Source organism: Pogonomyrmex barbatus, unplaced genomic scaffold (genome assembly GCF_055798465.1).
Source record: "Pogonomyrmex barbatus isolate J1 unplaced genomic scaffold, ASM5579846v1 scaffold5, whole genome shotgun sequence".
NCBI lineage: Eukaryota > Metazoa > Arthropoda > Insecta > Hymenoptera > Formicidae > Pogonomyrmex > Pogonomyrmex barbatus.
This window is the reverse complement of record NW_028297149.1, coordinates 1,243,683-1,387,861: the sequence shown is the minus strand read 5'-3', so window position 1 is coordinate 1,387,861 and position 144,179 is coordinate 1,243,683. Positions and strand designations below refer to the sequence as shown.

General features: G+C 38.4%; 2 long non-coding RNA genes, 1 other non-coding gene and 1 pseudogene across 3 annotated transcripts; 1 reads left to right on the top strand and 3 right to left on the bottom strand.

Annotated features, from left to right (window-relative positions):
- Nucleotides 1–11,344: 11,344 nt before the first annotated feature.
- LOC148935247 (uncharacterized) lies at nucleotides 11,345–14,830 on the bottom strand (annotated as a pseudogene).
- A 934-nt stretch (nucleotides 14,831–15,764) lies between these two features.
- TRNAT-AGU (transfer RNA threonine (anticodon AGU)) lies at nucleotides 15,765–15,836 on the top strand. Its single transcript has one exon. It is a non-coding gene; the product is annotated as a tRNA-Thr (tRNA).
- Nucleotides 15,837–40,090: 24,254 nt separating this feature from the next.
- LOC148935245 (uncharacterized) lies at nucleotides 40,091–112,273 on the bottom strand. Its single transcript, XR_016140402.1, has 3 exons — nucleotides 111,978–112,273; nucleotides 111,144–111,441; nucleotides 40,091–45,947 (listed from the first exon to the last, which is right to left on the bottom strand). It is a non-coding gene; the product is annotated as an uncharacterized LOC148935245 (long non-coding RNA).
- Nucleotides 112,274–113,274: 1,001 nt separating this feature from the next.
- Nucleotides 113,275–118,748, bottom strand: LOC148935244 (uncharacterized). The gene is made up of 3 exons (XR_016140466.1): nucleotides 117,518–118,748; nucleotides 115,966–116,045; nucleotides 113,275–115,493 (listed from the first exon to the last, which is right to left on the bottom strand). It is a non-coding gene; the product is annotated as an uncharacterized LOC148935244 (long non-coding RNA).
- Nucleotides 118,749–144,179: the final 25,431 nt, after the last annotated feature.

Genomic DNA, 144,179 nt, shown 5'->3' with positions numbered 1-144,179 from the left:
ATTTCCAAGGCCCTGTTGGAGCGGTTCAAGCGAAATGAGTCAGATTTTTTGCGTCGATTCATAACTATAGATGAAACTTGGATCCATCACTACACTCCAAAGACAAAAGAACAGTCAAAACAGTGGACTGCAAAGGGTGAACCTGCCCGAAAAAGGTGAAGACGGTCCATCAGCTGGGAAAGTAATGGCGACTGTTTTTTGGGACAGTCACGGAATTGTGTGTATCGACTATCTTGAAAAAGATAAAACAATAACGGGAGCGTATTACGCATCCTTTACTTGATAAGCTGAAGGCAGAAATTGCAAAAAAACGGCCGCATTTGAAGAAGAAGAAAGTGCTGTTCCATCAAGATAACGCACCTGCTCACATTTCGGCGGTCGCCATGGCCAAAATTCACGAACTGCACTTCTGCGAATTGGTTGACTATCCACCGTATTTACCAGATCTGGTCCCCAGCGACTTTTTGCTGTTTCCTAAGCTTAAAGTTTCGCTTGGAGGACAGAGATTTTCATCGAACGAGGAGGTCATTGCATATGTAAACGCCTATTTTGCAGAGCAAGACGCCAACTACTATTTGGAGGGGTTAAAGAGGTTAGAATATTGATGGGAAAAGTGTATCGACTTAAAAGGAGATTATGTTGAAAAATAAAACTATATTTGACCAAAAAAATACTTGTTTCTATATTAGGCTCAAAACTTTTCAGACTACCCTCGTATATTCATATATATTCATATTTTATATATATATATATATATATATATATATATATTCACTCATTCTTTTTAGAGATATGAGCAGCGCCAAGTGTTTTTACATAAAAATTTTTTTTATTTAAATAAAATTTTATCATTTTTTTTGTACTGTTACTTTTTAATTCTTTGTGATAAAAACATAGGTTGAGTAAAGCAATTTTGTGATATAATAATATTTTAAAGCTATTAGGTGTACAAAAAAGTTCTGAGCTTTTTTTTGTAAAATTCAATCTTTATTCAAAAACAAATAAAAAAATATTAATCAGCGAAATATTCTTCGTTTGCATCAACGACTTTTTGCTATCTTTCGAGTAGCTTGCGAATTTCTTGACGATAGAAACTCACCGGCTTCGAAGCGATAAAGTCATCAATGCATTTTCGTATCTCTTCAAATCTCACGAAATGTGTCAGCCAAATGATGCTGCAGCGACCGGAATAGGTAATAATCGGAAGGCACCATGTCTGGGCTATACGCCGCGTGCGGGAGAAGTTCCCAGCCTAACGCAAAGATATGGTTCTGAGTCGCTTTCGCAATATGTGGTCGAGCATTGTCATGAAGCAAGATCACTTTACGACGTCCTTGGCCAGTAAATGACCTCTTTTCTTCTAATGCATCGCTCAAATTGGTCAATTGTTGTTGGTAGCGGTCTGCCGTGATTGTTTCACCCGGTTGTAACAACTCGTAATACACACCTTTCCAATCCCACCAAATACAGAGCAAAACCTTCTTGGCGTGGATATTGGGCTTTGGCGTCGATGTCGAAGGTTGACCAAGGTCAACCCATGATTTTCTACGTTTAGGGTTATCATAAAGAATCCACTTTTCATCGCCTGTAATGATTTTGTGTAGAAAATCTTTTTTCCGGAACTTTGAAAGCAAAGTGAATGCAATGTCACGCCGACGATTTTTGTTGTCTTCGGACAATTTATGCGGAACGCATCTGCTTTCCTTCTGAACCTTTCCCATCGTATGTAAACGTACAGAAATAGTTTGCTGCGTAACGCTAAGCTGTTCTGCAAGCTCCTTTTCAGTTTGCACAGAGTTTATATCCAGCAGTGCTTGCAATTCGTCCGTTTCAATCTTTTGAGGGCGTCCAGCACGCGGTTCATCTTCAAGACTGAAATCTCCTTGGCTAAATATTTGATACTATCTTTTACATGTAGTATGAAAAATTGGTATTTTTTCGCAAAAATAATTGCGAGTTTTCATGCCGTGATGCACACCCTCCCTTCTTATTTGGGCTTCTATGACTTACAGCGTTCTCTCCATATGCAGCACAAATCATTCCAGTGGCTTCAACAGCATTTTTCTTCAGATGAAATGCGAAGTGGATGGAAAATCGAATATGCTCTTTTGTTATTGCCATCGTGAACACTACTGATTTTTGAAGTTATATGCATCAAACGCCAAACCGTATGGTATTTTAGAAGGCCAAATGTCAACGCTTTAAAACCGCAAAAAGGCGGGAAAATATATAAAATTTAAATTGTTATTTCGGTTGTATGAAATCTAAAGCTCAGAACTTTTTTGTATACCTAATAAATAATTACTATCACTTGGGTTAAAAAGAGAAGTCTTAAATGGATAGAAAGACATACATATAATTTGGTTTTTATTATTTTTAAATTAAAGATACTACTATTTGAGTTTTATTTTTTTAATACAGTAGTTTATCAAATCTTTTATAAGATTGAAATATATAATTTGAGTAAAGTGGAACTTGTAACTCAATGTTTATAGGACTATAACTTGATATATAGGACTATAACTTGACTATAACGCCAATTATTGATATCAAATCTTTTATACAAATTTTACACATTACATTTGAGTTGGCACTGTGGAAACGAAATTTTCTTTTTTTTTTTTTGAAGAATTAAGGCTAGTATCATTTGGGTGAGAAAAGAAAGATTGGATTACAATTTGACTGATATCAAATTTTTTATATTGTTGTACCCCGGATGGGCTACAACGTTAATTTTTAGAGATAGTCGGGTCCGTTAAGCCTAAGGAGTTGGGACTCCGAGCAGGATCAAACGAATGGAAGGAAATCTTCTTAAAATCACTAACACACTTTCTTTATGATATTTGATTTATTTAACAATTGCACAATTTCTTGGATTTAATATTTATATTATTTCTTTCACACACGGTTAAACGTCGGCGGGCGCGTATCGCGTTACTCTGGCGGCCGTCGACCGAGTATGTCACCTGAGACGTTGATAGTACGGCTCGCGTGAACTTCGCTGTGCTTGTGTAATATCTTGCGCGATAATTATAGTAATCGATTCCGAACGACACGTAATGTTTGATTGATTCCCGACTCTAACTATTCCGCCTTGTGTAGCCGGTTATATAGTCTGATCGATGCCTGGTCAGCATTCTGATCGTTTGCGTCGATCGGTTGCGTGATATTGATCAATCAATATCACGCTCGATTTGATCATCAAATTTAGGAATTTGCTGATCAGCTTTTTCGCAATGTTCTCGCGATGCATTTCTGTGGTCTTTCGAAAGACTGGTCGCAATTTCGGCGATCACACATTTGTGTAATCTTTCGAAAGACTTTTCGAGGTTCGTGCAACCTAATTTTGTTGCCATGCGGACTACTTTTATTATTGGTTGTAGGCCTGGCTACAACAATATAAATGATATCATTTGAGTTAAGTTGGCAACAAACAAATGGTGGAAACAAATTTTTTTGTTTTTTAATTAAAACTAATACCATTTGAGTTAGAATAAGGCTCTTCAATGAATACAAAGATCACAAAGATACTAGCACTTAGATTTTATTTTTTAGTTTGATCGCAACTAGAATTGCATTAGATACGGCAATTTCATAACATAACTTTTTTTTAAAGAATTAAAACTACTATCATATGGGTTGGAGTAAAAAGAAAATAAAAGATATTGTCAATTAGATTCTATTTTTTAACTTGGTTAACAACAGTTTCTTTTCTTTCAGACTACTTGATACCCTTTTTTTACCTTTTTTTAAAAAGGTAATTTTATAATAATATCAGATATTTTTAGTATTAACCATCTTTCTATATTCGATAAGCGCGTCTCGACATTTTTATACTTGAGATTTTTTCTCTATGATACGCACAACGAGAGTAAATACGATAGAGAACGAAAGAATGAGCGAGATAACACATTTGATCTCTTTCCACGTATCTGATTGGCGGTCGACAATATCGTTGAGTTTCGGCGAGTTTGATAATTAGTCAGTTTCGTTTTGGAGAGTGATGTTTATGCATCATATATATAAATACTGATTATAAAGTCCATACGATTAAAAATAAAAATTTTCAAAATGGCGGAAGAATAATTTAAAAATTAAGTTATAAGAGTTATTTACGATCCTCTAGGTCTATAGAACATGAAAATAAGAAAATGAAAAGAAAGTAAGAAAATGACTTTGAAAATATTTTTGGAATTGCACAGTCACACCTATGTCAAAATCTTAGTTTTAAATGAACATAAATGCTGAATTTGAAGTCCGTACGATTAAAAATAAAAATTTTCAAAATGGCGGCAGAAAATTTTTAAAATTAAAATACAAAGTTGCATTATTTACCTCTAGATCTATAGATTATAAAAATAAGAAAATGAAAAATGACTTTGAAAATATTTTTGGAATTTCAAGGTCATACCTATGCCAAATTCTTAATTTGATAAATCAATCTTTGTTGCGGAATAGATGCAGAATAGTTGCGGAATGGTTGCGGAAAGGTTGCGGAAGTGTTGTGAAAGAGATGCAAAGATATGTGGAAAGATTGTGGAAAAGTTATAGAATGATTGCGGAATGGTTGCGAAAAAATTGTGGAAGAGTTGCAGAATAGTTGCGGAAAAGTTGCGGAATGGTTGCGGAATAGCTGCAAAGATATGCAGAAAGATTGCGGAAGATTTGCGAAATGATTGCAGAGATATACGAAAATTGTAAGAAAGTTGCGAAATGATTGCAAAGATATGTGAAAAAATTGCGGAGATATGCGGAAAAATTGCGGAAGGGTTGCGGAATAATTGCGGAAGTATGCAGAAAAGTTACGGAAGGGATGCGGAGATATCCGAAGAGATTACGGGAAGAAAGAAAATATGCAGAGAGATTGCGGAATGATCGTAAAATTATATATTGATCCTGCGGATAAATTAGGCTGATAAGTTAGGGTCACTGCAGGACTCAACGAATATTGATCCACTATTCGCTAGTAAAAGTATGATCTGCTGGATCGATAAGATTAATAGTGACATCTCGCGACAAACATTGCAACCGTACAAAGATGACGACGATAATAATGACGACGTTTCTTAAAAATTTCCAAATCGGACTTTGCGTAGCAATATCTCCTCTCGTAAGGCACGTAGCAAGAAGATAAAAATACTTTTATTTTTGCAAGTCGAACTCAAGCTATCGATCAAGCCTACTTAGAACTTAATCAATTTAGCCATTATTGAAATTCAATAATTTCGATTGCTCGCATCTCATCGCGTAAAGTCACATGGTAGTGTTCTTGGTTGACTTGACACTCGAGATATTACCGTGTCTCCTGATATAGAATATAGAAGAATATAAAATAGTATATAAAATAGTAGAAGAATATTCATAGAATTTCAATAAATTTAAACAATAATGAAACGTTCGCTCATGAGTGTGCATCTCTGCCCTCGGATGAACACGACGGAATCATATTTCTCATAAGTAAAATATATAGGATAAAATATCTATAGACTAAAGTAAAAAGCATAGTATTAGATTTTTTGCCACGTTTTAATGAAAAATTCAAAAGTTATTATAATATACATGTAATATTTTGCAATAGCTAAGTCATTAATCTTATTATTATCAGCTCTTATGAATTACAAAACCTGCAAAAATAATTTGGATTTATTTTGCTACATGTGTATGGAGAGAGAGCTCATTTGACCACGTTAATATTGACCACGTTGCGACTAGCCACGTTGCAATTGACCACGTTGATATTGACCACATTACAATTAACCACCGATTGACCACCATTCCGATTGACTAACGTCCAGATTGGCTATTTTGAAATTGATCATATTCAATGTACTGTTGTTATCACTGCGATTAATAATAAATTTTTTATTTTATATGAAGTAATATGTCAATCGTAACGTGACCAATCGCAACGTCAATTGGAACTGTGATCAATATTAACGTGGTCAAACAGGTGCCATACGAAGAGTATATTTTGAATTCTCAAAAACATAAATTAACAAAGTACATAACATATATAATGTGGAAATTAAGACAAATGAGAATCAGCTCTATTCACAGTGCGCAATTAACACTCTTTATTACAAACTTAATATATAATACAGACATTTCGACTCAAGTTTGAGTCATCTTCAGTAAATATAAATATAAAGATAAAATCCTGTGTTCATCCGATGCGCTCACCGATGTTAAAATCGTTAATTAAAATTATTATGACCTTACATATATATCATCCTTAAAGAAACGAGATAATGGTCATTAAAGGGTTGTCAATTATCAGATTCACACTAAACAGGAGAAAGCACGCAGGAGCGTGGCACAGTTCGCACCAAGCAACACACAGCGCATCCGTACGCCTTGAGTTTAAGGCAGTACTGAGCGCAATAACTCTTCAATTCAACAACTTGCAATCAAAACAAAACTGAGGTTACAGTTTGAAGATAATGATACGGAAACGTATGCGTGATGCAAAAATTCAGTATCAGACTGTGAATTCAGGCTATTATTCTGTCTTTTAATGAAAAGCATCTCTGAAATCGTCGTTTCTGTAAATTACTTTCTAGTCTAATACCTTCATATCGTTCCAGTCAATTTCATGATCGTAATCTAATCTGTGCTCGGTAATGACTAAATATATATTCGTGTTTCTACGTATATGATTTTGGTGTTCATGCAGTCTCGTTTTTAATTGTCTTATAGTTTGTCCGACATAGCATGCATCGCAATTGTTGCAGCAGATCTTGTACACTACATTCTTTTTGGAATGTGTTGGAGTGTTAGAGAGTCCTTATGAACCCTGATCATGTCTCTCAACTTATTCATACTAAAGACTGCGGGTTTTGCGTTGAAATCATTAGCAACTTTTTTGAATTTGATCGCAATTCCCGGAACAAAAAGTAAAGTGAATAATTTTGTTCCTTGTGATTGCACTGTTGTATTTGGCATGCTTAATTTATCATTTCGTTCAAATCGAATTTTTAATCTCGAATAAATATTATCAAAGGTAAAGTTGAGAGGATAATCGTTCATTAACAAAATCGTGATCACCAAATTCAAGTTCTTTTGATAGTATTTCGGGTGAGATAATAAGAACGCCCTGTCGATGAGTCCAGCAATGGTGTCTCTTTTTTGAGCGAGAGGGTGCTGAGAGTGAAAATTGAGATACCTCCTCGAAAATGTGAGTTTATGAAACCAATTAATTTCAACGTTCTTACTAATAACTTTTAAGCTCAAATCGAGAAAATTTAACTCGCTTCTTCCATCTCAGTAGTAAATTGTAATCTAAGGTGGTACAAATTGAACCTTCTAAGAATCTCCTCAATCAATTGAGAAGGAATGTCCATTGCGATATCATCGACGTATCTTTATCTACAAATAAATGGTAAACGAGCCTCAACATTCTCGAGTACGCTTTTCTCCAAATCTCTTAATACTAAATCAGCTATGATCGGGAACTCATGGGTGTGAGGAAAAAGGTTTGTTTGTAAATTACATTGTCAAAGGTAAAGAAGGTAGAATTTAGGAAAAATGAAACTGCACTCAAAAATTCGTCTTTAGACATGTTGCAGTTCTTCGAGATGTCTCTCCAGAGCTTATCAATACTGTCAATTAATAGATCAATAGGAACATTGGTGAACAAGAAAACCATATCAAAGTAAACAAGTATGTGATCATCAGTCAACTGCATGTTAGACAACTTATTGGTGAATTTAAAATTATTTTTTATATGAGTTAAAGGTTTTGAGTACTTCTTGATAAAAGTTTGTTCAAGAAAGATGCCAGATTGTAGTAAAAGTTGACTATCAATTGACGAGACAATTATTCGAAGGGGGCATCCATGCTTGTGTATTTTAGGAAGCCCGTAAGTTCTGGGGAGAATCCCATCGGTACAGTAAAAGTGTTTGTACAGAGGTGTTTGTACTCTGATATGTAATTAGAGTTCTTCCAGGTTTTTAGAATATCTCGCAACTTGCCAGTGATAGTCCTCGTAGGATTTTTCGTGATCACGCTATAAGTCTCAGTATTGTGTAACATATCTTTCATCTTCGTAAGGTAACTGTCTTTATCTAACGCGACGGTGACATTACCTTTACCTGCTCGAGTGAAATCTTAGGATAGATTGGGATATAAATTGTTGCATGGATTTTAGTAAATAGGATAGTCTGAATATGTTAATGCTATCTTTATGAAGAGAGAATGTTGAAAGATTATTGATGATGGATATTAGCCTGTCCCTCAAGTTCAAGTATACCTCAGTAGGAAATTTCTGGATATTATTTTCAATGTTCTTAATGAATTCAATGATAATTTTTTCTGAATTGTATAAAGGTAAGACGAAATTTTTGCCAAGCAAACACTGGACTTCTTGAGGAATGTAGGCGGTGAACAAGTTAAGAAACCATCTGTTTCTCAACTTTTGTTTGTAATTTTCATAACATTCTTAAAATATATTGTGACTGCCGCTCATGAGGTCGGTCTCGCAAACGTATTCTACGATAGGTTGGGCGCCAGACACGAGCACATGTCACTCACTCAAACGAAAAAAATCGCAAATTGTTCTTAAATAATAACTCAGATTTGCAGACGGGAGCGATAATCCGGCGGCTCGTACAGGTGGAGGGAGAGGTTCGCGGAACGGGGCGCGAGAGAGAAGGAATCAAAATCGTATAAGGATTAATTATTGTAATGCGAGAACAGCTTTTATTTCGATCTGGATGATTACATTCGTTAGTCACAAATTATTCTTTCACGACGCAACAACTTTGCGTAATCTCTCAAATCTCATAACAGCAAAATTTGGTACAAAGAAAATCACACACTGAGCAAAGTATAATGACGATACGGTATCTTACTTAGAAGGACACACGGCAACGATATACATGATATATCGGATACAATGCTTTCGCCTATTGGTTCGAACTCACATAAAACACAAATTAAATTGTTACGACAAGTAATTTAATACAACTCCGCAAACGACACAGTTTATCTTACTCTTACAAAGAAATTACGCGCGGCAATCATACGTGAATCATATGAGTACTATAATTATTTGGATTTTTCGCGGATGACAAGGGCGAAAGAAAAACGCAGCGAACGGCTCGATAATTATATTGCGACGAAGACACGCGGCCGGCTCGCCGAGTGAAACAATGGCGATGATGCAACGTTCGCGATCGCAAGAAAACGCTTCCTCGCGAAAATCTTCTTGAGTCAGCCCCGCGCGATTCCTCGGGTCCACGGGTGAAATTGACAACTTTACAAAATGATATGGTGAGCTTCATCAGACGGCAGTCCTTTCTCGATCCTCTACTTCGATTTTTCTTCTCACGGGGCTCACGGCAGCTGGTTCTTGCGTCCACTCATAATCATCACAAAGCGAAAAGTGCTTGTCCTGTCGAATCCTCGCAACACCGTGGTGGTCGTCATCCCCTCTCTTCATATCAATTAGCGCCGCGGCGCGATCCACCGATAAATCTTCTATATGTCGGCGCCCTAAATGGCCCGCGGTTCGCTGATCCCGCGGGAGATTCGAAGGCGGCGATCCCTTAATTTGGTCGAGTTTGTGACTTCTGAGGATTCTCTCCTGATTAATCGGTTCTTCCGGTGAGAGGTGATTGTCTCTCCCGGCTCGATTACTCGTCCTCGTATTCTTCGGCTCGCCTTCTTCGATGCGGGGTTCTCGCCTCCTCTCTCGATCGCCCTTCGATTCCCGCGTTATATGGGTCAGCCCCTCGATTCCTATAAATGTCACATTACAATACGGGGACTTGCATATAGAAAAAGAAAATCGGCAACTAATTAGGATGATACGACCTGATTATTCCTTGTATCCGATGGTGGCATCTCTTCGATCTCGATCGTCGTTGATCGTCCTGGCAGGCGGTCGCACGTGAATCTCGCGGCAGTCATCAACCTCGTCAATTCCATCTAGTATCGCGAAAATCAAACTCAAAAGTAACAAAATAAAAAAAGGCAAAGAAATTCGCACAATTACATATATAGCTCGCGCTATTTGGAATTCGCCTGCGCTTTCGCCTCTCAAACGGGTGGACGCAAAATCCAGTAATGCTCCGCATCGAAGCAGCCGCATTTTGTGACGGGCGATTTCAAGGCGCAATACATAAATATAATAACAAATCTATTGTCAGTCGACTGTCTTTCCTTTGATTCCTTTGAAAGAACTGCTTTGCAATGTATGAAACTAAAAAAAAGTCTGTATTGTTATAATTCAAGAAAGCTTTTTCGTAAAACCATATTAAATTTTAAAACAAACTACAACAAACTAAAATAATCTAATGATTAAAAGAAACTTCAGGATTATATTATTAATATCACTTTATTATTGCACTTATTAAATATATATTTTTAATTTATTTAACAGTATTATTTTTAGAAATTAAAGTTTATATTTTTAACAATATTATCATTATTTTTGTATAAAATGCTTTTGAGTATGGAAAGCAATCGAAAAGAGAAAAATAACAAAGTTGCTCTTGTTAGAGATTATTATTAAAAACATAAATAATTATTTTAAGAAAGTATTTATTTACATTAAATTAAACATATACAATTTAAAAGATATAATTCTTTTGTTATTATTTTCTATAAATAAATTTTATACAATATTAACATTAACCGTATCTTTTAAGTAATAATAAAATAACCAATCATATATTTTCATTTTTATATGTATCATAAATAGGACATAAATATAATAGAATATAACATAAACAGGAGATCATACGAGCAGCGTTTACTTCATTTAGAAATAAATGAAGGATGTTTTTGTTTTTAATTGCATTTTTTGCAAATGATAGGTTTCTCCTTCATTTACCGCAGACATATTTTTTACAAATCATACAAGATTTAGTAGTTTTATTATCATTGCAAAATTGTATCTAGTATGTTTTCCGCGAATGCGAAATATTACATTGGCCACTTAATGTTCTTTGTTTTTCTTTTCTTGGAGAAATTCGTGATAGTCTTCGGCAAGTTCTTCTGCTAATTGTAGTAGGAATTGTCTTGATATATTTTGTTCCTTGTTTCCCTATAAAGGATCCATGCATTAATACCGGCCAAATCAAGGATATTGAAAAAAACTTGCACAGGCCATCTATAGGATTTGGATTTGACGCTGTACTTTCTCGCCATTTGATCGATGATATCGACTTTGGTTTTATTATAATACGCAACTGTCTCAGGTATTCGTTTTCTATCGTTATTGATTTTTACACATTTATACTTCGAACTTAGTATTATAACTTTTTTGCTTGGTTTGGATTTATAAATTGTTAGAGTACAATTATTTGATTTATAAGTAATTGTTGAGAAACATTCCATTTTGTCTTTTGTTGATTTCGCAATTTGGGCAATTCTCTTCTGTTACTCCGCATAGTTCCAACTAATGTTGTTCGATTTGCCAACAATTTTGTCGCCAGTGATGCACTCGTGAAAAAGTTGTCTGTCGTAACATATCTCCAATCAACATTGAGTAAATGGTTCGATTAGTTTGAGGACAACAAATTCACCGAGTGGTATTGACGACGGTTGCGTTTCTTCTTTTCCCAAATATGGAAATCCATATGGATTTATAATGTATTTACTGTTGGTATCCAATGCTAGCCAAAACTTGCCAAATTTATCAGGCTTACTTGGAATATACTATGTAAATTTACATCTCACTTTTGTAGGGAATAGTTGCTCATCAACAGTCAGATTCATATGGGGCTTGTAACTATTTTGACTATTCACAATGAATCTGTTCCATATATCTGAAATTAGAGCAAATTTGTCGGTTTTTAGACGTTGGCTTTGCTGCGTTTTTTCAAATCGGAGAAATTTTAAAATTTCTGTGAAAGTGTTTCTGCTCATAGTTTTAGAAAAAAAAGCAGGATCCCATTTCGAATTACATAAATATGAAATAGGTAAATTTCTTGCTTGATAAGCAAGAAATGCGTATAAAATTGAAGGCATATATTTTTTATATCGGCAGATTCCATTTAGTTCCTAGAACTCGCAACGCTTCTGCTTCCGTACACTTTTTTATGTACTTAATAATACCATTGTCAATTATCAAAGAAAATGCCGTTTTGGTTTTATCAAATATATAATATTTCGTTTGTCGTATACTGTTGGACCTGATATTTCTTTGAAACTATGTGATGATCTTCCGATTGTTGGCGCTTTTATTATTTGTTGCAAACAGTTCTATCAAGAACATTTCAGTAGTATACTGGACATTTTGGTCACACTTACTTTCGGAATCTGATAAAAATTTTCGGCGCTTTTGTCCTCTACGGACATTCAAAATGTTTTCTTCTTCATCAGTGTCACACGAATAATTACTTTCAATTTCCTCAGTGTCGAACAAATCATCCTCATTTTCAATTTGCTTATTTTCAGATTCAGAATTTCCTCCGTCAGAACACTCTTCATTAATATTTTGAATATCTTCCATAACTTTCTGACTGAACGTTTGGACATATTCAGGGATAAAACAAAATACAAAACCAATGTACTGAATATTATAAGATTTGTTCACTCTTTGTCGTCTTTGACTGCTCTTAGGCTTCGATCTGTACTCTGTGACTCTCAAAAGAATACTGAATTTAGACAAAAGAAGCCGATAAGATTTCATTGTGTTTAGGTGGTACCGGATATCGGCTCTGTCAGATTATTCGGCTGCTTACGATAAAGCCAAACACATATCGCATTCAGATACGAGAGTAGTCTGAAAAGTTTTGAGCCTTAACATGAAGATGACGTTACTACGTCAAAACCATTCTAGTACTACAATAGTATATGCTTTGAAAGACTTTTGTGAAAATTTCAGCCATTTTGGACGCTCAGTTTGTTTGACAGTCGTTTGTGTCAGTTGATGTCAGTGTTTTTGTAAAAATGGAAAAAATTGAATATCCGTGCCGTAATTAAATTTTTACATTTGAAAGGCAATACGCCTGCGCAAATTAAAATCGAGTTGGACGCTGTTTACGGGGACTCTGCCCCATCATTTGCCACCGTAAAAAGATGGGCGGAATTTAAAACTGAATTTAAATGTGGTCGTACCAGCTTGGCTGATGATGAGCGTTCGGGACGACCAAAAACTGCGACCATCGCTGATAACATCAAAAATGTTCACCAAATGATACTGGACGACCGTCAAATCAAGGTTAGATAGCAGAGGCTATGGGCATATCGAAAGAACGCGTTTGTCATATATTGACTAAAGAATTGGATATGGGCAAGCAATCCGCGCGTTGGGTGCCGCGCTTGCTCACTTTGGACCAAAAACGAATTCGAATGAACATTTCCAAGACCCTGTTGGAGCGGTTCAAGCGAAATGAGTCAGATTTTTTGCGTCGTTCATAACTGTAGATGAAACTTGGATCCACCACTACACTCCAAAGACAAAAGAACAGTCAAAACAATGGACTGCAAAGGGTGAACCTGCTCCGAAAAAGGTGAAGACGGTCCATCAGCTGGGAAGGTAATGGCGACTGTTTTTTGGGATAGTCACGGAATTGTGTGTATCGACTATCTTGAAAAAGATAAAACAATAACGGGAGCGTATTACGCATCCTTTATTTGATAAGCTGAAGGCAGAAATTGCAAAAAAACGGCCGCATTTAAAGAAGAAGAAAGTGCTGTTCCATCAAGATAACGCACTTGCTCACACTTCGGCGGTCGTCATGGCCAAAATTCATGCGAACTGCACTTCGAATTGGTTGACTACCCACCGTATTCACCAGATCTGGCCCCCACCGACTTTTTCCTGTTTCCTAAGCTTAAAATTTCGCTTGGAGGACAGAGATTTTCATCGAATGAGGAGGTCATCGCATATGTAAACGCCTATTTTGCGGAGCAAGATGCCAATTACTATTTGAAGGGATTAAAGAGGTTAGAGTATCGATGGGAAAAGTGTATCGACTTAAAAGGAGATTATGTTTAAAAATAAAACTATATTTAATCGAGAAAATACTTGTTTCTATGTTAGGCTCAAAACTTTTCAGATTATCCTCGTATATGCAGCTATGTATAGTTGAGATACTTGAGTTACTTGAGTCCAGAGCTAAGGTTCCAGACAGAGACATTTAGAAAAAGATATAAATTTGTCAAATGACCGGTCATGATAAACAAAGCAGGCGATGAATTTTTCCAGCAAAAAAAGAAGCAAAAAAAAACAAAAATTGAGAAATTGATTAATCAGATAATCTAAGAATTTACATAAAGTTAGCTGAACAAAAGAAATAACAATAAATGTACAATTTTTAATTAAATTTTGAAACCGGTTATTTGACCGTACCGGGTTTGGTACGGTTAGTGTTAAAGATGATTTTGTTATAATACAATACTAGCATGAAGTTATCAAAATATATAATATATTTCTTATATTAATATTATTTAAAACATAAATAGGTTTGTTTTAATAAACACGTTAAAATTAATATAAGCAACATAATATAATGGCCGTTTGATCACAAAGAAATGACAGTAGTATAGTTTTACGGAAACACATATTATATAGTCGCATTAGCAATGCTTCTGTACATTTATATAGGGTGCCCCCCCGTTTCAATACATACATTATCCTTCAACATTTATGTTATTTTCAATTTGAGAGAAAAACATTTTATATAAAAGTTATATAAGGTTTCAAGGTCATATAATTTTGATATTGATTTATAGACGGCGTTACTATCGAGATTTTTTGTGATTATTTTTTTAAATAGAATTATATATTAATAACAATGACAATCAACATTCAGTTTTGCTAAGCAATAAGGATAAACAATGTCAAAAAAACGAGCAATATCGATGACTAACTTAATTTTACTTAGATGGAACTAAATGAATTCATTTCTTTGTGTGACATATAAAAAACGATTAAATGAGCCAAATGAATTTACTTTCTTGTATAATTAAAATGTTTCAACTTCTACTAAATCTTCTTCAGTTAGTAATAAACTAATATCTATGACATAGTGTAAGTATCAATAAAATTAGTATAGAATTAACTTAAAAGTCTAATTAAAATCGCAATAAAAACGTCGGTATAATTGTGGAAACCATATTTATGGATTGGACACTCCCTCGCTAAAAAATATACAAATAATCTTGACAATCGTGGAAATATAATATAACGTATGGAAAACTATGTTAAGCAAAGATATAACGTATGAAGTAAAAATATAAACTGATCTTGTCAAAAATGTATAATAATTTTACATATAAAATTGAGACAAACCAGGTAACTAAGTCGTCAGGAAAGATTATTTTATGAAGTGAACCAAATCTCCGTTGAAAGGCAAAGAAAACAGAATCAGATGAATAGTTAATTAGAAGATGTAGTGTCCAAACGTAAAAATTGAAGTTGTAATTAGTTACACAGTTATATCCAATCTTAAAGGCTGCGAGCGTCCAATATAGATACAATGATTCTTGTGTTAACGATGGCAAGCAGATAAGTAGGGCCCCGCCGTGACGCACACCCTCCCTTCTTATTCGGGGGCTCGAGCCATGCTTGATGCAATCTCTCCTGTCGTGCTCCAGGAGGATTATTTGTATATTTGCTAATGGCGTTGGAGGGTGTCGCCGCTGCAGTCCGACCTGCATCCATCGAGAGAATAGGACCATCATCTCTCTGGAGTACCGGTCGTGGGGATTCGAAAGAATACATGTATATATGTATATTGTAATATATATATATGTATCATTGTATTGTTGACGTGTTCTAAATACGTTATTTGCGATAAATATCATCACATGCCTCGGTAGTCGAAAGGATAAGATGCCTGCCTAGTAAGCAGGAGATCCAGGTTCGATTCCTGGCTGAGGTGGTATTTTTTCGCAAAATAATTACGAGTTTTCACGACTGGTTCGTGGTCGGGCCCCGCCGTGACGCACACCCTCCCTTCTTATTTGGGTCGACAATTTAGAATAATGGTAATTGGACATATAAAATGAAATAAACAATCACTTTCGAAAGCTATTATTTGAAAACAAGTCAAGTAAATCAAGATACGAGTTGTCCAAAAACTCAGTGTCTTTTTGTAAATTTATTCCATTGTGATGTTCTTTAATATATAACATTTCTGAGATCTCTTGTTATAATTGGATTCCTGGTCTAGAATCTTAATGTTCTCTCAATCAAATAAATGGCCAGATTTCAATATGTGTTGTGTAATTACTGAGTTCTTCAACCTTATGTTACCCACATGTTCCTTCACTCTGATCTTCAACTGTCTCATCGTCTGTCCCACATAAGATGCATCACAATCTTTCTCACATTGCACCCTATGTACGAAGTCACTCCTACTTGTAATATCTGTTTTGTCTTTATATATTTTGACAAAACTGAGCCTAAGTCCCCTAAAGCCCACCTCAATTTCAAATCTATTAATCGCTGACAGGATTTTATCGAACACGCCAGGCAAATAAAGTATTACAAAATATTTCTTTCGACCTTCTTCACTATCATCACTCGAAATATTTTCAGAATTGTTATAATTCAATTTCCCATTAAAAAGTTGTTTTATTCTATGATTCACGTTTTTGAATATTAAATCCAATGGATAATCATTGTTTTCTTCGTCTTCCAACGGAGATCTGGTTCACTTCATAATCTTTCCTGACGACTTTGTTACCTGGTTTGTCTCAATTTTATATGTAAAATTATTAACGTTATACATTTTTGACAAGATCAGTTTACATTTTTACTTCATACGTTGTATCTTTGCTTAACATAGTTTTTCATACGTTATACTTCCACGATTGTCAAAATTATTTGTATATTTTTTAGCAAGGGAGTGTCCAATCCATAGATATGGCTTCCACAAATATACCGATGTTTCTATTGCGATTTTATAATAATTAGACCTTTAAGTTAATTCTGTACTAATTTTACTCATAATTACACTATGTCATAGGTATTAGCTTATTATTAACTGAAGAAGACTTAGTAGAAGTCGACACGTTTTAATTATACAAGAAAGTAAATTCATTTGGCTCATTTAATCGTTTTTTATATGTCACACAAAGAAATGAATTCATTTAGTTCCATTTAAGTAAAATTAAGTTAGTCATCGATGCTCGTTTTTTTTTATCTTGCTTATCCTTATCAAATTATATATTCTCTATTACATAATATGACATAATACTCTATTACATAATATCTTTTGAGTTTTTTATTCGGAATAAAAGTAGAAATAGTTATCAAAAAATCAATAATTTACGGGAATTATTTTATACTTTATTCTGGCATTTTTGATATAAGATATAAAATATTTCGTAAATTATTGATTTTTTTTATAACTATACTTTAATACTTTCATGCATAGAATAATGAAATAAATCAATTCACGACGAGAAGAAAATAGTTGCTTTAAAAAAACTATACAATTAGCATAATATACAAATACATACTTTAAAAAAAATAAATATATTTTCTCTACACCAATCAATTTGTCTTATTACTTTATGTATAAGAATATTAAAATACGTATTAACACAGGCTAGTTTTCCTCGTCCGAAAGTTATAAATAATTATGCAGAAGCTCGCCGGAGTCGACGGGTTCGAAATAATTATTGAGATTTGTCTTTAATAATAAATTAAGTTTATTATGATAACAGAAATTGTTAACAAAGATCGTTATAGTTGTTGATCGTGTTCAATTTATTTTGAGATTTCGCCAACGCACAGATATAGTTGCGATTGAATTCGGGCGTCCGCGGTTCGCGGAGATCGCCACAGCGCTGTAGTTATTGAGAGCGAATCGACAATTATGGCCGTGGTATTCGCGCGCGGCTATTAGCGAGGCAACTGCAAGTCGTCGCGCGCGTTTTTGCAACGGATGGTCGTAAATCATGACGGTGTCACGCTGACGTGTCTAATTCGCAGGTAGGCAGATTTTCGGTTGTGTCGCTCAAGTGATCGATCCTTAAATCGCGGGACGTACAAATGGCCGGTGTCAGGGCAAAGGATTTCAGATGTGCTCAGATTTCTCTGATGTAAGAAAACCTGTGTAAAGGAAGCGATCGGCCGATATCTTCCGGCGAAGGCGGATTGCCCTCATCGCAACAATGCGCTTCTTTTGGGACAGCTTTAAGATGGAATGATTGAGAAACAACCGGATGCCGATTATCCGGCGGAGCAGGGAACATGCCAATTTGGTGATGTCTTCTTCGATTGCGGGAAGCGGAGGTATCGGTAAGAAGACTCAGCTTGCCGAAAACTTCCAGGCGGCGGTGGGTTTCCCTCTCGGTTTTCTCGTTGCATCTTATTTGGAATGGAGTGTCAGATTAGGCTCGTAGGAGCGAGCGTCGTGATTCGCAGGAGATCTAATCTCTTGGAGAAGAGGATGGCTTTTATCGTCACAAATCCAATTTTTGGGCAGATTGGGAACGGTTCGGATCGGATCGTAAACGATAATCGAGCCGTCGCCACCAAAAGATAAGGAGATCTTTATATCTCCGGCAAGATTCGGTACGATTCGGAAAAATTCGCTGCTCTGCGGCAAGATTTCTTTTTGTCTCCGGACATCCTCGGCAGTCTTCGGCCGAATTTATGCATCGCGCTGAAATGGGCTCCGCTCTCCCATTCGGCGGTCATCGGCTGAACTCGGGTGCTGTTCGAAGACGAGATCTCTTTTCATCTCCGCGCTCGGTCTTCGGCCAAGTTCGGCGGCGTGGCATAGGGTGTGGCCCACGGCATGCCAAATGTCTCGCAATTACTTGCGAGCCTAATGATAAGATTAAAAAGGGCACAAAGTGCCTTACGCCTGTTACGGATCACCGGTCGGGCATCACTTAGACGGCAATGGCTACGAAGAAATTTGCATCGTTATAGTATTAAACTACAAGTTATTAGAAAATGAATAGCGTATATTTAGATATATTTTATACTTTACATCAAAATATGTCAGAATAAAATATAAAATATTTCGTAAACTATTGACTTTTTAACATTTATAATGTTAATGTTTTTATATTCAGAATAATTAGAGGAGCTCATATTGTGTAATAAAAAATATATACCTTTATATAGAAAAATAGCGATTAGAAAAATCTCTGCACCGTCAATGAATGAATCAATATTATAATCATCTATCCCTCTCGAAACCTGTAATTTTTGTATATTTTTTTCCATAATTCCGTGATTTCTAGATATTTGATTATTTTAAATAAAATGGAAGATCGTGTATATTGAAAAACAGGAAAAAAATGACGTCAAATTCAAGCTCCCTTTGTTATTTTTGTATAAAATAAAAAAGTATTTATAAAAAAATTTCCATATACAAAAAATTTATTTTATAAAAAATTTTCAAATTTCAGAAAATAAACCAACATTGGTACAAATCAATTGGTACAAAAATGTAAAGTTAAAAATTCAATAGACAATAGTAAAGCTAATGAGTATGATGTTTGTGGTACACCAATGTGGTGGTTCGTATATCCACCAATGAAGACGTTGTGAATCTGCTGAGTCTCCGGCGTAGCCAGTCCGCTGTCTGCTTCTCGAGTACAAGGCGGAATGGACGACGGGGAAAGGAAGGTTGTTCGTGCTGGTTCCCAGAAATAGACGATTCTCATGAGTACATTTTATACATTTTTAATAGAGAAAAGCGTCGTGTACATTAATGGCGCGGCGTGGGAGTTTGAGTCCCCCGCGTATACGAGGTGCCTCCGGTGGTGACCGGGGCGCGTGGTTCCTCCCTGTACCGTTGTGCGCGTCTCTCGCGGGCACCGGCTCCGCCGTGGTGAAGCGTCCTGGCTCGGGTCGTTAGAGCGACTTCGATGGATGGCGAGGCCTCGGTCTGAGAGGCGGCGTGGAACGAGGACTGCCGGTGGTCTCGGCAGGGCGTTCCCCGCGTGATGCTCCCCAGGTCAAGGGGTATGAGGCGCCACGGAGTGCTGGTGGGCTCCGGTCGTAGTCCAGTGAAGCCTGGGACGGATGGGCAGCGATGTGCCGCAATCTGCGGCGAGAACCTCGCCCGTTGCGGGGTGATTGGTTCGCCGCGTGCGTCCCTGCGGGCCGGAAAATGGATGTTGCGGCCCGGCGTAGGCGGACAAGTCCGCGGAGCTGCTGCGCTCTGGTGCGGTGGCGTCCGCGATGTTGGGCCGGACGTGGCTGTCGGCCGATGAGGAGGAAGTCGAGAGGGCGCCAAACAGCTCGACTAATCGGTCTCGCTCCGATCGTGGGGCGACGTTCGCTCCTCCGCGCTGGCGGCGCGGGCTCTGGTCGGCGCGGTGTCGCCGGTGTCGGTGCCTGGTCGTCTCGTCGTTCTCCCAGCCGTGAAGTCCGCTCCGCGCTGGTCCTGGTGGCGGGGGTAGGCCTCCTCGCGGTGATGGCGGCCAGCAGGCCGCTAGGGCACGGGCGGATGCGGCTGCGAGGTCGGCGGCTGTGGAGAGGTGGCTGCGACGTGGTGGCGGAGTCTGATCCTTGGCGGCGTACTCCGGCGTCGTCTCTGCGGCGTGGCCTTCCTCCGATGTCTGCGGTGGTGGCTCATTCGGGTGCCTCTCGGCAGGAATGCCTAGAGTCCGCTCAACGGCGTGAACGGCCGCTGAGAAGAGTTCGGCGAGAGGAGGCACGGCGTGAACGGCCGCGTCGGAAGGTGAGGAGCCCCTCTATGGCGTGAAATGGCCACCGAGGGGAGAGTACGACCTGTGAAGGGTCGGTAACGCCAGCCGCAAAAGGCCGTGTAATTTGACCGCAAGCGGTCGGACCTCAGTGTCTCTTTAGCCGTGTACGGGCCCCAGAGCGCACTGAGGGGTAGTGTCGGTTGCTGATGCTGGCCGCTCTTATATAGCGGCCGTGTGGTCTTTCGCGCACGAGTTGATGATTGTCCGGGTGGCCATCTCGTGGCGAGCGCGTGTATCACTCTCGTGCGCGGGCGGGCCCTACGGCTTTCCGCGCACGAGCAGACGGTCGGACGGCTGGCCATCTCGTGGCGAGCGTGTGTCACTCCCGTGCGCGGGCCCACGGTGTCGGCGCGCGGCGGCGCGCGCCGGCGCGCTCGTTGCTGGGCCAGAGTGGCGGTGACCGCCACATGAGAATCAATACTGTACGAGATATTTCAAAATTACTCATTCTTCCCGTGAACCATAACTTTATTGATAATTATCACATGGAAACGAAGTTTATAGGAAAATATTTCTATTGATATGATATATCTTTCAAATTGACTGCGCACTTTATTCGATATATCTATTTATTGCCTCGATGCACTTGCGAAAATTATCAATGATGGCCTTCAATTTCTCAATGATAATATTGTTTCAATCTGTATTAAGTTAGCCTCCAGCGCAGAATCAATTTTTATATATTTTAAAATTAAGGCTTCCGACTACTCAGTTAAGAACTCCGCGTTAACGATAGCGACATAATATTGCGGTAAAAATTAGAAGCTCATTCATTCTTTATTTCATTCTTGTCCTTATTTATCTTTATATAAGTGACGTGCTACTAATTTTATTACTCCTAATTTCGTTATTATGTGCTTCATCGTGCAGATGTGACTTATCTCGTACGTATCAAATTTATAAAAATAGACAGTAGCTAAAGTTACTTTTGAATTTAATTTAAATATATAAAAACATATTTTTCACCTCTTTCAAACCGTGGGGTATCAACACAGGTATCAAACCGTGTATTTTCTGCCTGAACAGGCTTCATTTCACGTTCCTTTTGCAGGTATTTATTGATTACATAATGACATTACGATCGTAGTACGAGACCGACCATCCGTCCCCTCGGCGCTCGTAGAGCGTCACTACCCGTGTAATCTCCTGAGGAGATTCTCCCACTGGGAAGAGTCAACATAGGAAAGGGAAACTAGCATGGGTATATAAGTCGGCGGGCAAACGAATCGGCACCAATCCTGTTCTCATCTCGACGAGAACCTCTCGGAAGCAACCGGGAAGAGCTAGCGAAATTTCCTATTCTGCTTTTCTATCAACCGAGGAGAAGAGGAGCAACTTCTTCTAGGCCAGGGTACTCCCGGCATTTGATCCTCCGTTTCCTACTTCACCAAAGAGAAGAGTGCGACCTCTCCTAAGTTAGGATATTCCCGGCGTTTGATGACACTCCAGACGCGCCAAGGAGACGCCTCTCCTACTACGATGCCGATATTTGCGCGCCAGGGTTCGCACGTGCGCTCTTCGATTTTAGGGGCCTCGCCTGCGTCTTTGTACATAATCGCGATCTAGTTAATAAAATGTAAATAGTTGTGTTATATATGACAATCGAAACATTACCGTGTATCTTTACGCAAATCGTTGAGTTGCGTGTACTTAAGATTATTTGATCTCAATAACGGCTGAATCGATCAAGTTTTAAGTAGCCTTAATCGAAAGCTTGAATTCGATTTATAAAAGTTATTTTATTTTTGTTTTATGTGCTCTACAAGCAGAGATATAGTGACGCAAAGTCCAGTTTTGGTAATTTTTACTTTAAGAAACGTTCGTCTTTCTTTTATTATTGCAATTTTCGCCATAAGAGGCACTGGTTTAGCCAGCTTATTGACCTAGTTTCTTAGGGTGCAATTTCACTATCAATCTGACGTTAGCGTTTAAATCAATGTGACCTCATTCTTGACGCTAGCGTCAAAAAAAAGCTGGATTTGTTCTGCTGTGCTTTAAAAAAAATGTCAAGCGGCAAAAAAAACGTAATATTATTATTAAATATATGTGTTTAATAATAATATTACTTACATTTTTTTTGCCGCTTGACATTTTCCATATATATTGCGATATATATTGCTATTTTCTCGTCTCCACGTGATCTGCGACATGCAAACGGGAGCAAGTGCCATCAAAGAGGGCAGGGAATCGAAAGGATTACATGCACAGGGAACGCGGTGATACTGTCTAACGCGTGTCGCAACAAAATTGGCGAAAAGACACCAAAGTCGTTGGACGCCATACGCGGTCTTTCACACATCAATTCACGACCACAAAGAAATTTTTCCAAGAAAGGTCCTCCGGGCCGACTAGCTCACCTAACGGGGCAGAGCGAGGGAGGAAATAGTAAAATTTAGTAATAGGAGAGTCGCAGGATCTGAAACGACACGAATAAACGGACACGACACGACGATACGAAATAAGATACTCCAAATTACAAAGAGGAGAGTAACCACTTTATTATATTGTCGCGCTCGCGGCGGTCACGATCTCAAATCGCGTTACGCAAGAAAGCCGCGCGCGAAATAACAACATTTCTTTACAAAATATGAAAACTTTATTAAGGCAAATGAAAAATTAAAACGCCGCGGACACATGTCCATTCACTTCGAATCCGCATAAAACAACAATGTAGAAACAGCGCGTTGTTAAGAACGACACATCGTCAGAGAACGATCCTGTACTTGAAATATCGATCCTCCAAGTATTGATTTTTCGGAGCAAGTGGATCACTCAGTCTACTAAGACTACCCCCTCCTCTTCTTGTTGTCGTCCCGACAACTGTACGGAACTTCTCTCTGTTCAAAAAGCCTCCTCATCCTCAGCGGAGACTCCAGGGTACTGTACGGCTTCCTGCTCTCCCTGTTGTGCCGCTCCGGACGCAACACGGGAGTGCGTGTCGGACGGGGAGTCACAACCACTCACTAGTTTTCAATAAAGCACTTTATTTTAACCGACTTGGATGTTCGCTGATTTCAAGTCACCCACTATCGTTTCACATTTCTTCACGATCCTACACGTCGATACTCGTGCGTCCGCGCCTCTGATTCTAAGCCCGCGCCTGATATTCTCGTCGTTCTTTTATCGGTCTGCTGTTACGCGGCCTCGGCGCGTTCTCGTGTCGAAATGTTGTTTGATGCGTCAGCGTTTGTCGAGATGTTGTCAGAGTCAGTTCTTACCGAATTGCACATGGATTGCAATCGGCGCGTTCGCACATTATTCTTTATTATTTCTAATTCGTATTTTAATTACATATTTTAATTCTCGGATTAGTCAGAATCCTTGAGATTCTGACTATTCGGCGATGTCGCGAGGTCGGATAATGTTATTCAGGTTGCTTCGCAACATTCCTCCCCCCTTGGAAAAAGAAAAGGGGGAGTTTTCTTTTAATTTAGCGCTTATACTAGTCGTACAACAATATTTCGCAATGCTTACGTTAATCTTATATTAATTAAATTTTATTAATATAATATTAATTATTTTACATGGATTGCTACTTTGTTTTTTACATCTATTTTACATTTGTTTTATATTTGCTATATACATCATTGTTTCGTCGCAAATCTTTGGTGTTACAACAGGGGATTCTTTATTACAGTTTCTTTTTCTTCTTACAATTACAATTATTATAACGGTCGCGATTACAATTATTATTAATCCGCTAAAGCTAATCGGATATACAAAATGGCTATTTTTGAATATATACATATTTTCGTCTGTTTATTTACTTCGTCTTCTAATATGCTTAGTCTAGCGAGTTCGAGTGGATTCTTTATTATCGGTTATAACTTAATATTTTTTATCGGTTGATTAATTCCGCTGTCGCGCGGCGTGAGCATTAAATTAAAATCTGGTAATTGTGTCTGTATCGTTGATAGTTGTCATTTCGTCACTAATGTTACTTCGGGCGTTGTTAGTTTACATTTCCCGTTAATTTTTATTTTTCCCGTGCCGCTTTGCTTTAATTGTTGTTCCGGTGACTTATTGCGCTGAATACTTATTTTTTGGTTTGCTATAGCCACGCCTATGGTTCCGTTAATGTTATCCACAAAGGTGTATTGGACCGCACGCATCGTTGTTCGCAGTTGTTGAGTTGACTCGGCGCGTTTACATAGACTTGCACCTCGCATGCGTTCGTGTTAATATGGTAGACAGGGAAATCTCGTTCGCATGTGTACAGTTGTCCGTCTTGTACATTTCTCCGTCTTGTATACATTGTTTGTAGTTCATCTTCATCTGGCAATATGTAGTGATTTTCTTTATCGCTACTACCGAGTGGTGAATTTTTATGAATGTAAAAATATCGTGGTTGCGTACCGGTAATGATACAGTTCTTATTAGTATAAATGTTGTTCTTATTAGTATAAACGCGATTATCAGGAAACGAATAATCGTGTAAATGTTTGGTTTAGGTGTACAAAAAAGTTCTGAGCTTTAGATTTCATACAACCGAAATAACAATTTAAATTTTATATATCTTCCCGCTCTTTTGCGGTTTTAAAGCGTTGACATTTGGCTTTCTAAATGCCATATAGTTTGGCGTTTAATGCACATAACCTCAAAAATCAGTAGTGTTCACGATGGCAATAACAAAAGAGCATATTCGATTTTCCATCTACTTCGCGTTTCATCTGAAGAAAAATGCTGCTGAAGCCACTGTAATGATTTGTGCTGCATATGAAGAGAACGCTGTAAGTCATACTACATGTAAAAGATGGTATCAAAAATTTCGCCAAGGAAATTTCAGTCTTGAAGATGAACTGCGTGCTGGACGCCCTCAAAAGATTGAAACGGACGAATTGCATTGCTGGATATAAACTCTGCGCAAACTGAAAAAGAGCTTGCAGAACAGCTTGGCGTTACGCAGCAAACCATTTCCATACGTTTACATACGATGGGAAAGGTTCAAAAGGAAGGCAGATGAGTTTCGCATGAATTGTCCGAAGACAACAAAAATCGTCGGCGTGACACTGCACTCACTTTGCTTTCAAAGTTCCGGAAAAAAGATTTTCTGCACAAAATCATTACAGGCGATGAAAAGTGGATTCTTTATGATAACCCTAAACGTAGAAAATCATGGGTTGACCCTGGTCAACCTTCGACATCGACGCCAAAGCCCAATATCCACGCCAAGAAGATTTTGCTCTGTATCTGGTGGGATTGGAAAAGTGTGTTGTATTACGAATTGTTATAACCGAGTGAAACAATCACAGCAGACCGCTACCAACAACAATTGACCAATTTGAGCGATGCATTAGAAGAAAAGAGGCCATTTACTGGCCAAGGACGTCGTAAAGTAATCTTGCTTCATGACAATGCTCGACCACATGTTGCGAAAGCGACTCAGAACCATATCTTTACGTTAGGCTGGGAACTTCTTTCGCACGCGGAGTATAGCCTAGACATGGTGCCTTTCGATTACTACTTATTCCGATCGCTGCAGCATCATTTGACTGATACACATTTCGTGAGATGTGAAGAGATACGAAAATGCATTGATGACTTTATCGCTTCGAAGCCGGTGAGCTTCTATCGTCAAGGAATTCGTAAACTACTCGAAAGATGGCAAAAAGTCGTTGATGCAAACGGGGAATATTTCGCTGATTAATATTTTTTTGTTTGTTTTTGAATAAAGATTGAATTTTACAAAAAAGCTCAGAACTTTTTTATACACCTAATATAATATGCGCTTATTGTTATATATTTTTGGATCATATGCCAGTTTTCCACCCGTATTGTAAATGAAAAATGTAGACCTTCGGTCAAGTTGCTGCTTCTCGCAGCTCTGTTATGATCGTTTCCAACGGTAATAGCCGCGCGTGTACTATACCGTTTTTAATCAGTGATAAATAATCGATTATGTTTTCTATGTCCTTTAAGGTCTGTCATTATTGTCCGCAGTATTAATAAGTTTTCGTCCATGTCCTCGCGTTGCGTATATTTCGCTAGCTACAATTCCATCCGTGCCGTGACATTTCGCAATATATTTTTGTTGTGACTAACCGTTTTTTCCAATGCATCTATGTGCCCTATTGTGGCATTGATAATTTTGATCTAAGTTTTCGTCGCGTGTTGTAAGGTCTCTTAGCCTTCTTGCAGCATTTGTATTTGCTGATTGAGGTGCTCCTCGTCCTCGGCATTCATGGTGTTGAATAATGTTTTGCTTATCGCGCCAATCGCGTTTATCAATCCTCATTTGCTATCTCTAGTGTAGTAGATAGTTCTCAGTCGCGTAAACAACTGTGTTAATTTTTCATTGTCTTTCTGTATTATTTGCATTATGTTTTTACATGTAAACTGGACGGGTCCGATGATGTTCTTGCATCGCTCGCTAGTTTGATCCAGGTATTTTTCCATCTGTCGCGCTCTTTTTTCTAGCGCATTGATGTCCAGTTTGATTATTAATTTCCAGATCGCACCTAGTTCATCGATCCTGTTTCCTTGAAATGATGCCTGGCGTGTTTTGAAATTTTTTCAGCACGTGTGACGGTGCGGCGTCTACCTCGGCGCTGCATAAGTGTCATTGTATGGGCGTTATCCTGAAAAGTTCAGGAATCATATTACACTTCCTTATTCTATTTAATTTTTCTTATCTTATGTTGTTTGGTACACGCCATCATCATGCACGTTCATCAATAGCTTTCTCACCGGACGGTTATTCCGGTTGTTATCGTCATGTTCCGTACGCGTTGTACGGTTGCATTCGTTGCTATATGCCTATCCTGTGCGTCGTGTGACCGCATCTATTGGCTTCGTGTCGCGTTACGACTCCGCGCGTGCGACATGAATGATGTGTGACGAAATGTGTATTTCGCGGAGCACGGTGCACGTACCCCCAGACGGGAGCCATGGGTTAGCCGGCGGTTCCCGCTGGATCGGATTTTGATCATCATTTGTGACACTTCCGAGGTACGACATGTGGAAGTGTTGCCACCGTAACATTAAGGTAAGCGTATTTTATTATCTCTCTCTTTTTTGTGTGTGTCGCTTGTGCATTTTTCTTTCTTTTCTCTCTCTTCCCTTTTCTTTTGCATGTAGTACGGCATTATTTATTATAATCTCGGCATTATTTATTATAATCTCTACGTTCCTCGAAACGAAACGGTTCTTTGTCATCCGTACACCGGGAATCGTGTTATCTGTACTCCTCTGCGCGCGGGGCATCCTGCGAGGGACACCGGGATTCGGATTGCTTTTCGGTGAATCTTACCCGTGCATTTTTTTTTCTGCGGAGTGCATATAGTAAATTATTTAATTCAGTCTGACGTTGTCCGTAGCTGCGCACAGTCCAGTTCTCGAAAGTCTCGAAAATTTCCTAAGGTACACCAGTAGTTAATTAAAGTGAAACGATCGTTATGCGGTGTGCAATATGGGGGAGTTCACCCCTATATGTGTCATGAGTGCGTTCGCGTCTCATGGGTAGTGGCACGTGAAGAGACGCGCACGTAGGTTGAGGCGAGGGATTCTCTGCAGATCCAGATTTGCGCCGCTACTGGGCGGCGGATTGTCCGCGTGCTGCGTCGCTACGGTAATTGATACGTCGCGGTAATTGGTATCGCGCAATTGGTATGTTTTTTAATTTTTATTTACTAACCTTATTACTATTAATATATATATATAATTTTGCTTTTATTAATGCTTTACTAATGCTTTTCCTCGTGTTTCATCGTGCGCGTCCGTTTTCTAATTTTCGATAAATAGTTTGAGTCGGTTCGCGTGTACAGTCACGACTCTTCGTTTTAAGTTTAATTTTATAATTTATTCATTCATTTTATAATTTTATAATTCTGAAATTTTTTCGATTACTTGGTACGGATTTATCCATGATGCTTCTAATTTCTTTGACCGTCCTCGACTGCTTCGTCATGCAGGAGGACTTTATCATCCATTTTGAAAGTTTTGCTGTTAGCATTTTTGTCATAGTTTTTCGGTTTTTATTTCGCCTCACGGATGTGTTGTTTCGCCAGTTTCGCCAGTTGTGTGGCTCGGAATCGTTCCTTCAATTCTTGCGCGTAGTTATCGTACGTGTAGTACGATTTCGGCGATGCCGTCAGTGCCATAGGCCCTAGGCTTGCTTGGTGCCCGTACAGTAGTTCGAACGGCGTATAACCCATCGCAGTATCGTGCAGTGTCGTGTCGTAAACATCGCGTATGGAATCCATTCATCCCAATTAATTTGGTCTTCATCTATGTAATGTCTCAAATATTCGGCTAGTTCTATGTGATCTCTCTCTAGAGCTCCGTTACTTTCTGGATAACGGTAGTATGCGGTAGTTTGAATTTTCGTTACTTTCAAGAGGGTGCATACATCCTTAAACATCTCACTGATGAAATTCGTACCTTGATCCGTTAATATTTTCTCTGGTATTCGAATTCATAGATTATCTTTGTGGTAAATTCTCTGGCGATTGTTTTTGTTTCCTGGTCCGGTATCGGTATTGCTTTGCTGAATTTTGTTAGATCCTGAAATGTTAACTTATTTCCTTGCGTGGTGACCGTGAGTGGTCCCACGATGTCCAGGATGCATTTTTCGAACGGTTTCTCTGCCGTTTCTGTTAGTACTAGAGGCATCTTAGTTTTTCTGCTTAATTTATTCTTCTGGCAATACTCGCATTTTGCGATGTAATCTTCACGTCTCTTGTTAGTCCGTGCCAGTTGTGTATTAATTTTATTCTGTTTATTGTGCGTGTAGCACTTTGATGTCCCCCGAGGACATCAAAGTGCTACACGCACAATAAACAGGAGGAGAGTATTATGATATTCGTATATTATTTGCTCCTTCTCCTCCTTGCTGTATTCGCGTTCTTCCTTACTGTTGTTTCCACGCTCGACGCTGTTTATCTGTGTGTCGCGATCGTATTTCTGCTAAACGCGTCAGCGTTTGTATTGCCTTTGCCGGCCTTATGCATTACTTCGTAGTCATATTCCTCTAATTTGAGTCTCCATCTAATTAATCGCGAGTCCGGATCTGTTATGCCAAATAACCAGATCAATGGCTTGTGATCCGTAACTATTTGGAATTTTGTTCCGTATAGATACGGTCGAAAATGTTTGGCTGCCCATACTATGGCTAGCAATTCTTTTTCCGTCGTATTGTAATTCTGTTCCGCTTTGTTTAGAATTCTGCTCGCATAAGTAATTGATCAGTCTTGACTCTTGCGATAATATCGCTCCGATGACATAATCGGATGCGTCTGTTGTTAATATAAATTGTTTTGTAAAGTCGGGATAACTTAGAACTGGCGCGGTCGTCAGCCTCTCCTTTAATGTTTCAAATGCGTTTTGTTGTTCTGCCGCCCAATTAAATTTTTCATCTTTTCTAGTTAATTTCGTTAGTGATTTTGCGATCTTCGAAAAATTTTCGATAAATCTCCTATAATATCCAACTAATCCTATGAAGGACTGTACATCCTTCACTTTCTTGAGTATTGAAAAGTTTGTTACAGCCATTATTTTTGATGGATCCGGGATTATACTGTTTTCCGAAATAATGTGACTTAAATATGTCACCTCCTTTCTTAGAAATTCACATTTGCTCGGTTTGAGGTTATAATTTCTCAATTTTTGGAACACTTCATTTAGCCGCTTATTATGCTTCTTTAAGTTTGGTCCGTAAACGACGATGTTATCTAAATATACAAGGCATCTTATGCCTTGTATTCTCGCTAACACTGAATTCATTAACCGTTGAAATGTGGCGGGCGCATTTTTTAATCTGAAAGGCATTCGATTAAATTCGTAATGTCCGTACGGCGTGGAGAAAGCCGTTTTGTTTTTATCTTTGTCGTGCATTGCTATTTGATGGTAACCCGATGCGAAATCTAGCGTCGAAAAGTATTTCGCATTCCCGAGCTGGTCGAGTATGTTTGTGATATTCAATAATGGAAACGAGTCTCCTATTGTTAAATTATTTAGTTTTCGAAAGTCTACGACAATGCTAGTTTAGATATTCCAAACGCATCGGCCTTCTTTGGAACGACCAATATTGGTGCGTTCTACTGACTTGTGCTTGGTCAGATTTTTTCCTCAAGCATTTTTGTTATCTGCTTATTCACCTCTACCTTATGCTTCTCGGGCAGGCGGTACGGTCGGACATTGACCGATGCGCTATCCATGCGCGTGGTGATCTCATGTTGCACCGCGGTCGTGTGCGAGAGTGAGTCACCTTCCAAATGAAATATATCACCGTAATCATTATATATTTATTCCAATGTTTCTTTCTCTTCAATGTTAAGGTGATCTGTCCGTAATTGTTCTCGCACTCGTTTTCTTCTTTCGCCTATAGTTTCGGTGTCCTTTTTTACCGTATTGAGCATTTCAGCGCTCTGTGTCTCTATCTCTTCTAAATTTACCATCGGTGTGCTTATTTCAACGGGTTCTTCTGTCATATTTATTATACTTATCGGACAGGTGAATTCTTTGGGATCCACCAGATAGCATCCAATAAATATTCCTGGTCTCGATTGCTCTTGTCTTATTATCCCTACTTGATTTCTATTAGTAAACGCTTTGATTATTGTTTCGCTATGTGGTTTCAGCAATACCTTTTGGTATGATTGTAATTTTAGATTTGTTTTGCCGATACTCAGTATCTTTTTTCCGTGATCGCATCTTGCCTTTTGTTTGGCTAGGAAATCAACCCCAAGTATTCCTTCATAATTCATAGGGGAATCATCTCTCATCACGTATACTGAATGACGAATTTCTTCTTTTCCTAATTTTATTGTTAATTTCACCTTTCCTAGCATGTGGATCTTATGTTCCGTCACGCTGGTTAACGCAATGCGTTTCTCACGCACCGGAGTTTCGCTTTTGAAATTTCTAATTTTCATTAAAGTGAGCACCAGTGTCTAGCAGAAAAGTTACCTCTTACCCTTTGCCTTGCCCTTTTTTACTTCTTTTATTGGTAGTGTTACCAATTCTAGCCCATTGCATGCTTCTCCTCGCGTTACTTGTATAACTTGATACTTCCTGGCCTTCGGTCTGTTGCTTTTTTCACCGCTACTGCTGCTTGACGCTAAATCAGCGCTCTCTCTTCACGGTTTATCTCGCTTCGTCTTTATCATAGTATTTATTCGCGTTTTATTCGCATTATTATTTGCATTATTATTTTTGAATTGGCAGGTACCTTTTTCGGTTTTACCATGAAATATCCCGCATTCTGCACGATTATGTCCTGCTTTCTTGCAGTGCAATATTTACTCATTGTGTTTATACGCGGCTGTCTGTCTGGTTGTGATAGAGGGAATCGACTCGTGTATTTATTCGTTCGGCAATCTCAGCCATAGCCCGTTTTTCCGCATTTATGACATTGCGGCAATCTATTCTCGCGGATGGGGGGATAAGATATATTCGCTTTCGAATGTGCGAAATTCCCCGTTGGTCTCTTGAATTTTTCCTTCGCGCTTGCGCCGACTATGGCGTCTTGCAATGTCATGTAGTGTTGCGCACGCACTAACAACTTTATATCGTTTTGCAATCCTAGCTGAAAGTTATATAAGTCTTGTTATTTGTTGTATAGTTTCTAAGATTGCTCTCTTCGATTCTGTTTTGTCTTGTCGCCCTTTATGGATTCACATTCCATGGCTAATTTATTTGTATGTAATCCGAACGCTTTTGCCGATTCTTCCGGCTTTTGTTTCAATGTATTAAATTCTAGTTGCAAATGTGTGGTGCTCTTTTTGTTGAGATAGTACACTTTCAGCTCTCCAGCTTTAATTGTGCAAAGTCACGTATATCTCGCATTTGGAAATCAGTCATGGCTCTTCCTTTCAATTTTGTGCATAATATTACTTTTAATAGCGTGCTTTCCTCTCTCGGATTTGTTTTTTCATGGCATACATTGCCGCGCTTAAAAATTCTGGCAGTTTGTGCGAAGCTCCATCGAATTCCGGAATCATGTCGCTTCTTTTAATCGCATGTATGCGTTCACGGGATCTCGCGAGTTCCGAACGTCATTCATCGTACGCCCGTATATAGTTTCTCTCGGTTCATTAATTCCCGCGTCTGTATCCCGATTGTAATTGTCATCTCTAGCTGGCTCATACGGTTCTGTAACGCTCGCATTCCTTCCAGTATTTCCGTTAGCATCATGTCTCGCGAGTCGCGCGAGGTTTTTGGATTAGTTTTCCAGTAGCTGATTTAAAATGGCTCTCATTTGCTTTGCTTCATCCACTAATTCTATATCGGTTACACGTCGCTCTTCTGCGATCAGTCGTAACGGCGTGCCTGACGGTTGATTTGCCATTTCTATCTGGCTTGCGTCTCGCGAAGCGGTATGAAATTCGATCGGATCGAATACGCTGCTGTTGTAGGATGTCAGCGAAAATTCTCCGCGGTTGTTTGCGTTCGTATCGTCACTTACATCGGATCTTGCGTCTGTCGGGCGTAGTAAATTGTCATCGCGTCTCTCGTTATTCGGCAGTAAACTGTTATCAATGTCGCTGAGCGAAAACACGCGTTCAATTACAATATTCGGATATAACTCCGTTTGGCTCTCTAAGCTATCGTCGGAATAATAGTCGTTTAAATTACGACACACGTTTTCGCGTGGATCTCTCGTATTTTTCGCCTGTGCGGGGCTCGGACTAATAATAAACGCGCTTGTATCGCTATGTAATCACGACGCGTTTCTCTCGATGGTTGTTCGATTGATGTCTTCGTTCGACATCTATTTTACCGCTTTGCTTAATAACTATTGCGCTCGCTTTTAATGTTCTATGACTTACATTACGGTCGCAATTTGCATGTTGTAGCGTCCGCTCGTTTGTTGCAGTAGGTCGGTGTCTTCTCCGATGTCACTGATATGCTCGCTGGCTGCTTTACCGGGTGTCCCTGCTGGGTGGCGCGACTGGCTCTCAATTCGTGTCCTCTTTTCCTTCCAGATTCCAGGATGTCTCGAGAGAGTTGTGATGATTGCGTCTTCTTCCAGTTCCGGCACTCAAGATCCCATCGCTGCCACCAATCTGTTGTGCCGCTCCGGGCGCAACACGGGAGTGCCGGAGTGTCGGAAGGAGGAGTCACAACTACTCACTAGTTTTCAATAAAGCACTTTATTTTAACCGACTTGTTCGCTGATTTTGAGTCACCCACTATTGTTTCACACTTTCTCACGATCCAACGCGTCAGTACTCGTGCGTCCTTCTGATTCTAAGCCTGCGCCTGATACTCTCGTCGTTCTTTTCCTCATGTCGAATGTCATGTTGTTTGATGCGTTTCGACACGTGTTGTCGGAGTCAGCATCCTTGCCGAATTGCATCGGTTACAATCGGCACGTTCGCGCATTATTCTTTATTATTTCTAATTCATATTTTAATTACATATTTTAATTCTCGGGTTAGTCAGAATTGGGATTCTGACTAGTCGGCGATGTCGCGAGGTCGGATTACGTTATTCATGTCTCGCAACATCCAAAGTTACTGCTACGAGTTACTACTCGAGCGCCGTATTCTCGGTCCCAATCTTTCGCACTGTAGGAACTCCGTCCCTTCTTCTTTCTTGAATTTTAATCTTGAAACATGTGCACTTCTTTCTTGTATCTTCAATTCTTCGGACAAGGGAATATTCACCGGACCCAACGTCTTATAAAAGACTCACCAAATCCCTGCCTTGGCATTCGCCCTTAGTCCTCATGGAAAAATCACGGCTCGTGAAAAAAAACCAGGGGCGAAGCAGTCTTCTTTCAAAATAAAATCAACCTGATGATCGGGCAAAATAAGAGGAGCCTCTTCCCTACGACGTCCTTGAACTCATTTTGACGTAAACTTTAAAGAGAAAGAAAACAGAAACAGTAACTTTCCAACGAAATAAAACACATTCTTTTTAAAACTTAATAATAATAAAACTCATTGCTCTCTGAATAATCGGGCTCCGAAATTCTCTATTTCGCCTTTGTCGGACAGAAAGAACAATCAATTCTCCCACAGGCTCCGATGAAAACCACGACGTAGTCTAAATCGCTTTCCCGAAACGGAATTCACCCATCTAAATGAAACCTTTCTAAAAAGACATATTTCTCCGGATACTTAGAAGAAACTTCGAAGATTATAAAACTTCCTAAATTACTCGATTTCCCTCCTATCTAAATTCGAGACATCAAAGCCCGTGCCAAACTCGAGAAACATATGCACGTCCGTCCGACAAAACATTCTGAGTAAAAAAAATCAATGTAAAAGGATTTTTCTTAAACTTGAATTCGCGCATATACAAATTAAAAGAAAAACTAAATTATTTTAAGAAAGCAAACGAGGCCTAATCTTCCTTTTGCGTCTCCGTAAGGGATGGATACTCCGGACGGAAATGTCCTCGTTTTTCGCATTGTCAACACTCTTTCGACCGGGATTTATTATATCCTTTCTTTCGCAACATCAACAGAATATTTTTTGCAAAATGCGTTTCATAATCGAGTTCCTCGATGTATTTTGGCGCATTAGTTGTAATTTCCTCAATTGTTCAAAACTTGGTAATCTGCTAATCTAAATTACTTAATGAATATACGACGTTCTTCGGATAGCATCGTGACACGATTCCGTCCGCTATAATCTAGCCGAGTCGCGTTTTTTGTAGATATAAATCGCAATCTTCATGGGACATATCAATCTGACCAACTGAGAGTAATGACATTGCCCCAGCATCGAATAGCAGGACGCGACAAATGGAATTTCGGATCGGCTAGTTTTATATTACGCGGTATTTTGATGGACTCTCGAGGGAAGTTTTTGTACAGAATAAAATCTGATATACTTAGAATCAACAAACATATCAAGCTTTTAAAGACTTGTATACAGATTGAATAGTGACTCGAATTATTCCTTTCGATGTCGTATTCAATACAAGGAATTGATTGACCAATCGGTGTATGCAGTTATGGGGAATTTTAAACGCTTGGCAAGACGTTCGGACATAAAATTGGCGATAGCACACGTATCCAGTAATGCACAATATTTTACCGGATTAAGTTTATAATCTTGCACTAATATTGTCGCAGTTGTCATTAATTGTGGTACGATAGTGAAATCGCCGCAAGACACATTGTGCCGTCGTTTCTTTCCATTCGATTTTTTTGGATTCTCAAGTCGGTCTTTGTTGCTATGATCAGACGTTTATCAAAGTGTAAGAGGATGTTGTAGTGCCTTGACAGATGGTACAATGAGAGTAATTGCAAGCCCTGCCTCTATGTGAACGCAAACAATTGTAGCAGAGTCTGGCATTTTTCACAATCTCAATACGTTTGGATACATCTAATTGTCTAAACTTATTACATTTGAATAACGGGTGTTGTTTATTTTACACGCCACGTAACTGATTGCCGCGTTAGTAACAAAGATCTTATTAGACATTCGTCCTCTTTTAACAGGAAGTAAAAGTGTGTCGTGCCATTTAAATGTTTCTGTTCTAATACGTTTAGATATACGAATCACAGTTTTGTATAAAAATTCGTATAAATCATCGATATTCGGATTATTTCGATTAAATGTTTCTTCCCATTTTTCCACCATATTTTTTGATAATTTATTTTCTATTAAGTTTACGAGTACCTCAGAGCCTACGTTAATGCCTAATGCAGCTAAAGAAGTCACATGGTGCTGTGCATCGTCAGCCAGTTTAGATAATCCGTCCGGTTAAATTGTTTCTTTTTCCAAAGCGGGAAGATTCATAAGTAATGATAAATGGCGCGATATCAAAATTCGTTTCACTTCATATGTGCGTTTTAATAATTCCCGCGCCTTAGAATAATGCCCTCGATAGGCAAAATCCTTTTTATTAATTGCGTCAAAGGTTAATGCCGATTGTAAATATTGGAATTTTTCCACATCAGATAAATCTACTCATGAGTCTATCATTGCCAAAAAGGCGTTTTTAAACGATAGCCAGTTTTCGTATCAGCCACTGAAAGTAGGAAGATATGCTTCCGGTAATTTCATTCGTCGTTTTCCTGTGGTAGCATCTCCTATGTCGTTGAGACGCGTTACATTGTGTGAGTACTCGTGATACTCGCGATATACGCAGTCGAGTTCAACAATCTTTTGATCTTGCCGGCGATCAAATAAAATCTTTCTTGAACACTTAAAAATTCCTCTCGGTGATTGTCATCCGGATCTAGTAACAGTTCATTGAGTTCTTCGAATGCGTGATAGAATTCAATAACGCGCATTAAAAGTAATTTTAACGCGACTATGTCATATCGATTTTTTTTTTAGAAGATCGTCAAGTTAGTGATTTATGATTTTTAACGATGTTCGTTTTTGAATAAGAAATTTGATTCTATCGGCCATGATGTAAATTAGGAATAATAAAGAATAGGAAAATGCTTGATCAACAATTCAAAAAATTATATGTAATGAATTTGCCGCAAACCTGCGTCCGCTGTAGATCCTTGCATCAATCGTTCTTTATCATCTCGTCTAAAATCCGTATTTGATTAAAGTCCGATGACCATTAGAATCCAGCTTGCTTGATGATCGTCTACGCTGGCATCGCAAGACTTCACAGGCACTAAATGTTGCGTGTATACTTTATTCGATAAAAGTTTATACATATATAGTCTGTTTGACAAGAGCGTACGGCGAAAACTATTTGGATAATGAATTTTAAAAAATACTAAAAAATACACATATACTACATGATATAAAATACACATATACTACATGATATAAACCGTGATGCTTTATTATTAATAAGTTGTCCAGTCGCCTCCATTATTAATAATTGTCTGGCAACTCCGAGGCATACTTTTGACTAATTTTATAGCATAATCTTGTGACAAAGACCTCCATATAAATTGAATCTGTCGAAATAACTACTTGACAATCCAAATCTTCTTTCCTCGGAGCTTGAACTTCATGAGTGCCCAAACATTTTCTATGGGATTTGCATCTGGTGACTGCGACCGCCAATCCACGTCAACATCATTTTCTTGTTTCCACGCAGTACAAAGATGACTCCAATGTTTTGGATCGTTGTCTTTTTGCAATAGCCAATTTTTGTTTTTCCTCGCCACTTTTGTGTAGATGGTAATAACGCCCTTATATTATTATATTATATATTTTTACCATTTTGGCAGCGTTCAAATTCTCTGTAAAGATATTCAAAGTACGAAATCCCTGTTTTGAGAAACAACCCCCCAAACGTTTAACGGTTCGCTGGATGAGTCTATTAGCGTGGGTACACCAGGTATAACAGATGGAAGAACCTGCCCAAAAAGAAACTTCATCCGTAAAAACATTCCAAGGTTCCCGCTATCTGCTCGAGTTCGAATCTCCCTTCTAACAGTTTCCAGGAAAAAGTATCGTCGTATACGCTTTTATCAAACATACTGTATGTCATGTACGTATATGTGAGAAGTCATTTCACATATTATTTCGTTTATAGTAACGCTTTGTAATTCTCGTCGTTTCACGATTTTGCTTCAGTCGTACAATATAGAGGTTTCGGCCTCTCGTAACGCTGAGGATTTGACCTCTTATTCACACGGATTCGTGTCGTAAAAAGATGTTGCACGCAAGGACTCGAAAATTGATTTGATCTTTCAATATTGCCAACTGACTTTTATATCCGAACCGAGAAGCCGCGCTGCGCCAATCACGGATCGACTCGGACTACACATTGTCTTTGTCGCGTCATCTCCTAGACGCCGAGCGCGATGCGCTTTGTTCATGTTTACGAGATCAGAGGTGCCACGCTTTTTGATTTTTTGGACGAAGTCGCGAGCGGCGATTGTATTGAAGTCGCCGCTATTTTAATATTTTCATCACAACAATTATGATATTATAAAATTTAACCTAATTTAACACATGACATGTATCTAACACAAGTGGTAGTAGCTTTTATTCTATCTCAATATATGTATATATTGTTACGACGAGCAGTGTTCCGCTCGGCGATGCCGTCACATCGATTACTCGATTAATCGATTAATCAATATATCGATTAATTTGAAGATCGTTCCTTGCCGATGCGGTGGTGAAGCGGTTGTCAAAGGTGGTTGTTGTTATGGAGACTTGAGGCGAACGGACGTCCACGGTGTTGTAATTGTTTTGTTATTAATAAAGTTCTCAAGTTTTTATTAAGAGAGTTGTTATTGTTACACATGCGGCTTATCCGCATAACACGACTCGCGATTCGTGATCGCCGCATGAGCGACAATATAATATTCCGGCATATCTTTCTGTAAAGAATTTTTAAATACATGTATATTTGAATTGAATGAAAGATTTAATTACAAAAAATTAAAAGAGCAATAGTAAAAGAGGTAATAGTATAAAATGAAAAAAATTTAATTTAAATAAAAAATTTTTATGTAAAAAAACTTGGTAAGCTGGCCGTGATCGGACAGACGGCGTTTCGCAATGTGTTTACGCGTATTAAAGAAAGAGTGATCGCTCGGGCGGTCGGAGCGTGACTGTGCGCTGCGCGGTATTTCGGTGACGCGGGGTGCGTGAGGCGAGCGGCAATAATACACGTGTTCGCGAATTGTCAAACGCTGGGCTTTTAATCGCGAACACCTAATTGTTCTCGCGTGCGGCGAATTTATCGCGAGGGAGGAAATTCGCGGGTGGTAAATTTTATCACGTCAAGTTTAGTTTAGACCAACTTGGCTTGGCCAACTTGGCGCGTTGGAGAAGTCCCCAATAGATCGCAGGCTTTCGCCGTATTCGGATTCAGATGTTTAATTTCCTTGAGACTTGCTTTCGACAGTCGAACGCGGACAGGATGATTTATGGAGAGCAATGTCTTTTTTATATCCGAGATCGATCGGTATTTTTCGGATCGGTCGGATTGATCAATCTCGAGATTGGCATTTCCCACCACAGGAGCGGAAAAAAAGAAAATCGTGTAATTGGTTTTTTGGGATAGATAAAGAATAGGAGCGGAGATAGATTGGAGTAGAAGAGAAATTCAGTGGTGTCGGGGACGGGTATTTGCCATTCGTAGGCGCGATATCGGCGGAGTGCGGGAATACCACGAAAACATACACGGATCCGCGGCACTCCCTCTCCTAATCTTCGGCATTTACCTAATAAGATTAAAAATAGGTGCAAAATGCTCTTCTGCGGCCATTGCTGCACTCGGCCCGATGCTCGGTGATCGCCGACGGATGGTCGATCGGGGGAAAATCGGAACAGAGCGGAGGGATACGTCTCGTTACAGTAATATATACATATAGGGCGTTCAAAAATTCAGCCGACACACTTTCAGAGATTGTCGAGGGCACTAAAGGATCATTTTTTGCAAATGGACCTAGGATCGGAAGTGTGTGACACACTTTCGATCCTAGGTCCATTTGCAAAAAATAATCCTTTAGTGCCCTGTGTGTGTGTGTGTGTGTGTGTGTGTGTGTATGTGTGTGTGTGTGGATGTGAGTGTGGATAAGTGTGGGTGTGGATATGGGTGAGTGTGAGTGAGTATGGGCATGTGTGTGTGTGTGTGTGTGTGTGTGTGTGTGTGTGTGTGTGTGTGTGTGTGTGTGTGTGTGTGTGTGTGGATGGATAGATGTGAGTGTGGATGAGTGTGGGTGTGGATATGGGTGGGTGTGAGTGAGTGTGGGCGGGTGTGTATATGCGAGTGTGTATTTAGGCGCAATGTTCCGCACGGTGATAATATTTACAACGTGAATAGGCGGAAATATAAAGCTTACTAGCTTTAGCGGAATAGTGATAGCAAGAAAGACCGCAGGAGCGAGGAGCGATAACTACATGGAGCAGCGGTAGCGATAGACACAGCGCAAGAGAAAGAACGCGAGAGACTTACAAGCTAACTATGTACACTATATATACAAGCCCCAAACGAGGGCAATCGCGCGCGCGCTCAAGCACGCTACCAACGCCGGGAACCCCTCGCTTCGGAGAAGTATCTTTCTCCGTAGTCTCGTCAAGACAGGAAGGAAATCTCGGTCGAAGCTCTCGGAAGCACCTTGAGTTGTCTCGCTCGAGACGGGAACTGGTGTCGACTCGTCTGGCGAGCCGGCTTATATATCGATCCGGCTGTCCCCAATTTTCCCCGGTGGGAGAAGTCCTCCACGGGGGGGAATTACACGGATAATGGCGCTCAAAGAGTGTCGAGCTGATGATCGGCCCTAGAACTAATAACGGCATGCGTGCCATTACACCACTCTCTTACGGCGCAGGGGATGGAGTGGTCGCGCTGAGTGGCCTGTCTACCCCGAAAATTGAACCTAATGATCCAGATGGACATCTCGTCGGTCGCTCGGTTCGACCGGGGACACTGGCGATGTTGACGGTAGCCGGGTTGGTACTGGTCGTGATCCTTCCTCCGAGCAGTCAGACAGTTCTCCAAAGAGCGCCTCGATCTCCTGTTGTTGCTTGCTATCGCTTGACATTATGCTCGCTGTTGCTCGCTTTGTCTTTTGGCGGATCGCTGACCGGCACAGCTCCTTATATAGGTTAGCTCGTGGGCCGGCGGTGTAGGTGAGTAAAGCGGATGGTGCGGTTCCGTCTCGCGTGGTTTTCTATTCGGCAGGTCGGCAGCGCCCCGAGCGGCGCTGTCTGGAACGAGGTCAGAGCTGTAGCGCGTGGAGTGCCCGAGGGCCCCGGCGGGCTCAGGGTCATCTTATTGGATTCTGGGTCCCTCTCCTTCGGATTTTCAGAAATGTTGTCCGGATCTGATGATGCAGGTTTAAGGTCTTGAATGTGCTCATGCTTGTGCCTTTTTCTCCGAATATCACGCAAGTCTACGATAACCGGAAACAGGATGCGGCGTATCGTGGAGCTAATTTGGCGTTGAAGGCTTCATTCTTTCGAGACAGGAAGTGTTCCCACTTCCATACCCTGTCTCCAATCCATGGTCTCCACTCCCTCCGCAAATTGCAATATCGCTTTTGGCGATGAAATGCCCGCGCCAGATGTAGGGTTAGTTCGAACACCTCTTCTAGCTTCTGGTTAATTTCAGGGCGGTGACGGATATCTTCCGATCGCGGCCGATGGGCACGAGCTCGCGCCCGTGATTGAGGTAGGCGGGCGTGTATTCCGTAGCCTCGTGCTGAGCAGTGTTTACGGCGAACTGGAGCGCCGTAATATGTTCGTCCCATCTCTGGTGCCGTCTTTCCATATTGGCTAATCATGGTTTTTATGGCCCGTTCCACTGAGTTGCACTATAGCGTGTATACTGGTGTGGTCTGGTGGTGGATGCCGAATGTTTCTAGAGCAACGTGGAATTGGTAGGAGGTGAATTGCATGCCGTTGTCCGATATTAATTCCTGTGGGCATCCATGTCGATATATGACACGATTGATGATTTTCCGTGCGAGATTTGATTTGATTTGCTGGTCTTTCGGAGAGGCACCATCTCCACCTATTTGCTGAAATGGTCTTGGCTAATCAGTAGCCAGGTATGTCCTCGCATTGTTCGGATCAGCGGTCCCAGGTCTACGGTGACTTGCTGCCATGGCGCCTTGATCAGAGCGGTATGGAGGCAGCCTGCAGGCGGCTGCTGCACTGGTTGTATGCCAGGCAATTGGCGCATTGTCATATATATTACGTGACCCCTTGAAACATGCCCGACCAGTAATAAAGCCGAGCGACGCAGGAAATGATTTTTGCTATCTCCAAATGTCCCGAAGCCAGGTCATCATGCATCCGTCGCATTACGTCGGGTCGGTCTTCCCGGGACACACTATTTCCATTGCTTCTCCGCTGGTGTTTCATGAAAGTTTAAGTCATGGAGGATGTGTCGGTAGAGGCGGCCTGCATGGACTTGATAGTCAGATCACTCGGTGGACTGCACCTTTATTCCGGCGACGATTCTCCGGTATGGACATGGACAGCGAGGGTTTCGGCTTATGGTACAGACCTGTGACTCGCGGGAGAGAACATCTGCTACCTGGTCCCCTTGCGATATCGGATCTCAAAGTCGTATTGTTGGAGTTCAAAGAGCCGATCTTCCCAGCCGTCCGGACGGGGCTTCGAGTTGATGAAGACACTTAAGCGATTGATGGACGGTAATCACAGTAAACCGATATCCTTCGAGATAGTCGCGCATCCGTCACGTATCCCCCATACTACGGCGAGACATTCTAGTTCGGCGCTGTTGCGCTCCGCTTGGTTGAGGGTGCGACTAGTATATGCGATAACTCGCTCTTCGTTGTTCAATTGTTGCGTCAGCATCGCTCCGAGGCCATACGAACTAGCATCTGTCTGCAGGACAGCCGGGAGAAATCTGGATAGGCTAGAACGGGCGTTGTGATGAGGGCCTCTTTTAATTGCCCGAATGCTTGGTCTTCGGGTTCTCCACTTCATGTTTTTCTTCGTGAGGGGGCGAGTGAGGGGTGTGACAAGAGTGGAGAAGTTGGCAATGAACCTTCGATATCAGGAGGCTAGTCCCAGGAATTGCCGAATCTTGCCGTGATAGATGTTGGTCAGTCGGTTATGGCCTTTATCTTTTCTGGATCGGTGCCTTGCCGATCAATGATGTGTTTCAGGTATCGCAGGCTGTCCCAACAGAATCGACATTTGTCAGGATTCAGCCGAAGCCTAACCTTACGGCGGAAGACCTCGGTCAAATGCTTCAAATGTTCCTCAAATGATCCACTAGCGATGATTATGTCGTCCAGGTATACTAAGACGTTTGATTCTAGATCCGGACCCAAGACACTATCCAATAGCCTTTGAAAAATAGCTGGAGCGGAGTGTCGAACGGCATCACTCGAAACTGGAAGAGCCCTCCTGATACGGTAAAAGTTATGGCGGGCCGACTTTCGGGTGCTAGTGATACCTGTCAGTATCCACTTTTTAGATCTAGTGTGGAGAGGTATCGGGCTCCGCGAAGTTTGTCAAGTGTCACCGTGATGTGCGGCAAGAGGTACGCATCTCGGAGGCTGCATTTAGTTTGCGAAAGTCTATGGACGCAAAAGCGTCGTCCTCCATTCTTCTTTCGTACTACTATCACTATTGGCGAACTCCATGCACTATTAGAAGGCTCGATTATTCTCTCCTGGATCATCTTATCGACTTCTTCGTTAATTATCGTCTGCATGGCTGGGTTTCATGGCCGTCACGCTGCTTGATAGGGGGGGTCTGACTTGAATCTGATTGTGTGCGTCGTGCGGTCGGTCGGCCCAGTCACCGAGCCAAATTTTGACAGTTCTACGGCGAAGAAATCTTGGAGGCAGTCGTACTCTCCCGATGTGCATGAGGTGATCCCGGCGGAGTTCGGGTCGTTGGTAGTTCGAAGATTTCTGAACACAGGCGGTGGTCGCAACGAGATATTGAGGCGACTCGACAGATCGGTGCCGAACAATGCTTGGCTGCCCATTTGCAGTATGAGAAAGCGATATTGATACGTCTTGCCACCTAGAGTGAAAGGCATTTCGAGAGTTTCGTTAATTACGACCCTGGTACCATTGGCTAGATTGACATGGCTTGTAGCTGGCTCCTGTCGGAGTTGGTCAGGATCCAGTAGTCGAGCCGTTTTGGCATTCAGAAAAGAGATCTCCGAGCCCGAGTCGATGAGAGCCCATAATTTTTTTTTCTGGACCCAAATCTGGACGTGCGATCGCGGATTATATATTAGGCGGAATCGGGTCGGTCGATGACTGCGGTTTCTCCGACCTTTGGTTCGTTTCCCTAACAGTCTCGTGTAAGGACGCCGTTCTTCCCGCACCGGGAGCAAAACTTCTTGGGGGATCGCTTATAGTCTCTCCTCGTATGCCTCCATTGTTTACATCTCCAGCAATAGTCTTTTCGATTGTAGGCGGCGGATACCACGGCGGTTTTGGCGGATCGTGACGCCGTCAGTTGACGGTCCTGTTTCCGACTCTGGATGATCTCTATGCGAGCTGCTCGAATACTCGGCTCTTCTACTATGGAGGCATCATTAGGATCAATGCAAAGTTGCAAGTCCGGGTCCATGTTTTCGTATAACTGGTCCACTCGCTCTTGCTCTATGTATCCTCCGATCCGCCACATCATAATTAGGAGATCGGTTGCGTAGCTAGCAAACGTTTCTCCCGGTCTTTGGTAACGACTCTGCATATCGCGTCTTATTCGACAGTAGTAATACCGGGGGTAAGAAGCAGATTCTGAAGCTGCAGTTAAAGTTCGCCCAGGTTTAGGAATCTATACTATAGTTCCGGTACCATAGGAGGGCCTCGCCTTTTAACATTTCTGATAGGCCTTGTAGTAGCATCTCCCCGTCGAAGCCATAGCCATGGCGTAGCTCATCCACGCGTTCCAGGAATGCGAGGGAGTCCTTCCCCTCGAAATGAAGGTCCCATTTTCGGATCTGGTTCAGGATCTTCGTACGCTCTAGTATGGTTGGCTAGAGTACCTCGATCGAGTCTTGTTTCGCTATTTCGCTTGGAGGGACGGTCGCAGGGTTAGCGGACACGAACTGACGCAATCGCTTTCGCAGTGAATCGAGATTTATGGTTGTATCGACATCAAGCTGATTCATATAATTAACAATCTTTGGGTAGGTTCTTTGAGTAGGTTATTTATGAGCTCAGAGAGTTGTGCAAGCTAGGATCTCCACGGAGCAGGTTCCTGTTCGGGCGCCATGTAACAGTGCACCTTTCCCGACGTCGTGGATTAACTCATCGGTGCCAGGATTCGGGAAAAGGGGGAGATCCGAACAACATAGCAATTAACTAAAATATAAGATTTATTGAGTGACTAATCACATATACAGAGAATAGGTGGATGCGTGCGTGCGTGTGCGTGTGCGTGTGTGTGTGTGTGTGTGTGTGTGTGTGTGTGTGTGTGTGTGTGTGTGTGTGTGTGTGTGTGTGAGAGTATGTATGTATTCAGTGTAATATTCCGCACAGTGATAATATTTACAATGATAGGCGGAAATACAAAGCTTGCGAAGCGGAGTAGTGGTATCTACAGAGATTACAAAAGCGGAGTAGCGATAGTGAGAGTTACAGAGCTCGTAGGAGCGGAATAGCGGCGCTTACAGAGGTCGCAGAAGCAGGAAGCGATAACTACACAGATCGCAGAAACGGAGTAATGGTAGTGATAGATACAGAGCTAGTAGAAGCGGAGTAGCAGTAGCGAGAAACATGGCGCAAGAGAAAGAACGTGAGAGACTTACAAGCTAATTATGTACACTATATACAAGCCCCAAGCGAAAGTAGTCGCGCACGCAGTAGTCACACGCGCGCTGAAGCACGCTACTGATTCCGGGAGTTACCGATGCCCTGGCTTCGGAGAGGTAGTACTCTTCTCCGTGGTCTCGTCAAAAAAGTTGGGAGAGATCAACGCCAATAGCGCCCTGGCTTCGGAGAGGTAGTATCCTTCTCTGAGACCTCGTCAGGACTGTCGGAAGGAGTACAATTATAGTGAATGAAATTTCTATAAGAACATCATTTACTGCTAAAAATTCCTTTACTTTATAAATATATGTTACTGGTGTGAGAAAACCTTTCGACAACTACCGTACTATTGCTGCGACACAATTCAACAGTGAAAGTAAACAAACTCGCGTGTTCTATATTTCATAAACAGGAATATTAGTATGCTGATCGAAACAAGAAATTTGTATAAGAATAGTAAGCTTTCCGTAGTTTTGTTTCATCATATATACGAGAAACATCGATCACATTTCAATTAGAATGAGTATTGAAAGGGAAATACAATATTCATACAGTAACATTGAATAACTCCTGTTGTATTAAAATGCCGAGGGGAAAAATTTTGACTTCTGAATAGAAAATAATAATAGATGTATGTCACGCTGCAGGATTCTCTGTTCGAGAAATAGCAAAGAAAGTTAGTATTATAAATCTAGTACTTGTGTATATTATTATTTAAAATTACGCCAAAAATATAGCAAAAACCACTATACAGGTGGCAATAGTTAACGAGGCGTGATCATATTTTTAAAAAAATAATAAATAATAATACAACTGCTGCTCAAGTAGAGAGAGATTTACAGTTACCGATAACTACACAACGTGTGCAATAATTACATAAGGATATTACATAAGCATATACGAGTAAAATGGCCCAAAAGAGTAATAAAATCATCTCTTACACAAGAATAAAAAAATGCAAGATTAAAATTACATGACTTAATTAGATGACAAATGGGAAAGTGTAATATGCTCCGACGAAAAAAATTTAATCTTGACAGTCCAGATGGACTGAAATATTATTGATATGACTTACGAAAGGATAAAGCCGTAAGCATGAGAAATTTTAGCGGTGGAACTTTAATAATTTGGGTCGCATTTAGCTATAAGTCTAAAATACCAGTTTGTAAAATTTTAACAAGAATGAGTGTAGACAAGTACATTGATCTTTTAGAAGATATTCTAATTTAGTTTATTGCAAAAAATCATGGAGATAACGTTATTTTCCAACAAGACAACACTACATAATACTAACAAAACTCAAGAGTGGTTTAGACAAACAAATTTGCCACTTATGAAGTGGCCCTCACGTTTCCTTAATTTATATCCATTAGCGAACTTGTGGAGAATTCTATCACGTGCAGTCTATAAAAAGCAATATAATAATATTAAAGAACTAGAAAATGCAATAAGTTATGAATGGAACAAAATCTAAAAAAAAACATTGCAGAAACTAGTAAATAGTATGAGAAACAGAATATTTCTAATTAAAGTAATTAAGAACAAAGGCGGTAGTACCAATTACTAATTTGTAAATTTGGTTCTTTGAGACAAATTTAAAAAAGACTGTTTTTATACAAACTTTGCTACACTTTGCTTTTGTTAAATTATAATACTTTGTTTACGACAAAAATAAACGAGTTTTTGTATATTAATTTTCTGCTTTCTATTATGTCTTAATTATTTCATAGCATTCCTCCCCTTATTATCAAAATTCTTTATAGTTTTATTAAAAACAATTGTACTCGTATTCTTATAGAAATTTCGTTCATTTTAGGTATAAAAGTAGCCGTATGGCAATAATAAATTCGAGAACTCTTTCAAAAGATTGTATTAGGTGTACAAAAAAGTTTTGAGCTTTAGATTTCATATAACCGAAATAACAATTTAAATTTTATATATCTTCCTGCCCTTTTGCGATTTTAAAGCGTTGACATTTGACCTTCTAAAATGCCATACGGTTTGGCGTTTGATGCACATAACTTCAAAAATCAGTAGTGTTCACGATGGCAACAAAAGAGCATATTCGATTTTCCATTCACTTCGCGTTTCATCTGAAAAAAAATGCTGCTGAAGCCCTTGCAATGATTTGTGCTGTATATGGAGAGAACGCTGTAAGTCATACTACATGTAAAAGATGGTATCAAAAATTTCGCCAAGGAGATTTCAGTCTTGAAGATGAACCGCGTGCTGGACGCCCTCAAAATATTGAAACGGACGAATTGCAAGCACTGCTGGAGATAAACTCTGCGCAAACTGAAAAGGAGCTTGCAGAACAGCTTGGCGTTACGCAGCAAACCATTTCTGTACGTTTACACGATGAGAAAGGTTCAGAAAGAAGGCAGATGGGTTCCGCATGAATTGTCCGAAGACAACAAAAATCGTCGGCGTGACACTGCACTCACTTTGCTTTCAAAGTTCCGGAAAAAAGATTTTCTGCACAAAATCATTACAGGCGATGAAAAGTGGATTCTTTATGATAAACCCTAAACGTAGAAAATCATGGGTTGACCCTGGTCAACCTTCGACATCGACGCCAAAGCCCAATATCCATCCAGCCAAGAAGGTTTTGCTCTGTATCTGGTGGGATTGGAAAGGTATGTTGTATTACGAATGTTGTGTTACAACCGGGTGAAACAATCACGGCAGACCACTACCAACAACAATTGACCAATTTGAGCGATGCATTAGAAGAAAAGAGGCCATTTACTGGCCAAGGACGTCGTAAAGTGATCTTGCTTCATGACAATGCTCGACCATATGTTGCGAAAGCTACTCAGGACCATATCTTTGCGTTAGGCTGGGAACTTCTCTCGCACGCGTATAACCTAGACATGGCGCCTTCCGATTACTACCTATTCCGGTCGCTGCAGCGTCATTTGGCTGATACACATTTCGTGAGATTTGAAGAGATACGAAAATGCATTGATGACTTTATCGCTTCGAAGCCGATGAGCTTCTATCGTCAAGGAATTCGCAAGCTACCCGAAAGATGGCAAAAGGTCGCAAACGGGGAATATTTCGCTGATTAATATGTTTTTGTTTGTTTCTAAATAAAAATTGAATTTTACAAAAAAAAGCTCAGAACTTTTTTGTACACCTAATAGAATTGCAAGGCAGCAAAAGTTGCGATCAATCCTTCGAAAGACCAGGGAAACTCATCGCACGAAATGATTGCGAAAAATTCGATCAGTGAATTCCTTAATCGTGCCCAGCTGAACTGTGCGCGATATCGATTGACCAACACTGCGCAATTGAACAACGAACCCGATCAGAACACTGATTGGGCATCGATTATCACTATATAATTGGTTACCTGAGGATGAGAATTCGGAGTTATACGAAGTAATTATCGGAGTGAGAATCTTTCGCGATCGGTCACAGTATCAAAAATCTGTTGCTACTTACACGCGAGTTGTGATAATCGAATATCAAGTAACGGCAGTTGGCCTCCCAAATATCACGAGCCGTGCCGAGTCGCCTGACGACATTTGAATTCGAGTGCATGAGAAAATATTGCAAATAGTTGTCAAACAAGCTATTAAGTATAATATTAAATCATTGTGCAATTAACATAATAAATTTATCAATTTATCAAAAAAGCGAGTGAAATTGATTGAACGAAGAACCTTCCACCGAACCTTTCCACACGATACTGCTCGGAGTTCCAAATCCTTAGGCGAATCCGACTTTCCCAAATAATAAGTTCGTATCCATCAGGGATATAACATTTTGGTGACAGCGATGAGATTGTCAAAACCATCCCCAAGATCATTAATTTAAGCGGATAACCGAGCCAACAAAAATCAACGAGTAAGCCCTTACGTACAAACTACGGAGACAAATTTTTTTAGTAATAATACCAGCAGTAGCAGAAGAGCTACAGGCGGAAGAAAATTTTCACTCTCAAACCAAATTACAAGACCTATGGAAAACAGACGGATGGAGGAGGCCCCGTCCGAAAAAAGTAAGCAACTAAAAAAAAAGTAAGTGAGTGTAAGAACAGCTGAATGCCGACCTAGAACAATCCAGCAGCAATGTACGATGACCGAGTAGCGAGCCACCGTCATCTGTATACACCGATACCAGGCAGGCGAGGACATCTTACCGATACGCACTACTACCAGCGCAGCCAGCCGACATGCCAGGACGAATAACAACGACAATGCATCCGATTATATGTTTACTAATGTAAGTCGTAAAGCAATATTTTATAAAAGCGAATGTCCACAGCGAAGGACATGGTAGCGCATACAACCTGGCCAAATTCGCGGTCAACACATCGTGACGTCAAGCCCCCAAACACTATTTCTGTAATAGATACCGCCCGCGTTAATAGATATACGCGACAGCATGCGCCATGTATTAAAATACGAAAGCGATGAAAACGTTCACGTCATAACCGAACGCGAATTTCCGTTCGACGAAAAAGATTATAGCTTGCTTGCGTTAGATCACTCCGACTTTCACATTGACACACACATACAGTAACAAACGCTTTCACGAACTCTACGCGACGGCAGCATATTCGATTCAAACGACATATATCAAGTAATAAGTGGCAAATGGCAAATCTTTCAACAAACAACCCTCTAAACCCCTCCGAAGAAACAAAATACATGTATATATGTATATTGTAATATACGTATATATGTGTATCATTGTATTGTTGGCGTGTTATTCTAAACACGTTATTTGCGATAAATATCATCACATGCCTCGATAGTCGAAGGGATAAGCTGCCTGCCCGGTAAGTAGGAGATTCAAGTTCGATTCCTGGCTGAGGTGGTATTTTTTCGCAAAATAATTATGAGTTTTCACAAGTTCGTGGTCGGGCCCCGTGACGCACACCCTCCCTTCTTATTTGGGTCCGAAGAAATTGACAATGAAATACGAAACTTATGACATATTGTCTACCGAGACATCGAAGAAAATCGACGAGTCATATTTAACGCGCTGCAAAAAAACGCGCTGCTACGCGAACTTCTGCACGAGACGCTAATTACGGGGGCTCGAGCCATGCTTGATGCAATCTCTCCTGTCGTGCTCCAGGAGGATTATTTGTATATTTGCCAATGGCGTTGGAGGGTGTCGCCGCAGTCCGATCTGCATCCATCGAGAGAATAGGACCATCATCTCTCTGGAGTACCGGTCGTAGGGATTCGAGAAAAATATACATATATATATTTATATTGTAGTATATGTATATGTGTGTATGTCATTGTATTGTTGACTTGTTGTAAACACGTTATTACGATAAATATCATCACATGCCTCGGTAGTCGAAAGGATAAGATGAAAGGATATGCAAAATGGAAATGCACGCTCACTCGACGAACGAAACAGAGTCTCGCAAGATTTTCATCCACATCCATTAGATCTCATCTATGATCGCTCGTTTCAAAATGTAAGAAACTAACCCGGAAACTCGCTATCGTTTTTAACGCTGAAGAACGCACGTAACATCTCGGAGATTGACGGCACTTCACGTAGTAAGGTATACGAGTTTCTCAATGCAAATACATACGCGGTAAAAAGTATACATCCCGCAGACGAAACACGTTAGCCGAAGCCATTGTTTACACCAAATTTAAGGGTAAGGTTATGATGAACTTCCGCACACGAGACATAATAAATTTAGAGTAATTAAAGCGAGAATTAGAAAAAAAAATAGCAAGCAAAAAAAGCAAACGGAGTACCGCACATTTACAATTCGAGTTTAATTCACTAAAACAAAAACCTATCGAAAGCGCACAAGATTTTGGACGAAGAATCAATAACATTGTCATGGAACTATACGAGTCTATGGAAGAAGACAAAAGTCATACAGTCGAATAGGAACGTATAATTTTAGAGAATATAAAGGAACAGGCAATTATACAATTATCAGAACGGATTACACGAAGACATTAAATTACTAATACGGTCTCAGCAGTACAAAATACTACAAGAAGCAATCACAGCAATCTTCGGCTAATGCCGAAGAGGAAAGGTCCAGCACGCGAGTGCCTACCTATAAAATCGAAATACGTAACTCTAATAAGTAGAAAAACAGGTCACTATGGGTGCGATTGCAGGACTAGCCACTTCGTAGATAAATTCACTTGGCCTAAGCCAGGAAGGCAACCTCACGTAAACGCGATAAGAAAACAATGCAATTACTGCAAGAAAATAGGACACGAACGCTAAACGGAAAACCGAAAAAGATGGTTTTTACAAAAAATTTACAAGAAAAAATTTTTACTAGTGCGCGAAAAGAAAATTCCGTAAAAAATTTTAAAAATAAAAGAGGCGAAATTGGCGAAAGCAAGCCGATCGCTCCGCGCCAGAGTATCGCGTTGCACACTCGTAGATACCAGATACGATTATGTTACCCATTGCAAAAGCCAACGGCGGAAAAATAAACTTTTCATATGATACGGGCGCGATTATTACAATAATAAGACTAAAGAAATTAACAAATCAAACTTTAATTTATAAAGAAAAAATCAAATAGCTAGCGTATTCGGACATGAAATAATTACTATCGGACGAGCGTACATAATTGTTCGACTCCAACGAGGGAAAATACGACACTCGGTATACATAATACGCGATGATACTTTGATGGAATAGGACGCGATCCTTGGAACTGATTTCATCCTCTGATATGCGAGCACATGTAATTATAAAACCAATTTGTTGCGCATCAAAAACACAAACTTCAAACTTTACCCTTATCAGCAAGTAACATTGAGAACCACACAGTAAAACAATTGTGTCTCTTGAATCAATATGAAATCGGGATAACTAAACCGGAAAAAAACTTGAGATTTCTATAGGATGTTATCTTGTGAAACCGCAAAATTATTCCTGCTAGCTGTTTCCAGTTAGCATATTGAATATAACCGAAGAGAAAAAGAACATACAAGTACTACAAGTTACTTTAGAAAAAATAAATAAAACACACAAAATAAAATACACAAGGTCGCGACGAACGAAACTGTAAATGTTATGCTAGCAAAGAATAAGAATTTAAGAATGCCTCCTTGCGAAGAACGGATACAAAAACTATTGCGAACACAACATTTAAATCAAGAAGAGCAGAGATCTTTGTTAGATATATGCAGAGAGTTTAACGACGTCTTTCATTTAGACGGAGACGGCTTGACCTACACAACAAAAATACAACACGAGATACCAATTCGTGCGAATTCAGCTAGTGTAAACGTATGACCATATCGACTACCTGAAATATAATAATGAAATGTTAATAATCGACATCTAGATGAACTTCTCAACTTTCCTGTCATTGGAAAAAATGATAAGGCGGATTCGATGAGACCATTGATTTGGCACATTCAAATACACATGTCAGCATTGAAATCTTTACAACAACCGGTAGATTACTGGGATACGATCATTCTTCATTTGACAAAAAAGAAATCAGATTATACGAAACAACGAGATTGGCAAAATAGCGTCAAAGATTGTACACCAAAAAATATGCCGGAAATAGCAGACTTTGTTAACTGAGCGTTGCCATACTCTAAAAATTACTCAAAATAAAATGATGAAGACTAAGCAATCAGCGGTGTCAGAAAAAAAAGTAACAAAAGGATTGTATTAGCATCGACGTCTCTTCAGTGCAGGAAATGTCAAGGCGAGCATCAAACTTTTCAATGTGAAGAGTTAATCAAGTTGTATAGACAATCGCAAAAAATATATTATCGACAAGAGACTCTGCATCAACCGTCTTAATGCAGGACATCAAGCTAAGAAATGTAAAGCTTCGGCATGTAAGAAATAAAATGCTCAGGCAGACACAACACTATTTTACATCGAGATAAGTCAAAGAAGGCAGAATACGACGAGAATGCAGCAACTGTAGTCGTTAACCTGTATTAATTCATCGAACAAGGTAAGCGCATTCTATACAAGCAAACCTAACTCGGAGATCGTTCTTTTCACAGCGCAAATTTACGCTCGAGACGTCAGCGGACAGAGAGTGACATGTTGCGCTTTATTAGATCCTGGATCGCAATCCAATCTAATGACAGATTAGAATTATTGCAAAAATTACTTTGAGAATACCTTGGAAAGGAAAGCATGCCAATTAGCGGCATCAATCGAGTTCAGACGCAAATAAAATGACACAAATTAAAATTGAGGTGATTCACAGTGATTTTACAATAACAATGGAATGTCGCATCCTGCCTACAACGGTGCCGATTCCACAAGAAAGAATTGAAGCAAGCGAAATATTCATATAAAAAGATATGCAAAGCTGTAATATATTTACAAAGTTGGCAGACCTGACTTATAAACCTGGAAAAATAGATATACTTATCGGAGCAGATCCTTATTGAAAAATACTCATTGGGTTTCCGAGAAACAGAATAAACGGATAACCGGCAAAATACTACTAAATTGGGCTGGATCATCAAAAGAGAATTGTATAGTGCGAGATGCTATTCAAATTATCAAGCTTTAACATATCTTACGGTGACAAATGATCAACTACAGCAACAAATCGTGCGGTTTGGGAAAATAGAAAATGTTTCCGAAATTAAACACTTTATTGTCGAAGAAAAGGCCTGTGAGATTTTGTAGAGTTGTACTACTAGAGCAAAGAATTGCAGATTCATAGTAAAGCTGCCAACACGTTCAAGTACTAGATTGGGAGAATCCAAAGAACAAGCAAAAAGAAGATTTGAAGGGCTTGAATGAAGATTCCAACACAATCCTGAGTTAAAGGAAGCATACTGTAACTTCATGGACGAGTATGAAGACAAAGATCATATGACGCAGATCTCTGAAGAGGAGTTATCGCAGGCTCAAGAACTCTATTTCATCCCACATTAAGCAGTTATACGACTGGACAGCTTGACCACAAAATTGAGAGATTTTCGACGCGTCGACGAAGATAATATCAAATTTGTCACTCAATGACAAGCTTTGGCCAGATCCAAACTTGCAAAAGAATCTCTTTAAGATATTAGTGCGGTTCAGAACACATCAGTATGTAATTACGGCGGACATCGCACAGATCTTTAGACAAATATTAATTGATAAATACAGATCGTTATAACTGATTTTATGGAGAAAGAATTCAGAAGAGAAGATGAAACTCTATCAGTTAAATACAGTGACTTATGGCATTGCAAGCGCGCCGTATCACGCAATGCGTTGTGTGCAAGAAGTCGCTATTCAGTATCGAGGAGATTATCCTAGGGCAGCTCATATAGTAATGAAGATTTCTATACGGATGATGTACTAATAGGAAGAAGAATATATCAAAATGTCGTCGAGCTTCAGTTATTTGAGTTTTGGAGAAAGGACAATTTTTGCTCAGAAAATGGTGTTCAAATAAGCCAAGGATTTTGCAAATGCTTCCAGATCAAGAGGCGAATGATTTGTTTACTATTGATAAAGATGCAGCTAAGATGTTAGAACTTCTCTGGAACACATCATTAGCTGTACTACAATACAAAGCAGAATTGCTCGAGTAAAACACATTAAGGAAGAGAACTGTACTGTCTGTCTCAAATATCGCAAGTTTTTTATCCGTTAGGATTAATAGGATCCATATTGATAAAAAGAAAGATATTTATGGAAAGGATGTGGATAGAGGATTTACAATGGAATTAATTACTTCCAACCTGTTATTCATCGGCGTAGGACAGTTACTGCGAGCAATCCTCTGAATTCAACACATTACAGACACAACGGAATGTCAATCACAATAATTTGTCAAACAATTCGGATTTGTTCGGCTTTGAAGATGCTTCACAAAGTGCTATCGGAGCATGTTTGTATGCAGTTTGGACGAAGATAGCAACCTGAATTTGCAACTCTTGTGTGCCAAGGCCAAATCAAAGGTAGCACCTCTCAAGACGTTTTCATTATCCAGGTTGGAGCTTGAGGTAGCCCTGCTCACAATTATATGAATCCGTCAGAACAGCATTGTCTGTGAAAGAATCTAAAGAGTTCGATTATGGAGCGGCAACACGAGTGTGCTAGGATGGATCAAAACAGAACCCTCCACTCTAAAAACATTTGTAGCCAATAGAGTGGCAAAAATACAAGAGCTGACGGGATAGATGTGGACGCACGTGCCTTCAGATGAAAATCCAAAGGATGTTTTATCGCGAAGATTACCGTCACGGACTTGAAAACGAACGACCTATGGTAGCATGGACTTACGTGGATCAAGAACAATCACAGTCAATATCTAGAGTTTATGATGGAGCCAGAAATGAATCTTCCAGAAAAGAAAACGCCCACTGTAGTCTTAGCAGTTGCACAGTCCTTTGAAATTCAGTTATTACATAAATACTCATCATTTAATAAATTATGGATCATTCAGAATCAGTACATATTGTTACAGATTTATAAAAAAATCCAAAAATTGTAGAAAAGAAAATATGTCAAACAGGAAGACAGAAATCAGATCTCTAGAAATTCATGAGATAAACAGCCGAAAACATTATACTAAAATGGGTTCAAGAAGACGAGTTTAAACAAAAATTGCAATGTTTGACAAGTAGCCGTGACGTACCTCGAAAGAGTTCATTGATCTCGCTTTGTCCGTTTGTCGATAAAAATGGATTAATCCGCATTGGCAGAAGGTTAAGACATGCAAGTATTTCTGAAAAGCAGAAACATCCTATAATTCTGTCAGAAAAATATCATATTACTTAGTCTTGAGAGAAAATCACAAGAAGCTATTACATAGCCCGCCGGAGCAATTATTACATCACATTCGTCAATTTTATTGGCCGTTAAATGGTCGAAGACTAGCGAACAGTAAAATCATGTTTTCAATGTTTTCGTTATTGACCAGTAATTCCAGATACATTCATGGGTGATTTATCCAAAGAATGCGTTATAATGACGTCCTGACCGTTTACGGTAACGGACGTGGACTATTCTTTTCAGATTCGAGAAAGCCGCAGATGAGGTCGAGTGCATGTATCTAAAGAATATGTAGCATTATTTGTCTCCTTTAGCACTAAAACAATGCATCTAGAAATTGTAACAAGTTTTACTCCTACAGAAGGATTTTTGGCAGCATTAATTGCTTCACGGCATGGACTATGTGTTCAGTTGGTGTCACAACGGAACAAATTTCGTTTGTGCCGCGCGAGAGTTGCAAAAAATTCAAGAATTCTTTGAAAAAGCGAAAACTGAGATAATTATCTTTTTAATCAAGCAGCGAATAAGCTGGAGTTTTATTCTACCACAAGCACCTCATTTCGATCTATGGGAGGCGGCCGTCAAGATCATGAAAAGGCATTTTTATATAGTTTGTGACCGACACTCGTGAAGGTCTCGCGAACGAACTTTAACAATAGGTTGGACGTCAGGCACGAGCACGTGCCACTCAATTACAAGAAGATCGCAAAATTGATTTTATACAATTTAATCAAGATTCGCAGACGCTAATGATGATCCGGCAGCTCGGTTATAGATGGTAGAGGGGGGAGTTCACGAGACGGGCGCGAGAGAGCAGGAATTCAAATGTCGTACAACAAGGATTAATAGTAACAACGGAAACAACTTACATTCTGATCTGAATAATTACATTCGCTTATCGCGAATTGTTCCTTCACGATGCAATAACATTTAGAAATATCTCGAATCTCATAGCAGCAAAGAATTACACGAAGAAAATTTCAAATTAAACAAAGTATAATGACGGTACGATAAGTCGCTGAGAAATACACGCAGCAATGAATTTCCGAACAATGCTTTCCGACGGTGTTCGAGCTCACATTTAACAAGTTAAATTGTCACACCAAGTACTTTAATACGATAACGCAAAACGACATATTCTTACTCTTACAGCACGATTATACGCGCGGCAACCAAATATGAATTGGATAAATACGAAGTTTATGGATTGAACAAATACGAAATCAGGGTGCAACATCTGCTCAGTAAGCGCATCACGCGACACTCCTCCGAAATGCTGTATAACGAAAATTACATAATATTGCGTAAAGTTGCAAAAAAAGAAAAAAGAGATGTCGACACTTACGCGTTACGTTCCTTCTTTGTTTCGCCATCGTACGATGGCGCTGCTTCTTTTGGCGGAGTACATTGCGTGTGGACCGTTCGCACAAACGTTTGATGGAAGACTGATCACATCCGCGTAAATTTTAACCTAGCAGAGCATTAATCCTCCCTCTTTCAAAAGATAGAGGGAAAAGATTCAATGATCTCGCTGAACGGCAGCACTCTATTATAGTAGTATTTCGTGAACAAGCGTGTTGGGAGAGAAAAAAAGAGCAAAGAATCGTTCCAATACAATTACAGACATCATATCGGGAACGAATTTACTGTTATAATGACCATAAACAGAAAGAAAACAAAGGATCGCGTTATTATCAATTAATTGTCAGATTTTTAAAAGAATCGAACCAGCTGTATCAAAAACTATGTAAAGTGCCATGTAAAAAAGAAAAAAAATGTGAATAAAAAGTTTCACGCTTAAATCATAATGCAATTTCTTTCATCAACAAGTCTGACTAATTGATTGAACATTACATTGAAAAAAAAATGTATAGGATTGTTGGAATATTAAGTAATCATCATCATTACCAATGTAATGACGGGGAAAGGAATAAAAAAATATTTTGTATATTATATACATTTATTTATGGTTATCTACCCACCAATTAAACAATTTGAATATATTTTGTAACGCGCAATTAGTATAGTGATATCCACATCGTATAGAATTATCAGCGTCTAGATTGTTCAAAGAATCTATGTCTTCATAATCCGCATCCAGGGTCTCGATGTACGAGGATAGTCTGAAAAGTTTTAAGCCTTAACATGAAGATGACGTTACTCGTCAAAACCATTCTAGTACTACAATATGCTTTGAAAGTGAAAATTTTTGTGAAAATTTCAGCCATTTTGGACGCTCAATTGTTGTTTGACAGTCGTTTGTGTCAATCGATGTCAGTGTTTTTGTAAAAATGGAAAAAATTGAATATCGTGCCGTGATTAAATTCTTACATTTGAAAGGCAATACGTCTGCGCAAATTAAAATCGAGTTGGACGCTGTTTACGGGACTCTGCCCCATCATTTGCCGTAAAAAGATGGGCAGCTGAATTTAAACGTGATCGTACCAGCTTGGCTGATGATAAGCGTTCGGGACGGCCAAAAACTGCGACTACCGCTGATAACATCGAAAATGTTTACCAAATGGTATTGGACGACCGTTGAATCAAGGTTGGAGAGATAGCAGAGGGTATATGGGCATATCGAAAGAATCGTTTGTCATATATTGACTGAAGAATTGGATATGCGCAAGCTATCCGCGCGTTGGGTGCCGCGCTTGCTCACTTTGGACCAAAAACGAATTCGAATGAACATTTCCAAGGCCCTGTTGGAGCGAAACGATTTTTTGCGTCGATTCATAACTGTAGATGAAACTTGGATCCACCACTACACTCCAGAGACAAAAGAACAGTCAAAACAGTGGACTGCAAAGGGTGAACCTGCTCCGAAAAAGGTGAAGACGGTTCCATCAGCTGGGAAGGTAATGGCGACTGTTTTTTGGGATAGTCACGGAATTGTGTGTATCGATTATCTTGAAAAAGGTAAAACAATAACGGGAGCGTATTACGCATCCTTTACTTGATAAGCTGAAGGCAGAAATTGCAAAAAAACGGCCGCATTTAAAGAAGAAAAAAATGCTGTTCCATCAAGATAACGCACCTGCTCACTTCGGCGGTCGCCATGACCAAAATTCACGAACTGCACTTCGAATTGATTGACTACCCACTGTATTCACCAGATCTGGCCCCCAGTGACTTTTTCCTGTTTCCTAAGCTTAAAGTTTCGCTTGGAGGACAGAGATTTTCATCAAACGAGGAGGTCATCGCATATGTAAACACCTATTTTGCGGAGCAAGACGCCAACTACTATTTGAAGGGATTAAAGAGGTTAGAGTATCGATGGGAAAAGTGTATCTACTTAAAAGGAGATTATGTTGAAAAATAAAACTATATTTGACCGAAAAAATACTTGTTTCTATGTTAGGCTCAAAACTTTTCAGACTACTCTTGTACATGCACTCTCGCTCATCATTCAGAAGCAAGTTCTGCAACCATTTTCGTTTTTCGTATCTCTTGACATATATGACAGTCATGATCGTCGCATCATGATCGTCGTCGTCGTCGTCGTCGTCGTCGTCGTCGTCGTTGTCGTCTTTCGTACAGCACAGCTTTCGTAATCAAACTCTTAGCTTCGCTGTACGAAACCGTTCCGTCGTTTCATCGCAGTCTATGGTGACGTATCACCCAGCGTGCGCGAAACTTGTCGGCACTTGTGAAGAAATGCGGTATAGGGCTTGCGAAAATGTAAATGGGAGAGCACGATCCGTTCTTTGAGAACAGCAAACGACAAACTGTCTTCCAACGAGGAAACCTTGCAAGTTTACGAATATTGGCACAGATATGACTGTTGTCGAGAAAAAGACTACGGTCGATTTCAATGTATCATAGATTTTATTGTTCTCTATTATATACCAGCGTTGCAATTTATGTCATCTTGCGCACTACGTTGGATAGTGGATTATATTCAATTACATGTTCATGTATGATGAGACAATAGGCGGTAGTATTTGCTGGTATATTTTCTTTGATCTCAAATTCTAATCGCATATTGACGATGGCGGTCTTGATAGATTCATTTTGCCCTGAACAATCAATGGCTGCGAGACAATTTACAAAGGTGATATAGTTGTGCGACGGTTCGCAGTATGATATTTTATCAATTTGATAATAAGATATACGGAAGCGCAAAAACATATCATATAAGATAGCATATCTATGTTCGTCAAAGTCTAGATTCAGATCATCGTATGGATAAAATTCTGAATTTAGATAGAGTTTCATTTACATTTCTGAATTTAGAGTTTCATGTTGGTCAATTTACAATTGTCGAAGTCAAATTTATGTGCTTTCATGTTATTTTTTCTGTTAGTCTGCACAGTAAAGATGACGTATCGCGGCTTCTCGAGCTGAGTCGCAGTTTTGATAGCCCAGAAATATTTCATCGTGTTCGGCAATAAAGGGTATTCACAGATCCCATGAACAGAAACTCAAATATCGTCCGCTTTCCAAGATCCGTAGCATGGATAGTTTATTGACTTCGTTCAACATAACGTGAGGCATTGTACTTTGAATAATTTAAGTGTCGGTTCTATCGCAGGATTTCCCACAAAGCAATTGTTATCATTGCGCGCTCGTATCAAAATCAATTCGTGACGAGCGTTAATTATTACATTTGTAATCTTCAAAAAGCCAAACAATATGTTGAGCGATACACAAAAATTAGTATCCATCAGCTGTCGTTAAAGTTTTCGCGTTATAGTCACTTAAGATAATTTCAGTATTCCACAGAGCTACAAAGTTGTCATTTGACAGCATTGTATAGTTCTTTAGAAAATTGGTCATTCCATTTCTATTGCGATCAACCTCTACACCATTAAGTTTATATCGAATTTCATCAAACATGAACGCGACGCAGTTATATCCAAATACTATATCAGATCCATTAACTTTTCTGTTCTTCGTCAATTTTCCTTCAATGTAGAGAAAACTTTCAGATGGCAACGCATATAAATCTTACTATTGTATGAGTATTCTTATTTCATCCTATGTTCAAATAGGATGTCGTTATCATTTCATCCTATGTTCAAATAGGATGTCGTTATCATTTCATCCTATGTTCAAATAGGATGTCGTTATCATTAACATATGGATTGTATGTGTGAGTTTCTATCTTGACAATGCGATCGTCAAAGATCGACTGACCTCCGATGTTCAAGATATTGGTCGTCTTAGCTCGTACGATGAATCCTAGTGATTTCAAAAATTTAACGTTCGACGTTTGAGTTTCTTTTTCTTCTTGATGCAACCGGATGAGCGAGTATTGTCGATTGGTGTTTTCTTTGTAAAAAATACGTTATCTCTCTGCGTGCTTCGCTTCGTTCAACACGAGCATCTCAAATGTCACGCTCGCGTTATCGCTGTCGCCAATGTGCGTGCAATCTGATGGTAATCTCTTCTCTAAAATCGAGCAATCGTCCATTCTGGTCAATAATGCGTAGCATTAGCTCCGTAATGTTCTGTGTGATGACTGGTAAATAAATGATCTGCATCGGCCTTTCCGATATCTTATATTCTGGTGGCATGCTCGGCAAATTCGTGTATCGTGTGCATATTTTCGTTGTGTTGTACGCGCCCGTGGTCACGTTGCTCATGTGTGCACTCTACACGGATAATGCTTACATTCATTATGTTGATCGACACGTCCGATTCATGCTATTTTCGCGGTTGCAATATACGCTTCGACGAGAAATTAAGCAACGGTCCAATGTTGTTGAATTTGTTAAAGTTCTGTAGATGCATTTAATCTCACACTTTCACGTGTTGTAATTTGCGTACTATCGGGTATTCTCCAACCTCATCATCGCCGCACGCGATGTCACCGGCGTTGTTATTGGACGCGCCGCGTCGTGGACGTTTTCGTAAAATCTCATGTTTCAAAAATTCATTTATGGCCTGTAGTTCATACGACCCTTCGGGAATCGTAATTTCTGCATCGTCTTTGTCAAAATAAAATGTATTATTCAAAGCGTTTACATTCGATATCGTGTGATAAGTCTCCAAAATTGTTAAATCTAGCTCGTAGTCATCGTCGCTCAAATCTATGACTGGAAAGTAGTTTGCCGCGAGAATGCTACTCTTCCCGCTCAGCGTCAGCGACATGATGGAAAAAGCATTCGAACACTGAGACGTCGCGGCATTTTGTCGGACTTTTTAAATTCATGCGCATCGACCGTTTGGAGAAATCACAGGCACAGCTGTCCACAGGCGCTCTGATCGTACGTCTGATAGGATATTCGATTGTACTCTATCCTCGTAACACTGTCTCCGAAATATCGCACCAGTTCCTCGGGCAGTCGAAGATTATCGAAACTATCGAAATACACGACTCTTTGCGTACGCTACTCAATGAGTACCAGGATCGTATCGTCCAGATTTACCGCTTTCCTTTCGATGCATGTCGCTAATCGATAACGCGTTACACATGAAAATATCTCTGAAGTACGGTATGCTCATACGCTTTGCCAGCTGATCCAATTGTACGTTGGTGGTTACGCCTGTAAGTATTTTTATTGTCTCTTTGGTTTTTTTTCTTTTTTTCTTTTTTTGCTGTTACGCCTCGTCCGCCTTTGTACGGAGCGAGATACAGTCTCTGTCCGCGCGTTTCTATCGCGCGATTGTGACGTTGCAGTTCCTCGAGCTGACGTCGCGTGGCTTTCCTGTCGTTTACCGCTTTCGCCACGCTGATCGCTCCGTCGATCAAGGATCCAAACGCGCCCAACATTGGCAGAATCGGTAACACGCCGCCTCGGAAGTATTCGTTTCTTTTTGTCGGCTTTTTCCTCGTCTTCGCTTTCATACCTATGCCGATCTTGGTCTTAGCTTTCATCGTTACTCAAACGACTGTAGTGGTAGCTTTCTCGCCCAGAGTCGAATATCTCGCGATGACGCGTCTTAGGGCGAGTATCTTGTCCGCCGCGTGTCTATCAGCGAGATCATTGCTTTGAGAATACGCAATGTCATGTTCACAGCACGCTGTATCCAGTGGATTTATGACCATTTCACCTTTGGCTAATCACTTTTTCAGCCGAGTACCCGGACCGCAAAACTATAGGTAACCGGGAATATGTAACTCGAAATGAAGCGCGTTTATCGCTCGATTGAGCAGACTTCTAACGCAGCTTTCGACATTGCTGCTGACATATGCTACAATCCTTTATCTTACGAGACCGTCAATGTGCGTGCGTTGCCACGGTTGATTATAATGCTTGATGCAGCGACGATAGGTAAAAAAAATTCCAAATCCGCCTTTATATGCTCCGAAAACTTGTCTCACACATGGTCGATATACGTCGTTCGATAAGTCAGGTAAATTTTTGCGAGATAGCGCTACAATGAACTGTGCAGTATATGGCCAGGAAGGAATACTATTCAAACTGCTTCATACCAAGTTTCAGCCAAAAGCGACGCTTAATTTACATGTGACAAACGTTGGAAGTGAGCATAGCAGCAGTTGTCGTAAAAATGGGGAAAAACGAATTCCGTGCAGTGATTAAACATTTTTATTAAAAAAGTGGACGGCTGCGCAGATTAAAGCCGAATTGGACGAAGTTCATGGAGATTCTGTACCAGCGTCGAAGACTGTTTATTTTTGGATTAATGAATTTAAAAGAGGCCGGACATCAACCAAAGATGAAGCGTGTTTCAGATATCTAGTTGAAGTCACTACACCAGAAATTGAAAAAAATCTATCGTCATGGAAGATGACGCCGAATGAAGGTGCGTGATATAGCTGAGATTGTAGACATCTCAGTAAATAGGGTGCATAATATCTTGCACAAAGAATTAGAAATGAAAAAGCTTTGTGCACGATGGGTGCTGCGATTGCTGACCATCGATCAAAAACGCATGCGAAAAGACATTTCGCAGCAGTGTTTGTCGATGCTTAAGCGCAATCCACAAGACTTTTGGCGTCGATTCGTGACGATTCGGATCCATAGACAAAACTTGACGGATCCATTACTATACACTTAAGTCAAAACAGCAGTCAAAGCAGTGGACAGCGCCTGGTGAATGTGCGCCGAAGAAGACGAAGATTGTTTTGTCGACCGAAAAGATAATAGCCACTGTTTTTTGTGATTCCCAAGAAATCATCTTCATTGATTACTTACAGAAGGGTCAAATAGTCATAGGAGCATATTATTCTACACTTCTGAATCGTTTGTACGCAGAGCTGCAAACGAAACCGAGATTAGCGCGCAAAAAAGTCATCTTCCACAATGCTCAGGCTCACACCTCCACAATCGCAATGGTAAAATTGCATGAATTAAGATTCGAATTGCTGCCTCATCCACTCTATTCTCCCGATTTGGCCCCTTGTGACTTCTTTTTATCCCCAAGATCTGACTCGGGGGAAAAAAATTTTTCCTCGATGAGGAGGTCGCTGCTGTGGATTTTGAAGGCCTCGAGACTTCCTACTTTTCCGAAGGGAACAAAAAATTGGAACACCGCTGGACTAAGTGTGTAGAGCTCCAAGGAGACTACGTCGAAAAGTGAAAAAGAATTTTCTGGAAAATAGATGATTTTATTATTTTTTTATCTGACTTATCGAACGACCCTTGTAGTCGCTGCACACGCGTAATAGTACTTTCGGTATATATTGCAATTGCTCAGCGCCCAAGTCCCGAATATCGGAGGGATGCGACAGCGCGAGATACATTTTTGTTACTGAGCGATTTGCGGTTTCGCATGCCTATAAATAGGCGTTCAATCGAAGCTTAGGTAACGCAATGCGAAATGAAATTCGTGCGGCAGCTGCTGATGATACGCGTGAACTACGACGAGAAAGCGCGAATAGGGATATCGCGTTGAAATGCAAGCACGGTGAAATGCTACCGAGTACTATACGCGCTATCATTTGCGATACGTCGAATTGCGGTAAAATCAATGTTTTCATAAACATTGCTTGCTCGAGAGTCTGCACGGTCTACGTTTCGAGAACATATACGTATACTCGAAGTCATTACAACAACCAAAATATCAATATCTCGAAACGTTTATTGACATCGATCGACGAAATCGGCTATTTTACGTTCTCCAACAACAGTGACGTTATTCCACCGAGCGAGGCACGTCCCAATTCAATTTTCGATAACATTGCGTGCGATAAGCAAAATGCTGTAAGAGAATACTTCTCGATGGGTCACCACTCGAACGTCGACTGCTTCTATCTCTGTCAGACGTACGCGAAAATATCTAAACATCTGATACGTGACAATGCTAACCTGCTAAGTCTATTTAAACAGGATGGTACCAACTTAAAATATGTTTACAACGATCACGTGAATATCGACATGTCGTACGATGAATTCTGCGTTATGCCGCGATTGTTGGCAGCACGAGTACGGATTCCTAGTGATAGATAAGGACAATCCGCTTATCAATGGGCAATACAGAAAAGAATTTAACATGTATTATAACATCATTAGTCGATGTCGAAACGTCAACTAGACAACATGAATAACATCGAAGATCGCAAAAAAAATGCGAAGCAGATTGTGAAAACGAGTGATTTAATTCGCAAAAAATATTGCGCTTTGAAAACTGATAAAATAGATGAAGATGTAGCGTCGGAGAGGCATTTCAAGCCCATCGTCGAATCTCTAAAACAGATTGTTGAAAATATTGAAGAATCTCAGCCGATTAAAAAAGAAACCAATGTTGCAAAGAATATTGATATTATGAAAAAGAAACGTAAAGACAGCGATGATGACGATGATGACGACACTACTACTAACAGAGATTCGTATTGGACGGATGTTGGATGGTTGAAATTAATGCCGCCTAAAAAGCGACGTACAAAACAATTGAACACCGTGTCAGATTCATTCACGTTCGATTTTACATCGTTAGACCTATCAAAAAAACCGAGAGAATCATCGAAAGAATCACTGAAAATACCGTTGTTTGTGCGAAACGAAGATATTTTTGAAACAAAAGACGTCAATGAACCGTCGAAACAACCATCGAACAGAGTCTGCAAACGCAAACAGGAAGCCGTGAAGAGCTTCATGGTCAACTAGGACCATTGGGACGAAAACCCTATGTAAGCCTTCTTCTCGATGACGACACAGCTAAAGTGATCGATAATGTATACAGTGTCTAGTTCGACAAAAGTAGTACGATGCTCGGTGACAAAAAGTTTATATAAGATATTGACAAAAATAATTCCATATCAATCATAGATGTGAGATACAATGGTGCATCAGGATTATACGAATTGATCTTCAAAAGACTTCCCAATGAGGCTGTATTTACCGAAGATGACAAACAAACTTATAAAAATATACTATTAACAACGAAAGCTCATAAACGTGGTCATAGCGCCTATAATTCCATTATGGGTAACAAAGGATACAAATACATTAACATCATCACTTCGCTTGTATCGACATATAAAAGAAGTGATAAAAAGAGTGCAAGTGTGGGCAATATACCATCCGCCATGAAGTTAAACACAACAAGATCGATTACGTGCATTGGGACGATCCCAACGAGCTGGTGGATCGACTTCGATTGCTCGATGCTTCGCGCCGCTGATCACAACGCTCATGACAATGAGATATTATTGATTATCGAGGAACTTCGCGAAGCCGGCATTATTATAAATTAATCGTGTATCGACGAAACGAGCCAATCGATTGGCGCCTGTGAAGAAAAAACATTTTTTAATCCTATATATCTATATATCTTATTTACATATTACTATTAATATCGAAACATGAGATTCTCAAAATTCGATGGACGTGAAAAAAATGTTAATTTTGAAAAACGACAACTCGTTGAAGAATTGCACGCTCCGGCGAGAAGAAATTTTCCACGAAGACGTGTTATAATTCGAGGATACGACGATCTGTGGCAGGCTGATACATTGTCGAGATGCATCCGTACTCGAGTTTTAACAGAGGTCATCACTACATACTTACCGTGATCGATGCGTTGAACAAATACGCCTGGGCCGTACCGTTCAAGAGCAAGGTCGAAAGCGAGACGGCTAATGTTATCGCTAAGATAATTCGAGAGAGCGGAGATACCCTACAAACTTGCAAACGGATATGAGAAAGGAGTTTTACGACACCGATGTACATCGTGTACAAACTCTTGAAAAAACACAACGTTAATCATTATTCCAAGTATTGAAGGCATCGATCGTCAAACGATTCAATCGCAATCTTAAAAATGATATGTGGAAGATGTTTACATTCAACGGCACTTACAGGGTCGACGTACTACCGCGTCTCGTGTCAGATTACAATACGCGCAAGCATTGCACTATCGGTATGCGACTCGTTGATGTAACTCCTGCGATTGCCAAAAGGCTTTTGGACACAGTGTACATCGATAAAGATCGCAGGTCCAGCAAAATTCAAAGTAGACGATTCGGTACGCGTGAGCAAGTATAAGACAATTTTCGAAAAAGGTTACACGCCAAACTGGACCACCGAGGTATTTAAGATCGTTAAAATGCAGCGTACTAATCCCATAATCTATCTGCTCGAGGACTATCGCGGAAAATCCGTCACTCGAGCTTTCTACGAGCATGAGTTGTCGCGCGACTCATCCGGACGTGTATCTCGTGGAGAAAATACTACACAGGAAGGGAGACAAGATTTACGTTAAGTGGCTGGGATTCGATGGATCAATGGATCGCACAATTCTTGGATAAACAAAAGCAATATGATTTAATTAATTTTATTTTCTTCAACATATTAAAAAATAAATATACTGTTGTAGTTCGGATTAAGTTACAAAATTGTATTTAGGGAAAGTTGGGTTCGCCGAGCCTTAGGAGTTAGAACTCCGAGCAGGATCGTAGTTGGAAAGTTCTTCTAGTCAAATATTATTACTCACTTTTGTTAAATAGCTAATTTATTGGTATGGCTTCTTAACAATGTTTCGTATGAATCTCGCTATTACTGATAACGACTGGCCGTGATGAAGTATAACTGTTCTATTACGTATTGTGACTACCCGCTCTTGGTGATTTAACGACCGTTTTTATAATATTCTAGTAGTGTCGCGTTATAATTCTAAATCGGATCATATATAGTCAAAACGGCGCACTCTCGCAAATTCTTCGTTCGCGCTCTGCTTTGGAATTTGCAGACTTGCTTTTGCATGCTTGCATTTCCGGCCGGCGTTTCCGTAGCACCGTCCGGCTATTCCGAGATTCGAAAATGATCGTGAAGAAATAAAGAATATATATAAATAATATGTAATTCAGGTTATAACATCTCTCCCTTGCCGGGAAAAAAAAACGGAGTTTTTTGCATTACAAAATTCTTCAATACCGATAAAATTTAAAAATTGTGAATTTTCGTTTCTTCTGCGCAGTTCGTTGTTTCTATTTACATTTTTCGCTTTTTTTTCTTATAATTATACTTATTATACCTATTACAATTATAATTATTAATATTCCACTGAAACCAACAGGGTAAGTAAAATGTACGTTTTAGAACACGTTCGGCTCCTCATCTAGTTGCTTATTTAATTCATCTATTTTTGTGCTTAATCTTGTTAATTCTAACAGATCTTTTATTATCGGTGGCAGTTTTATTTTTTTTTTTTGTGAATTGTTTTACATCTTAATGTCTTTCGATATTAGCATTAAATTATATTTCGATAAGTGTGCTCGTACATAACGGATCGCTATTTGTCGTCGCGTGACTATCATTATTTCCGGCGTCGTTAGTTTACAATCACTGTTTAATTTTACTTTACTTATATCATTTATCTCTAGTCTCTTGCTTCCGATTTACCGCATTAAATTTCTATTTTTTGATTTACTTGTGCGGAATATAGCCACGTTTGTGGTTCCGTTAGCGTTAACCAATGAGGTATCGGAAATTATACGTCCTTGTTCGCAATTCTGGAGCTGTTCGGGCGCGTTTATATAGATTTACACTTCGCATGACGCGTCCGTATGTGATAGATGGGAAAATTTCGTTCGCACATGTAAGTTTGATCGTTTTGCACGCACGCATTTAGTTCATGCTCTTTCAATAATATATAATGATGGTTTTCTTTATCTATTGCTATTAAGGCGTGATTTATTCGTATGAATGAAAAAATATTCGCGTGTTCGCGTATCGGGAACGGTATCAGTTTTATTAATTTGAATGTCGGGAAAGCGATTACTGGAAATCGGAAGATCGTTTAAATGTCTGTTTAAATGTCTGTTTAATACGCATTTATAGTCACATATTTCTGGATAGTACGCCTATTTTGTATACTAATTTTAAATGGAAAGTGTTCCGTTAGCTGTGTCGTAATTCTCTTATTCTCGAGCGGTAATAGGTGGGTTTGCATTATTCTGTCTTTTGCTAATGATAAATAATCAATAGTGTTCTCGACACCTTTGATCAGATCCGTCATTATTGTCTTTAGTATTAGTAAATATTCATCCATATCCTCTCGCAGCGTATTTTGCTAATTGCAATTCCATTCGCGTTGTTACATTTTTTAGCTGATCTTCATTATAACTTATAGTTTTTTCTAATTCATTTGTGGCTTATCGTGGCGTTGATAATTTTTATCTGATTTCTTGCAGCATGTTCTAAGATTTGTTGATTGTTTCGCAATAACTGTATTTGCTCGTCTAGGTGTAGCGCGTCCATCGTACCAAATAATGTTTTGCTCATTGTACCAATCGCATTTAATAATCCTCTTTTGCTGTCAGAGATATTTTATATACATTTTAAGCGTGCTAATAATATCGTTAGTTTCTCATTATCCCTATGCAGTATTTGGCAAGTAAATCTGACTGATCCAATAACTTTTACATCGCTGATCTGTCTGGTCTAAGTAGTCTTGTAATTGCTGTGCTCGTATTCCTAGAGCGATAGTATCTAATTTGATAACTAACTTCCATGTAGTTTGTACCTGATTCATAAATCCGATTTCTTCGAAATATATCCCAGGATGATGGAAAAAACTTTTTATTTCAAATGGCGTTTTTCTCCTGGATTTCTTCAGTGTCCATGATGGCCCATAAAGTTATTCTGGAATTATAATAAGGCTTCTTAAAAATTTTTGTTGTTGTAGCGTCGGGATTGACGCGTATATTCTTTTACTTCAAAATATGATTACTCTTATTTCGTTCTTCACTATATCTTTTCTTAAACTCTGGTGTCTATCTTTTGACTTCGGGAAATCCTTTTCAAGATAGCACCTGCTTACTCGCCCTTTTTATTATATTAATGTTAGTTGTTTCCTGTGGGTTGTTGCTAACGGGTGCTTTTGGCGATGTCTCCTCGTGACGCAAGTTTCTTTTTTTGTAGTTCGCCCGTACGCGACGCTCGCGAGTTGAATAATGAGGAAGTCGTAGATGATATTTAGGAAACAAACATTTTCAGTACCGATACGATTTCCTACGTTTCAGATAGTGCTCAGAGTTAATGTTCCTCAGGATTCTGGGGAAGAGAGTATCTGGTGCGAATATTTCGCTTTGTTTCGCGGGGGTTTCCTTCAGGAAAATGTGATGGATTATTTGGCGCATTACGATGTTGAACGCGATGATACCCCGATACTATCGATTTTTGCCTATGAACTCTTTTATGAGCATTGGTGAAGATTCTAATACGACTAACATGAGAGTGTTTTTGGTAATAAATAAATCGGATAATGATGCTCATCAGTCCGCGTGGCCGGAATTTTCCCGTTTTACCACTTCTCCCGGACCCATTTAATTTTCCGGAGGAGACTACGATTTTTGACTTGTTATTCGATTTTCCGGAGAAAGAAGAATTCGAAAATCTTTCCTCTCTTTACTTCGGAATTAACCCTTCCATAGTTACTTTAGTTTTTTGCTTGTTTCATAGTATTTAGTGCAAGCTAGTTTTTTATTTTTCAGTGTGTAGTGCGCAAGTTTTATTTTATTCTTAGTATATAGTTTTGGATATTCTCTGGGCACTTTCTTGGAATTCTATTTTGGTTAATCTTCTTATTTCTATTTTTATTTATTAATTTTAGTTTTCCGCGAATGCTTTCATTCGGTTTGTATGCACGGTTATCGTACGGCATCCCATTTTTATTTTATAATTTACTTCGGATAGTTTTTCTATAATTATGTACGGTCCGATCCATTGCGCTTCTAATTTCTTTGAGCGTTCTCGTCTAACCGTCTCATATAGTAGAACCTGTTCGCCTATTTGAAATGTTTTCATTCTCGCTTTTCGGTCATAATACTGTTTCGATCTTTTCTTGTTTTATACATTCTCTCGCTACTTGGTTCGTTGCGGATCTTCTCTCGTAATTCTTGTATGTAATTGTCATAAGAATAAGTCATCTTCGGCGGTTTCGTCAGGTTGGTAGTTCCGCCTGGTGTCCGTAAATTAATTCGAATGGTGTGAATCCCATCGCCGTGTGTGGCGTTGTATTATACGCAAACATTGCGTAGGATAGCCATTCGTCCAAGTCTGTTTGTTTCTCATTTATGTAATGTTAAAGATATTCTGCCAAAGTTCTCTGTGTGAGCGTTCTAATGCTCCATTACTTTCGGGATGATAGGCTGTTGTTTGAATCTTTTCGATTTTCAACAACTTGCATGAATTCTTAAATATTTCACTCATGAAATTCGTGCCTTGATCAGTTAAAATCTTTTCAGGAATCCTGTGTTCGGCAACTATTTTGATAAAGGCTTTTGATAAAGGCACCGTGTTCTTGATTCTTTATTGGAATCGCTTTACTAAATTTCGTTAAATTATCTTGAAAAGTTGATATATTTATTTCCAGCGTTTGTAATGGGTAATGGTCCCACTATATCAAGCGTACATTTTTCGAACGGTTTTTTCGGCGTGTCGATAATAACCATTGGCAGTCTGGTTTTTTGGTTTAATTTATTTTTCTGACAGAGTTCGCATTTATTAATGTAATCCTTCACGTCGCGCGTGAAGGATTATACCGCGCCAATTATGTAATAGTTTAATTCGGTTCAGACTTCGTGTTCCTTGAACTCCCCCCCCTTATCGATGCATCATGATATTCATAAAATATTTGTCACTTTTCTTCTGCAATATAGTCTCGTTTTATCTCTTCCTCTCTTTCTTCGTCATCGTTTCTCTCTTCGTCGTGTGCAACGGTGTCAAGAGTAATCGGGTTTCTATTTAACGCATCCGCGTTTGTATTTTCTTTACCTGCCTTATGAATAATTTCGTAATCATACTCTTCTAAATTGAGCCTCCACCGTACCAATCTAGATCCAGGGTCTGTAACGCTGATTAGCCAAACTAATGGTCGATGACCGATGATTTTAAATTTCGTTCCGTATAAATATGGTCGGACGTATTTAACTCCCCATACTATCGCTAGAAGCTCTTTCTCAGTCGTATTATAATTTCGTTCTGTTTTATTCAATACTCTGGCATAGACTATTGGACGATCCTGACCTACCTGTTCTTGTGATAATATTGCTCCGATGACATAATCGGATGCGTCAATAATTATTAAAAATTCTTTAGTAAAATCTGTAATTTAATATTGGTATGTAATTAATTTTTAATTTAATGTATTAAGTTTTTCCTTTAATGTCTAGAAAGTGCAATGTTGCATTGTTGCTCAATACTCCAATTAAATTTTTCCTTTCTTTTTTGTTAATTTTGTTAGAGGTTTGGCAATTTTCGAAAAATCTTGAATGAATTTTCGGTAGTATCCGGTCAGTCTTAAAAATGATTGTATATCTTTCATCTTTTTTGGTGTCGGAAATTTTTCTACCGCTTGTAATTTACGGGGATCAAGTTGTATCCCATTTTTCGTAATAATATGTCCTAGATAAGTAACTTCTTTCCTGAGAAATTCGCATTTATCCGATTGCAGCTTGAGATTATGGTCTCTCAGTCGTTGCATTTCAGTTAGTCGTTTATTGTGTTCGTTCATGTCGCACCGTATATTACTATATCGTCAAGATAAACTAGACATCTGAATCCTTGAATTCCGATTAACACCGAGTTCATTAGCTGTTGAAATGTTGCGGGCGTGCTTTTAAGTCCAAATGGCATTCTATTAAATATGTAGTATCCATACGGTGTAGAAAAAGCCGTTTTACTTTTATGTTCTTCCTTCATAAGAATTTGATGGCATCCGGATGCGAGGTCTAATGTTGAAAAATATTTTGTATTTCTTTGATCTAGGATGTCTGTTATATTTGGTAGTGGAAAAGAGTCTCCGATTGTTAGATCATTTAATTTTCGAAAATGTACTACGAGGCGTAATTTTTGTTTCCCGGATGCATACACTTTTGAGATACTACTAGCAATGGCGCATTGATTTGTACTGTGACGTATTATTCCGTCATTTAACATTTTTTCAATCTGTCGATTTACTTCTGCCTTATGTTTCTCCAGCAATCTATAGGGTCGCACATTTACAGGCGCGCTATCGCTACATGTATTTATTTCATGTGCTATTGTCGTAGTATAAGTCAATGGATCGTTCTCTATATGAAATATGTCTCAAAAGTCAAAGCATATCTACGTTAATACCTTCTTTTCCTCGTGATTTAGATATTCGTAGCAATTTGTGTAAACATTCCTGCCGTGACTGTACAGCTGTCGCTCGTGTAACGTGAGCATCTCCGCGGCGTCACTCAGCTGCACGGCGTCTAATGTTACGCTTGGCGTCGTAATTTCAATAGTTTCGGTAGTTGTATTAATTATGCTTATTAGGCAGATGTAATTACCGGGTTCTACCAGACAACTACCAATAAATATCTCTCTAAATATCTCTTGGTTCAGTTTCTTCAGGTTTCCTATCTTACTATTCCAATCTGATTAATTTTGATTAGTAATAGCTTGTACAATGGTTTCACTGCGAGGCGTCAGAACATACTTCTTGTGAAGATGCAATTTTAGATTTACGCTTTCTATTCGCAATATTTCTTTTGCATGATCGCATTTTGCTCAGTATTTCTTTAAGAAATCTATACCGAGAATTCCTTCGTAAGCGATCGGGAAGTCATCTTTTATCACATACATGGTGTGTCTTATTTCCTCATTTCCGAGGACGATCGTAGCTCGAATCTTACCGAGAGTGTGAATCTTGTGTCCTGTTACACCGGTGAGGGTTATTCGTTCCTCTCGTACTGGCGTATTTCCTTTTAAATTTCCCACTTTAACAAGAGGGTAGCACCGGTATCCAACAAGAAATTCATTTTTCCTTTTTTCATTTAATTGGCAAGGTTATCAAGAGTAGCGTTGACTCGTGCCTTGCTGATTATCTGAGCTACTTGATCTCATGCGGCTCGCGTTATCCTTATTTTTCTGCTTTTCTCTTCTTCTTCTTCGCTACTACTGAATGACAATTCTGCGTCTTCTTTGCACGTTTCGTTTTCTTTTGCTCTTACCGTAGTATTTACTTGTCCTTTTGCTTCTTTCTCTTGTCTCGGTCGTCTCACCTGTTTTCTCTCTGATCCTATTGGTTTTGATCAGCATTCTTTTTTATCGTGTCCCGTCTTTTTACAATTTATATTTTTCCATCGTTTACGCCGACGGGTTTTTTGGCTCTAGGTAAAGAAAATCGGTTCGTGTATCTACTAGCTCGACAATCTCGTCCGACATGTCCGATTTTTCCACATTTTTGGCATTGCAGTAATATATTTTCGCGGGCGGGTGTGCGTCTACTCTATTCGCTTTTGCACGCCCGAAATTTTCCGTCCTTTAAATTTCTCTTCCGCGCTCGCGCCAGCGATGGTGTCTTGCAGTGTTGTATAATGTTGTGATCCAATAGCTTTATGTCGTACCAATAGCTTTATATCGTCCAGTAATCCGAGCTGAAAATTGCATAGAGCTGCTGCTATATAGTTTCCAAGATCGTTCGTTTACTTTCTATTGTGTTATTTCGACCTTCTATCATGGCTCCATAGCTAGTTTGTCTGTACGCAATCCGAATGCTCTTGCCGATTCTCCGTTTTTTTTGCTTTAGCGTATTGAACTCTAGTTGCAAGTATGTGGTACTTTTCTTGCTAAGATAACAAACTTCTATCTTTCTTTTCAACTGAGTAAAGTCGTGTATATCTCGCGTTTGAAAATCAGTCATGGCTCTGCCTTTTAGTTTAGTGCATAGTATCGCTTCTAGTAGCATTCCTACCTCCATCGGATTCGTATTCTTTATAGTATATGAGGCGGCACTCAAGAATTCCGGCAACTTATGAGAGGTTCCATCGAATTTCGGAATCATATCGCGAGCTTCTTTTAATCGTAGATATCTACTGTTACCGGTCTTAGGTCGGTTTCGTATATCTTCGAGTGTTCGTTCGTAAGTTATGTTTAACGGTTCGTCACCGGGTTATATCTTGTGTGTTCGTCATTCATAAGGCACCTGTGTGAGTCGGTTTTTGTTCGAAAATCGTAATTTTTAGTCGACCCATTTGATCTTGTAGCGCGTGAATTCCTTCTAGCAACACGTCTAATATTAATTCTTTATCATTATTCGGATCTGATTGTTCTACCCCCGCGAAAGGCCTGCCAAAGCTCTGAGACGTTTTATCTCCGCGTCTATTTCTACGCGGATTATTTCTAGTTCCCTAGTTTCCTCACCACGAGGTGTAATTATCATTCCGCGATGTTTCTACGCTCGAGGTTGCACGGAGCCGTGTAATATTCTTCCGGATCGAAAACGCTATCGTCGTAAGATGTTAGCGAGAACTCTCTCCGTTGTGGATTGTGGCTCTCGTTTCCTGTAGAACGTCTCGTTCTGGAATGCAGTCTGTATTCATTCACTGGGTCGGGTATTAGGCTCTCGTCTATGTCGTTGAAATACTCGCTCGATAACTATGTGTGGGTGGAGCACCGATTCAGGTGAGCTCTCATCAGAGTGTCACGTTTCTAAATTTCGACGCACGCTGTCGCGTATAACTTCTTAGACTATACGTACGGGGGTGACAAGACTTCGCGCTCTTTGTGTTCGCTCGCCGTAATCACGATATATTTCTAAGGAGTTGGTTTCTATTTATTTCGCCATCCGACATCAATGATCTTGCTTATATTTTTACTGCGATATTTTTTTTCACTTACAATATCGCCGCTAGCTTCATGCTACTTCGTTGTCGCGTGTTGTCGTAAGTCGTAAGTCGCCTTCTCCGATGTCGCTGATATGCGCTCGTTGGCTGCTCTATCGGGTATCCTTGTCGACTGGTATCGATATACATTGGGTGATGCTGGCTTGCTGTTTTGCCGCCGCTGATAGTTGCAGGGTCCTAGGTCGACATTCAGCTATTCTTTTCATACTCGTTTGATTGTAGACTTGTTATTTTCTGAGCTTTCTTCGTCCGCCTATTTTTCACAGGTCTTGTGATTCGAGAAAGTTTCTCTTCTGCCTGCAGTCTTGAGGCTAATATTGCAGGTCTTATGAAAGTTGCCAGAAAAGTTTTTTCTCTTTCTGCCCGTTTTGTCTGTTAGGGCTTACCCTCAATTTCTGCTGATTTGGTTAGCGATTATCCTCTCAGATTGTATGAATCGTGGGGATAGTGTCAACAAATCCCACCGCTGCCACCAAAATGTTATAGCCCGGATTAGGTTACAAAAAATTGTAAAATTTAGGGAAAGTTGGGTTCGCCAAGCCTTAGGAGTTTGAATTCCGAACAGGATCGTAAGTGGAAAGTTCTTCTGGTCAAATATTATTACTCATTTTTGTTAAGTAGCTGATTTATTGGTATGGCTTCTTGTTTCATGTAAATTTCGCTATTACTGATAATGACTGGCCGTGACGAAGTACAACTGTCCTGTTACGTATTATGACTGCCCGTTCTCGATGATTTAGCGATCGTTTTTATAGTATTCTAGTGTCGCGTTTCGCATTATAATTCTAAATCGGACCATATATAGTCAAAACGACGCGCTCTCGCAAATTCCTCGTTTGCGCTCTGCTTTGGAATTTGTAGACTTGCTTTTGCATATTTGCATTTCCGGCCAGCATTTCCGTAGCACCGTCCGACTATTCCGAGATTCGAGAATGATCATGAAGATAAGAAATAAAGAATATATATAAATAATATGTAAGAAGTAATTCGGGCTACAACAATGCAATGTATAAAATGTATACAAACAGTTTTTTTTTATTCCATTACTTCGTAAAAAACTGTACATGTATAGTAACAACGATAAAACTTATGATAATATATAAAACTACATGAAATACTACATACGTATAAACGACCTACAGACATACGTACATACATACATACATACATACATGCATACATACAAATATACGTACATATGTACGTGCGTACAAACGTACATACATAAACAGACAAACGTACATACATAAACAGACATACGTACATACGTATAAAGGACCTACAGACATATATACATATGTACGAACGTACAAACATACATACAGACATACGTACATACGTATAAACGACCTACAGACATACATACATATGTACATACGTACAAACGTACATATGTACATACATACGAACATATATATAAACTACATATGTCAACTATATGTATAAAATATAAAAAATATATATATAAGTATATATTACAACGGAATCCGCCAATGTCCCCACGGTAACGTCTCCGTCGAATCCGATACGATGTATCGTTTATCATCGTACGGACTTAGAGCGATTTTTGACTCGAACACCGTATATATTTGGTGTAGCTTGGATTTGATACATGATTGGCGACGAGTCATTTCGATCACTTCATTCAAGCACTGCATATAATCGTCGAACGTTATTGTTCGCGCTACGACGTTTAAAGCTTTCGTCTTTTTGATGTCCTTTTTACTGTCCACTCTCATCACGTACATCTTCGCTCTGAGTCCGACGAATTCCGTCATTATATCGCGCCGTTATTCTCATCCTTTATTAAGCTAGGTACTTTTTTATTCACGAGAGGTATCCCGTACGCATTATTCATCGGATAATCGCTCGTATCGAATCTAGCGACATCGCATTTCGTCTCATACACATCATCGCACTCGATGTAGTATATGAGACTGTCCATGTCGGTGTACATGATCTTACATTTCTCGCGATACAGCGATGACATATACTTGTGATGAAATTCGTACAAGCAGATTTTCGATATGTCGAGTATACATATATCCACGTAAATCGGCTTGTTGAATTTCATCTCGAATTTACGCAGTTCGACGGCGATTAAGTTTTCCGCAAAGACGCTGCGGCTGTGAAAATTTGATTTCGCGATCATTGCCTTTTCACCGTCCATTCCATTTCGTTATTAATTTTACATCCACATGATTACATCCACGTGATTACATCCACGAATATTTTCTATTGTTTTACCGAATATTGCATTGTTCATCAATTTGTACAAATTTTTTTCGAAATCGTTTTTTTCGCGTACTAAAATACGTATACGCGTTCTAAAATGTGTATTGAATATTCAATGTAATCGCGGAGCCAGACGGATTGAACAAATTGTAGTACGCGGTGTATCTTTGCGATATGAAGATCGTAGCGCGTACATTATTGCAGGTTACGATAGTGGATGATGTACCACTTCTTATCATATAACGTCGAGAATGTCTATCCTGCCGCGCGTCGGACAGAAAGGTGTCAATGTGTCATGCAGATGACGCGGATACTCGAGATTGACCTCGAGAATATAATCCGTAGGCCAATCCGAAGCGATCGTGCTCGTATCAAAATTCGCAACATCTTCGACCCATCGAAATTCGGCATAAGGCAGCGGTTGACACATTGCCCATTTATACAGATTGTTCACGTCTAGTATATCAAATACGATGACGGTTTCGATGGGTCGTACGAATGTATGTACTTGTTATTGGCCTGCGCATGTCTGCCGGAACATTGACTGAGGCCACCGCGTATATCGCGTTCGATAAACATAATCATATCGATGTCGGTGAGCAACTCAAATTTTCACGCGTATATTTCAGCATAGTTCCACGTAAAACCTGGCAAAGTGTAATGCACGGGATCGAGACTGTAACTTTCGATATAACTTTCGCGGAAATTTTTAAAAATGGGCAATAACAAAACATCGGTTTTTAAATACAGATCGCTATATTCACCTAAAATTTTAATAGAAAATCGCTGCCAGACGTTTGCAACGTGCGCGTAATCGTTCTCCAACACCGTGTCACCGGTCAACGAGCTATAGAATGATTCGCGCGATAGGCGCATGTCCTGTAGCTTGTCCGCGCGATCTACGTATTTGTAGGAAAAGACACTTTTACGCATCAAAATCCTTGTTTGATAATGTTGAAAATTCGGAACGTTAAATTTTTTTATTTTTCTCTCGTTAGAAAAGATGCCAATTTATCGAGGCTGGTACTTAAAAATTTATGAATCGATGAACCGTAGTCGTAGTGCAATTTCGCGAATCTGATTTCTCGGTGGTATCTTTAACATGTTTAGTAAATGAAATGTATTTTTCTTTTGTTATCGGCAGCACGTCGATCCTGCCTTCGAATGTCGTAGCTATTTCGGTAATGACAAAGTGCGTGTTATAACCGGTTGTGAAATATTACGGGAAATATGAATTTTTGCAGTATGAATTTTTATAATTTAGATTACAATTTGAATGCGAGGGATCACGGTAACGACCGGTAAGGTGGCAATAATCGCGTACTCGCGTGTCGTCCGAAAATGGTTTCTCGCAAATGACAACGCGTCATGCCATAGTAAGCCCCCCACTGTTCTCTCGACAATGTTTCCAGGGATTTGCGGATAACAAAATTTTTATTCGACGCGCTAAGTCTTCGAGTTGTCGAACGAACCATGTAACGCAGTCTTCGTCGCGACGAAATCGATATGCCGATAACAGGTCATCGTATGAGCATCGTACGTATTATCCGATGCTAAATACTTTATGCTGCTGATAGGTATACGACGTGTCTTCTTTCTCCGATTCCCTTCGCCGGTTAGTACGCACTCCAAGTCCGCGTACATGATGAAGTTGTTCCTTATTCATGTGATTCTTAAATGTGAGTCACTTGTTGTCTTCGCTCGGTAATCGAATGGCGCAGTCATCTGTTCGCAATCCATTATATGCGACTGCAATTTTTCAGATAAATTGAAATAGTGTAAACATCTGTAAAAAAGGAAAACATGATTTTTTTTTAGTATTTAATAAACAATTATAAAATATTATATATTTTTTTTTGTTAAAATGTATATACGTACCGGTCGCAAAAAAATTTCTTGCATTTCTTCTTGTTTATTTGAGAGCTTACGAGGCAGGACAGGTTCTTGATGTACGCAAAGTGCCCCGCGTTGTCATCACGCGGAACATACAGTAAATTTATGTATTTCTCCATCTTCTTATTTGTCAGCCGTATCGGGAGAATCTCTTTTCTTCCTTCGAAGCTGTAAACGTTAATGGAGTTGTGAATTTCGAATTTTTTTGTTTGGTCCAATGTCACTGGAAATTCAATATTTTGGAGATTCAAAATTGATGTGTAATGTGAGTATGACGATTCCTGATCTTTATGCCTCTCAGCCGGATACAGAGCCGCGATCACCGATCACACGAAACACGCATTGTCTCCGGATCGTATGTTGATCACCGCTCGTTTCAACATAATTTCTTGCAGTAACTCACTGTAACATCCTGTATGTAGAGAATTATATTTGTTTACGTTTACAGTGAAATTGAGAATTCGCGACAGCGCCCATCCATTGTCGCGTTCTTGGAATTTTTCGAGCGATGCCAACGTGGATTCGATGATATGCTGCTCGTACCATTCGTCCACATTTGCCACTCAAAAAAGTTTATAGTTTCTCGTATGGACACTTTTATTGGCGCGTTTATCGCTCATCACAAATTCGCCGTTGAATGTGCAGTGTTCACTTTTATACTACCGTATCTTTCTATAGCGTTTCGCACTCGCTCGAGCGCTACACCACCAGCATTTTCCAAAAATCGGTTCGATATAGTTCACGTTAATCACCGCACCAATTAGAATACTTTCGAACGCGGTATCGATCTCTCGCCAAACAAGAGATCCATTGTCTCCACTAGTGCTCGCGTACTCGTCACTAACGTGCACGAAACGTTTTTCTAATTGTACTTTGCAATTGTACTTTGCATCTGCGAATCGCGCAATCCTTGCCACCACAGATTGTTTGTTTCCGACGGTGAGTTGAGAATGCTTAATACGGCTAAGTTCCTCAAAGTGTTCGATGCACTCGTCGCATCCACTCGTTGCATCCATCGAAACACTCCACTAAGGTAGCGACCTGACTGCACTTTCCAGCAGTTCCACTCTCTCTAAGTGTTCCATATTTTTTTTATATCACTCATTCATGGAGCACTTGCATGTGACTCGTTCACAATATTGTCTTTCACAAAAGTTTACTTTGTGCAAATAGGATACATAAGGTCAGATAATCAGGGACGTAGAAGTCAAACACAGAAGGTAGAGTGCGAATTAATTTTTGACAAATCTTTAATCAGAATTCAGACGTTTCGACCCTCCTTCGGATCATCTTCAGTGAATGTCGTATGATTACCATAGTCGATGTTACATGGTTGAAAACGTACATGATGGAACTTCAAAATTGCAGCATAAAAACATAATCTATACCTCTTTTTAACAAACTCGACTTTCAGCTCTTACTTTCTGTTATTTAATTTTATCATCAGTTAAGGCACGATTCTTTCTCGGTTTACTCCACGGTATCGTCTCATATTGTAAAATGTTCACGGACTAATTATTTTTTATTGACTTTTATAATTTTGATCATGATAGACACTCCATTATTGATCATGTATTATGACAACCATTAATCATCTGCTTGTGTGTTATATAAAAGTCATTCAATTCTGGACGATATTTTCGGAATGGTTTCAGCAGTTCTTTTTCTCATTTTTGACTGTTTTTTACTGAAATTACATTTAATTTTTAACTTCACTGACAAATTCCCTTTTATAAACATTTTCACATAGCGTCTTCAACATCAGCTTTGGAACTGTTGTAACAAGGTCTCCCGAAATATTATCCCTCCTCCATGGCGGCTGCAATTTTGAAGTTATATCCATCATGTACGTTTCCAATCATGTAACATCGACTATGGTAATCATATGTACGGCACTCACTGAAGATGACCCGAAGGAGAGTCGAAACGTTTGAATTCTGATTAAAGATTTGTTAAAAATTAATTCGCACTCTATCTTCTATGTTTGACTTCTATGGCCTTGATTATCTGAATTTATTTTTAAATTGAGAAGTCCTTATATTTTAAGCTTTTTTTGTCACTAGGACACATATTACACGGTATTATTATGTATAGAGGCTATCTGCAGTTGGAGCAAGATCGGCCGTTTAACGCACCAAGAGAATTTATTTCATGCTTCCTAACAGCATACATTGCTCCGATATCAGTATTTATCAGAGACACAATGCATTCAGCACATATAACCAGAGCACCACTCGTTGAATAATAAAAATGAATTATGCAATGTTTACGGAGATTCAGAGCAAAAAGTTCCGAACGTTTGACAATTCTTTTCACGATCCGTAAGGTCCTCACTCTGATCACTTAGATAATCACTGTCGTCACACAATGCGTGCTCTTCATTGAAAGATTCATCTTCTTCAATATCAATGTCAATGTCAATGTTCTCAATATTGATGTCCATTTCTTCTTCTTCAAATACTTCGTTCATTATATTCGCGAAATCTTTTTCCATATTTTCAAATTATAATACAATATTTACAACTATTTCACAACTGTTTCTTTCTCTCACATTCGACCAATTCGTTAGAGTTTCAAGGCACCTACTGTGATCCCGCGTGCCCAATGATCTCTTATATATATCATCTGCATTTTTTTTGTGACCACAGAAATTCCTCAAAAATTTGTCGTTCGGAAAGAGCGGCGTTAAAAAAATAGGTTCCATATGCATGTACATCGCCTACATGTGCACCACAGACATATGAGAATGAGATAGAACCTAAAAGCCTATACGAAGAAAGTACAAGACTTTCTTTATCCCTTTGTCGAAATCGGGGCATGGTCATTCTCCGAGTCGCAATTTGTTTATAGCAGCTGGATTAGTGGTGCTTCTCTTAACATGTACTGTCGTCGATTAAGAAACTTGGTATTTATGATGAAATATTATTTATTAGTGTAACATCGATGAAAAGAGTAATATTTTTTTTACTGAATTTGTTCATTTTTATAGTTTCCATTCCGCATTGCTGCGAAAATTTATTTGTCTCCTACTTGCAAGACACCTGAGCTTGATCAAACAGGAACAAACATGTGTCAATATTTATTATTAAGAAAAGTCGAAAAGTCATCTTTTCGCAACACCTCATAGAAAAAAAAAAACAAAACCATCCTCAGCATTACATTTTCAAAGGAACGATCTCCCCTCCCTTCGGCGGCGTATTTTTAAAGGACTGCCGACGAAGCATTCCCTCCTCTCTTCTATCCCGCGCCTACGAGTTCTCCCCGCATCCCCTTCGGAACTCCTGGATTAGAATCCGCCTAGTATACCTACTTACTTAGGAAAAAACTTACTTACCTTTCGTTTCGTTTTCCCATCCAGTATCCTCTTCGCATTCGGTCGCCGTTGGTCATCGGGAGGCATGCAGTCGCACATGAGTCTTGCGGTAGTCGTCAATCTCGTCAACTTAATATAATGACGTGAAAATACAGAACAAAAACAATCATAACAAGGACGAGAAATAAAGAGATTCACGAAATTACGTGGATGGCCTGCGCCACCTAAGTTTCGCCTGCGTTCTCTCTCCTCAAATAGGTGGACCAATAATGGCAGGAGTCAATGACGCTCAAAATAGGAATAAATGCTCCTTGTGAGCGAGCTCAAGACGCCACGTCACAAGTTACACAGTTAAGGAAAAGTTTATACTTATGAAGAATATAATACTCTGATTGCCGAAATTGAAGCGATATTAAACTCTTGGCCTTTGACATCCTTAACAAGCGATCTTTCTGATTTCAATGTTCTCACTCCTTCCCATTTCCTTATAGGCGACTCACTGATACAACCTGTTCAGTATGATTACATACATTGAATAATCGTTTGTCTAATTGGCAAAGCCTGCAGAAATCTCGGCAGTTGTTGTGGCAACGATGGCAACGGGAGTACTTACAAGAATTACAAAGAAGAAGCAAATGGACAACTTCAGGCTAATATTGAGCTGGTATAAAATACCATAGAAATACGCTGGTTTTGCTTAGTGAGGACAATGTACCGCCCTTACGATAGTCTTTGGGCAAGGTGATGGCTCATCCCGGAGCAGACAAGTTCAGATTGTGACGCAGACGAGCTGTTACAAGAGAGCAATAAAAAAAATGTGTCTTTTGCCGTTACTGGACAAGTAGAAAGATATTTAAAAATTATATGATTAAGATTTTTTAAGTGTTACACAAGTGTTTATACAAAGAGCGTTCAATTTCATTTATACATTGAGATTGAAAATCAGTTGTGTGTTGTAGCCATAAATCTACAACTAGAAAATAAATAAATAAAAGTAATCCACATGACAACAGTAAATTTCAAAAAGAGTTTTTCGAAAAACGGCAAAAATGCAAGATCGCAAAAGCTGCGATCAGTCTTTCGAAAGACTGCAGAAACGCGTCGAATAAAGTCATTGCGAAAAGTCGATCAGCAAATTCCTTAATTTACTGATCGAACTGGCGCGGTATTTATCAATCAATATTGCACAATCAATCGATGCATCCGATCAGAATGCTGATCAGGCATCAATTATCGCTATCTAATCGGAGGACAGGAACGCGGAATCAAAAATAGAAGTCATTCGGAATCGCGCATGATATTAGCGGAGTCCATTCGCTGAGTTTCACGCGAGCCGCGATAACAGAATCTCGAGCATACCCGGTCGTCGGCCACCGCGAGCTGCGCCGAGCCGTCCGATGACATCTAAAAACCGTATGTGAAAATATTACGTATTAAGTTGACAACCAAGTGTAATATTAAACAATTGTGCAGTTATTAAAATAAATTCATTAGTTTAACGAAAAGAGAGTTAAAGTTATTTGACGCCAACCCTAACGATTCTGCTCAAAGTTTCCTTTTAGGCTTGGACCCGACTTTCCCAGATAATAAGTTTGTGCCCATTCGGGGTACAACATGTGTTTTAGATTTGTTTAGCGCGGGGAGGCGCTTCGTTATAAAATATTCACTTTGCTTATTAATTTCATTTTACTTTATATCGCTTAATTATTCAATTTAATAGTTTATGTGATTATTATCATTCTGTTCGTTGGTATGTTCATTTATTAAAAGCGGATCTTTTAAGCGGCTCAAAAATGTTATATTTTGACTTGTATCTATATATATTTGCTTAAGAAAGACGGCAGAAGGCGAGACGTGAAAAGGAAGGAGAAGAAACAACAATTTTGCAATTTGTTTGACAAGAGAATGTAACGCGGTCACTTCGCTCGACGCTCGGATCGGCTCGTCGGTGTCCAGGTTCGAGAGGAAGGGAGACTCGAGCGTACGCGAACACAGCGAAAAGATCGTTTATTGATAGAAAGATAGATACAGAGTAGTGCAGGGTGATGTCGCAGTGTCGCTGGTAGCAAAGCGGAGACACAAAGCGGAGACGCAAAGCGGTTGGCGTAAGGTGGCGAGAAGCGCAAGACAGGTGCGGCGTGCGGTCGACAACGGTTTATTTACACGTGACTAGTGCGGTTACAACTAAAGAACTTAGAGCTACCGGCTTATAACTAACGGACTTAATCTGTATGCAAAACAAGCTGTCTTACAAGCTAATGTCAGGTTGGACGGCAAGGTATTGCGAGCAGGACCGAGTGTCACGTCGAGCCTTGCCTTTGCAACGAAACCTGGTGGAGCTGAGCGAAACTTCAGCCCGCGGAGTGGGCAGTGTGACAGGAGTCGGTGAAACCCGACAGAGCTAAGCGAAACTTTAGCCCGAGGAGTGGTGACAGGAGTCGGCGAAACCCGACAGAGCTGAGCGAAACCTCAGCCCGAAGGTAGAGAAAACCGGTGAAACCCGGCAGAGCCAAGCGAAATCTTGGCCCCGAGAGGTAGTAGATACTGATCAGGTCGGTGTCAGGAGTCGGATCGCAGGAGGGGATCTGGTCCCGATGTCTCGGCCGGCCGGGCTTATATACCCGGCCGGCGTTCCTCACTATGCGCCGTCGGTCCGGCGGTGGGGAGTCAGTATCACGTGGGGTACCATGAGCGATAGCGTGAGCGAGACGGCGCGTGCAGTGTACAGGCAAGCGAGTGGAATAGCGCGAGCGGTGGGCGTGCAAGCAGGATAGGCAGCGCAGGACAAATAAGCTAGGTGTATATGTATATATGGATATATATTTTCCTTACAAGTAACGGCCCTGCCGTTACATCATCCTTTTTAGGCGCTATTGATGCCGAGGCTAATTACTTGACGGTTTTGGTTCGGGTGTGCCTTCAGGTCCTGCACATGGACATGTCGATGCCAGCGTCTGCGGGCATCTCGTAGGTCGACGATGACGGGCGAGATGATCCTCCGAACTTCCAAGAGCCCCACGAATTTTGGAGCCAGCTTGGCGTTAAACGCCTTGGCCTTGTCGGACAGGACATGGTTCCTCTTCGACACCAATTCTCCAACCTTTGGCTTCCATTCCCGCCGATGTAGGTTATAATGTCGTTCCTGATGTTGGAAGGCATGAGCTAAGTTCTCCCTCACGAGTTCGTAGATCTCTTGCAACCGTCGGTGCATCGTTTCTGGAGCCGGAGTGTTTCCCGGGTGCCATCGGTCTTCCGGGTGAGGTCGAGCAAGCTGCCTGCCATGGTTGAGGTAGGCAGGAGTGTGCCCCGTTCCAGACACGAGTGTGATCTCGCTCCAGGCCGTGTTGAAGACATATTGGAGGGCGATGATGCTCGTCCCACGTCTTCTGGGTCCGGCCCACGTATTGAGTGACTATGGTCTTAAGAGTCCGGTTGGCCCACTCGACCGGATTACACTGCGGCGTATATGGCGGTGCAGTGCGATGTTGGATGCCGAAGGCGGTCAGCAGCTTCCCTAGCTGCTTGGACTTCAGTTGCGTCCCATTATCCGTTATTACCCGCTGTGGGAACCCATGGCGGTACACGACCTGGTCGGTGAAGGCCCTGGCGACATTTGCTGCAGTGGCCTTCCGTAATGGCGTGATCTCGAGCCACTTCGTAAAGCGGTCCTGTATCGTGAGGATTCACGTGTGTCCATGGTTGGAGCGGGGTAGCGGCCCGACCAGGTCGATGAAGACCTGCTACCATGGCGCGGTGACCGGAATAGTGTGGAGGGTCCCGGCGGATCGTTGTTGTGATATTTTGTGGGCCATACAGGTTGCGCAGGTGCGGACGTACCGTGCGATTTCCCGGAGCATCCCCAGTAGTACTGCTGGGCGACGCGAGCCATGGTTTTGGCGGTCCTCAAGTGTCCGGATGCGGAGTCGTCGTGCTATCGTTTGAGCAGGGCGGCACGCTCGGAATACATCGTTTCCATTGCTCGGCAGGCATCTCCCGGAAGTCTAGGTCGTGGAAAATATGCCGGTACAGGAGTCCGTCCTGTATCTGGTAGTCGGGTCGATCGACTGGTCGGGTCTGGACGTCTCGGCTGATCCGGTGATATCATGGGCAGGGCGGCGTCTGTTGTGCCGTGGCGACCTCGGGTTGGCGAGAGAGCGCATCGGCCACCTGATTCTGGGTGTCTCATCGGTATTCGATCTCGAAATCGTGCTGTTGTAGTTCGAACAGCCAGCGGGCCAGTCGACCCAACGGGGCTTCCAAGCGTTGGAGCCACCTGATTGATGGTCGGTGAGCACGGTGAACCGATATCCCTTCAAATAGTCCCGCATCCGGCGAATCTCCCAGACTACGGCGAGGCATTTCAGCTCAGTAGGTGCTGCAGTTCCGCTCGGCGGGGTTTAACGTGCGGCTGGCGTACGCGATGACCCGTTCTCCTTCGTTTCTCCTTCGGCCAGTCGTTGTGTTAGGACGATGCCTAATCCGTGCGTGCTGGCGTCTATCTGCAGGGTGAAAGGCAGTTCGAAATTGGGACATGCGAGTACCGGATCGGAGATTAGAGCGTCCTTGAGGCGTTGGAAGGCCTTGTTCTCGACGGCGGTCTAGGCCCAGCGGGCGTTTTTGCGGATTAGGCGTGTTAGAGGTGCGGTTACGGCGGAGAAGTCCGCGATAAAGCGTCGATATCACGACGCTAAGCCCAGAAACTGACGAACTTGCCGAAGGTTGATGGGCGCTGGCCAACTGGCGATGGTGCTTACCTTTGCCAGGTCGGTGCGGATTCCGCGGCGGTCAATAAGGTGACCCAAGTATCGGAGGCTGTCCCGGCAGAAGTGGCACTTGTCGGCGTTGAGTCGGAATTTAGCGGCTCGCAGGCGCCGGAAAACCTCGGCTAGGTGCCTCTCTAAAGTCGGGCTGGCACGATGATGTCGTCCAGATATACGAGGATATTAGGTTCGAGCTCTGGCCCCAGGATAGAGTCCAGGAGGCGTTTGGAATGTGGCGGGAGCCGAATGTAGCCCGAATGGCATGGTTCGGAATTGAGTCCCCTCCCCAGCACGATGAACGCGGTGACTGGTCGGCTTTCGGGTGCCAGCGGGACTTGCCAATACCCGTTCTTAAGATCCAACCGATGGTGAACCAATGGTGAGATATTTGGCGCCGCGCAGCTTATCGAGCGTAGCCGCAATATGCGGCAAGGGATAGGCGTCCTTTTGCGTGACGTCATTCAGTTTTCGGAAGTCGATGCAGAACCGATACGTGCCATCCTTCTTTTTTACGAGTACCACTGGGGAGCTCCAGGCGCTTTGGGACGGCTCGATTACGCCGGCCTCTTCCATCTTGCGAACTTCCCGGTCTATTACGGCCTGCATGGCTGGATTACGCGGTCGGTATCGCTGCTTAATTGGTTGGTCGGTCGTTAGGCGGATCCGATGCTCGATACGGTCGGTCGGGCCGCGTACGGCCTCGAAGGCGGCTAGCTCCTAGTGTAGAAATTCTTGTAGTCGCTGATCTTCGTCCGCGGTGCGTGGCATCAGCCCGGCCAAAATCTCCCCTACCACGGGCTGGTCGCTGGTCTTGGTGATCGGGGATGCGGGGAGGGCGACCCCGAATTTAGCCCAAAGATCGATGCCGATTAGGATCGGCCCGCTGAGATTCGGCATGACTTGGAACGTGTGGGTCACGGTGCGGTTGATAATGATCAGTAGGTCCACTGTGTGATAGGGACCGTGGTGCCGTTGGCCAAGTTGATCTGTTGGGTTACCCCCCGAGGGAGGGTGGCCGCAGTACCGGGCTCATTTGGCCGTGGCGGGACTCATGAATGAGACCTCGGAGCCGGAGTCGAGCAGGGCCCACAGATGCCGACCGAATAACTGGATCTTTAGATGCGGCCTAGGAGTGAATTTTATGGCGTTCTGTCGGGACGGGCGGCGGCTGGTTCCCCGGCCCATATGCCGTTTCTCGCCGGTGGGTGGCAGTCTCGGGTGAACACGCCATCCTTGCCACAACGAGAGCAGAACTTGCGTGGTGGTTTCTTACAATCGAGGCGTGTGTGGCCTCGCTGCTTGCACCGCCAACAGCATTCTTCTCTGCTGTAGGCGACGGCAACGACCGGCGGGTTCCGGATTGGTGGCTGTTCTTCCTTTTGCCGACGGAGTACCCTTTCATGCTCGGCTGCCCTGACGCTTAACCCTGCGATACTGGTAGCTTCTGTCGGATGTATAGCTGGTAACTGGAGTTTAAGTTGTATAGCAGGCGGACTTTCTCTTGTGACGAATAGCCCCCAGCGCGCCTCATTATGGTCAGCAGGTCCGTGGCGTACTGGTCAAAGGATTCCCCCGGTCTTTGCCTTCGGGCCTAGGCATCTTGCCATAGTTGGTCTCGGTAGTCGGGCAGGTACTTCAATCGGAAGGCGGTGCAGAAGGCGTCCCAGGTGGTCCAGTCCTCATAATTGTTGCGATACCACAACAAGGAATTTCCGCGCAACATCTCTGGTAGCCCTAGGAAGAACAATTCGTCGGCATAGCGGTAGGATCGCCTCAGCTCCTCTAATCGTTCGAGGAATGCGAACGGGTCTTTGCCATCGAAGCAGAGGCTCCACTTGCGGATTCGGTCTAGGATTGCGGTGGGATCGAGTGGCGTTGGCTCGACGCGGTCAGGGGCCGGCTCGGGTGGTCCTGGCGTCGCTTTTTCCTCGGTTGGCATGTCGGCGGTGTCTTGTTCGAAGAATAGCTCCGGGTTTTGGATCACGAATTGGCGCAATCGATGTCGTAACGTGTCGCTATTACCGATATTGTCGAGGCCGTGCGTGGCTAGTTGAGTGGCGAGCTAGACTTTCGAAAGACCATATCCAAGAGATTTTCATCGGGGTGCGCACGCAAGCCGGAGTCTCTACTGGGCAGGTCCCTATTCGGGCGCCATGTAACGCGATCATTTCGTTCGACGCTCGGATCAGCTCGTCGGTGTCCGGGTTCGAGAGGAGGGGAGACTCGAGCGTACGTGAACACAGGTTGCAGCGAAAAGATCGTTTATTGGTAGAAAGATAGATATAGAGTAGTGCAGGGTGATGTCGCAGTGTCGCTGATAGCAAAGCGGAGACGCAAAGCAGTTGGCATAAGGCGGCGAGAAGCGCAAGACAAGTGCGGTCGACAACTATTATTTACACGTAACTATGGCGCGGTTACAACTAAAGAACTTAGAGCTACCGGCTTATAACTAACGGACTTAATCTGTATCGCATGCATTTACAAGCTAATGTCAGGTTGGACGGCGAGGTATTACGAGCAAGACCGAGTGTCACGTCGAGCCCTGCCTTCGCAACGGACACCGGCGAAATCCGGTGGAGCTGAGCGAAACCTCAGCCCGAGGAGTAGTGACAGGAGTCGGCGAAACCTGACAGAGCTGAGCGAAACCTCAGCCCGAAAATAGAGAAAACCGGTGAAACCTGGCAGAGCCAAGCGAAATCTTGGCCCCGAGAGGTAGTAGATACTGATCAGGTCGGTGTCAGGAGTCGGATCGCAGGAGGGGATCTGGTCCCGATGTCTCGGCTGGCCGGGCTTATATACCCGGCCGGCGTTCCTCACTATGCGCCGTCGGTCCGGCGGTGGGGAGTCAGTATCACGTGGGGTACCATGAGCGATAGCGTGAGCGAGACGGCGCGTGCAGTGTACAAGCAAGCGAGTGGACTAGCGCGAGCAGTGTGCGTGCAAGCAGAATAGGCAGCGCAGGACAAATAAGCCAGGTATATATATATATATATATATATATATGTAGGGTATATATATATATATATATATATATATATATATATATATATGGATATATATTTTCCTTACAAGTAATGGCCTTGCTTATAAGAATATAAGTACACATTTTATTAAAAAATAAACGCACAACCTGTTATTGTATGTAGTTATTGTATATGAGTACGCACCATGACGCACCTGTAGGAGGACACCAGGGCGTTGAATGAACAATAAACAGAATTCGAAAACACCATAACTGAGATTAAAGCGAGGTGTTGAATAATACATCTCAAAATGTGAATACTGTCAGAAAAATAAATTGCAACGACGCGCTACATCCAGAAATGAATGGAGTTTTAGAAAGATCGGATTCTGACAGATATTTGCGATATTACATCAATGAAGATCAGACAGATGGAGACGAGTGAATACCGTATGCGATGTTCGCATACAATACAACCCTGCATATCGCCATCGGGCTTATGCCGTTCGAATTAGTCTACGGGCATCAAGCACCGTTACCCCACCCTGACTAGCCCTCCCAAATCTTCGTACACATACGATGATTATGCACAAGAGCTCCATGAAAGAATACGAACCGCGAACCAGATAGCAAAAGAAAAGATAAAGGAAGAAAAACAAAAAACGAAAGAACGCTACAATAAAAAGATAAAAACAAAACTTCGACATAGGAGACAAGATACTACTCTATGACGAGACCAAGTGAACGATCAAAGAAACTCGCATTATGGATCGAATCATACGTAATTTAAAAAAAAATAGGCAAAACGTAAACTACAAAATAAAGGTGGGTCGCATAAACATACATGCGAACCGATTAAAAGCGTTCGTCGAAAATTAAAAGAGTAAAAATAAAACTAGATAATAAAAAAGAAAATGTTGGGACTTACTAGTACAAAGAACAGCTGTAAAATCCAAATTATGATCCTTAATAGAAAATTACACACATTAAGAGATAAATAACCACATAAATTAAACAATTAAAACTAAACACACACGCACACGCGTGCGCGCGCGCCAACTTGGGAAAATTCATTATCTTTTCATCCGGGCGAGGGAAGAAAGACGCCGTCCGTAACTGTTAATTCACTTTCATCGGACTCATCCAATAAGTCTGCGGCCAATCACGCCGCGAAGCGTCGAAATTGAATCTTGTTTTCCGACTCTCCGCGTTCAGACTCTCTTCGGTTTTCCTTCGCAAGCTCCTTCATAAGGATAAGACTCTTAACATGAACAGAGAATCGGTTAGCGAGACCTCTGATGGCGCGGGCGAAGTTGACTGCTCCTCATTATGGAGAGAAGCAGGGAGGAGAGGGTCCAAAGGACCCGTGTGAAAGTAACCTCTATGATAAGTATTAAAGAATTCGCACCAGCGCGCCTCCTCCGCACTCACAAATTCTCCTATGTACAATCTATCACTAATAGTCGTAGAGAAAGGGAGGAAGACAGATAGAACATTCAGACCGAGCGACGTCCAGATCTAAAAATGCACTCTTCGATGATTCTGCGTATATCACGCACTAACGGATAATCATCCATCATAGGATCGCGTGAAAACATCCTCACAGTTAAGAAGACGACGCGAAACTAATATAAAATAAAATAAAAAGCAAGCAGAAAGCGGTTATCATAAAGAAGACACCGCGAAATTAGAAAAAGAAAAGGAGGAAAGAAAAATAAGAACTGTGAAAAAGCAAACGCAAAAGATTCAAAGGAGATACTCTTTAATTGAGAAAGCGAAATAAGAATAAGGTAATAATATCCGAGAAGACAGATAAAGAAAACATGTCTATTTTCGACACCGCAAAGAACTCTTCGTAGAAAATAAAATTTTATTTTAATAAATCATGCGTGCATCGATTAAAAAATATTTACTAAAATCAATAAGTAAAAATAAAAACAAAAGAAAGATTCACCAAGATAGTTCCGGAGAAACTCCATAGAAATCCATAGTCCATAGAAATATTCAAAAACCAATTACTAATTAATATAAAAACTCAAAAATTAATCAGTAAAGATGATCACTAAAATCTACACTAAACTACTAAAACTTAAACTAAAAATAATAATTATTCATATTGTTCGGGATTATTTTCCAGGATGGTATTCCCCCGCTTTCTCAAGATTGTCTACCGGATTATTCTTCACATTATCTTCCGCATCATTCATAACTACCAAAGGCATACAAAATAACTCATAAAGTTCGATAGACCTTGGTAACTTTATGGGTTCAGCATTCGGATCATTAAGGAAATATCAAATAAACTCCTTGTCGAATTGAAGGATACTATCATTATAACAATGATCTCTACATCCACTTTTGTACGCGACGAAAATACACCCGAGTTGCTGGATCATTCAAAAATTTATCTAATGCGGCATCATCCTCTGGGATTATAAAATATGGAGGCACTTCATTGAACGAAACTTCGAGCGACATGTCGCGTTCAGAATGATTCTCGCATGACCCCATGTCAACACGGAGAAGATGTTTTAACGACTGCTAATATGCAGTCACAAACCTCATTGCGAAAGATGAAATACTAGAAAGCTCACAGGAAGTAACTAACACTAATATAATTAAAAAATGGGTAAGCGAATGATATGTTGTTGAAAAAGACACCGTAAGGTCAAAAGATAGACACCAAAAGTCTAAAAAAGATAAGAAAACGAAACATGAAAAGCTAAAAGATATACGCATCAGCTCAGACACTTCAATAGCAAAAAAATTTTTGTTCTCCTTCTCTTCTCCTTCTAAGAAAGGAATTTTATTATAATTACAGAATAAATTTATGGGCCATCCATGGAACTGTGGAGAATGTAGAAAAATTACTATTTGAAATAGAAAATTTTAAACATCATCCCTGTGCGGAATTGAGACGTCGTTCGCTGGAACGATCCTCGACTGAGGATCGATAGAAGTGAGTGATAGAATGACGAGAATTCTTGAGACAAATCACATTAATTTAATAAGTCAGTTGTTGCCAGTGAAATGTACAGAATATAGAGTCTGATGGTGGCGTACACGTTGATAAAATAGAACAGATATTCGTTAGGATTGCACGCACAGGGTTGAATAATTCGCACGAATTGCGCGGTTTTAACGGTGATGACGTGAATTAGTCCGTCTGCGCCGAGTGACATTCTATGATTCTTCCGAGCTTCCATTGACATGGAGGAGCGAGCGGATTTCGCCATAATACAATGCGTCCTACTTTCGCAAGGTTTTGTACAGTTCGTCATTTTGGTCGTTGATGTAGAGTTTGTAAATAGTCGTTGATGTAGAGTTTGTAAATAGTCGTAGACTATTTTCGCTAAAAGACGAATTGCAAAACTGAATCAATTGCCATCGAGATAGAAGTGTTTCCTTTTCGTCAAGAAGCGTCGGAAATAGTACGTTTGTCAATGCGGTGCCGATCAAGAAATGAGCAGGCGTTAAAGCAGAATAATCTTCATAATCGTCCGAAAACGGAGCAAGAGGACGCGAATTCAAGTCTTCAGTCTTCTATTTTGCAAAGCAACGTGGTCATTTCTTCGAAAGTGAGCGTGTAATTTCCTACAATTCGCTTTAAATGAAATTTGACGCACGCACTCCGGCTTCCCATAGTCCTCTGAAATCAGGAGTTGACGGGGGAATAAACTTCCATCGTATCGATTCGAAAGCTAATTTATTAAGTACGCAAGGATCGGGTTGAATGGCCTTCCACATTCTCCGAAGCTCCTGATCAGCTCCTCAAAAGTTTTTCGCATTATCTGAATATAGGCATGACGGGATGCCTCGGCAAGCGCAGAATCGACTATATGCGGCTAAGAATGCATCCGTAGAATAATCGCTGACGACCTCTAAATGAATAGCTCAGACAGTCATACATATAAATAGCGCAATGTACGCTTTTCGGGCTTTATACCCTCGTTCCGCGGAGGGACGAACGAGAATGGATCCGGCATAATACATAATGTATATCCACTTCACAATGCAGAAATGCACGAGCACTCTTCCGCGCATATCGGGCAGATCTTCCATGAATTCATGTATTATCAGTCTTCTTGTGCGCACATCTTACGCACCCGTGTATGATTGATTTAACCGTTTGACGAGTGCGGAGAATCCAAAATTCATCGCGAAACACGCGGAGAGTGATTTGCGTACCTGCATGAAGAGTTCAGAGATGAGCGTGCTGAATGAGAAGTGAGAGTAGAGAATGTTGCCCGAGAATAATCGAATGTTTCGCTTCCGGGAGCTTTGAGTGACGGAGTCGTCCTCCGACTCGAATCAAACCGTATTGGTCGAGAAAGGGATTAAAATTTAAGAGTTTACTATTATTAGCGACCCGACTTTTCGCCTTTAGTTCTTGATGTCGCGAGGAAATGTGCGAGATTGCATGTATCGACAAAAATGTTTGACGTTGGTCATTTCGGATTGATCTAATACTATTTGAGTCGGAGCGTGGAGATACGGAAAAGAGACGGAATGCTTAAGGGTCCTTACCTTCAGTATGTTGACAAAACGAAAAATATACGATATGATGCGAATTAATTTTGGCCACGATGAGAATCATTGAGCGAGATCCCATTCATCTTGAGTCAATTCCAAGACTGATAAGATGAGACTTGGCCTCGAGCGAAGAGTTCAGAGGAAGAATAACATCAGTTTGAGACCATTGAGCATTTGGTAATTTAAACCATTCTGGACCCCTCCACCAATCGATCTTATTGAGCAGATTTTACGGGAATACCTCGCAACGTGCAGTCAGCTGGATTCTCTTGAGTTGGCATGTAATGCCATTGAGAGTTCGGAATCTTAGATTGTATTTTGTCGACTCGATTCGCTACGAAAGCTTTCCATTCGAATGGATGTTGTCTTATCCAAGCTAGAGCGACGGTGGAATCTGTCCAACAATGACATGGAATGTCGGTTAAGTTAAGAGATTCTCGAACATAAGAAATCACACGGGCCAAGAGAATGGCAGCTATTAATTCCAACCGAGAAATACTCAGACTTTTCAAAGGAACAACTCGAGATTTCGCCATTAATAAAAAAACTTGGCGATCACCTAGAGAAGAGTCGACCTTGAAATAGATCACGGCTGCATAAGCAAATGTGGAGGCGTCCGAAAAATCGTGTAGCTTACAGTATTGTGTGTCATGACCTTTTCTGATCCAGCGAGGAATTTCGAGCGAATTAAGAAGTTCGAGAGAACGATAATATGCAGTCCAGTCATGATGGATATCAGAAGGAACTGCACCATTTCAGAGAACCTTTGCCATAAGCGCTGCATCAGAATCTTTGCCGTGATTATGATGGGAGTGAGCCATCCCATTGGATCAAACAATTTCGAGATAGCTGAGAGAATTGTGCGTTTAGTTAATGGCAGCGAGTTAGATAAGGTTACATTGAATTGAAAGACATCACGCGGTGGATGCCACTTGAATCCTAAGACTTGGAATTGATCGTCGGACTCCAAAGATTTACTATGAGATAGCCTATGGTCACGCGAATTGATATCTTGGAGAAGATCGAGACAATTGCTAGATCACTTTCGCGGATTGAATCCAGCGAGATTTAGTAACTTTATCAATTGATCGCGCGTTTGTTTGGCCATAGGTTTATCATTTGCTCCGAAGATGCAATCATCGACATCGATGTTATGCTGAAGAACAGATTGAGCGAGCGGAAATGAGGCGCCATCGATTAAGGCTAATTGTTTAAGAATGTGTTGTCAGATCTACAACCAATAATAAAATAACAATAATAAAAGTAGTCCGCATGGCAACAAAATTAGGTCGCATGAATCTCGAAAAGTCGGTTTGATCATCAAATTTAGGAATTTGCTGATAAGCTTTTTCGCAATGTTCTCGCGTGATGCATTTCTGCGGTCTTTCGAAAGACTGGTCGCAATTTCGGCGGTCACACATTTGTGTCGTCTTTCGAAAGATATTGATTAATCAATATTACGCTCGGTTTGATCATCAAATTTAGGAATTTGCTGATAGTCTTTCGAAAGACGACACAAATGTGTAACCGCCGAAATTGCGACCAGTCTTTCGAAAGACCGCAGAAATGCATCAAGCGAGAACATTGCGAAAAAGCCTATCAGCAAATTCCTAAATTTGATGATCAAACCGAGCGTAATATTGATTAATCAATATCACGCAACCGATCGACGCAATCGATCAGAATGCTGATCGGGCATCGATCAGACTATATAATCAGTTACACAAGGCGGAATCGCAGGAGAGTCAAGAGTCAAAAGTAAAGAATAACGTGTCGTTCGGAATCATTATTATAATTATCGCGCAAGATATTACAAGAGCGCGGCAAAGTTCACGCGAGCCGTACTATCAGCGTCTCAGATGACATACTCGGTCGTCGGCCGCCAGAGTAACGCGATACGCGCCGAGCCGCCCGCCGACGTTTAACCGTGTGTAAAGTAATAAAATAAGAAATACTAAACTCAAGAATTTGTGCATTTATTAAATAAACCAATTAAAATAAAGAAAGTGTGTTAGTAAATTCAAGAAGATTTCCTTCCATTCTTTTGATCCTGCTCGGAGTCCCAACTCCTTAGGCTTAACGAACCCGACTATCTCTAATATTATCGTTGTAGCCCATCCGGGGTACAACAAATGCGAAGAGCTAGATATGGAACGCATACGGTTTCATATGTGATAGTGAGTAACCGATGAACGTTTTCAGACGAATCTGATCGTCAAAAAATTCTTTGGAAATCGAACATCTCATTCGTCGACGAGAATTTGGTGGTACATTTTAGCAATGTGCAGTATAGACATAGCGATACTGACGCCAACGAAGAATGATAATGGTCTGATCGGTTTGCAATCTGGATCCAATTAAGAGATGATCATTTAACGAAAATCCGTTCGACGTGCGGCTTGCATTGAACACCACTCGAAGACGCATAGTAGTGCTGCTATTGCGAATAACTGCAACTGGTGAAGAATGTAAATGATCTGTGAGCGAGAGGTTTCCGTATCGCTGACGAGACCATGTGACCTAAGTTTTCATATTCGCTCATGAAAGCACTGTATTTTTTTGCCACTTCGGGCTGAGTTTCAAATCGCCGTTCGAATCGAGAAAGACATGAAAACGAAGAAGAATGAGAATCTCTAATATTCAACGGAGGAGGTGGTCTTGAACGGCAATCGAACTATGAATCGACCTTGCTCATTACGAACATGAGTTGCGAGAAAGTGATCCTCGCATTGCTTTTCTTCCAGAGTAAGGAATGGTTTCCGCGGAAATTCTTCGACTTCCCAGAAACTCCTTATCGAGAGTATGCATTTCTGAGCAGGAATGCACTTGAATGGAAGAAATATGAGAGGAGTTAAGATGAGATGAAACAGGACCTGAGACTATCCAACCGAAAATGGTATTTTGTGTTACAGGTTCAAAGAAAGAACGCGATTGTAAACCGGGAAGCAAGACATTTCCATACAAGTCGATTCCGACTATGATTTCAATCAGAGAGAAGCTTGAAAGATTAGGATTCGTTAGGTCTAGATCGCGAAGATGTGAAAATGAAGAAAGATCGACGTCATATCATAGCGCATATTTGGTTAATGACTTGAGAATGATTGCATTGGTGGAGTTTGCCGGCCCATTAATTGATCGTGAAGACACTTGTACATCGGCACTGTGTCGAGCTGACGTCGCGGTGGTCTCCGATTCCGGAAATGGCGACTGAGATTCGCTCGCGCTTCAAACGCAATCGTTGTGCGAAATTTTCACTAATCAAGGTAGCTATTGAACCTTGATCTGAGAGAGCTCGCACTATAGAACAACGACCTGTCGTAGAGCCCACCCGAATCCACGCGGTTGTTAAAAGAATTTGAGAATTTGACCGATTTATTTTCGGCAGTAAATTTGAAACAAGAGTGAGCTTCGTTCGAAGTTGACGTAATTGGGTAAAATGGGTTCTCGACGGATGCTGGTTGAGCCGACGGCTCGTGCAATAGCGTATGATGCTTCTGTTGACAATGTATGACGGCACAAGAACTTACTCGTACATTTCGGTTTCATGCTAAGACAATTGAAGCAACGGTGAAATTCCTTTATAAGGTCGCGACACTGAGTTACTGTTTTGCTTTTGAATTTAGAGCATGCGGATAAGAAATGATTCTGTTGATATATGGGACACTGAGCATGAGTGTTCGCTGCATGACTTTGAACGAACAATTTCTTTGTTTTCTTCCCGCTAATCGAAGATTCTGGAAATATGTTTTCTAATGCACGAATGTAAGCCGCGAGAAATGAATCTAAATGCTTGTAAGATGGATACTCGGTTTCATACCCGAGCTAAAGTTCCCATGCGTAGATTTATCTAATTTCGAAGTAATGAAATAAACTAGCCAATGATCCCAGATGTCGTGACAGTTTAGTGAGGCCAGAGCCTATATCGCGATATTCGTTTTGTCTCGCAAGATTGATAATTCTGACGGAGATTCGAAATTTGCGGGCAATAATTTATGTATCGAATGTAAATGTTCGTGTATTAAACGCCGAGGATTATCGTAGATACAAGCAAATGCCAAGCAATCTTAAAATTAGCGTCGATAATGGCGAGATTTTTAAGCAGATCTTGAGCTGAATCCTTGAGACGAGATCAGATACTGTAATCGCGCGACATCCGACAATTCACTATTCGTTATAATAAGCTTTGAAATGATCTCGAAAAGCCTCCCATTCGTGACATTCACCCGAAAATTTCGGAAGATTAATACGCGATAGCTTACAAACAGATTTAGAAGAGAAATTAAACTGTCCTCACGTTTCCGGAGGCGTTTGGCGATGGATGCTGCGGCTCCAGCGTAGCGAGGACTTTGATCATGTAGTCGGATGTGTCGTAGTAGGCATCTTCACAATATGAGAATTGATCATCCGTGAAATACTTCTCAGAGGTGGTGAATTCCTTGCCTGTTTTGGCTAGGATTTGATAGTAGGTTTGCTGACACTGAGAGAATAGATCCTTTAGCGCTCTGAGTCTGTGGCGAACAAGTTCAACTGTGTAATTAGATTTGCCTATTTTCTTGAAATTGTCTAATGCACGTTGGATGAATCGCATAATTGCTCGTTGTTGTACTAGTAAATCCTCTATTTTGACTGAGGACTCCCTCTTATAATTCACTGCTCAAATTTTTTCAGTTTAATGTGATTAGAGGTCGTACAAGAATGTCTCTTCGTCGATGCACAAGTGACTCACCGATCTGGCTCAAAGGACCAGAAATTCTGTGTGGAATTGAGACGCCGTTCGCTGGAACGACCCTCGATTGAGGATCCGATGGGTGATAAAATGTCGAGAATTCTTGAGACAAATCACATTAATTTAATAAGTCAGTTGTTGCCAGTGAAATGTACAGAATATAGAGTCTGACGGTGGCGTACACATTGATAAAATAGAACAGATATTCGCTAGGCAGATTGCACTCACAGGCTGTAATAGTTCGCATGAATTGCGCAGTCACGTGATTGGAGAATGTCCGCAGCATGATAAGAGAATGGTCGCAAGCTCTTTCACCTTGATCAAATTTAGCGAATGACGACGTGCTGCTTCGTCAAGCTGAGATACGCGCACTTATCACTGAGAATTCGCTCTTTGAGAATGCTCGCAGTAAATATTCTTGTCGAGTTCGAGGCACTAGAATCTCGATATAACGAGAGAGAATGTGAACTAGGGATTCGCCACAATTCAAAATGCATCGCCGAAAAGTCTCTCGCAATAATGGTTTATGTAACGTTATTACGAGACGAGTGATATGACAAGTCTAACTTACGACACGAGCTGAACTTATGAGTACGACAAGAACGATAGAGAACGACAAGAACACTGACTTGACGACACGAACACGGTATACTTTTCAGTAGTAAGGATTATGATCGACTCTCAAAAAATTTTGGGTAACGAGGGTTTTTCGAGAAGCTTGCGGGATCGATTTCGTTCTATCAGCGATTGACACGACGAATCATGTGATTTTCGGTCAATCGATAGCATACACGCATACGTTTCGTCGATTGCGAAACAATGCCGCCCTTGAAGAGTGGCTGATAAGCATAATTACTTCCGCGTGATAGGTATCGACGGCTACCTGGCGCCATCGATCGAATGATTTAGGGCAATCGATCGCCGCGGATCGTCACGTGCGCTTGTCATGTTCCGCGTTTCGCTTTCAGGCGCGATTTACTTATAGCAATTTCGAACAATCCCGGAGTATATTTTGAAGAGATAGGAAAACTAAATATAATCGAATCATTCTGGAAAATAGTTATAAGAATAGATATCTCACCTCAATTAAAAAACGAGCGGAACAATTAGAAGAATACATATTTAAAACATAAAACGTATGTACTATATTGGCATTTACAAATAAAAGATTGTGTTAAAATTATAATACTATAATGGAAAATAATTACCAGCGATTAAAACATTAATGAAAAGAATAAATTCCTTGTATAAAACACAAAATACAAAAACAAAACGAGGACTAATCGACGGAATAGGATTATTCGGAACAATGGACAACGATGACAAAAAATTAATCAATGAACAATTAAATATCCAACTTATTATCTTCATAATTATACTTGGTGATCTTAGTTTTATAAAAAGAAGATAAGAAGGGAAGGCGTGTGCCATGACGAGGCCCGATCACGAACCAGTCGTAAAAATCCGAAATTATTTTGCGAAAAATATCATCTCAGCCAGGAATCGAATCTGGATCTTCTGTTTACCGGGCAGGCATCTTATCTCTTCGACTACAGAGGCATGTGATAATATTTATCGCAAATAATGTGTTTAGAATAACACGTCAACAATTCAATGATACACATATATACATGTACAATATACATATATACATATATTCTCTCGAATCCTCACGACCGGTACTCCAGAGAGATGACGGTCTTATTCTCTCAATGGATGCAGGTCAGACTGCGGCGGCAACACTCTCCAACCCCAACTCTTATCCGTGAGAAACGTCTTTATTTCAAGCTTAAAAAACTCAATTACAATTACTCAATTACCCGGAAAGAACAATTACACCCGGATAGTAAATTATCTCGCAGAGATGTCTTAGATTTTATAAAACTCGGAAATTTTATAAAGCTCTGAATCCAGTACGCAGTAGGACTAATTTCTTCAACAGGCACTAGATTTGCGTATAGCAAGCCTCCACCTACATGACAACAAGCGACGCAACACATAATAACAAAATAAAAATTATAAACGTGATAGAGCATATAAACAATTAAGAAAAAACAATTTATTAACAAAAATGCTTTAGCTAATGCAATCAAAAAATTAGAAACTATAATAACAACAAAAAATAAATTGTGAAAATATCAATGAACATTTTATAATTATAAACGCAGCTCTAGCCGAATTGACACAACACGCAGAGGATACACTAGAATATCTATCTGCGATTAAAAATGGAATATTACACCCGCAACTAATACTACTAGAAGAAATATTAAAGAATCTCAAAGAGGCAACAACATAAATACACCAAAAGTTATATTTCCCATTTAGAATAACGGAAGAAGACTGGACCATGATGGAGAAAGTAACGACTATGAGCGCACACTGTGACAACATAGACGTCTACCTTTTCCCTTCACATTTTCCATTGATTTCCCTTCACATTTTCCATTGATTTCACTTCCAACATACGAAATATTAAACATTATACCATTATCCGTATCATATAAACAAAAACATGTCCGCATTAATAGAGATCAATAATCCGTAAATAACCTTAGACATTAGTGATACTAATCCGCATTAATAGAGATCAATAATCCGTAAATAGCCCTAGACACTAGTGATACTAATCACTAGTGATACTAATATATAAATATATATAATGAACTTATCCCTACTTTTTCCTTTTTTATCCCTATTTTAGAAAACAAAGGGAAAATGAAATCTTGAGTTCCCCCGTTTTATATATTTTATTTTTATCATTCTCATCTTCTATAACCTGTCCTAACGTCCTTTATTTTTAAAAATCCTTTCAATATTATTGAGACACACATACATAAGACTGACGCAAGAAAAGTTAAAACGATGCAATGAAATTAATTCAAATTATTTATGCGAACAAAGTTTTCTGATTAATAACATTAAAATCGACTCGTTATGCGAAATAGATACATATAAATATATATAATGAACTTATTCCTATATATATATATATATATATATATATAAAACAACAATCATTACAAAAATTGTAAAGTTAAATATATGACAATAAAGAACAGTATATGGATAGATTTAAGTAATTTACACTCTTGGTTATACTCCACACCAACAAAACAAATTACAATTGTATGTAAAAAAACATAGAAATGCGTAGAACTATTGCAAACTCGGGGAAAATAACAGTATCAAACAGTAAAATAGTCACAGCGAACACGACAGCAAAATGGAGAATTGTAAAAAGTGGAAAGGAAATAAAAACCTGTGTAACAAATTATAATATAACAATATTAGGTGAGACTCTCAGCAGAAACAAAATAGAAAAAATTAAATTAAAAGTTGTTACAAGACGCGACAGACCTTACAGAACGAAAAAATTAAACAAAATAAACGACAAAATGAACATTAAGGAAATCATCCTTTGGATAAAGTTCCGAAAATGACATACCTCCGATTTCAATGATACTTTGTAAAAATTTTCCTTTTTGGATCAAAATAAAAGTCCGTAAAAGGATTTTTGGCGACTAACACGGAAAGACTATTTTTACGGTGAAATGATAAAAATGTTAAAATTTTACAATAATAAAGATAAGTGCTATGATCTTGATCTTGACATATGTTATCAAGGTCATGATACGGAATAATTCTACAGAGATTTTAGTCGTCCTTCATTATTTATTGAAAAGTTATTAACAAAAGTTATTAACAAAAAATTTCGGAAACATATAACGGTTTATACTAATATTAACGAACCAGTACTAATTTATTGCATGCGTAGATATGATAAATATGGAAACGGGAATGAGGTTTCACCCTTCCCTATATATCCTCACCCCAAAAAAATCTGTCTAAAAAAATCTAACTAACTTATTTTAGCTTGTACTAAACATATAACTTTGAGTTAAGCTTTGCATAAAATGTTGTACATCTATGTAGAACCTCGCTTCATTGAAAAGTGTATACATGGAATCAATGTGTTCCGCCCTCTCTACGGGAGGGGGGGGGTTCCACTATCGAGAGATCTAATTTTTTTTTACGTGTAGAAATGCTCTTTATGCACTGACCTCCTCGGTAGAAAAGACGCGCGAGAGGAGTGTGGGATTCGGGTCAAACTGACCCCATACTAAAATCACACAGTGTTCTCACCGGCCATATAGCGGACTCGAGAATGACCATCGGCATACATCCAGACGCCCCGCTGGCCCATCGGCTTTTGGCCCGACACTACTCCCACTTGCGGTAGAGCGAGGACATCAGCCTCACCGCTGTCTTTCTTGGGGGGGGGGGGGGGAAGTGAGTTTTATCTCTCACCTCTCTTTGTCCACGCCACAATAGAGTGTAGCACGAATGACGCCTTCCGGCCGAGGCAGTGGGGGGGAGAGCATGGCTACCAATGACTGGAGGGAGAAGTCTGACCCGATGACATTGACTAAGGCCCGGTGCTCATCGGCTCATGCTCGATATTCTTCCAGCATATGGCGCGCCGAGTCCCTGGCCGCACCACAGTGGTGGCATTCCTCTGATGCCTTCTTCCCTATTCGATGCAGATACTCGTCGAAACAATAATATCCGGCGAGCACCTGCGTTAGTCGGTAGATCAGCTTGTGAAGCACCCTGTCATATGCTAGGTTCCAGGAGCGGCCCAAGCACCGATCCCTGTGAAACCCCGCAAGTGACTTCCTGTCGGTAATCGAATTCCGCGGAACTCGATCGATCTGTCCCGGAAATAATCACGGAGAACCTCCTTCATGTATCCGGGGAAGCGATGATATTCCATCGTCTCCCCGATCTTGTCCCAGGGGAGGGAATTAAAGGCGTTGACGATGTCCAATGAAACCGCCAATGCCACCCCTCCCCTCGATGACTTTATTCGCGAGGACGCGGAGCGTAAGTATGGTATCCGAAAGATCTAACCTAATCCAACCCTTATCATAGTGATAATTAAATATCGTTATGAAAAATTATAATATATATTTAATATATATTTAATATTTGTTAATACACGTGTAGATAATGGACATATGGACGGGAGAGAGGCTCCGTTTTTCCTCCTGCACCCCCACTTTGTTAAAACCTGTCATAATTGCAATTTTTTTTAATTAAAAATATTGTACACCTATGTAGAACTTTGCTTCGCGTTGGAAAGTGTACACGTGGAATTAGTATGTTTCGCCCTTCCTACGGAAGGGGCTCCATTACTGAAAGATCTAACCTAACCCAACCGTTATCACAGTAATAATTAAATATTATTATAAATGCATATTAGTACCGGTTTGTTAATATCAGTATAAACAAATAAAACATATGTTTTTGAAATTTTTTGTTAATAACTTTTTAATAAATAATGAGGAACAACTAAAATCTCTTTAGGATTATTCAAGATCATGATTTTGATAACATATGTCAAAGTCAAAATCATAGCATTTGTCTTTATTATTGTAAAGTTTTATTTAACATTTTTATCATTTTACCGTAAAAAATGGTCTTCGCGTGCTAGTTGCCATAAATCTTTTTAGGAGCTTTCATTTTGATCTAAAAGGAAAGTTTTCACAAAGTTTCATCAAAATCAGAGGTATGTCGTTTTCGGAACTTCACTCCACCCTTTTTATAAAAACACTTCGTATATCCTATATCAATAAGTAGAATCACATTAATAATAGTAATCGTTACGATAGCGATTATAGTTATAACAAAAAAGAAAAAGCAAGAAAAGATTACTAAACAAATATTAGTAGATCTAAGTAGAAATAACGAATTACGTACTTACGTATTATAGATTGCGCCGTTAGAAGAAGCGAGAATACAAGATTTTAAGTAAACGATTGTAACAAGAATTGTATCGGATTAAAAAATTTAAATCTGTAAACATAGCGAAAACATCGTACTTCCGTTTTCTTTTACTAACGAGAAAGGGGGAGGAGTTGTAGCCATACTTACAACTGGGTATAAAGTATGACAACAGAAAATTCGAGAAGTCTTTCGAAAAATTGCGGAAGTGCAAGACAGCAAAAGCTGCAATCAATCTTTCGAAAAACCACAGAAACGCATCACACGAAATGATTGCAAAGTTTTCGATCAACGAATTCTTTAATCGCGCCCAGCTGAACTGTGTGCGATATCGATTGAACAATTCAGCACAATCGAATGATGAACTCGATCAGAACGCTGATCGGGCATTGATTATCACTATATATAATCGGTTCTTCCCGAGGAAGGAAATTCGGAGTCATACGAAATAATTGGAGTGAGAATCTTTCGCGATCGGTTACAGTATCGAGAATCCGTCGCTACTTACACACGAGTGTGATAACTGAATATCAAGTAACGACCGTTGGCTTCTCAAATATCACGAGCCGTGTCAAATCGCCCGACGACACCTGAATTCAAGTGTGAGAAAATATTGTAAATCGTCGTCAAACAAGCTATTAAATGTAATATTAAATCATTGTGTAATTAACATAATAAATTTATCAAAAGAATGAGTGAAAATGATTTAAAGAAGAACCTTCAACCCACGACCCTGCTTGGAGTTCCAACTCCTTAAACTTGACGAATCCGATTTTCCCAAATAATAAGCCCATAAACTCACCCGGGATACAACAATATACATGCGTGCGTGCGTGCGTGCGTGCGTGCGTGTGTGGTGTGTGTGTGTGTGTGTGTGTGTGTGTGTGTGTGTGTGTGTGTGTGTGTGTGTTGTATATATAGAGAATGTCCCAAAACTCCCGCATTTGGAGTACACTACGTGATTCTCTATGTTAAAAGAAACAACTTTTTCTTTTAGCAAAATTGCGTGAATAGTTTTTACATCAAATTAAAAGTGACGAATGAGCGCGCATATGTATGTAGTAATCAGGATCGGCGCGCATTCCTCAGGCCGACGCGTACCTAATTTTTAACAACTTCATGTACTATATTATTTAAAATATGATAAAAGTTGACAAAATAAATATTGTTATTATCCTTTACGTAATAATTCAATAAAAAAATTATCTGATTTCATAACACTATTTCGTACATTAAAAGAAAATATTCTATTGATTACACAATTAAAACAATAAAGTAGAAAGCACAATTCGTAAGCATTTGTGATGTAGAGAGATATTCGTAAGATATTCGATTTTTAATAATAATAGTTGTAGCCCTGAAAAGGACTGATTAAAAATATAAATTTATAAAAGATGTTCCTTTTATTGGAATATGTAATGCTTAATAACGAAAAATGGAACTTTTGAACCTTTTAACAATTATAAATGATTTAATCAAATTGTTTTTTATAAAGGAAAATTTTTTGCAGAGCATATAATAATATGTATAATATTTTAAATACGATTATTTCAAAATATTTAAAATATTTTTATAATATTTTTGATATATTTTTAAAACAATTACATAACATCTAGATCATAATTACTTATTATTTATCAAAATTACTTATTTTAATAAATATAATTTTTGTATTTAAACATATTTTTTTATTTAAATAATTTTAATCTATTATAATTTTTTTAATTTCTCTGATACAAGATAATAGAAATAATTTTCACATTTACTAAATATGTGAAAAAGTTTCAAGATTTGATACAACCGTTACTAAAATTTTGAGATTATGTAATTGTTATAATATTATAAAAATAAATATTTTTGTATAGTCTTTTGTTAATTTTTTCTGAAAAAATAAAGAGAGAACTAGCTCTCTCAGAAAATCTTAAATTATAAATTTAAATATTTTGTCTTTGAACACTATGAAAAAATCAATTTTTTGACTCTTCGCGATTACGTATTCACGTAATTAATAAGTATTCGTTAAATTCAATATTTCTTTTTATTGTCATATGCAATTGTCCAGTAATTAAAATAATAGAATTCTCAGCTTATACACCATATTATATACATTTATTTTTATTTCCAGATAATGTTACGAAAATTTTTTTATTGCATCGTTATGTAAAAGCTAAAAACAATATTTATTTTGTTACTTTTATCATATTTTTAACTTTTATCATTTTCACTTTTATCATATTTTAAACAATACAGTACGTGAAGTCGTCAAAGATTAGGTACCAGATTAGGTGCACGCGTGCGGGCGTGCGGGCAGGCATGCGTGCGTGCATGCCTGCGTATTTGCTGAGTAAGTGGGAAAAAATTAGTATATGTTACTTGTTGTTACTTCAATATTAAAAGATGTGCTTTTGGAACTAAATGGTAGCCTACTATTTAGCCTCCACACATACATGCACAGGCAAACACATATGCATATAAATCTTTCTCAAATTGTATGTAAATTGCATATTTTTATTTAATCGGTTTTTTAATTTGGAACGTTACAAATATAATGATAAAATACGACATTTCAAATGGCTGTAGCAAAAATTAGCCTTTTTTAAGCTTTATGTCTAAGGAGACTTGCCTTTTTTCTGAAACATTTTTTTATATATCTCACCGTTTCGCTGATAATTTATGTGAATCAAATATATGCATTAGCTTTTGAGAGATTGTTTTACCCATTAACACTCCGATTGGGCCGATATAAAAAAATATGTGTCTCTTATATTTTTGATTTTAATAACATATTTCAAGGAGAATGAAATTGGTTCCAGACAGTTGTGACAGGCCCCTTGTCAATATTATAATGAAAGTATTAATATAATAGATTCGTTGATATTCTTTTCACATCAATAATACACAAAGTTATATTAATATTATTATTAAAAATTATTAAAAATTCAAAGATTTTGGATAAATATGTAAAATAATACTGTTATAATTTTTATTAATTATGAGATAAACTATATAAAGAAAAAACGTAAAAAAAACATAAAAAATTGACATAAATCATAAAGAAACTGAAAAAAATTAAAAGATTATAAAGAAATAAATAATTAATAATTATTTATGAAATTATATACTACAAACATTTATAACAAATCTGATAAATAAGTTATTATTCTAATTATTATTCAATAAAAATATTTAAAGCAATAGATAGCGATAAAAGATAATAAATAGCAATAAGTGATAAAAATGTTTAAATTTAAATGTTTTTTGTGTTATCGTATTATTAATATAAATTGTAAACGTTAAGAAATTTTTTTTTCAATATTTGATTAAAATACACAAATTATGCTTCATATTCATATATTAAAATAGTTTATTTATGTTTTCTTTTTATGTATTTAAATATATATATTCCATTATTATATTATTATTTATAATTTGTTAAACATGTTAAACATATTAAAAATATGTATTAGGAATATATTACAAATCGAATTGACTTTTGAGAACAAAAGTTTAGTAAGTCCAATTTTAATACCTTTATAATATTGCTATTATCGAAAAATTATGTCTATATGAAAATCTCGGTTCTACATTATTATGTAAATATTAATATTTCATGTCTAATATCGATACTCAAAGGGTTTTTATAGCAGTGAATATTATTGAAATAAATATCTACGATATAGAATAAAATTGTTAGCAAAATTATTTCAGTATTCAATCCTGGCGTAAATTCAACAATGAATTACTGACCGTGTCTTTATATAATAAAAAAAAGATAAAAAAAGGTACTCCACACGCAGTATGTATGAAAACTGTTATTTAATGCAAAAAGTGTGTTTTATAAAATAGTATAATTTAAAATAGTATAATTGTTTAAAAAAATTTTTAAATAGTATAATTGTTTAAAAAAATTTTCCTACACGATATTATAGATATTATAAAAAATTTGTCTTTTTAAAAAAATAAAAAAAAATATTAGGTATACGAACTCCACATTATAGAAAAAAAGATTTACAAAAATGATTTACAAAATCATTTACAAAAGATTTGATATAAAAAAATTGACGCTAATTTATAATCGGTAATAGAACGTGTTATAGTATAGTTATTATATAATAATGATGAAGTTTCTAAATTTAATATTTTTTTTATCTCTTCTAAAAATATTATACTATATATTTTATATAATAATATATTTGAATATACTATTTATATGTAATAGTATATTTTATACAATACATTTTTTACAAGAATTCTTTTCAATAAATAGTATGTTATGATATATTTTAAAATTTAATATGTTAATATTATTGTTAAAATATATATCAATTCACCCAATTATTCATTCTAACATTCTATAATGAAAAATATGTGAATAGATCAATCATGCTAACCATATATTAAATCATCTCAAGTCGCAAGCTTCTCACGAAAATCTATTGATACACATGAGCGCGTTCTCTTACACTGCAATAATCAAGAGTTACTTTACTGTATTAACTTGGTAGCGAACAGTAGCCACTGCCGAAATAGCAGTAAAGCCCTTAGGGTGAAGCGGTCACGTCTGGCATGAAACGAGAACAGACGTTTACAACTGCATGTTTGGAAAGGCTGTCGGCCCTTGTCATCGTCATTGAAGATTCTGCTACTGTGGGGATTCTCCCTCAGTGCTCCTGCGGGCATCATTGGAGCTATGATCGCAAGGTCAGACTCTTTTACGTGGAGATTTCAGCAAACCGCACCATTCCGCGTGGATACACGTGTATCGTATGTATTACGTGCATATGTATCTGGGAATTACACAGAATCTTTTGACGGCTTGTAACCTTTACTCCTGTATTACTGAAGCAGCGACTAAAACCGGCTTAACTATTTATAAGTAGTTCTACATCCCATTGGCGTAGAGCTGTCAGATTTTATGATTATGAATTAAAATCAGAAGCAAAATTTTTATGCATATACGTTATAATTAATATCATATTACATAAACAGTTTTTAATTATAAAGTAAATTAATATGAATATTGACTAATCTTCATAAGTTCGTAAACGTGATTTACATTAACATAAAATTGATAAAATTTTATTAAATTTTTTAATAAATACAAAAAATTATTTTACAAAATATTTTTTATATTATATTAGTTTAATAAAGTCTGCCCCGCCTCCCTCAATGTTTTAATTTCACATACTAAATGTTTGTTAAAGAATTTCTGTTTATGCTTGATAAAGTATGATATATTGAAGTTTATTATAATGGCAATTTTTCGAATTGCGTTTTTGAGAGTCATCTCGTTATCAGACTAAACGTAACAAAGAGAAATTACCTCGCGGCATTTATGAAGCGTCGTTGCCTGTCATCGAGCCCACCCCCCCGTTCTATTTATTTTCATAGGACTGTTTTTTTTAAATTTCAAGCGTTCCTGTCACTCAACCGCAGTTTTCCGCACTCTTTAACAGCGGACAATCGCTCCTGTCACGGCAATACCGCAGAGGTAGAATTAATCGAGATTGAAAAAGTTTGATTTCGCTTTGACGTACAGCTAGGCGTCCTCGAGACGACGTAATATTGATTTGTAATAGCAAAGAAGTGGGTCATGCTTCTCCATCAAAAATGTCCTCCGTTCTATGAAAAATATAATCAAGTTATGATTTCCCATCTTTCTGGTATTACTTACTGTTAACATTATTATACTGTGTGTAAAAAATAATCAAAAGCAAAATAATGTCTACTATGTATGATACTTTTGGACTTGTATTGTTACATGAAATATAAAAATAGAACTTGAATATAAATTTATTTGAAAAGATAATTTATAATTTAAAAGAATTCATTTCGATCAACCTTTTAAAAGAGTATTTTTTACGAAAATAAATATATAAATTCGGTATTCTTTTTTATTCTTCGAATTCTTATTTTATTCTATGTAATACAAATTACATACACGGTGTTTGTAGTATACTCTAAACATTTGAAAATATATGATGAATTATGTGTTCCCTTTTATAATTGACTCGCTATTTGAACCCATGTATACATGTACAGAAGGATATACAAAATCTTCAGTACAAACTCAAGGGCGCCTGCACTTGTGCATTGCTGGGTATTATAATATCAATATTGTGCGCTTTTATAAACTAGATACATATGGTAGGTATACACAAAGTGAAAATACAACACATAATCCCGAATATCATTTAGTGAGAGCATTTTTTTGTACTAATAGCTTGCCATTTTGCTTCGAGGTCGGATAAAAGCCGAGAAAGGGATATTGTCCAGTCTATTTTATATTTTTTCAACATACGCGCGATATCGCTGTAGATATATAAACATTTCACAACTATCTTTCTAAACACGTAAGGCATGAGATTAGAAACTAGATAAGCATTAGTACTAAGTATTAGTATTGCACATAAAACAAATGCACTGTCAGACATAATTTATAGTATAAGTCAAAAATTCCAAAAATAAAATTTATTTATACATTGCTGATATTTAATTGATCAATGTTATATTATATTATATATAATATTATATACAATGTAATTATATGTTATAATATTATATACAATGCATTTATGTTAATTATATAATATTATAATAAATTAATAAAAAAACCGGATATATAGTTTTCTTTTTTATAAACGCATAAAGTATTATGCGAGTAGGATGCTTGAACATCAATCGGATTCATCAGATTATCGACACAGAATTCGTTTTATTAGTACAGATTAGCTAATCTCTGACAAATTTCCAAAAACATCACGTATTCGTTCTTAACTAGAGTGAAAAAGTAAAATAAAAAAGAGAAATATAACAAGAGAAAGGGGAGAGATGATGCATCGTCGCGATAAATAAGGGTAAAATTCACAGGCCGCGGTAGAGTTGAATCTGCACAATGAAAGCCGCGCGTCCTCGCGCGCGAACTGGGGTGTGGCAAACTACCCCTCTAGAATTGGCGAGATTTCAGTCTGCTCGAAAAATCCACCCCTTCTTCGTCGCTTTCTCCCGTGCAGCCCTCTTCGCATCATGCCCTTCCTCTCGTCGATCCTGCGAAAATCGCGCCGGGAGTGTCACGCATGTTGTATTGTCGTATTGTCGACAGCAATCTCGCTAAGCGTTTCACAGCGACACAGAAATCCCTCGCATGCACGTGTTAACCTCTCCACCCACGTCACGCACACGCACATGTAATGCGTCTCATGCATTCAAGAATGCATTCCCCTCTGTGTCTATTCCCCGTGAAAATCTCCCTTGTCGCACGCAGCGTGCCCCCGCTATCGTTAACGATGCTGTGAATCGTACTATACTCGCACTTATCTTTATTTTCTGTCTTATACATCAACAATTGTCGCGCGATTCGACACAACACAACTTACCGAAACAAGAGCGACGCATATTTGTCTTGCGTTTTTCCTTCAGGAAAATTTTGTACTTTAAGTTGTTGTCTGTTCTATATAATAAAGATAAATCGATTTGGTGTTCTCTTATAAATATTGAAACCTCAATTGTAAAAAATTTATTGTGGAAATATGTAAATTTGCAATTATAATTGTACCATTTGTCGTGGATAGACAGAGCAGATTGTATTGAGTCAAAAAATTTTGAATCATTTTGCGAATTTCGTAATTACTGATGAGTAGGACCCGGATGTTCATGCAATTTTGTGTATCGCGCACGGAGTACTGCGTGCGAAAAGTATGTCGATCGATGAATCTCCTCGGAGAAGTTTTCCTGTCTCGCTTCAATAAGAGCACATTCGCACGCGATGTTTCGCGCGCAACAGGGGAAATTGCACGAACGTCCGTGTTCCACTAAGTTATTAATTTATAAAGATTTGCAAATAATATATAATAATACGAGTATTCACGGAAAGAACACTTTTGCTAGCAAATCTAAAAATTTGACCAGATACAGATCTGAAAATAATTTTTGTTGGCCCATCAAAATTATTTTGTAGAACACTTAAATATGATGATAATACTGCAAAAATGTTTGATCTTCCAACAATTAATTTGAACATCGTATATAATAATTTTGAAGGCCCAACAAAATTGTTTTCAGATCTGTATCTAGTCAAATTTTTAGATTTGCCAGGAAAAATGTTCTTTCTGTGTATACGTGTATACATAATAATACGTGTGTATAATTCGATAAAAATATATATGCGAAAAAAGATAACTGAAATCTATGCATGTTCGCGGTTGCTAGGAGCATTTAGAGAGATGTTTAGAGAAATGATCTATAGAAATGATAGAATCATCTTAGTGCATTCTTCTAAATTTTGTTGCACATTTAACAATCATGAATGGGTAACATTGAGCTTTTTGTGCGGACGTATCTTTGATCGTGATTTTTTATTTGTAAATAATTTGTAAATATTTACGAAAAATATATTGTACAAAATACCCTAACAGCACGCGTATGTTCTGAGTATGTTCTGAGAAGATCGCAATGCGTATATTACGATCATCTCAGAATATTCTTATACGTACTGCGATCGACTAAATACGTTCTAAGTTCTATGTTCCTATGTCCGGGATAACACCTTCCATGGAATTTCGCGAATAGTTGCAGCGAATGATGACAGTAAAAGATGAAAACGGGAAGTTCTTAGTAGATTATGGTTGCGTTCCAATATTGATTGCTAGTATTGAAAATCTATAATATACGTGATACCCCTTACGGAAAATAAGTGAAAAAAATGAAAAAATTAAAAAAAAGAGAAAGTGATGAAACATTTTTTATCTTGATATCATCGCATGTTTCTAAAATCCACCCATCCATCCAACTTAAGATCCTGGCTCGATACTGCTTCACTTCTATGTTGGGATGAAACCTGCTGAAATGATAATGTAAAGTGAATACAGATTTTGGCATAAAATATGATAGATTTGGTTAATGAATGTTACTATTTTGTCGTATAAACAGTCTCAATTTTAAAATTTCGATTGCATATGTAATTCTTGTAGATAATTTAATTACATATATAAAGCCGTGAATATATTATGTTTAATGAATCATTTTTCTTATGAAAATTGTTTATAAAATGTTATATATATTTTGTTTACTTATTTATAAATTTGTTAATAATTGTGTATTAAATATGCGAAATATTTTTCTTATTTATATATTATAATTAATTAGTTAATTAAAGAAAGATAATAATTAATAATATTGTTTTATTATTTATTTATTAAAAATAGCTTTAAAATAACGATTAAATGACGATATATTTATGACGATAATATTTCGTCACAAATGTCTATAGAATATACGCGCACGATAGAAAGGCGTACGTGTCATTTCCGTACCTCTGAGTATAAGAGAATGTACGCGATGTCCTGAGAATGTACGCGTGCGATGAAAAAGAGTATATATCGCTGCATAAATCCTGAAAATATACACGTGTGAAAAAAAACCAAATGATACTATCACTGATGTTCTAGCGTGGATCTCAGTACGTTACAGACAATTATAATACAAGCAGTACAAAAATTATAATTCACAGAATAATTCATAGTATGTCGCATGCTGTTAGGATACATACTTGAATCTTTCAGTAACAGTTCTTATTTGACCTTTATATCTTACTTATTTATTATCACATTTCTTATTCAATATCGTATATTATATATTATATATTTATTAAAAATTGAATAAAATGATTTTACATTAACATCCGTAGTGCTTTCAAGAAGACATTAAAAAAATACTTTTTATCATAGTTTAACTGCTCAAAAGATAAATGTTTTATATAAATTATCATATTTAATTAGATCTATTAAAAAAACCCTCAAAATATTTATATACATATATACATATTAATTCATTTAAAATGTATATATGTATATATGTATATATGTATGTGTGTGTGTGTGCGCGCGCGCGCACACACACACACACACACACAGAGTATATTAGAAGAAAGAAGAAAGAATGTTTCAAAATGTTTTCTTCGAGACTATTAAATATAATGAGACAATCTTTTTATAATTTTTATGATTTATTGGTGTCTTTTAAGTGATAGAATACTATCATTGATCTTCAAAATATAGAAAGAAAAGATGCCCCATTGTTTTTAAATGAATTAATCGATATAAATATGTATACATATATATATATATAAAATGTAGAATTAAATATAATTTAGAATATAAATAAATATAGATATATACGTATATGTACTTATACGTAACAGATTGCAAATCTTCATTTTTTAGAACAACAACTATATATTTTCTTTATAATTGATTCATTTCATTATTTTGCATAAAAATATTAAGATATAGTTGCCAAAAAATGAATAATTTACGAGATATTTTATACTTTACGTCAAATTGCACATCAAATTCAAGCCTCATAACTCAAAAAGTATTCGCTAAAAAATACTTTATTATATTGTTTTGGTAAGCTCTCGAGGTAAGCTACAAGAGTAATAAAAAATGAAGATTCCCATTTTAAAAAACAAAATTGATCTCTATATGACCTTGGCTATTCAATGTCGAACTGATAAGATCAAAATATAAACCTTATTACTTCCTCTGTAACATTTTTTTTCTAAAACACATCCCTAATGAGTTATTTGACCGTTTCAATTTTTGAAGGACTGTGTGTATGTATGTATACAGTACATGTATATATTTTTTTTCAGAGAGAGAGAGAGAGAGAGAGAGAGAGAGAGAGAGAGAGAAAGAGAGAGAGAGAGAGAGAGAAGAGAGAGAGAGAGAGAGAGAGAGAGAGAAGAGAGAGAAAATTTGTACTATTCAAATTTAATTGTAATAATAATTTTAATTTGATGTTAGCTTGATGTTTATGTTATTAAAAGAAGCATAATATATTTATACTAATTAACGTTTACAGTACCTGAAAAAAATTTTTTTAAATCCTATGCTTATTTAAAATGCAATGGGATGGTTGTTAGCTCGTATATGTCACTTGCAGGAACCACTAAATACCAATCGGTGGTCTTTGCTCGTTTTATCCCTTTCAATTTTCTCGATCTCCCTTCAACTACCTTCGTTTGCTTCCATTATACTGCTCCCATTACACCCCAGATTTGGTGCTGTTAGTCAACACAATAAAAAGATAGATATTTCGTTCATTTTTACTTCTAGATTATTTCAGCTTTGCAATATTGAAATGTTATAAATAGAAATATTTCATTCTAATTACAGGTGATATTTCTTTATTGCTGATAAAGATTACATTAATAAAAAAATTTTGATGAACTGATCATAGAAATATTTTGTTTAACTACATTAGATTAATTTAAGTAAATTTGATCTAATCATATACAGGATGACAATAACATAATGATCATCTTAATTATTTTTACCTATAATCTTTTTAAATAATTTAATTTGCAGAATAATTCCAATTATTCTGAATATTGAAATATTGGGATAAATTATATTATATTCTAGCATATATATATTTTAATATGAAATATAAAATACCTCGTAAACCATTTATTTTTTATAACTGTATCATGCACTTTCATGCACAGAATAATGAAATAAATCAATTAATGTAAAAAAATACATACTTGCTTTAAAGAAAATCATGTAATTTGCAATATGCAAATATATATTTCTTTTGAATATTACGTGTTTTCTTGACTATTACGTGTTTTCTTTAGATTTATTGATGCAATTCATTATACTACATAAAAAGTGTGAAGGTATAATTATTATTAAAAAATAAATATTTTCTGAGATATTTTATATTTCATGTCAAAATATATCAGAATAAAGTATAAAATATCTTGTAAAATATTGATTCTTTATAATTTTACTTTAATTTTATTTTATAAAAAATTTAGGTACAAAATAAAAAAAATATATCGATTTGTGCTTTTCTAAACCAAGATATTGAACGAAAGATGATTTGAATTGATTCAGTAAAACAAAAATAATTAAAATAATTAGTTATATCATTCAACTTATATACAGTGGTTATTATATTTAATTATGTTATAAACATTAATAAAACTAAAAAATAATATTACAACAAAAAACCATTATCTTTTTAATAAACAAAATTAATAAAAAAAGATATATTTTATAATCAATATGAAAAGATTAACAATCGAATTCGAACAAATTAAAAATGATGAACAGTTAATGACAAATAAATTACACATTAATAGCATATTAATTATATAATATTTTAAAGATGAACTTTATGCTTTTTGCTACAATTCATCAACATCAATAAATCAAAAAGAATAAAAAAAAAAATCATAAAAAATAAGAAAAAAATAAAAACAATCTAGGTATAATCACAGTTGTAATAGCAAAATTTTGGTAATAAAGTATAAAATTAAAGAAAAGAATAAATAACAACTTACATGGAAGAAATGAATACTTATATAATGACATTCTTAAATAATAATTAAATAATAAAATTTGTTGTGACAAAAATTTAAGAGACACTGTCAAATTTAGACAAACAATAATAAATGATTTAAAAACAATTTTTAACGGTTCATTTCGAGTCAAATCTGAAAAGTCCAGAACTTAAAAATTTTCTTTAACAACTAATTTTCAGTTGAGAATTATGTTAAGTCCAACAGTGTAAAATCAGTAAATATTAAAATCATAAAAGTCAATTCTATGAATTTGGGAGTTTTTATCGACTAAAATAACAATTGCATGTGTTAAAGAAAAAAGTAAAAAATATCTAAAAATCTAAAAATAAGAAGATAAAAGATAAGATCTTACCGTAAAAAAAGTGTAAAAATATAAAAAATTGTATCACAAATTGAAACTTACAAATGATTATAATTAAAAATTCTAAAAATAAAAATATAATTCCGTAGAAAGTTTATTTATCTAGTAAAATATCAACAATCTTTCAATATTGTCAGATCTTGAAGATGACTAAACGTAATAATTTGAATCTGTAGATCGAAAGTAAAAAATGTGTTAATACATGTCAATTATAGTAAAGTAGGAAGCACAAAAAAGCGCTTAAAACTAAAAACGAATTTGTTTGAAAGTTCTTCAAGTATGTTAGAGTAAGAATTGTCGAATAATTTGGTATCATTATTTATTATGTCTTTGTTTTTTTATATGACCCGTGTTAAGTATTAAGAGTACCCATAAGTAATATCTTTTTTTAGATTGAATAAATATTACCATCTCGTTTGTGAATGTGATTTATTATTACATAATCTATATAACAGTTAAATTTATTAACATTTAGTGCCCTTATCGTAAAATTTTGAAAAAATTTAAGTATAGAATGGAAGGCCAAGGTGGATAACGTATATACGAGGATCGTTCGATAAGTAAGGTAAATTTTTGCGAAATAGCGCCAATGGACGGTAGTATATGGCCAGGAAGGAACTATTCAAACTGTCTTATACCAAGTTTCAGCTAAAAGCGACGCTTACATGTGGCAGACGTTGGAAGTGAGCATGGCAACAGTTGTCGTAAAAATGGAGAAAGACGAATTCCGTGCAGTGATTAAACATTTTTATTTAAAGAAGTGGACGGCTGCGCAGATTAAAGCCGAATTGGACGAAATTCACGGGAACTCTGCACTAACGTTGAAGACCGTTTATGGATTAATGAATTCAAAAGAGACCGGACATCAACTAAAGATGAAGCGCGCCTCAGACGTCTAGTTGAAGTCACTACGCCAGAAATGATTGAAAAAATCTATCGCATCGTCATGGAAGATCGCCGAATGAAGGTGCGTGACATAGCTGAGATAGACATCACAGTAAATAGAGTGCATAATATCCTGCACAAAGAATTAGAAATGAAAAAGCTTTGTGCATGATGGGTGCTGCGATTGCTGACCATCGATCAAAAACGCATGCGAAAAGACATTTCGCAGCAGTGTTTGTCGATACTTAAGCGCAATCCACAAGACTTTTGGCGTTGATTCGTGACCGTAGACGAGACTTGGATCCATCATTATACACCCGAATCAAAAGCCATAGCACTCGAAACAATGGACAGCACCTGGTGAATGTGCGTCGAAGAAGGCGAAGACTATTTTGTTGGCTGGGAAAATAATGGCCACTGTTTTTTTGGAATTCCCAAGGAATCATCTTCATTGACTACTTACAGAAGGTCAAACAGAAGCATATTATTCTACACTTCTGAATCATTTGTACGAAGAGCTGCAAACGAAATGGCCGAGATTGGCGCGCAAAAAAATCATCTTTCATCATGACAATGCTCCGGCTTACATCTCCACAGTCGCAATGGCAAAATTGCATGAATTAAGATTTGAATTGCTGCTCCATCCACCTATTTTCCTGATTTGGTTTCTTATGATTTCTTTTCATTCCTAAATCTCAAGATCTGGCTCGGGGAAAAGAAATTTTCGTCCAATGAGGAGGTCATCGCTGCTATGGATGCGTATTTTGAAGGCCTCGAGACTTTTTACTTTTCCGAAGGGATCAAAAAATTGGAACACCGCTGGACTAAATAGAGCTCCAAGGAGATTATGTCGAAAAGTGAAAAAGAATTTTCCGGAAAATAGGTGATTTTATTGCTTTGTTACCTGACTTATTGAACGACCTTCGTATTAGACATTTGATGCTTTACGTGTTTCAAAAGAATAACAATCTTATCGCCACAAATTCCATTAATTCCACTTTATTCTACTGCTTTGAATCAGAGTATATCAGAGTATATCAGCATTGGTTAAAAAAAGTTTAAGAATAATGATTTTGATCTTTCCAATGGACCAAAATCTGGAATACTTTTCTACAAAATCATTCTTATTTTACAAGAAGATAATTAAAAATTTGCCAAAAAAATGGAAAAAGATTATCATTAATGATAGAGATTATTTTGTAGATTAATCTGTACGAAATGTTAAATAAAATAAGATTTGCATTTTGCATATCACAAAATGAAATAATATATAAAGTATATCAAAGTATATCAATGCTTCAATTGTATCAACTTAATGTTAGTAACATATTCCTTTATCCTAGTTTTCAATTATCTCTTAGTTTGGCCTATATGAGAGGCGTCACAATTTTTACAGCATATTTTGTCTTTGTACACTTTATCTAATGAATTTATCGAATTTGTTTAGGCATTGATATTCTACATTATATTGTACATTCGGATTTGTTAATTGTTTCGAAATTGGTTTAACACAAAGAAGAATTAAATAATTTCTTTTTTTTTCAGTTATTTCGAAGATATCATCATTAGAATCTATTCGATCTATTCATGAATCTAGATTTATTATTAAATAGTTGTTTTAGCCTTTAATTGATTGTGTCAAAAATTAATTTCAGAGGATAATTGTTATCCTCTGTAACATATATATATATAATTCTTTTTATGGAAAGTAGGATGTGATAAAGGAATTGCTCGGTCTACTAATTGTAAGTTGTAGATAGTTCCTGTTTTATGATAATTTGAATAATTTGAAAAATAAAATAAAATATTTATATATCTAAAAATGTTTTTTTATAATTTTTTTATAGTTTATATCATAATTAATTCATTGCTTTTTATCATTAGAGAGAGATCTAGAAAACTATGATGATGACTGATTTATATTCAGTTGTAAATCTTAGTCTGGTATAATAATTATTAAATTTATTTAAAATAAGAAATATGTCCTTCTTACAAACGATTAATAAAATATCGTTTGCGTATTGTAAATAAATAAATAAATAAATTATTTTAAAACCTTTTCTTCTATATCTTGCATTATTATATCAATGAAGATAAATGATAAAGGAAAACCTATGGAAATGCCAAACGTTATTTATAAATTATATAATTAAATGTAAAATAAATAAAGGATAATATAAATTTAATCGTTGTAATGAATTTTTTCATAGATAATTGTGCAGAGTTATCGATAAAAGTCTATCTTTTAGAAAAATCTTCAATCACTAAATTTAAAGGAATGTTTGTAAAAAGTAATATCGCATCGAAAGTTATTAAAATATCTGAATTCTTTAACGTTGTATTAGAAAATATATTATATAAATCGAAACTATTATTAACATGACTTTTTGCATGAGGGAGACGTCTTATTATGATTTTATATCGAAATTTTAATAGAATACAAAATTATATTTATGAAAAACACGATGACTCTAAAAGAAATGTTTTCTTTACCTCTTGGATTAGGGAATCCGTAAGTTTCTCTCTTTGAGAGAAATAAATCGTTGCTTGTAAAGAGAATATTTCTCGTTTAGAAATACATTCTTTTATCATATACAAGTGGAAATGTCCATTTTCGATTACATATTTTTGTAGCTGATCTTGAAAGCACTTCAAAACACTATAATAAAGTATTTTTTTAGTAAGTATTTTCTGAGTTCTGAGGCTTAAATTTGATATGCAAGTTGACATAAAGTATAAAATATCTCGTAAACTATTCATTTTTGGCAACTATATTTTAATATTTTTATGTACAGAATGATGAGATCAATTATTTGATGTAAAGAAAATAGAAAATAGTTGTTTTTCAAAAAAGATAATTGCATATTGCAAATCTTCTTTCTTTTTAAACAATAACTATGTATTTTCTTTACACAAATTGATTGATCTCATTATTCTGTGCATAAAAATATTACGATATAGTTGCCAAAAAATGAATAATTTACGAGATATTTTATATTTCATATCAAATTGCATATCAAATTCAAGCCTCGCAACTCAAAAGATACTTACTAAAAAAATACTGTATTATAGTATTTTGAAAAGCTCTCAAGATCAGCTATAAGAATATGAAATAAAAAATGAAGGTTTCCATTTAAAAAAATAAAGTTACCCATTATATAACTTTGGCGACGCCGCCCTAGGTTAAATCAATGACGCCATCTTATGTCCTTCTACAAACCCTACAACTTTGAATTAACCATTTTTCTCTAACTCTCTCACTTTTCGAGTTATTCGCTTGAGGCAAAATGAAACACTCTATATATTCTGGTATTAAATTTATAATCACTCAGTTTTCTTTCTAAGGTCAGGATGGATTCTTTTTGATGAAAATATAAGTGCTCTTATAAATTATTATTTAATAATTCTTCGATTTTTTTGGTATATATTTAGTACTGTCACATTATATATATCGTAGTAATACCACAATGACATTGCTCCTCGTGTAAAAATGATTTTGGGATTATTTTATTGAATTTATTACTTTATAAATGTCTTTAAAAATTTGAACAAATTCGTAGTTCAAATTGTCTATATTTTAAAAATTCAAATTGTTTTTTATTGTTTATGATGCAAAAAAGTTTAATTAGTTAAATTTTTTTTTGATATTGTTAAATGTCTTTAAAAGGATAAATCTCGAAGCCAGTTTAACTTTTCCTTATGTAACGAAAAAACCTATGAAAATTTTTAAATATGTGATACGTAAAAATTTTATTTCACATGTAGAAGTTGGGAAGATTTAGGAATACAGTTCCCTTTTGATCGATTGATTTATATAAATCAAAGATTTTTATATCTAGAATTTTCAGAGTTTTCTCTGAATTTTTCTAGAGTTTTCTTTTATTTATACAGTCTCTAATTTTTATAATTTGTGATGATTTAGTAAACTCTATTCTTGTGTGTGTGTGTGTGTGTGTGTGTGTGTGTGTGTGTGTGTGTGTGTGTGTGTGTGTGTGTGTGTGTGTGTGTGTGTGTGTGTGTGTGTGTGTGTGTGTGTGTGTGTGTGTGTGTGTGTGTGTGTGTGTGTGTGTGGATGAATGGAAAAACATCAAAAATTAACCGTTTCATATTACTACTATACGAGTAATGAGCTTATATTATCTTCTTCTTCTTATATTTTATAATTTTTATTATAAATTAATCACTATTTATAAATAACATTTTTGTTATTACACGTTTTGCATACAAAACAGAAATTCTTATGGAATTGATCTTTTTATATAATGCGACCTTTTTCCATTTTCCAAAGGATTTTCAAAGATTCATTCATAATTTTTGGATAAAAAGAAAAGAGGGGAAAGAGGGACTCACGCAGACGTAAACGAGCCGTCCTAAACAGATAAACGTTAATCTATTAGATTATTATAGGAATTTGTGAAATGAACCATAGTTCAATTTATTGGTCATTTATTGGCTACTGCCTCCATTGTCGTCGTCGATCCATGTCGGCGCGGGTCGTTTAATCTCGGCCCGATGTTAAAATCTTCAACAGAATTGCTGTCGGCTTCTTTTTCCATCAAGATCAACACACGGATTATTGACCATTTCGATTCTGACATACTCGCATATATTGTGTCGAAACTCTTCTCAATAAAATTTTAACTTTTAATTAAGAGTTTAAAATTCTAGCCATTAATAAATAACAATTTGCTTTAATTAATGATCAATTTTGTATCGTAGAAAAATTATAGTATTGAAAGCGAATTGATTTATTAAAATATTATTTTGTCAAAGTAGATTAAACGGGATTAAACATAATAATCTAAAAAATGAGTTGTTCATTATTAGTCTAATAACCTAGTCTAGTAACATATGTTAATATAAATGGGTTATTCATTATTAGTCTAGTAACTTAGTCTAGTAACATATGTTAACATAAAAAAATGTGTAAAAATATATAAAAATATATACATGTAAAAATGTAATATGTAAAAAATATAATATTGTATATATCCATTATTATTATTATACAACCACAGAAAAAGTTTTTAAAAAATTGAAGTAGTGAAGAATTTGTAGAATGTTGTTACTTATTTTATATAAATGTACATTTAAACTTTGTTACTTTATCATTTTGATTTTTGTAAATTGTTATCACAGGATATATAGACATTATATGTAAGAAGTTAATTTACAAAAAAAGACAAGATATAGTCCGTATGCCATGCGCACTTTTGAATTAAAACATTTGTAATATCTCTCTCTCTCTCTCTCTCTCTCTCTCTCTCTCTCTCTCTCTCTCGCGCAACCATAATTATTAATGTATAATTAATGTAAAGTTATACATTCAGTACCACAAATTTTATAAATAAAAATAAAAATAAAATAAAAATGATTATACACACATGTGACTACTTAAGAGATTTAAAAAAATAGTATTACAGAAGGTATCCACTCACACGTTTATCTATTTCTTTTGAATAAGCTTGCTCTATTGAGAATCTTTAAAATATTCAGGATGGAGTAGATATATAAGTGAATACAATAACACTCAATCATCTCAATAGGTCCTTATCATAGCCACTGTTGAAATAAATTTCGAAAAATATTTGTTCGTCATTCATTCATTTCTTTTCCTCACCGAAATCGAATAACAAAAATATGAGCGAGCGATGAAAGGACTGCAACGCGTAAGCATGTGTAATTTTTGTGTATCAAAATATAATCGAATCAGATAAAGTTATCCGTAATCCACAATATTGTTTCCAAAAAAGATCGAAATGAAAATTGTTCACATACTGTATCGCAATTTGCAGTATGTATTTGCGAATGAGAACGTAACGCGTAACAGAATCACGACGATGAGTTTTTAATACGCTTCGCCTATCCGCATGAGTTCGCGCGATCTCATTTGTTGCCGCTCACTGTTTCACTGTTTCGATAATCCGTTTCACCAAGCCGCTTTCCACACTAAAGCCGCTTCTAGACGATATGTTCGTCTGTCGAATACTCAGTAGATAGATATAACAACCTATGAATATAATGGTGTAATATATATCAATGTGATAATCTAATAAAATCCATGTAAACAAAACATATTCGCATTTGAAATAAACACTAAACAAATGTTTTATTTGCAGTCAGTTTCAGCATCAACAATTAATCACTTTTTTCACATTGTATATGCGACGAACGTATAATATAATATTATATAACATTATATATTCTTTGTAAATGAATTTTTTATATTGTATAATAATAATATCCTGTACATTTTATGTATGATTGACATATTACGTATTATTGGCATATTATGTATTATTGGCATATAAGAGATATAAATGTGACTCGCACCAAATGTGTGCGTCAGCATTTCATGAGTGCGAAAATCCGTAACGCAAGACGGCCAATTGTGAATATCTGAGATTATCAAATTGATAAAATTCTTAATATTAAGCTTAATCAATAGTTTGAGTTCAAATTGCATAAGAAAAATTTCATTTTTTTCCATTATCCATTATGCATAGAAACATATCAATGCATAATTGAAATGTAAATTCCTTATTAAGGGGATAGATCAGTTTGAAATTTTTAAAAAATCGAAAAAAATTTTTTTTGCTTTAAAAAATAGCTTGAAGTCTTAGAATTTACAGAAAATCTCAAGTGAATGTTCAACGTATTTTTCGAGTTATAGCATTTGGAGTGGAATCACATACCTACGCGCCGGTAAACGCCCGAAGACCTGGCACAGCGTTCTACAGAATTCTCCTATCGCCTTTTTTGAATACAATAGACATAATAAACCCTTTCTTTCGTAAATATCATTTTCGGAAGTGTGATCATTAACTCCAGTTCAAAAGTTGAAAGGCTTGTGGAACGTCTTAATCAGTTGCTGCCTGCAACATAGTACGTTTCACATACGCGTATAAAATAATACTTAAAATTATAAGAATGGATATAATATTATAAGAATGGATCATACATTTATGGACAAAAAGGATTCACGAAGTTTACCAGGACGTCTGAGTAGAACAAGAAAAAGAAAACCGCCGAATCGTCATACATTCGAGCGCGAAACGGCTATCATTAGCACCGCCGCGAAAAAGTTGAAAACAAGATCGGTGAAAGTGCCGATAAATGTAGGCCAGGGATACCGCATAATTAATTTTTTATTAATTTTTACGATTAATTAAGCAAGGACGATCTGTTACACCGCTGTTTGGAAGACTTTACGCAAAACAATAACGAAAGCTTATTAAATTCTCTGATTTGGTCGTTTGCATCAAAACGAATATTTAGCAGCATCAAGACCATAAAAATTGCCGCATATATTGCAGTTAGCATTTTTAATAAAGGCTACACAAGCTTTTGATGATGCATATGATGGGCATAATTATTGACCCGAGTTCAGCTGCATTGGCGGAACAACTTGACGACGCACGCGTCTTCAAAAGCGAGGCACAGATGTTTGCAGCATCTAAAAAAAGCCGAATCAAGCAACGAAAGAGCAGAGCAGCCTTGAATGATGCTGCATATGAAGAAGGAGATTCATTATATGAAGCAGGCATGGCTGATTAATGATAAGACGTAAAAGATTACATATCAAGTTGTCAAACTTTAAACGCGTTTTTCTCAAAACCATGTTTTTCAAGACAGTGTACACGATATCTCAGGCTGTAATTGATGGATTGACTTAAAATGTGAACCACATATTCAAAAAACAATAGTTATTGCGTAACGGAGGCTTTTGTTGATAACATTTTTAATATCCAAAATATAATAACAATTAGAATACCGAAAAATGTGGTAAAAGTTTAAACATTCATGTTTTTCTCAATTTTCAAAAAAATGGGGAAAGGTTCCATCACGCAATAAAGAATACTCTACAATTTATTAAATAAATTGATTTTTTTGTTTTTGATTTATCAAAATGGCGGAATCGTGCACACCGTTTCCCGGCGCATTCAAAATCATTTTTCACGCGAATTGTTATAACTCTTTTAAATTTTAATATTTTTTAATAAAATTTGAACTACAACAAGTTAAATATATGTACTAAAAAAGAGTCAAATTAGAAATTGCTAGCGGTTATACTTATTTCGCAATTCAAGCTCAAAGAAGAGTCTGCTTTTTAAGCCAATCAAACTGATCTATCCTTTTAAGAAACATCTTGGTCATCATGGTCTATACGGTTGCTTTTACATTACTAGATAATTTTGATGACAATCAACTTTCGATTTCTTGGACTATAAACACAAATGCACATCCATATCTTCACACATCTATATATCCAAAGTTTCACATTTTTACAAAGTTTTACATTTGTACATCTATACTTTTACATCTTTATATCAACAAATTTTTACACATTCATTCTTTCACACAATCATGCATTTCTACATCTATACATTCAGACGTTACACATCTACCGTTTCACATTTTACACGTTTGCATACCTATACCTTCACACTCTTGTATGTAATGTCATGCACTTATTTTTTCACGCATTTGTGCGTGAAAAAATATTCAATATTTCCCTACATTTGCCATTTCATTACATATCTATTATCTCACACTTTTATGATTGCACATCTACATCACGATCATGTATACATTTTTTAATGCAATTATGCATCTACATACTCATATCTTCATATGCCCATATATGAAGCCTTTTTGCATTTTTACACATTTGCAGATTTACATCTCCACATTTATGTACAATTTCACATATTTCATACAATCATATATCTACGCATCTAAAAAATGATAATCTTATCTTTTTTACTATATTAAATATTATATATTTAATATATATAATTTTTTAATAATTGTATATAATAATGATAAGCGAGCGTGGAATAATAGATAACGCATTAGTCTACTATGCTAGAGGTCCCGGGTTCGATACGGGCAGAGCCAAAATATTTACGCTCGTCTCTCGGAAGATGTTCGGTACCTATATGCGAAAATGGGACTAGATTTTTCTACGCGCGGATTTTTCGATGAGGCGTGCGATTTCCCTATTTCGGGACCGCCCAATACTTTTCGGCGCGACTCGCGCGACGCCTCGTTCTCGATTCGCGAAGTGCATTGATTTCGATCTATGCGATCAATGCGCATTCCTTGTTAAGCTATCGTAAGAGCCTGCAGCGACGGCGAAGTGTGTCCGCCATATCAGTTCTTTTGTTGTGTTGTATTCAAGTACATTACAATAAAAAGTCAGAGAAAACCAGCTTTTCGACCACGTACCTGCGACGCAATCCTTCTGTGGAACAAACGTGGGACGGGCAATGGCCTACGTCTAACAGAATGGCAAACCATCGACAGTAACTTTGCCTAGTACGTCTTTTTATCAAAAATTTGCCGTTCCGGAATTGGCGTTAAACTGTAGTTCCCACATACCTATGTATAATTATCGTGCGCATCACAGGTACATGAGAGACATCCACCACGCTTAGACATAAACAATAGGACTGAAAGAAAGTATATGTAATAATGTACGATAAATAATTATTATTTATCTGTTTCACTATTTAGTGATAGAAAAAAATGAATTATCTAATTTTATTTTTAATATTTTACTCTTGAAAATGACTAATATAAATTATTGAATTTTGTCCTTATATTATCTTATTATTAAATATATCTAATGATATTACTTGTATAATTATTAAATGATTAAATATCAATACATTTTAATAATAAAATTTTAAAAATATACTTTTATATAGAAAGATATTATTGAAATTTAAAACATTTTTAAATAATATTATTTAAACATGTGTATTTTTTAATATAAATTTTAATGTTTTCTATACCAGTATTTTCATAATTTATTTATCATAAACTTTAATTACAAACATTAGATATTCTTTCTCCGTACATATTGATATATGACCCTTAAATGTTGCTAAATAACAATTATGTAATTGTGATTAAAAATATTTTTGAAATATTATTAATTAATAAAAATATTTTACATATATTAATACCAGTTAAACTTAACGCCACTTCTAAACGCGTTATGATTTTGATAACGCTTTTCATGGACATATGGGGGCATTAGTTCGGCAAAAAGAAGGAAGAATTATATTATAGCAAATTATAGCGAAAATTAAGAATTTATAAGAAAATAGTCGTTTGATTAATTGACTAAAAGATAAAACCCAGTAGTACAAAGGTTCCGATATAAAGGGGCCCCTGCCAAATAAGAAGGGAAGGTGTGCGTCACGGAAGAGCCCGACCACGAACCAGTGAAAACTCGTAATTACTTTGCGAAAAAATATCACCTCAGCCAGAAATCGAACCTGGATTTCCTGCTTACCGAGCAGGCATCTTATCCTTTTGACTACAGAGCATGTGATTTATTGCAAATAACATATTTAGAATAACAATACAATGATATACAACAATACAATGACACATATATACATATATCATAATATACTTATATACATGTATATTCTCTCGAATCCCCACGACCGGTACTCCAGAGAGATGATAGTCCTAGTCTCTCGATGGATGCAGGTCGGACTGCAGCGGTGATACCCTCAAACACCACTGGCAAATATATAAATAATCCTCCTGGTGCGCGGCAGGAGAGATTGCATCAAGTATGGCTCGAGCTCTCGATTCAAATTGTGCAAAAAGAAACTCAGAGAATCAAGAATCTCGCATCAATCGTTAAAAGAAATGATTATCTAAAGTTCACGCAGCATCAGCGTGCTCGATCGCCGTTATTAAGGCAATGCTGGAGATACCGACTATGTCGATTATTTTTAGACAAAGTAATCTTTTCATTGATTATACAGAATTAAAAATCCTTTTTCAGAAAGTATAGACGCACCCGGGTCTGTATATTTCATATGAAAGAGGAAAAAAATTAGAAAATTACAGTTTTGTTATCGACTTTTGAGGTTAATTTGTGACAACATTTTGTTGTACATAAAAATTTAGACTTTGAACACATAAACAACACATACTCACCCGGGACGGAATTACAAGGAAGGAAGAACAATACTATGCTTTTAGAAATGCGCTTAGGAGCTATATATAAGAGAATATTTTGCCTGAAAATTTCATGGATACATATATATATATATATATATACGTGCCTGTATGTATGAGTGTATGTATGTATACATAAATGTATCAATGTATGTTTAGATGTACATATGTTTGAACGTTTTCATCGGAGTTCGCTTGTCAGTCTAGCATTCTCCTAAACTGATAAGCAAACTCCGAGAATACGTTCACACATGTGTACATCTAAACATACATAGATACATTTATGTATATATACATAATACATGTAAACAAATTTTCATATTGCTTTTTTGTATTACATTAGATCTAGCCTTCTAAGAACTCAACGTTGTTTCTTCATGTAATCTTTTAATCTAGCAATATCAGTTTTGTAGAAACAGGCTGCAAAATTTTTATATAAAACAAATATATTGATGTGACTTGACAGCTTTGGATGCCATATTAAGGCAACAGTAGTAAAAAAATCAAGAAAAATGTTAAAATTTAGATCTTTTTTACCATTTGATACTTCAATGTGATGTCCAAAGTCAATCACGTCAATATTTGTTTTATATAAAAATTTTGCGGTCTGGATCTATAAAATTGATATTGCTAAATTAGAAGATTACATGAAGAAATTTAAGTTCTTAGAATTAGGCTAGATACCTAATGTGATACAAAAAGTCAATACAAAAATTTGTTCACATATGTGCAGAAGTGTACGTATGAGTGTATGTACGTATACATAATGTATCTATGTTTAAATATGCATATGTGAACGCTCTCGTCGGAGTTCGCTCATCAATTCTGCATCACCTTAAGAGATTGCACACTGCACATCATTCGAAACGATTAAAATGAAGCATTTATATCAAACTTCATATCAGACTTCATATTAGATGAAAGTTCGAGGAAAGCATTGTAAATTGATCGAATCTAAAGCCAGCCTAGGAGCAAGGAGTTCCAGCAAGGAGTCTCATAGGCATCGGTAGGCCTCATACGAAGAACAATACGAGAGTAAGACCATACAGAAAGCTGAAAGATTCCCTTCTTATCCCGTTTTATTCATCTTACTATATTTGCGAAACAAAATGTGCTTTCAAAATAATAATGGAAAGTCTCATTAAAGCTTGCGAAACCACGAAACGAAAGCTTACGTTTTTCAAAAACTACATAACTAAGATACAAGCTATGTCGAGACAAATGAATCATTGAATGAAATAAAGGTATTAAAAATTCGCGAGCAAATTAATCGAATCCGCGAAATGTATAACAAATACGATCAAATTCAAACGGAAATAGATGTGTTAAATGATGACGAGTTGGAAACCATACATTAATGACGTAAACGATTCGACATTTTCAGGTAATAGCGCAGGCCGAATTTACTAATGCTTCAAACAATAAGTGCAAATATAGTAAATATAGTAAATATCGCTGTAGTATCAAATACAGTTTGATCTTCAAATGCAAGAAGAGATAATACAAGAGACTTTTGATGCATGGCCAGCCTTTCCAAATGTAAAAACAATCAAATTAACATATTATAAAATGAGAGGATTATTAGGCTGTCCACAAGAGAATTACCCAAATTTTATCTATCTGCGATCGCTTTAATAATAAAAGATTATATGCCTGTAATCATATCAAAACTATTTTTTGTATCAATAATATCAAACAAGTATCCGCAATTCAGATTCGTGAGACTATAGATACTCTAAATATTCGAGAGTGCTTGGAACAATCCACAGAATACTGGAATATGTTACTGATATACTTAATTTCAAAGTTAACTTAATAACGAAGTTAGAGCGTAACAGCAAGGGCCTGGGAATAAAAAAAAGTAAGCAATGATATTCCTACATTGAAAGAATTCAAAACATTTTTAAACACTCACATGTGGACTTGTTGAATAGTACAGAAATGAATGAAAGAAACACCTCTATACAGGGTGTCTCGTAGCACTGTCATCATCGCTCGTGAGAAGGTAGACGGGAGCGAGATAAATTAAAATATCATATTATTTTGCGATATTTGCAATAATTTTCGAGTTATTAAATAACTCGTCCTACTAACCCGTAGGATGGATGGAAAGTATGAGCGGTGACTAGTATCCTTCCCATCGCCGCGCGCGCTCCGCTCATCACCGAGCGCCGGATGGCCATTGTCATCTCGTTGGGCCGTCCTACGTTAGGCGCTTTACGTTAGGCACGTACGTTAAGGGTTTTCTCCCCGCGCGCTTTTATTTATGCAACTTTAATATTTAATAATTTGAAAATTATTGCGAATATCGCAAAATGGTATAAGACATTTTAATTTATCTCGCTCCCGTCTACCTTCTCACGAGCAATGATGACAGTGCTACGGGACACCCTATATATTTTATATCATATATTTTACATCTGTACGTTTATTATATATATATATATATATATATATATATATTATATTTTATTATTATTTATATTTTATTATTATTATACTCTATTATTTATACTTTATTATATTCTGTTATCTAAAAAAAATTCGCAAAGAAACTATATAACATGAAAAAATATTTGTGTTGATTTTATCAGCGATGGATAAGCCTTTTCTCAAATTTTTTTTTTCTTTTAATAAAAAGAATAAAAAATGGAAATTAAAAAATCTTATCGTAGCCGCGATTGAAATTTCCGGTTCCCGTGCGTAGAGCAAAGAAAACGTTTTTTTCGTCGCGGCGACAGATGTGTCTTTTTTCATACCGATAACATGAAAAGAATAAGATCGAATCATCGTAATTACAGTCGAACTTCTGGTGAGCCATCATTAGAAATAAAAGCGCGAGATCGATTAAAGCTGAAAAAGTCAGATTTCTAAAACGCGAGATCAATAAAAAATTAGAGCGAGATAATTCGGTTTTGCTCAATAATAGTATGCGCGGACATCTCTCTTATCGCGCTTTTAACGCATTCGCACCGGACTCCGTCTCTCGCGATGCGTACCAATGGTGACATCGATCGAGCGGCTCGCACTTTTTCTTCGGGATTCGTTGGTGACGCGCAGTGTCGATTCTACTTCTGTTTCGCGCGATGATGCTCGCGTGTGGGATCATCATAGTTGCATGCGCGATAGTTGTAATCGCGGCGATTCGCGAGTCCGATAACAACGAGGGGGCGATTCGGTTTTTGTGAACGTACGGATATTTAGACAACGACAAACGTATAAACGATATCGTTCAAAACGCGACGTCGACTCTGAGACGCACGATCGCGCTATTTCAGGAGTATTACCATATACTTGGTAATGGGATTTTTAACGACACTTGAAACAGATGCGTAAACTGCGATGTGGCGTCAGAGAGATACCGAATTCTGCCTTGTATAAGCTCCCGAGAAAGTGGGCGAAGACATGCTTCACTTGGAACTTTCATCTGATGAGCGAGAGCGTCCTACAAATTATTGAGATCGCGTTCGAGATGTAGACGACAAATTCGTCGCTGATGTTTGAGCGCGACTCGATGAATCTCCGATATCGTGATATCGTTTCAAGAAGGTTTTCACACGTTCGTAGATTCTCGACATATTCTCGACATTCGGCAGTAGCCGAATATGTCCCTCGTTGTTAAATGGACCCAGTAACGTGCTAGCTCACGTTTTCTTCCCGTCGGAATTGTCCGAGATAAAAGAAATGGCACATCGAGCTGATCACTAATTCTACACGCTTTATTTACTGTATACGACGATTGGTTACGCTTTAGGATTACATCACAGAAGGATTCGATAATGTACGCCTTCGTTCTCTCTAATACTTTTTCTATGCGTTTGAGCGAAGCGGATTTTCTCGCCATTCAGAATTTATACGGTTTAAAGAATAAGACTGACGACTGCTCGATGACAGCTATCAGACATAATTCGTTGCATACGATATTTCCGGGAGGGGATACCATCCACTGTAACGGACTGTGTTCGTCGTTCGATACATCAACGGTATTTTATCGTTAAATGACGTTATACTTTTTCAAGTATAACGAGTTTACCAGAAGCCTAACGATGGCGGTAAATTCGACGTAAAGCTCTTTGGTATCGCATGTCCAAGGGACTGACTGTTAGAACAATTGTGCGCTCTTTTGGAAAGACTCACTCAGATGAGGAAATATTTTAGAGCGAGGACGATTTAGAGGAGAAAGGGAAAAACGGGAATTTTCATGAATATATTGTATAGAGCAAAAGATATGGAAAGGTTACGAGCGAAACAAATGATCATATCGCACGATCTATCTGATCGTTAAGATGTACAACATCGAACACGCAAGGCTGCGAGGCGCATCGAGTCGATGAGAACGATGATATAAGGAAGAGGAAGAGAACGCTCGACGATGACAGGACGATCGCGTTGAGTTATAACAACGTCGATGGTATTAATCCAGAATTAATCAGAATTCTAAGACGAAGATATCCCTTGATTAAAACGGGAGATATGTTTCTCGACGTATGCGTCACCCTCGAATGTCCCTCGCGCGTAAATATTATTCTGGGAGATAGTCATGGCAAAAAAAATCTTGATGTCGCCCGATATATGAAAGGATCTTCTCAAGCAACAACGCATCCTCTCGAAGAGACGCATCCTATCTGCAGAGTACGAACAAAGAACCGTCCTTTCCGGCCTCATTGCACATCGGAAATATAATCGTGCGTTTCGGGAGAATCAACAATCTGACGATATTACGCCTGGAAACGCCTATAGCTCGTTTAGCCATGTCGAAGGAAATGGTAAATAACATGTTCAAGCTCGAACACTGCGTCAATCGACTCGTTATTTCGTTAACCAAGATATTACGAAAGATCGAAACTGGCGCGTTTCAAGAATATCGCCGTCCACCGTCAAGGATACTGAGAACGTCTCGAGAGTTATACGCGACAGCGAAGCTTTTGATCGTAACGACATTATCAATTGCGAACTCGTTGCTTTGTTCTTTAGGAGATTTCTTTGTAAGATTGAGATGAAATAAAAAAAGAGATATTGTGTACTTAAATAGTAAGTTAGTAAATGTCTTCTTATTTCTACTTCTCGGTTTTCCCATGCGTTTATATAATTGATAAAAGATTTGATACAAGTAATGGATATCTTAATATATTAATAATATATGTATAGTAACATATGTATTATTTATATTCAATATTAACTCGATATTATTCTAAAATTTTGATACAAATAATATAATTAACAATCTGATAATTTGATATAATCTAATACAAGTAATAGTACTTTGATATAGGTAGTACTCTGATACAAAAAATAAATCATTAACGCGATATTATAGTTCCGTTATACATTCCTTTCGCTTCGACCACATCAATCATACAGTTTGCACATGTTCTCTATAGTGCAATTCTTCGCGTGACGCTTGCAGTGGAAGGCACGAACCATCCAGAATGCCCGATGTCCTCGAAGTCGATGGTTTTGATGATCACGTCAACATCAAAATTCGCGATGGCGTCGCCGAGAATCTCCTCCAACTACTTCCTTTCTTTTAAACCTTTGACTTACACTCGCCTAGGTGCGTCTCGCGATCGATCGCACACGTCACTTCGAATTACTGTTTCGAGAATCTATAAGCGACGTCGCCATAACTCCATTACAGGCCATGATGATTGTTACCCAGCATGCCCTGGATTTTTCCGCTTTCGTGAAAAGATTTCAGAGTAACGCTTCTCGGAACACATGATGGATCAGCTTCTTTCCATTTCTCAATACCACCTTTTCGACTGTGAACTTCTCTCGAACAATAAAACCTTGCAGACGAAGACCGATGCGTTCGACATCATTGCGAGACGAGGACACTTGATGCCTTCGCGTTCCATTCTTTTTTATACGTTTCATTACCGTTAAGAAGAAAATCAGTCCGCGCTCCAAGGAAAATCGTATCCTGTTTATGTGAGTTTACGTACGATGTTCGTTAACAGTACTTTATCACTCTATCGTGAATGATAAGACAATAGACCGTGTTAGCCGGAACGTTCTCCTTATATTCGAATTCTATACGAACGTCGATGGTGGTTCTTGATTCGTTCTGACGGAAGCAATCGATGATCGAGGAGCAATCACGAGCAGACCATATTGCAGAAATCTAGTGATAATCAGGAATGATTTGCAGATCTCCGTAATACGTCTTTCGAAATTTCAAGTACATACAACATGATAAACTTGGTATAGTCGAAATCTAGATTCATATCGTTGCAGGGATAGAACTCGGAATTCAAATAGAGTTTCACGTTGGTCAGCACATTTCTCCTTCCGCTCCGTAGGGCGAAGATCGTGGTTTTTCTGTCGCCGTTTTTACCGTCCACGAATGCTTGGTCATACTTTGCAGTAGGAGAAATTCATACAGGTCCCACAAATGAAAGTCCATATTAACGAAAGAGATGTCATCCGCTCTCCAATGTTTGCAGAAGCAATAATTTGTTGATGTTCAGTATCACGTGCGGCATTCGTCATTGTATCCTCAACAGCGTAATCTTTGGTTTCTGATCCGGATGCGCCATAATGCAATTGTTATTGTTGCGAGTGCGTATCAGAATGAGTTCGTGTCGCGCGTTTATCACTATATACTCGTAATCCTCGCAAAAACCTAAGAATATGTTGAGAGGCATGCAAAAGTTAAAATCGTTGAACGCTATAAGTGGGAGCTCCCATCCGAAATATTGTAAATATGTAAAGCTCTATCTCTCTCGTAGCTCAACGAGTAGTTTTACGTAGTTTTTCATCGAAATCGTTATTTGACGTTTCTGCTCTTATCGATCTCCATGCCATTGAGCTCGTATCGAATCTTGTCAAACGTAAACGCGACGTAGTTGTTGACAGTTTCACGACGGTTTTCGTACCTTCCTTTGTCGTATCTTCCTTTGTTACCCTCTCTGATCGTGAACTTTCCCTCGATGTACGGAAAACTTTCACACAGCAACGTGTATAAATTCTACGTCTCCTCTCGCGTACGACTCGTTCAGGACGAGTATCTTTCGCTCGCGCGTATCTCTCTATTGTCTTCATCGTTGCACCGTTATCTCCTCGCGAGAGTCGATCGATCATCCGTCCTGATCCATGATTTGAAGCATGATATTGGTGACGTTCGCGTGATGATTGAGAAGTAAATGATCGACGTCGGGGTATCCGACAACTTATATCCTGGAGGAACGTTCAGAGAGAACTCGTGTATCGTGTGGACCGGTTCGTCGTTGCTGTACACACCCGCGTTGATGTTACATTCCATCCGAATGATGCTCACACTAATGATATTCACAGGTCCGTCAGACCCGTGTACCATTTGTTCGGTCGTAAGACGCGTGACGATGAGAATTTAGGAGCGAACCAATGTTGTTCGATTTCGCGAAGTTAACTCGATACGCGCACCTGATCTCGCTTTTCATGGTGTTCTCGTCGTTCTTGTCGTAAACGATGTCGCTCTCGTCGCTCTCGTCATCGTCACCCGTTATCGTCGATCTCTCTCCCTTGCTCTCGTCGATCTTTCGTCGTCTTTGAGAAATATCAGTGCTGAGATATCTGTCTATCGCGTTCAACTCGTATGAACCTTCGAGAATCGCGATTGTCTTGTAGTTGATGTCGTAGTAGAACTTATTGTTCGTAGAATCGACGTTCAGTATCGTGTTGTACGTTTCGAAATTCGTGAAACCTAACTCATAATCGTCGTCGCTCAGATTTAAAGCGGAAAAGTAGCACGTCGTGAGAACGCTATTCTTTCCAGTGAACCTGAAACTCAGCGACATCACGATCCCCAAAAACAATCTCAGGCACACCTGATCGCAGATGCTCTGATCGTACGTCTGATACGAACTGACACGATTGTATGTTATATTTACGTCGCTGCCGAGATACTTCTCGAGCTTCCTCAATGGTCGAAGGTTGCCGAAACCGTCGAAGTAAACCATTGCCTCTTGTCATTGCCTCTCTTCGCGTAAGCGACCTAGTGGGTCGTGGTTTCGCGAATAGGCGATGTCGTGCTCGCAGCACGCCGCATCTAACAACGGATTGACGCCTCGATCTCCGCGTGCCAATTGCTTCGCGAGACGGGTGTCAGGTCCGCAAAATTGATACCCGGAAATATGTAATTTGAAGAGAAACTCGTTTATCGCGGCATTGAATAATTCCGCGCTGCTGAGCATTCGCTACAGTTCTTGATGAGAGGCGCTGGACCGTCTATGTGCGTTTGTTGCCACGGATAATTGTAATGCTCCAGACACACGCGATAACATTGTACCTCGGAGTCCGCTCTTAGATTATCGGGTAGACTGTTCCATAATAACTCCATATCAAAATCGCGCACGAGAACGATCTTCGAGATAAATCGCAACTGTTTGGCGAATAATCGAGAATATCGCATTTGTCCTTCAATATGGGGAAACATCGATCATCGTGTACGATCGAATCGTTATCGAATATAAATGGAGGACTATCGATCGCGTCTTCTCGAAACGAGTGCACGCGCGAAACGAGGATAAATGCGATTCGTTCGACGGTCGCCGGCTATAGAAGTATCCAATCTCAACCGTAAAGCTCGACGAATCTCGGGCGGTTGGGAAGATGCGCAGACACAGTTCCCTATTACCGAACACGATACGTTGCATCCTTCCAATTGCGATAAAACGAACGTGTTGATAAGCAGGCTCGAAAGCCTGCACAGCGTGCGCTTCAGAACATGTACGTCTACTTGAAATCCCTCAACAATCGAAGTATCGATATTTGGCGGATTTGCTCGAGTCGATGGACGAGATCGGCTATCACGCGTTTTCTAACAATAGCGATGTCATACCGCCGAACGAGGCACTTTCCGATTCGATATTCGTGTTTCGACGACATGATCTGCGACAAGCAGGACTATCAGGAAATACTTCAATTCAATGACTCGACACTCGACATTGTTTCTATCTCTTAATCATACGCTAAAATCCTGAAGCACCTGATACGCGATAACGCGAATCACTTGATTCTATTTAGACAGGATGGTATCAATCTAAAGCATGTCTACAACGAGCACTTAAACATATGATATGTCATACGAGAATTTTTGCGACTTATGTTACACATATTGGAGCCACAAATATAATTTCATAGTTATCGATAAAGTAACACATTAAGGAACGATAGATACAGACGAAGATTCAATGATTTCGCTATAGTGTAGAGCTCTGTACTCGCCGAGAGTCCTCGCGAAAATGCTCCAATACCTTAAAATGCACCAATACCTAGCATACTCGTAAGCTAGCGCTCATCAGTTAAACAACTATAAAAAGCTTAGACCTGCGGTAACTCGGTCACTAATAGTTTATCAACGCTTATCGACGTACTCGTACGGAAATACGCTCTTGCGCGTGAACAACTCGAAATCCGCGAAGAGACCGGGGAATTTCGATCGCGCGATTTTCAATTTTTCCCGATCTAAATACGAATAACGCTAATTTTTTGAGACTAGCATTGAGAAGCTTAAACGAATCTATGAAACGTAGCTTAACGCAATTTTTCCATTTTGCCATATTCCGAATCGTTGATGGTTTTTCGAAAACGCAATGTAATTCTTCTTAATTAGCGGTAACAACTCGATTCTACTCTCGAAAGAGTTCGCTACATCCCTGATAAAATGCACGTCGCAGCCTAGATTGTGAAAGAACATGGGAATAACGAACGTTTTGATAATTCAAATTGCAGTTCGCATGCGCGGGACTTCTATAACGCCCGGTAAAATGACAATGATCGCGTATACGAATGTCATGCAGTTCGAATGTCCTCCCGCACATGTGGCAACGGGTCGCGTTTCAAAAAGTGCTCCGCTTGTCCGGCGTGAGTTTCAACATCGGTACGTTCGCGAAGAAGACACGCGACACGTGAGAGCGTACAACTCGTCGACGAACCACGAGATGCAGTCGTCGTTGCGACGAAATCAGTACGTGAATATGATTCCGCCGTACGAGCTACACAGATAATATCCCATGCTAAACGCTTTGTGGTGTTGATAGGCGAATCTCTTGTCGAGATTTCCCGTGCATTGTCGATCTCTCTTTTCTAAAACGCACTCCAGATCGGCGTGCACGACAAATCGGAGTCTCTCCTTCCTGTCGTGATTGTGGAAAGACAGTTACTTGTCCTCACTCTAAAGAATAACGGCGCAGTCGTTCACTCTTCCACATTCGACGCTATGCACTATCAACGTCTCGTTCGAGTAAAACTAATGCAAACATCTGGAAAAAAAAACGATCCGTGATTTATTCGTTAATTCATCTCGCGACGCACATAGTCTCTCTTATGCTTACCGATCGCATATGTACTTCCTTTCCTTATGCCTGATTATTTGAGATCCCAACAGTCGAGACAGGTGCTTTATCCACTCGAAGTGACCGACGTTATCATCGCGTCGCTCATTCGATAGATGGAGCAAGTTCACGTATCTTGTTCTCCGTGAGCAACAAGGAAGTAATCGTTCCTCTCCCTTTTCTTTCGAATGGCAAACACATATGATAGACATTGATAGACAAATTATTAAAACGCTGGACTTTGGCGATTTGTCATAGCGTCATAGGAAATTCGATACTGTCAAGATTCAACAATAATCCAGATATGGCAAAGGTCTCTTTGCGTGTGCATCGACGGGATCGACAGAGCAGCCGTTATCACCATCATGCGAAATACGTACGAACGTACATTGATCACGGATTTCTTATTTTTTATCTCTAGCGGAAGTAACATCCAACATTCAGCATGCATGAGATTACATTGATTATCAAATTTAATATCCAAAATAACGCCCAACTGTTATCGCGTTCCTGAAATTCCTCCAGTGCCGTCAGAATAACGTCCATGACGTCTCTGTCGTATCATTCTTGTAGATCGGACATACCGGAGAGCTGATGATTTTTCGTGCAAATGCTCTTAAGAGTGTTCTTACCATTCGCGACAAACTCTCCGTGAAACATAGTATTGACATTTATGACTTCAGACACGTGTGTATCTTGAGATTGACGCGCACTCGAGCACCGTGTCCTCGAGAAACCGCCGGGGTTCGACATAATCGATGTTCATCATCGCATCCGTTAATACACGTTTTGCGAAAGCCATCTTGATATCCACTCACTCGAACCCTTTCGAACCATCGTAACCCAGCACTCGCGTAACCGAAACATCGACTCGAAGCGGTTCTCGCGCCCTCCAACTGCGCTATTTGAGAGACCATTCACTATTCCGATAATTCACCATTCCGGTAGGGTCAACTCTGTTCTCGCACCTGTCTCGCAAAAATTCAAAACACTCGACACACTCTCGTTCCCAAACGCGATGCGCGCTCATCCCGCGCCGCGCATTCGAAATGACCGCGACTCTCCTCCATATCACCCCGAGCGGGGATAACGCGACCTCCACACGGTGTACCCTGACTATCCATAGAAACGACGAATCTGACATCTCGAGTTTCTATCTTTCTCTCTCTCGCTATTCTCTCGTAAATCACCGCTCTGTCGCTCAGAGCGAGTAACGTTCTGATCCATAGTTTTTCTCGCGGGATCTCTATACTGATCTCTCGTCGCAAGTGATGCGTGGCCAAATTCCAGCGAACGTCCTCTCTTACCGCAATCCATTCCTCGTCATTACTAGGCGCGATTGACTCGCGACACTCTAAACAATTGTCACTATTGGTAATTGATTTGCAACGTATCGAACGATCGTCACCGCCGATATCGCTGTCGAAATCGCGATATATTACAATACCGATATCGTTGTCAGACTCGCAGTAAAGCGAAACGCGATCATTGCTCTCGCTCGAAAACAAACCGTTGCAACGTGATCTTCGCTGTTACGCGCGAATTCTTCCATATCACGATCTTAAAAAATAAAATATCTCTCGCGATAGATATTTCTGGCGAGATATATACCCCGAGGCAGTCTCGAAGACGCGCCGAACCGCGATATCGCCGATGAAAAACAGGACGCGCGAGGCCCCGTAGGCAACGCCTGAACGCACGTGCCAGCGGAGTAACGTGCCAGCGGATAACGCGCCAGTAGATAACGCACTAGCGGATAATGTGCTGGCGAGTAACGCGTCAAAAAAGGTCTACCCCCAGAAGGAAACCACCCGGAAGAATTGCGTCAGGCGATCCCGGATCGTCGCGGGGAAACCACTCCGTTGATCGCCAGAGGGATCCCCTCCGTGCAATTCCCGGGGATTCAAGGACACTCTTTCACCCCCATCCCCCTTTGCACTCCTAGAGGGGAAGTGCTCCCTTTGTTTGCCTACTATATATAATTAAATTTTGTTATCTTGTCCAATCTGTTGAATATTATACGCTTTGTGGTAACTTTAATCCACAATTTGGGACAACTTTGACCAATCTCAATTTTTTTTATAATTATCTATAAATATTTTTTTGAAACAACTAATTTCTTTTTATTTTTTGTAAAGTACTATGTCACGATATCCAAAATGACAGCTGAGTAGCTCGATCATACATGAATTATACTCCGCAAATGTTACAAGAATATTTCGAAAGTATAAGATTTGGACAACTACCTCAACGAGTTGCTATAGAAAAATATAATATTTCAAGATCTATTATAAAAAGTAAATTAAATGTCTATATGACAAACCGATTGGTCGTCTTTGCGTATTTTCATCTGAAGAAGCTTCGTTTGCAAGACATCTGACCAAATTATAAGATTACGGATTTCCAGTTATTGAATTAGATTTTCATATAATTGTGAAAAATTATCTAGATAAAAAAGGAATTATGACATTTTCACAAGTAATTATTCTGGTTATGAATAAACAAAGAATTTTTTAAAAAGACATTCTGAACTTTCAATTAGAATCAGCGCTAATATTAGAAATTGCGTGCTAGTGTTAATGAAGCTGTGCTTAATAATTATAT